At 43.1% G+C, this 111,808-nt stretch overlaps 4 protein-coding genes and 1 long non-coding RNA gene across 6 annotated transcripts; 3 read left to right on the top strand and 2 right to left on the bottom strand.

The window, feature by feature from the left end:
• Positions 1-25,688: 25,688 nt before the first annotated feature.
• ccdc78 (coiled-coil domain containing 78) lies at positions 25,689-39,783 on the bottom strand. Its single transcript, XM_029709922.1, has 14 exons — positions 39,514-39,783; positions 39,177-39,308; positions 38,968-39,054; positions 38,442-38,813; positions 38,222-38,272; positions 37,503-37,591; positions 37,095-37,173; positions 36,822-36,947; positions 36,373-36,578; positions 29,419-29,593; positions 27,793-27,836; positions 27,625-27,706; positions 27,355-27,455; positions 25,689-27,102 (listed from the first exon to the last, which is right to left on the bottom strand). Exons 1-14 carry the CDS (start codon positions 39,583-39,585, stop codon positions 26,961-26,963), a joined length of 1,758 nt encoding a protein of 585 aa, XP_029565782.1. The 5' UTR covers positions 39,586-39,783; the 3' UTR covers positions 25,689-26,960.
• A 77-nt stretch (positions 39,784-39,860) lies between these two features.
• On the top strand, positions 39,861-40,613 carry LOC115159869 (tctex1 domain-containing protein 3-like). The gene has a single exon (XM_029709948.1). It carries the CDS (start codon positions 39,987-39,989, stop codon positions 40,491-40,493), a length of 507 nt encoding a protein of 168 aa, XP_029565808.1. The 5' UTR covers positions 39,861-39,986; the 3' UTR covers positions 40,494-40,613.
• A 51-nt stretch (positions 40,614-40,664) lies between these two features.
• Positions 40,665-104,278, bottom strand: ift140 (intraflagellar transport 140 homolog (Chlamydomonas)). Of its 2 annotated transcripts, XM_029709903.1 has the most exons (30): positions 104,111-104,278; positions 103,395-103,560; positions 102,891-103,112; positions 99,318-99,439; positions 98,147-98,289; positions 81,015-81,190; positions 77,720-77,811; positions 77,210-77,316; positions 76,611-76,750; positions 76,084-76,287; positions 74,777-74,849; positions 74,505-74,596; positions 73,878-74,005; positions 73,490-73,607; positions 73,197-73,318; positions 72,947-73,070; positions 70,336-70,467; positions 68,503-68,747; positions 49,180-49,357; positions 48,610-48,800; positions 46,729-46,824; positions 46,425-46,557; positions 46,108-46,251; positions 45,734-45,862; positions 45,307-45,489; positions 43,359-43,565; positions 42,716-42,928; positions 42,274-42,440; positions 41,910-42,051; positions 40,665-41,706 (listed from the first exon to the last, which is right to left on the bottom strand). In XM_029709903.1, the coding sequence occupies exons 2-30, from the start codon at positions 103,539-103,541 to the stop codon at positions 41,494-41,496; spliced, it is 4,383 nt and encodes a 1,460-aa protein (XP_029565763.1). In that variant the 5' UTR covers positions 103,542-103,560; positions 104,111-104,278; the 3' UTR covers positions 40,665-41,493. The 2 variants fall into 2 exon arrangements, with proteins under 2 accessions (XP_029565763.1, XP_029565770.1); XM_029709910.1 differs by lacking the exons at positions 81,015-81,190; positions 98,147-98,289; positions 99,318-99,439; ... (1 more) ...; positions 103,395-103,560; positions 104,111-104,278 and adding an exon at positions 79,204-79,268.
• On the top strand, positions 50,617-60,740 carry tmem204 (transmembrane protein 204). Its single transcript, XM_029709936.1, has 3 exons — positions 50,617-51,945; positions 52,693-52,848; positions 60,399-60,740. Exons 1-3 carry the CDS (start codon positions 51,651-51,653, stop codon positions 60,641-60,643), a joined length of 696 nt encoding a protein of 231 aa, XP_029565796.1. The 5' UTR covers positions 50,617-51,650; the 3' UTR covers positions 60,644-60,740.
• On the top strand, positions 95,570-96,260 carry LOC115159885 (uncharacterized). Its single transcript, XR_003868960.1, has 3 exons — positions 95,570-95,753; positions 95,831-95,950; positions 96,048-96,260. It is a non-coding gene; the product is annotated as an uncharacterized LOC115159885 (long non-coding RNA).
• Positions 104,279-111,808: the final 7,530 nt, after the last annotated feature.

Below are 111,808 nucleotides of genomic sequence, written 5' to 3'. Positions count from 1 at the left end.
GGCTAATCTCGGAAACCCTGAACAAAAATCTTACGTAATTGCATCAGGTGCTCGATTAAGGGGGAGATGTTAAGAGAAATATAAATATATACTAATGCAACTTGTGAAGTCTCCACCCCCCTAAATGGAAACTCTCTGCTAGTTTCAGGAAATGTCCTCTTTCCTTCCAAAATTCGGAAGATGGGAGCATCTGAGAAATTATCACTGACGAAAAATCCGTGTACCGGACCAAAATTCCTCGTTAGTCGTTGCATCCTACAGTCTGTTGACAGACGCTACCAACATTAATATTATGTGTGTCTGTCCACAAGAGATTACGGTAACACTACATATGAGTGTCAAAACCCACAAAACCTATCACACAAGGCAAATCATTCCATTACACCAGTGGTTCCCAAACTTTTTACAGTCCCGTACCTCTTCAAACATTCAACCTCCAGCTGCGTACCCCCTCTAGCACCAGGGTCAGCGCAATCTCAAATGTTTTCTGCCATCATTGTAAGCCTGCCACACACACACTATACGATACATTTATTAAACATAAGAATGAGTGTGACTTTTTGTCACAACCCGGCTCGTGGGAAGTGACAAAGAGCTCTTATAGTACCAGGGCACAAATAGTAATATAATAATAATCAATAATTTTGCTCTTTATTTAACCATCTTACATATAAAACCTTATTTGTTCATCGAAAATTGTGAATAACTCACCACAGGTTAATAAGATGGGTGTGCTTGAAAGGATGCACATAACTCTGCAATGTTGGGTTGTATTGGAGTGAGTCTCAGTCTTAAATCATTGTCCACTCACAGTCTGTGCCTGTATTTAGTTTTCATGCTAGTGAGGGCCGAGAATCCACTCTCACATAGGTCTGTAGTTGCAAAGGGCATCAGAGGAGGCTCTCTTGTTCAGATATCGGTAAGTGGACTGGAGGTAGGGCATGAACAGGATAACGAATCCAGTTGTTTGTGTCAAATGTTTCGCGAAAGTGCTTGTGTAATTGCGCTTCGCTATATCACATTTGACATTGTCCGTAAGCTTGAGTTCATTTGCACACAAAAAAAATCATACAATGATGGAAAGACCTGTGTGTTGTCCTTGTTAATGCAGACAGAGTAGAGCTCCAACTTCTTAATCATAGCCTCAATTTTGTCCCGCACATTGAATATAGTTGCGGAGAGCCCTACTTCCCAACCTGAGCACTTCGTTATAGCACCTCTGGTCTCTTGGCCCTCCCACCCCAGCCCAGCCCTGTTCAAGCTCTTCTCTGATGCCCTGCCCATCTTTCAAAACATCTGAAACCCTACCTCTTTGTGGAGCATCTTAAATAATTCTCACGGACCTCCGATACTTCTCATTTCCCAATAGCACTGACTTTGCTGATAAATACTTTGTTGAGGGAAAATGTACTTGACACGATTCTGATGTGTTGCTGTCTCAGCTACGTATCCATCTTAAGATGAATGTGCTAATTGTATGTCGCTCTGGATAAAAGAGTCTGATAAATGACTAAAATTTGAAAATGTAACTCTGAATGTGTTTTTCCCTGCCAAGAAGTTTCCATTCGTTTGTTTCTGTAGCCTCACACAAGGTCTTCACCAGAGATTCATTACTTTTTCTGATAAATACAGTGGATTTAAAAAGTCTACACACCCCTGTTAAAATGGCAGGTTTTTGTGATGTAAAATAATGAGACAAAGATAAATCATGTCAGAACTTTTTCCACCTTTAATGTGACCTATAACGTGAACAATTCAATTGAAAAACAAACTGAAATCTTTGAGGGGGAAAAATAAAAAAAACTCACAATAACCTGGTTGCATAAGTGTGCACACCCTTAAACTAATACTTTGTTGAAGCACCTTTTGATTTTATTACAGCACTCAGTCTTTTTGGGTAGGAGTCTATTAGCATGGCACATCTTGATGTGGCAATATTTGCCCACTCTTCTTTGCAAAAGCGCTCCAAATCTGTCAGATTGCGAGGACATCTCCTGTGCACAGCCCTCTTCAGATCACCCCAGAGATGTTCAATTGGATTCAGGTCTGGGCTCTGGCTGGGCCATTCCAAAACATTAATCTTCTTCTGGTGAAGCCATGCTTTCGTGGATTTGGATGTGTGCTTTGGGTCGTTGTCGTGCTGAAAGGTGAACTTCCTCTTCATCTTCAGCTTTCTAATGGACGCCTGAAGGTTTTGTGCCAAAATTGCCTGGTATTTGGAACTGTTCATAATTCCCTCCACCCTGACTAGGCCCTGGTTCCAGCTGAAGAAAAACAGCCCCAAAGCATGATGCTGCCACCACCATGCTTCACTGTGGTTATGGTGTTCTTTGGGTGATGTGCAGTGTTGTTTTTGCGCCAAACATACCTTTTTGTAACGGCCGTCGTCAGAATTAGACCAAGGTGCAGCGGAGGATGTGTTCATGTTAGCAATTTAATTGAAAAAAGAGAACACTTTACAAAAATAAACAAAAGACGACAGCAAAACAGTCCTGTCAGGAAATACTCTAAACAGAAAACAATCACCCACAAAAACCCAAAGGAAAAACAGGCTACTTATGTGTGACTCCCAATCAGCAATAATGAACTACAGCTGTGCCTGATTGGGAGCCACACACGGCCCAAAACAAAGAAATACAAAAACATAGAAAAATGAACATAGAACGCCCACCCAATGTAACACCCTGGCCTAACCAAAATAAAGAACAAAAACCCCTCTCTATGGCCAGGGCGTTACACTTTTGGAATTATGGCCAAAAAGTTCAACCTTGGTTTTATCAGACCATAACACATTTTCCCACGTGCTTTTGGGGGACTTGATGTTTGTTTTTGCAAACTTCAGCCGGGCTTGGATGTTTTTCATTGTAAGAAAAGGCTTCCGTCTTGCCACCCTACCCCATAGCCCATTCATATGAAGAATACGGGAGATTGTTGTCACATGTAGCACACAGCCAGTACTTGCCAGAAATTCCTGCAGTTCCTTTAATGTTGCTGTAGCCCTCTTGGAAGCCTCCCTGACCCGTTTTCTCGTCTTTTCATACATTTTGGAGGGACGTCCAGTTCTTGGTAATGTCTCTGTGGTGCCATATTTTCTCCACTTGATGATGACTGTCTTCACTGTGTTCCATGGTATATGTAATGCTTTGGAAATTATTTTGTACCCTTCTCCTGACTGATATCTTTCAACAATGAGATCCCTCTGATGCTTTGGAAGCTCTCTGCGGACCATGGCTTTTGCTCTGAGATGCAACTAAGAAAATGTCAGGAAAATCCTACTAGAACAGCTGAACTTTATTTGTGATTAATCAGAGTCACTTTAAATGATGGCAGGTGTGTAATGACTTCTATTTAACACGAGTTTGAATGTGATTGGTTCATTCTGAACACAGCCACATCCCCAGTTATAATGCAACCAGGTTATTGTAAGGTTTTTAATTTTAATTTTTCCGGATTGAAGATTTCAGTTTGTTTTTCAATTGAATTGTTCACATTATAGGTCACATTAACAGTAGAAAAAGTTCTGACATGATTTATCTTTGTCTGATTCTTTTACATCACAAAAACCTGGCATTTTAACAGGGGTGTGTAGACTTTTTATATCCACTGTATAAGTAAAGATCAGAAATCAGAATAGAGTACGCTACAATGCAGTGACACCACTAAAGAAAGCTGAAAACTAATACTTCATACCAAATATGTGACCTGATTCAGGAAACTAGGTGTATGTCGCAAGTCACGACTTCACAGGAGAGCCGTTTGAACGAACAAATATATTTTTACCAAAATGCCTTTTTTGGCAGAAATGCCTTCTTAAACATGTGCCTTAATAACAAACTTGTATTCCATCTGTAAATATAAATAAAAATTGTTAAATTACGAGCCTTGTTGGTTAAGCCACAGAAAAAGTGAGCAACCTTCCCACTAGCCATGATTGTCTGAGATAATGAATAGGCTGGACATGCCAAGAGAGGAGTTTGGATTGGTCTGCCATAGAAGTTTGTCAGTCTATGTTGGTAATCCTGTCGAACGCAGCTTTAAAAAAAAATGGTATTGTGTAGTGGAGCTGCATAAGTGTTGCTCTCCACTTTCTGGAGGATCAAGTTTTGAAACAGTAAAATTAGAGTATGATAGCTAAAGAGATGGAGAAAACGGCTGTCTCTGGATTACATCTTCAAACTAAGGGCAAGCGTGGCATATCATTCCTAACAGGGAGACGTGTCCATGCACGATAATGTATACAGGTAAGATAGCGATAGCTAGCTACATTTTCAGATATTACACGTTTTCTAATTTCGACAGAAATTGGTTTCATTTCAAGCTAAAGTGTACTGTTAGCTAGCTATCTAACATTAGCTGGCTGGCTCCCTAGCTAATGTTATTATTCGTTTCCCAGAGCCGTTTGCTGTTCTAGTTAGAGCCTAATGTTAGCTAGCTAACATTGAACATGGTTGGTTGGCTCCCAGCACTGTGGCATTGTTGGCACTGTTCATTGTTGTTTAACTAGCTAACGTTAGCTGGCTGGGTCGTTAACTAACGTTACGTGACGTGTGTGAACTTACACTTTGTTTAACTAGCTAGGTACATTGTTTAGCTAGCTATATGTCTTAAGCTAAAGTGTACTATTAGCTAGCTAGCTAACGTTAACTGACTGACTCCCTATGGCAATAGCAAACACTTTAACACATTCTCAAATACATTGCAATCCCGTATTCTCAATGTTTTGAATGCATAGTTAAAGCTATCCCTCAACTACCCCCTAGTTAGTGTTTGTTTAGCTAACATTAGCTACCCTATCACTAAAGATGGTGGTGTGCAGAACAGATCTGGGGTAGGGTACCAAAACATTTCTGCAGCATTGACGGTCCCCAAGAACACAGTGACCTTTACCAAAAGGCACCAGTGGTGTAAAGTACCAAAGTAAAAATAATTTAAAGTACTACTTAAGTCGTTTTTTGGGGTACAGTATCTGTACTTTAATTTACTATTTATATTTTTGCCTAATTTTATCTGAAGGCCTCACTAAACATGGGGCTCCCGAGTGGCGCAGCGGTCTAAGGCACTGGATCTAAGTGCATGAGGCATCACTACAGTCCCTGGTTTGAATCCAGGCTATATCATCCGGCCGTGATTGGAAGTCCCATAGGGTGGGGCACAATTGGCCCTGCATCGTCCAGGTTTGGCTGGGGTAGGCCGTCATTGTAAATAAGAATTTGTTCTTAAATGACTTGCCTAGTTAAATAAAGGTTACATTTAAAAACAATTTGCTAATAAGGAATTTGAAATAGTTTATATTTTTACTTTTGATACTTAAGTACATTTTAGCAATTGCATTTACTTTTGATACTTAAGTATATTTAAAACCAAATACTTTTAGACTTTTACTCAAGCAGTATTTTACTAGGTGACTTTCACTTTTACTTTAGTCATTTTCTATTAAGGTATCTTTACTTTTACTCAAGTATGACAATTGAGTACTTTTTTCCACCACTGAAAGGCATGAGAAACAAGATTCTCTGGTCTGATGAATCTAAGATTTAACTCTTTGGACTGAATGCCAAGCGTCACTGAATGCCAAGCGTCACGTCTGGAGGAAACCTGGCACCATCCCTACAGTGAAGCATGGTGGTGGCAGCATCATGCTGTGGGGATGTTTTTCAGGGACTGGGAGACTAGACAGGTTTGAGGGAAAGATGAACAGAGAGCGCTCAGGACCTCAGGACCTCAGACTGGGGCGAAGGTTCACCTTCCAACAGGACAACAACCCCTAAGCACACCGCCAAGATGATGCAGGAGCGGCTTTGGGACAACTCTCTGTACAGAATGTCCTTGAGTGGCCCAGACAGAGCCTGGACTTGAACCAGATCAAACATCTCTGGAGAGACCTGAAAATAGCTGTGCAGCAACGATCCCCATCCAACCTGACAGAGCTTGAGAGGATCTGCAGAGATGAATGGGAGAAACTCCCCAAATACAGTGGTGCCATGCTTGTAGCATCATACACAAAAAGACTCAAGACTGCCAAAGGTGCTCCAACACAGTATTCAGTAAATGGTCTAAATACTTACAGTACCAGTCAAAAGTTTGGACACACCAGGGTTTTTCTTTATTTTGACTATTTTCTACATTGTAGAATAATAGTGAAGACATCAAAACTATGAAATAACACACATGGAATCATGTAGTAACCAGAAGTGTTAAACAAATCAAAATATATTTTATATTTGAGATTCTTCAAAGTACCCACCCTTTGCCTTGATGACAGCTTTGCACACTCTTGGCATTCTCTCAAGCAGCTTCATGAGGTAGCCTCCTGGAATGCATTTCAATTAACAGGTGTGCCTTGTTAAAAGTTAATTTGTGGAATTTCTAACCTTCTTAATGTGTTTGAGCCAATCAGTTGTGTTATGACAAGGTAGGAGGGTATCAGTGGAGGCTCCTTAGAGGAGGAAGGGGAGGACCATCCTGCTCAGTGAATTTCATAAAAATAAAAATGGTAAAACATTCAAAAAGTGACAATTTTTTTATAAAACTATACCAAATATATTGACGTCACCAAATAATTGATTAAAACACTGTTTTTCAATGAAGGTCTACAGTAGCCTCAACAGCACTCTGTAGGGTAGCACCATTGTGTATCCGTAGGACAGCTAGCTTCCATCCTCCTCTTGGTACATTGCCTTCAATACAAAACCTAGGAGGCTCTTGGTTCTCACCCCCTTCCATAGATTAATTTATTGCCACCGGGGCCCTCCGGTGTAACTGCTTACTGACTATACACTGTAACGTTACTGCATGATTGTAGTGGGTTTACCAACACATTAGTGCTATTAGCTATGTTGACTAGGATGTTACTTTAGCAAATATGGGGACAACCATGTTCTTAGACGGAAGCAACCGAAACAGGGATATAAATACCTGAATTTGTCCAATAGAAACTCTTGTTTGCAACAGTTGGACTGAGGATTACATCCTAGATAAGCTAGATGCAGGCAAGAGTGTGCAAGGCGGTATTAAATGTGTCACTGTCTGTCTTCTTACATTTTTCTCTCGACCTGTGTGCACCTACGTTGTAAACTTTCATTCATAGGTTAGGTTATAGCAACCTCATGATGGGTATATGGAAAATTCATGTATCATGTAATAGCCTAAACTATTACTATAAATAAGGCCATGCTCATGAAAAAACTATTGTCCTCCCTCATCAGAAACGGCACTGACCGCCACTGGGTGGTATACAGGACATAGCCCTATTTGGTAAATGACCAAGTCCATATTATGGTGAGAACAGCTCAAATAAGCAAAGAGAAACAACAGTCCATCATTACTTTATTAAGACATTAAGGTCAATTAATTGGGAAAATTTCAAGACCCTTGAAAGTTTCTCCAAGTGTAGTCGCAAAAATCATCAAGCACTATGATGAAACTGTCTCTCATGAGGACCGCCACAGGAAAGGAAGTCCCAGAGTTACCTCTGCTGCAGAGGATACGTTCATTAGAGTTACCAGCCTCAGAAATTGTAGCCCAAATAAATGCTTCACAGAGTTCAAGTAGCAGACACATCTCAACATCAACTGTTCAGAGGAGACTGCATGAATCAGGCCTTCATGGTCGAATTGCTGAAAAGAAACCACTACTAAATGACACCAATAAGAAGAGACTTGCTTGGGCCAAGAAACACGAGCAATGGACATTAGACCGGTGGAAATCTGTCCTTTGGTCTGATGAGTCCAAAATGTGAGATTTTTGGTTCCAACCGCTGTGTCTTTGTGAGACGCCGAGTAGGTGAACGGATGATCTCCACATGTGCGGTTCCCACTGTGAAGCATGGAGGAGGTGTGATGCTGTGGGTGTGATTTGCAAGTGACACTGTCGTGATTTAATTTGAATTCGAGGCACACTTAACCAGCATGGCTACCACAACATTCTGCAGCGATACGACATCCCATCTGATTTGCGCTTAGTGGGACAATAATTTGTTTTTCAACAGGACAATGACCCAACACACCTCCAGGCTGTGTAAGGGCTATTTGACCAAGAAGGAAAGTGATGGAGTGCTGCATGAGATTACCTGGGCTCCACAATCACCTGACCTCAACCCAATTGAGATGGTTTGTTATGAGTTGGACCGCAGAGTGAAGGAAAAGCAGCCAACAAGTGCTCAGCATATGTGAGAACTCCTTCAAGACTGTTGGAAAAGCATTCCTCATGAAGCTGATTGAGAGAATTCCAAGAGTGTGCAAAGCTGTCATCAGGGCAAAGGGTGGCTATTTTGAAGAATCTAATATAACACTTTTTTGGTTACTATATGATTCCATATTTGTTATTTCATAGTTTTGATGTCTTCACTATTATTCTACAATGTAGAAAATAGTACAAATAAAGAAAACCTTGAATGAGTAGGTGTGTCCAAACTTTTCACTGGTACTGTATGTAAATGTAATATATATTTTTTTATTTTTAACACATCTGCCAAAATGTCTAAAAACATGTTTTTGCTTTGTCATTATGGGGTATTGTGTGTAGATTGATGAGGGGGGGGAAAACGATTTAATCCATTATAGAATATACCCTTTGGGAAAATGAATGGTGGAAATGCGATTGGAACCATTTCCCTGTTTTACCGCTAGATTTTATGGGTATTATGACTCATACTGTGGTACTCTATGGAAATGTTTCGACTGGGCTTCTCTTCCTGATGAGTCGCTCTGGATAAGAGCGTCTGCTAAATGACGAAAATGTAAATGTAAAAATTATTATTTTCTTCCAAAGTATGAGGCGCACGCCTGCAGCTAACGGTTTGAATGTCTCCCCCTAGTGGTAGCACTAAGTATACATGTATATTAAAGCAAAACCACGGAGGACTACAATATTGTTGTGAACAAACAAACTTTGGGTCCAAAATATGGACATTTATATAATCTCAGAAAATGTGTTGTTTTTGTAAGGGTAATAATATAAACCAGATAGGCCTATCACGTACATGACCATAGCTCAGTCATAAGTCCCAAAGAGTGTGTTTTGTCCTGCTGCTACATTCATCCCTGTCATCAGCGAGAGCATTGGGCTAGGCATGTTTGGCATCAATGTGTGTACAGTTACAGTGGTAATACAATTGCCAATTTTAGGAAATGTTATCTAACAGACGGTAATACATTCAAAGTACATTAGACTACATTCAGCATTTTTGGGCTTTATCACCAATAGTTACAAAAAATATATAGAAGTAGTATTAAATTGGTAATATAATGCTGCAAATATTGTTTCCACTAATATTACTCCACAAGGCCAATGCATTAGTCACCCGAATACTCCTCTCATGTCCTTGTTTTCCTATCTGCCTGACGTCAGGCAGGCCGCTGGATGCCATGCTAAGCCCCAGGTTGAGAATCTATCCAGTATCCACTCCACCGAAAACACACCTGTCCCTGCTCTGCACTAAAACCTAGCAATTAACTACCAGGGTTGTGTTTTTCTACACACAAAACTCAACATAGTGCCTGTACAAAGGAGAGAAACTACCCTGAGAGAATGTTCAACCCTCTCCAAACTCCCTCTCTCTCTCTTTCTCTATTTCTGCCACTCGTTCCTATGCCCCCCCCCCCTTTCTTATTCTCTCTCACTTTCCAGAGAGAGGTTGTTTCAGGTTACCTCCCGTGGGACATGATGCACTGTCTCTGTTGTTCACATTGTTCCTGCCCGGTCGAGAGGGCAAGGAAGGAGGCAAGAACGAAACTGCCAGTCATGTTTGTTTTTGTCACTTTACCTGCCAGTATCTCCCCCCTCTTCTTTCTCTTTCCCAGTAAGGCCTTGGATTCGTCGACAGCAGAGTCTAGCGCCAACCTTTTGGCTCGAGAGCCATGACATAACTATTTGATACTCGATATGCATAATTCTCTTTGTAAACGGATTTGGGAAGTAACTTAATGCATTTATTAATGTCACTACATATGAACTGCAATAAATGAATAGCTTTAATACTTACGTCAACAGAGTAGATGGAATGTGAGGAGTTACGTTGAGTAGGGTCAGTACTTTTAGAGGAATAATGGATTCAGTGCTTTAAAGTTAGAATCCAAGGAGGTGAGAGGGAGAGAAACTGTGACTAGCCACTGCCATTTGACCATGTGTTGACAGTGCGGTGGCATGTTATTCTAACAGAGTGCACTCATACATGTAGAGCAGCCGGCTCTGGCCTGCTGTATCTCCAATGTGTTAGGGAGCTCCCGGTCCCCTAGCATTCCCCTAGCCTTCCCCGTCCGTCCCTCTGCTCTCATTCCAGGGAAACATGTGCGCTGGAATTCACTTCCAATTAAGACCGGGATTAGCCGGGCCACTGTGGGAACAGGGCAGAGTGTGGGAACGCTGTGCAGAGGGGCTGCCTGTCCCCCTCTCTTTCTCGCCCTCTCTCCCACTCTCCCTCACTCTCTCTCAGTGCCCTTTCTCTGTCTATCCTTGTCTGTCGCTCACGGACGTCTATCTCGTCATCAAATGTTTTTCAAAACCCATCTTTCTTTTATTGTCGCTAATAGTTCTTCCCCTCCATCATTCTATAATACTGTAGCCCCCCCCTCCCTCCTTCTCACCCCTTTATTTTCCCATTCCCTTGCTTCTCTCTCACGTCTCTCCACAGCTTTCATGCTTCATTCTCTCAGAAGTGCACCAGCTCCTCTGCCCCCCCCCCTTTCTCCCTCTCTAGATCAAATTGAAAGGCTGTCTGGAGGGGTGCTGGAGACTCACATGAATGGCTCAAGCTGTAGGGTTGAAAGAGGGAGAGGAGGAGCCTCAAAAAGTGAGTTACTTTATCTTAATTCTGACAGAGCAATAAGTTGAAATGAACAAATTCAAACATTCAATATGGCTTTACTGAATTTTTACACAAAATGAAACTACAATTTATTATTTGTGATGGAAAGCACAGGCGCGCGTGCGTACAACTATAAGCCAGAACTACAGATTTTGTTTTAATTTAGATTGCATCTAATATTAATTTGATGAATATGTATTTGGGAAACATCCATAGGAATGCACTCAATGAACTTGTCGTTCCCACTGACCTTGTCCTTCTCTTCTTTCACATGATCTCTCAGTCATTATCACACTGAATTCCTCTCTCACCACCTCTGCTACATTCCTCCTCTCCATTGTCACCTTCACTACCACACTGCCAGTCATTCTCTTTTTCCTGGTGTTCCCCCAAATCCCTTCCCTCTCCGCTCCTCCACACAAGGCTTGTCTGTTCCAATTATGATGCGAGTGTCCAGGCCCCGGCTCACACGCACTCCGCGCACACACGCACGCGCACACCCACACAGCCCTGTTCTCATTAAGCCCGTATCAATTAGGCGTTAGTCCCCTAAAACAAAGAGGCTCTTTACGAGTGGCCCGGCAGCCCACGGTCGGGCCGTGTGAGGTGCTTCCTTTCCAGCACGACACTACACCCTGCTTCCCATCCTCATTCATCCTAGTTTTTTTTCCACTGGAGCTGTCTCTGACCTGTCTGGCTCCTAAGCATCTAGTTAGCATATTTAACCTAAAAAGGCCCACATGAACATAGTGTATCTAACTGTATTTGTTAAGTTATTATGGTGAAATATAGTGTGGGATTAATTTGAGGGATGGTAACCCATTAGAGGTGGTTGACTAGAAAAGAAAACCTTCAAACCAATTTTTTTCTCTTTTCATTTCCTTATTGACTGTACACTACGAAGCTCCTTGTTTGCAGAGGCCTCAGCAGCACAGTACAATACTTAGCCCTCTGCCTTTGTTGGCTCACCCGTAGCCAGCAACCTGGTTTTGATTTTCCCACAGATCTGCCGGTGAGAGAGGAGTATCGTCCCCTCTTTGGCACAGTGACTATGTTGGCACTGACCCAGCCTGTACCCCCTCCTCTCACACCCCTCTTTATTCCCAGGGGTCCTAGGAGTGTAATACATTACTAACAAAATCCCACTTCCCATTCCCCCCTCCCCTCCCCCCTCTCCCAACTCCCACAGTTGGCATGCCCCCTAAAATGGGGATTGGGGCCATGATATGACTCTCCCTCCTCTCCTTCTCACATTCTCTAGCTCCATCTTTCCATCACTCCCTAGTTTGTATTCTGTTTCAGTGTTGAGTCACTCCTAAGTCCTAACCAGCTGTTATTGATACAGATTCCACCATTCCACTTAGGCTGAAGAAGTGTTACGAAAACATTCACAGAACGCTGACCCTAATTTGATAATGTCAAGTTGAAAAGAGGCAGGTTGATTTTTCACTGTTGGTATGTCAGCTGTAGGGTCGATGGCATGAACATGCCAGCAGCCTTAGTTGTGTCAAGGCTGTGGAACGAACAAACACACCAGGCCTTTCACTGTTAAAAGGATTTAAAGGGAGTATAGATTTGTGCCTCGTTCAAAATAAAGCGCTGCCTATGTCATCAATACGAGCTTACATTCTTGAAGTGCCCGGGATCACCAGGGTCGCGGTTCTCCTCTGATCTCACCCTCAGAGGGACTGTATTCACGGCTGTGTGTGTGTGTGTGTCTGGATAACATGTAATGATATTATTCTCACCCGGGTGATCATTCATTGTCAGCACGCTTTCTTCTCCCCAGCTCGTAAAAATTGACATAAGCTTGACAAACATTCCTGCCATTTTTTTCTCAAGGCCGGAGTTCTTTGGGCCCTTTCTACTGGGAACCAGTGGCAGGAGCACCACCCTGTGGTGATAATGTATAGAGACAAATTAGTATTTAGTCAAATGCCATTTCACAGCAATCTCAGCTGTTTTACTGCAGGCTAATATTGTTGTTTTAATCACTAGAAAGCAACGTTAGCTTACACAACAAAGTTCTGAAAAAACACCAGTGAGTGTTAGCCGCGTAGGAACCATCCTCACAAGCTTACGTTCTGTTTCGCTCTCCGTGTAGCGAAACAGAACCTCGGGAGATTAGGATGGTTCGCTGGAGACTAACTGGGTGTAGGAATTTAATAAAATTGAATATTTTATTTCTTTTTTTAGGTCTTTCTTTTTGCATTTATGTTGATGATTGACAGTGATGATCACTGTGTGCTTGTAAAATAAAACTACTTGTACAATATCTGCATGATTACTTCCTTTATTGCTGAAGATGAGGTCAAAGGTTGACAAAGGTCTCCATTGGAAATCAGTTATCAAAGTTGAAAGTTAAGTTACATAAGTAGGCGATATTAATGAAACAATCAATTAATATTAATGAATACAATTATCTACCATTTAGTATAGGCCAATCAGTGATTTGAATTCTATTCATCCCTCTCTTCTTCCCTTCAGACCAATTTGAATTCCATTTCTCCTTTTTCATAAAACTTCTCCCACCACTTGCTCATTTTCCCTTCTTAGTTCGTAGATAATCCATTCCAAACGAGTCAACACTCGCATCTGAGGGTCAAATATTTAATATGGAGCCCAGTCAGCAAAGTTATGTCCTCAGCCATCGCTTTTTCCCACTCGTTTGTTGTGCTCTCTTCTTGTACCTGTTCTGATCACCTACGATTACTAGGAATCTCCTTGTTCAAACAACTGTCACTCAAATTACATTTTGATGATTGTCACTGTTTTGGAAGGGAGCTGAATAAATGGAGGGAGACAAATTGGGCTTCGGTCTCTCCTCTAAATGGTCCATCACGTGATATTTTATTGCCCCTGTAACAGTGTAGGTTCCGTCCCTCTCTTCGCCCCAACCCGGGCTCGAACCAGGGACCCTTGCACACATCAACAACTGACACCCCACGAAGCAACGTTACCCATCGCGCCACAAAAGCCGCGGCCCTTGCAACGCAAGGGGAAACCCTACTTCAAGTCTCAGAGAGAGTGACGTCACCGATTGAAACGCTATTAGCGCGCACCACCGCTAACTAACTAGCCATTTCACATCGGTTACACTCACCCCCCCTTTGACCTCCTCCTTTTCCGCAGCAACCAATGATCCGGGTCAACAGCATCAATGTAACAGTGTAGGTTCCGTCCCTCTCTTCGCCCCAACCCGGGCTCGAACCAGGGACCCTTGCACACATCAACAACTGACACCCCACGAAGCAACGTTACCCATCGCGCCACAAAAGCCGCGGCCCTTGCAACGCAAGGGGAAACCCTACTTCAAGTCTCAGAGAGAGTGACGTCACCGATTGAAACGCTATTAGCGCGCACCACCGCTAACTAACTAGCCATTTCACATCGGTTACACCCCCGATGCAAATTCAATAAATACCCGCCAATAAATACCCGCTCCTCTTACTTGCTACATGGGCCTCCTCTAAAAATGCCACACTGAGATCTATCAGTCTTTGTCTCAGTCTCTCTATCTCTTTGGCCTTCTCCACTATTTCTCTGTCCTTCGTCTGTGTATCTCTCTGTCCTTCTCCCCCATCTGTCTGCTGAACTGACTCTGCATCTTGGTCTTTGTGATCATGACGTTCCTCTGCAACTCATGTAGAACTATCTTCATCAGGTTTCTCTCTGCTAAAACTATGGCCTTTCCTTCATAGTTCTCCCTGATCTTCTCAATCTCTTGCTTGCGTCTCTCCTCTCTCTCTCTGCTCTCATTTTTTTTACTTCTCTATACATTTCTCCTGGTTTCTCCTTACCTCCTCCATTTGATCAGACAACCGTTTTAGCTCCATTTCTAGGTCTCTTTTGTTATCCTCATCCCTCTCTTTTTTAACCTGTATCTCAAGTTCAGTTGTTTGTTCACCTAATGTTTTGATATCTCTGTCATACTCCTGGATTACTCCCTCTATCTTCAGAGAGTCCTGCATCTCCTTCCCTTTCCTCCCTCTGTTTCCTCTCCTATCTTTCACTCTGGATCTTTCGTCGCATCTCTCTGACCTGGGCCTCTGACTCCTCGAAGGTCTGACTGCTGTAGAAGCTCTTTATGTTTCATGACACCATCTTCTCTACCTGGTCCAACAGCTCTAGAACCTGAGTGTCATAGGTCCGATCCTTAATGTTGAGGTCATGGTACCTGTTTCCACATTTTTCTACAAGCTGCCGGTGTTCCTGACTCCCTGCTTGAAGAAGCCTTTCAATACTTTCCTCTTTCCGGCTGTCAGCATGGGTGAATAAAATCACAGTGTGTCCCCAACAACCCTCCTCAAACATCTCCCCCATTCTCTCCAGCATCCCTCTCTCCTCCCCCTTCAAGGGCTCCACTGGTACGACCAGTGGAAAGTGTGGGGTCCTGGGGCAGACAGCTGCACACAGAGCCCTACATCCGGTCTCATCTCCTCCAGAGAGAGTCCAGGTCTGAACCAGTCTGGAGAGTTCACCAGCAACAGCCGTCTCCCACACACGTCCCCCTCTCTCCTCCTACTCCTCTGGGGCTCTGCAGAGGGGCTGGCCTGGGTTACAAACTCCTCTCTGCCCAGGATGGTGTTTCCTGCTGCCCTCCTCCCAGCCTCAGTCCTCCCCAACAGCACTAGTCTCAACTCTGACACACTGGGAGACACTAGGGAGTCTGTACTGCTGCTTTCTCCTACCACTGAGGCACAAGGCAATTTAAGATAAAGTTAATGAAAAACAATAATAGGAATGAGAATATCTGATTGTTTGAGACTAAATGGATCATTAGTTGGAGGAGGCACCATGTTGTTTTTCCTCCTGAGCAATCTGCACTTTTCCTCCAGACATATTATGTACATCTCTGCAGGAGTCCCCAAAGATATTAGCTCATTGTATTTTTTATTTTGCTAATTGTCTTGACTTACTTATGTATTTATTCAGTCATTCAATGTAAAACATTTGAGAAAAAAAAGTACAAAAATTAAAATGATAAAAATACTTTTATCCAAGCCAGTCTTAAAAGAACCACCTGGGTTCAACATAGCATGATCGTTGATTATTCATTTAAATCACTTATTCTTATGAATAATCAATCATCTTCTCTGAACCAATCCACTTTCCTCCAGACTCTCATACTTACCAATTTTATAGACTGATGTCTGCCTTTTCAGCTTGTCCTCCTTGGTCTCTGATTCTAAGTATCCTTCTGATTAACCTATTTTGGAAAGCCAAGACGTGAATTTGGCGTAGTATACAGCAAATGAACATGTATAGTAAAACAGATCAACCAGGCCAATCTGAATTCTGATGGAACTGTCAGGTTGTATACTGACTGTAAAAGGAGTGTTGCTGATGATGACATGAGTTTCTGTCTTTTGGACTAAACCGGTTTTTATAACAAATCAAGGGGATATCTGGTTCAAACATCAAAGAGGTCACCCTGCCACTTTGTTGGGTTAACAGCTGAGGAATTGGGCTAGAGAAATGTACCCACTCTTTCATTCAAAGACAGAGCTATAGTATGGGTGCAAAGACTGACCATCCATGAAATCAAAGTTATTGTTTTAACCATTTGTTGAAGGTATACAGTGCACCCTGGAATTGTTACCAGTGTTGATTTTAAACAAAACATACAAGAGTCTAATCATCACAGGCCTCATTTATAACCATTGCATAACTTTTACCCAAAATATCTGAAAAGACTGCGCATACACAAAAATAGTGAGACTTCTAACCTTGGCTCATGCCATACATACTCATGTTTCCCTTTATAAATCAGACCGGTCATAAAACTGGGGCGTGAATGAGCATTAAAACTTGAGAAGGGTGCAATTGCGGACTGCAATTTGGGGGGTTCCTGCATGTGGGCAACCCCTCTTTATACTTGTACTGGTAAAGGTTTAAGCTAGGACAGGCGAAAGGCAGAGGCGCTCCAGTACAGTAGGTGGCGTTAACTTTAGTTAACTTTGGTTGCCAGCTGCCGATAAACCCCACAGAAGAAAAGCGGGAACGACAATATTGTAGACAGTGTCCTTTGTCCCCGCCTGTTGGGTACTGTTTTCCCGTAGTTCTGTTAACGACAGCGAGAGCAGGTGTTTCGGCAAGCGGGAACAAATAACACTGTGTGCTAGCTTAGCCAGCTAGTCTGGTACACTACTGGCTGGAGGCGGAGGCAACACCTTGTGCTAGCTAGGTCTAGTCTAGCCCTTTCACGCGTGAGTTCCAAATATCTCTATCGGTTGCCCCAGCGTGAGTTTTTTTATGCACGTGATGTTCGAACGTTCTCTCCATTCCAGAATGTGATTGTTACGTAACAGTGCATTTAATCCGCGCTGTCCTCAAACCAAAGCACGCAGACTGTTTTTATTTATAGGCTGTTTCAACTTCAATTTCAAATGATTTTCTAACAAGTTTTTATTTTCTAAGAACAGTTTGAATTTAGGTGTGTTCCGCCTCCTCATTCATTCACATAAAAATAGTCATTTTTTCTTTTGCGGACAATTTAATTTTTGGGACATTTCTGACCCGGACAAAATTCCCCAAGCACTTTCCAATTCTTTGTGCAGTTCAAGTCTGCAGACATTTGCTAATCTCCCGTCAGAACAGGATCTGCACACGTGTTCACATTTTTCCATCTGTTGCCCTCATTGTTTTCGTTACTAGTAATAACTTTGGAAATGTGTGCGTTTCTATCAAAGTAAGTGCATTATTACGTTGTAATTGTAGCGTACTGTATGTATGGAGCATAATAGATTTGTGTATATTCTTTATAACCGCGGACACGTGAGGTAACGTTACTCATTTTATAACCTTTATGTTATATTCAATCGTGCTAAGGTAGCTAGCTACATTCTTCTATTAGCTCTGTAAAACAATGCTAGTTGCGTCGGAGAAGTATTAGCTTGTGTTGTATTTTGAAGCTACCCTGGCCATATGACTCCCTAGTGGCGCAGCGGTCAATGGCACTGCATCTCAGTGCTACATCTCATCACTACAGACACCGTGGTTCAAATCCAGGCTGTATCACAACTGGCTGTGATTGGGAGTCCCATAGGGCAGCGCACAATTGGCCCAGCGTTGTCCGAGATTGGCCGGTGTAGGCCATCATAGGTAAATAATAATTTGTTGTTAAATGACTTGCCTAGTTAAATAAAATAAAACATATGACCATGGTTTGTTTATTTGGTCTATTCAGCATAGCTCTGTTCTGCCCTGCCTTGCCCCCTTGTGGAGCTCAAAAGTTAGGGTTAATATTCATGCAGTGACTGAATAACAACTGCATTTCCACCCCCACCTCTAAAGGCATAGTATCATGGCAGGTCACCTGTCAAGTCACCTGTCAGGTCAGTCAGTCACTTATTACTGCAGATGTGCTCAATAATGCTTGAGCATGTGATACTCCTCAAAGCATGGTGAAATACATAGAGGTGTATCACAAGCTAAACACATGTATTTTGTCATCTTCCTCTGCTTACTTCTGGCGCCAGACAGGCAGACTTTGCAGTGCCTCCATGTGCGACTACCTTGAGCAGCAGTTTGAGGGACTTTGCAGGGAAAATGCCGTGCAGTGAGGCGTAGGGGATTGTCTACAGCAGGGCGACCCCCAGTGGAGGGGCGCCGAGGGGTGTGGTGCTCCTCCAACAGCTCTCTCATGAGGTTCTCTCTGTATTTTTGGTAGGTAATTACAAACAGCAGGGCCAGGAGGGGTGAAATGACTGGCGGCCTTCCAGCTACCACAGAACTCTTGTACTTCATCCACTGTCGGTCTGCCTCCATCACCACCAGCATCTTCAAAGGGACCTGGTACTTCGTCAGTGGACAAGGGAACCTCAGATTCAGGGTTCTCAATGGCTACAAGGTTGGGGGGCAGCTCCTCACTGTCAGACTCTGATTCCTGACTTTCATACTCAGACTCATTGTCAGAATTTTAAAAAATCTCCAGAATTTCCACATTTGTGAGTTGTCTCCTTTTGAAAGACATTGCTAATGCTACAGCTTAGCTCACTAGCTACATACATAAACAACAACACTGAATGGCTCAGAGTGAGAGGGTACGTGATTGACTGCCGGCATGCGTCACTTGTATCAATAAATCACCATCAGAAAATGTTTTGTGTGGTAATTATTTGTGTATTTACTGTTTTATTCACATGTTTTCAATTCTAGGTGACAAATCATGCATTCCGATTCTTGCATAGATTGTAATGGGCACATATGATGTGTGTAAAATACTTATTTGAAGGTTATACTGATTATGATGAACTAAGCTAATTCCAGCTATGTGTATGGAGCCATGTTTGTTGACATACAATGCATTCTGGGTTTCACGTAATTGTCTGACCAAAGATGTTATAACAAAATGAGGTGAGTAAGAGTTCACTCATTTTTTGAGGACTTCTGGAAATGAATGGTGGGATGTGAACGACGGTAGACACACCCCTTCAACGTGCATACTATAAACAGACCGAACTCATCTTGTCTGTTATTGTCTTCGGTTTCTGTGAGGAAAAAAATGCATGGCTGCGCGCTGAAACTAATCGTCGGATTACTTTCGATTTCTAGAAAGTGTTTTACTCAATTATTTTGATCAACGGTGAGCAAACCCGTGATGTGATTAATTGTACATAGTAATTGCTATTAGCTAATTCATGGTATAGTTTACGTAAGGACTGTTTGTGTAAATAGTTTCTGAAAAAAGTGTGGCCAGCTCAAATGTTGATTGTTGCATCATTCGAAACTGGCCGTTCTAAATGAGCGTTCTAAATCGTACGCTTCAGGGACCACTGTAGAATGATCACACCCCGTGTGATGGTATGTGTGAAAGGGCTAGTCTCTAACACACTGACTGGACTGGGCACGCACATGCACCATCGCTCGCAAGTTGACTTTGTCCAACCAGGCGCGATCAAGACATGCAGGTTGAAATATCAAAATTAACTCTGAACCAACTATATTAATTTGCGGACAGGTTGAAAAGCAGTCCGGAGCCTCCTGAGACGGCCTGCAGCCCAGAGTCTTCAGCGACGGTCTGTAGCCCAGAGTCTTCAGCGACGGTCTGTAGCTCAGTCTTCAGCGATGGTCTGTATCCCAGAGTCTTCAGCGACGGTCTGCAGCCCAGAGTCTTCAGCAACGGTCTGCAGCCCAGAGTCTTCAGCGGCGGTCTGCAGCCCAGAGTCTTCAGCGGCGGTCTGCAGCCCAGTCTTCAGCGGCGGTCTGCAGTCCAGAGTCTTCAGCGGCGGTCTGCAGTCCAGAGTCTTCAGCGGCGGTCTGCAGTCCAGAGTCTTCAGCGGCGGTCTGCAGTCCAGAGTCTTCAGTGGCGGTCTGCAGCCCAGAGTCTTCAGTGGCGGTCTGCAGCCCAGAGTCTTCAGTGGCGGTCTGCAGCCCAGAGTCTTCAGCGGCGGTCGGCAGTTCAGAGCCTCCGGCGATGATCCACGGTCTGGTTCCTCCGACGACACAGAAGTGGGGGATCACCGGGCGGTGTGGGGGCTACGCCCCGAACCAGAGCCGTCGCCAAGTATAGATGCCCACCCGGACCCTCCCCTATAGGTCCACCTTTGGGGGGGGGGGGGGGGGTACTGTCACGCCCTGACCTGAGAGAGACGGTTTATTTCTCTATTTTGTTAGGTCAGGGTGTGGGGTGGGCATTCTATGGTTTATATTTCTATGTTTTGGCCAGGTATGGTTTCCAATCAGAAGCAGCTGCCTATCGTTGTCTCTGATTGGTAACCATACTTAGGCAGCCCTTTTCCCTCCTTGAGTTGTGGGATCTTATTTTTGTACTGCTTTGTTAAGCCTGCAAGACGTGATGTTCGTTTTCCATTGTTTATTATTTTGTTTAAGTGTTCAGAGTTAAAATAAATATCAAGATGAACACATACCACGCTGCACCTTGGTCTACTCCTTTGGACAACCGTTACACACTGCAACCTCCAGCAGCTGCTTCCCATGGATGACCTGACATATGTACACTCCTCTATCTGACCGTTCCAGCATCAGAGACACGTTGCCTTGTTCCAGCTCCTGGGTGATCAGACTCAGTCTGCCCTTGTAGCCTCTCACCTCTGTCACCTGGCCCCTCTTATACAGGTAAATACACTTTGTTTTCTTAAACCACCGGATTGTCATGGCAATAGCACTGATCTCAGGGGACAAGTGACAGGGGACCTCATGGTCAACATAAGTCTCCACCTTGCTTTGGGGGGTAAGTTTGAAGTCATCGGTTTGGGATAAGAGAAACATTATGGGTTATCTGACACAAATACATGCAGACCATTCACAAGCATGTGCACACTTTGGAATCAAACAAACTGTTTGTGAATGCTTCTTTCTCATGGTAAATTCATGCAAAAATAAATAGGCCTAACCATTCAATTCTGAGACTGTAACGTGGTGACTTACCATGATCTCTGGACTCTGCCATTTTCCCTACATAATAAAAACTTTGATCAGGGATTGATAATAAAGTAACAAAACCTGTTTTTTATAAAATTATAGTGTGTTGTTTATTCCTTATGCATTCCTCTATTCATTTATAAAATGACCTTTCTCAAGAACTTGTCTATTTTTGAAGGTGAAATATACAGACATTCACTTTTACCTTTACTGGTCTTCCTTAAGTCTCTGTGGTGGTTAATTTCTTTACTATCAAATGAGGAGAGACAAACTGATCACACAAGTCAGAGTTAAACAACAGGTTTATATTTTTACTAACTTTATGCAACAGGTTGAAATGATTAGATTACTGGAAAGGGGTTATGGGTTTGTTTATTTTAGGTGTCAATTTCACTTAATGAAACACTATCTGATGTGTTTTGTGTAGGATTCTTCCTTCCAGGACTGATGGAAGTCCCCTACAGTATGTATGTTAAGGGAGACATAGGAGAACACATCTCAAACAACTTTTTATTAAATGCCTGGGATTAAATATCACTGATTCCTTACGCTGAGAAATTTACTACATTTGCGACAGGAAAAAGTATTACATTTAGAGGGGTGACAGGAACAATCTAAGGCGAAACGGTTATCACTGTCACGTCCTGACCCCTGTAAGATGTCATTTTCTATAGTACAGTAGGTCAGGGCGTGACAGGGGGTGTTTTGGGTTTTTCTATGTTTTCTATTTCTATGTTTTAGTTCTAGTTTTTCTATTTCTATGTTGGGGTTGTTTGGGTTGATCTCCAATTGGAGGCAGCTGATCCTCGATGCCTTTGATTGGAGATCATATTTAAGTAGGAGTTTTTCTTCCTGGTTTTTGTGGGTAGTTGTTTTCTGTTTAGTGTATGTCACCTGACGGAACTGTTGTCGGTCGTTTTGTTAAAGTGTATTCATTAAAAAAGTAAATATGAGCACTATACACGCTGCGCCTTGGTCCCCTTTAGACAACCCGCGTTACAGAACTACCCACCATGATTAGATCAAGCGGTGTGCCCAGGCAGAAATGGACACCTGGTCACACAAGGAGTGGATGGAGAGGAGAAACTGGACTTGGGGCCAGGTAATCGAGCGATATCGGAGCCTACCTGGGAAGAACGAGAGGCAGCCCCCAATTCTTTTTTTGGGGGGGAGCACACGGGTAGTTTGGCTGGGCCAGGGGTGAGGCCTGAGTCAACTCCCCGTGCTTTTTGTGGTGAGCATGTGCCTGCCTCTCGCACTCTCTCTCCAGTGCGCCTCCATAGCCCAGTACGTCCTGTGCCTGCTCCTCGCGCTCTCCCTCCAGTGCGCCTCCATAGCCCAGCACGTCCTGTGCCTGTTCTACGCACTCTCCCTCCAGTTCGCATCCATAGCCCAGTACGGCCAGTGCCTGCTTTGAGTACTCGGTCCTCAGTCCGTCTCCCCAGTCCGGTGAGACCGGTTCCAGCTCCACGTACAAAGCCTCCAGTGATAATCGATGCTCCGACGCCTGTAGAGATGATCCATGGCACTAAGCCTCTAGTGAGGATCCATGGCCCGGAGCCTGCAGAGGTAATCCATGACCCGGAACCTGTAGATAATCCTTGGCAAAAAGCCTGTAGGAATAATCCATGGCCCGGCACCTGTAAAGATAATCCAGGGTAAGAAGCCTCCAGTGATGATCCATGGCGCGGAACCTGTAGAGATGATCCATGGCATGGAGCCAGCAGCAACGGTCACTAGTCCGGAACCTATTATGACGCCTCCCAGTCCGGAGCCTCCAGCGACGCTCCCCAGTCCGGAGAGAGCCTCCAGCGACGCTCCCCAGTCCGGAGAGAGCCTCCAGCGACGCTCCCCAGTCCGGAGAGAGCCTCCAGCGGCGGTCCGCAGCCCGGAGCCTTCAGCGGCGGCCTGCAGCCCGGAACCTCCAGCTGCGGCCTGCAGCCCGGAAACCTCCAGCAATGATCTACAGTCCGGTTCCTTCGACGACAATCCACGGTCAGGTTAAGGTTATGTGGACTGCATTTGAGCCGCCATAGACTTTTGTCACCCTCCCTACCCTCCCTTTGTGTTTTGTGGTTGTTGTTTTGTTTTTTTTTGTGCATTCGGAGTCTGCACCTTTGGGGGGGGGGGGGGGTACTGTCACGTCCTGACCCTAGTAAGATGTCATTTTCTATAGTAGTGTAGGTCAGGGGGTGTTTTGGGTTTTTCTATGTTTTCTATTTCTATGTTTTAGTTCTAGTTTTTCTATTTCTATGTTGGGGTTGTTTGGGTTGATCTCCAATTGGAGGCAGCTGATCCTCGTTGCCTCTGATTGGAGATCATATTTAAGTAGGGGTTTTTCTTCCTGGTTTTTGTGGGTAGTTGTTTTCTGTTTAGTGTATGTCACCTGACGGAACTGTTGTCGGTCGTTTTGTTGTTTTGTTAAAGTGTATTCATTAAAAAGTAAATATGAGCACTATACACGCTGCACCTTGGTCCCCTTTAGACGACCCGCGTTACAATCACATATTTGTTGGACATTGGTCTAGTAATGATACCAGGATAATTTTACATATTTATGGAAAAGAGAGACCAGTCATATAATATAATATGGGAGTGAATTGTTAGACTCGGTGGCGAGATACATTTTGCTGTGTCTAAGGGTAGCACATGCTAAATTAAGCGCACATAAACATTGAGGTAGATTAAAACAAACTATTAATGATTTGAGGGAGTACAGTGGACTTATCATGATTATCAGGTTTTGTTTGTAGTTAAAACTATTGTGCCCAAAATTGATTTAGACTTTTGGGGTATCAGGTTGATTGTAGAGGTCTACACACTACATACAATTAAGTAATTTAGATTAAGAATGCATTGAGATACTGATCTGTATTATAATCGTGATTCAAAAAAGTTAATAGTAGCACTTTGGGATAATTATACTGGATGTTACTATAAATGTATATTCTGCCAATGTTGATGTGTGTTAAATTGAGGGTTTTTGACTTTGAGGGATAGGACCAATTTGAATCACTGAGCAATGTCATTCTAAATGTTGGTTGGATAATTAATTGGGTTTTTGATGATTTAGAAACTGAATGATTTTTAAAACTGAAGGATTGTTTTGAGTTTATGTTAATAACTATATGAGTGAAGCAATTAATGTATTAGGGATTGATTGTTTTGATTGCTGTTATGAACTAAAGATGTTGACACTATTCTCAGCATGCCATGGGTGAATGGAGGTGAACTCTGATCCGGAGAGTGAAACTGATCCTAATCTATTTGATCTATAGGCATTGCCTTATAAAAAGTGGAATCATGATGCTTGTCTTGGGTCAGGTTCATTAGGCACCAACGGAATACATTTTACGATCACACAACAAGATATGCTGATTTTAGTTTCTGGGATGGAAATAGTAATTTCCACCATGCTGATCCATTGGAGTGTGATAGGTAACTAAAGCTTATTTTATTAAACTCCATTGTTGCATGCACTGCACTATGCATTACGTATGTGCTTTTCACTCTCTATGAGATACAGCTTTGAATCTCATAAACTGTATGCATCTTTTGTTTTTCTTCATGGGTTCGTGCAGGTGACTGTGTATCATAACCTCCCCAGACAAATAGCTAGAATATGTATTGGAGATTGAAATGGGAGACAGTGCTAAGTTTCTTGTAAGGAGGCTGAGCCAGTGCTATAGCAGCCGGTCACGTGCAGTAACCCATGCAATGAGTTATTGCTTTTATGCTTCTTGGTTTATGTAGAATGTATGCATTTTCTACATGTGAATGAATGTCCTTGAATCTTGTAATTTTCTTTTAAATTGAGAGGATTTTCAAAAACGGGGGATTATGGTGGAAAATTGCAAGATTGTTATAATAGATTTCCGAATCTCCTGTCAGTGTTATCTCCCAGAGGCCCATCCTCAGTAGAACACACACACACACAATAATTATAAGAATACTCTATTCTGTTGCATAAAACAACAATTTGATGCAATAAAAGTATTATAACAAATAGTCTTCAACCAGGGATCACATGCACTGAACCCAGGGGTCTGCCAGGGTACTGCAGGTACCCACAAACATTTCATTGTAACTATAATGTAACTATAGTTTCATTATAGTTACATTTGTTACATGCTAAGATGAGGTCTATATAACCAGTGTTAAAGTGTGCAGGTCATCCATTATAACATGCAGCACAATCAAACCAAGAATATTGATACAATTGTCCCAGATACAGGAATGCAGTGGCTTCTGATGCACTGCCTGTCCCCCTATCTCCCCAACAATAGAGAGCAAGAGATGTTCTACTCTGGGTAACAAGAGTGTTGTGCCCTCACAATTAACCAATGTAGTACCTTGCCAAAATGTTACTGTACATTTGTTTTACTTAACTATCAGACAATTTGCATAATTAATGCTGCCTCTATGTGTAAGAATGTAACAGACATGGCAGACCAGTTGGAGGTTTGGAGCATGTTGGAGCCACAGAAAAGAGAGTAAGTTGCAGAAAACGTTAGTGTAGTTTATTTATAGTGAAACAATAAGCACTCATACAGTAGCTCTATAATCTTCTCTTGGTCTCCTTAATCTATGTGAATGAGTTGCTTTTAACACAGGTTATATAGACCTCATCTTAGCATTTCCCACTAAGATCTATTTGTCTTCATCCCATTCTCTCTCAACTGTCTCACAGAAGTGTCAGGTCAGTTGTTCTACTGCTTGAGTACTGGCACCTCTTATATTGGTGTTTATATTGGCTCCAAATATAAAGAGTATGAGTACTGGCTCCTATTTCAATCCACTTCAAGCACTAAGTGTGGCTGCTTTCTCACCCCACAACCACGTCTTCTCATCCAACCAATTATTCCTCCTGTCCCCCCTTGTTGTCTCTCTCTTTCTCCTCCTTGCTCTCTAATAACATGTATGTGTACGCTAAATATCAAAGTGGACATGCAGACCTCTTCTGAAAATAATTGAATTTCAGTGAGATCTTTAAAATTCTGCCTCAAGCCTTCTCCTCCAGCTGTCTGCTGAACTCCCTCTGCATCGTTATCATTGAGATCACGATGTTCCGCTGTAACTCAGGTAGAACCACCATCAGGATTCTCTCTGCTTCAACTATGGCCTCTTCTTCATAGTTCTCCCTCATCTCCTGCCTGTTTCTCTCTTCCCATTCTCTGAATTTCCTCTATTCTATCAGTTCCTCTCCATAGCTCCCTCTATAGCGCTCTTTTCCTCAAACAACATTATCTATTTTCCTTTTAAACGTCTTTGTTTTATGACAAAAACATTATTTCTGGTCATTTCTATGTATTCCTTCTATCTTTGATCCAAGGTCAATAATGCAGAGTTGCAAGTGCTGTCCACCAAGTTGCAACTCTTGGACTGCGCAACTCCTGATAATATTCTTGCTAGGCCTAGTTAGACAAACTTATGGTGTGGGCAATTTTATCCATCACACATGTATTTCTACTTGGCAAAACAACTGTGTCATGTTACAATATAATAGTAAAGTAAAAACATTTTTAAGCTCTGACCTAAATGAGTATGAGATGTTTGTAAAGGATAAATACAATATTACAGTCATGTTGATGAAGTGAGGAACTGTTATTTTATAAATGATAATAAAAAGCAATACTGAAACAAATGCCTTTCCATGGAGTCCATTATTATGTCATAGTAGCCAATCATGTTATTCTTTGAGGAATATTCTGACTGGCACAGATTTCATACATATGGTTAGATACCAAAGCAAGGGTTCATGTTTTGTTTTTTAGGGGGGTGGAAGATCATATTTCATAGCTTGGATTCCTGATCGAGCGATGGATTGGCGGGGTTTGGGAGCCTCAGCTCTGTGGGCAAGCCCCGTCTCCAGACCCAGCAGTCTACGCAGCCGTGTGATCTCCTGCTTGTACCTGTAGAGAGGGACAATGCTCATCTAAACACCCTTTAGTCAGACTCTAGTAATCTATCCTTAAATCCAGATGTCAGTACCCAGCCACTTTGTTAAGTAGTGCACTTAATGAACTCAGTAGCTATGGGAGAATATGTCAGGTACATCTATGAGATCTGAGTATCAAAACGGAATAGACAATACAGACATCAAGTCTCTATGAATTGCTATGTCCTTTTAGTAACTAGACAGCTCCAAAAATGGGTGCTGTTACCTGCCCAGGTGCTTGTCAACATACTCCTGCAGCTCTAACAGCTGCTCCTCGGCAACTGTAGCCCTGGTGATGAGCTGGGCACGCTCCTTCTCATGGCCCTCCTGTTTGGACAACAGGAATGTTTCCATTTCAACTTAACTCAGGTCATAGAAACAGATAATTCTGTTGTAGAGTTATTACAATTTGATTCTTAGAAGAGAAGTTAATATGGGAGGGTTAAGCAGTGGACTCATGTCTCTGATTTGTGCAAGTAGAGGGGTATGTTATTACCTGAGTAGAGTTGGTGATCTCCTGTAGCTGTTTCCTAATGTCAGTCCAGGCCTCTTCATATAGCTGCCCTGATTTTCCAGAACTGTACAAGGTTAGAGAATTATTGATGGTCTACTTCATTCATACATTTGATTATTATTTTATGTCATTTTGAAAGATATTACTAACTCCTGAAAGTTGACTGTTTGAATAGGTCTAGTGATGACAGCCACCTAAAAAAAGGTACAAATCAATGAATGATCAAGAGCCATTTCAAAATTTGACTGAGCAACAACAACAATTAAACAGCAACAACCCCCCCCCCATAAAATGCAACATGCAGCCTATATTTAGGAACGTGACAAAAGACAAAACACAGACAAAAACAACGAGTAAACACATAATAAACAAACAATAAATGCAGACAAAACACTGGATAACACAGACAAAACACAATAAACATGGTCTAGAACAGCGGTCCCCAACCTCCGGGCCGCGGACCGGTACTGGTCCGTGGGTAATTTGGTACCGGGCCGCAGAGAAAGAATAAATAACTTACATTATTTCCGTTTTATTTATTATCTGAGTCTGAACGATGTTTTATTTTGAAAAATGAACGTGGAGCACAGACACCTTCTTTTATACACAGAAATAAGATGGTTATCCCGAGGGAGATCGCTGGCCAGAGTGTTTGAATTACGAGAGCCGCTGCAGAGATTTCTCTCAGAAAAAAAGTTACCGCTGGCAGCACATTTCAGTGATGAGGAATGGGTCGCAAAACTCGCTTACTTGTGCGACATATTCAACCTGCTCAACAAACTCAATCGGTCACTTCAGGGGAAAATGACAACTGTCTTCAAGTTGGCAGATAAAGTAGCTGCATTTAAAGCCAAACTGGATTTGTGGGGACGGCGCGTGAACAGAGGTATATTTGACATGTTTCAAACATTCGCGGGGATTTTGGAAGAGACTGAGCCCGAGCCTTCATTGTCCCAGCTGGTGCACGATCACCTGTCTTTGCTTTTAAAAGAGTTTGAGCACTACTTCCCAACCACAAAAGACCCACAAACTGCCAAGGAATGGATCCGCGACCCATTTGTCAATAAACCAGGTGAATCCAGCATGTCTATGCAAGAAGATCAACTGCTGGAGATCGCAAATGACGGCGGCCTTAAAAGTATGTTTGAGACAACAACTCTGCCGGTGTTCTGGATTAAAGTCACGGCAGAATACCCTGAGATCGCCACAACAGCATTGAAAACCCTGTTGCCATTTCCGACATCCTATTTGTGTGAAGCGGGATTTTCTGCAGTGACAGCAACCAAAACAAAATTACGGAGTAGACCGGACATAAGACATAAGCAACACACTTCGGGTGTCATTGTCTCCCATTACCCCTAGATGGGACCGTGTCGTTGCAGAGAAACAAGCTCAGGGCTCCCACTGATTTAGCGTTATGGTGAGTTGTATTTTTCATGCACTTTATATTTGTATCTTATTTTTAAGGCATGTTTAAACGTTACCATAGCGACCAGAGAGTGTTAGGGGGCAGAGAGGATGTTACTCATGTTATGTTGTTGGTGCGATGTTACGAGGACGCTGCTAATAAAGTTGCATACGAGTACACAGTGGATTCACGTTTATTATTATATTTAAAAAATACCACCGTTTTTATGCCGGTCTTATCATTTTATTTTGTGTATTTAGCTGCCACACCTTAATAGGCTGGCATTAAACCGGTCCGTGGCCCAAAAAAGGTTGGGGACCGCTGGTCTAGAATACTCAGTCTAAAATCCGTCTTGTCTGTATAACTACAGGCTTCTGAGCCTCTCGGAGCTGGCCCTCCAGCCTGGCCTTGTCCTGGCGTAGGAGCTGGAGCTCCCTTTCTGTCTCTCCCCTCAGCTCACTGGGCTCCAGGCTGAAGTGGGCCTCAGGGGGGCCAGGGTCCAAGCCACTCTCTGGCTGGGACAGGACCTGTTCCCTCTGCACCCTGACACACATACAGAGGAAAGAGTGCTGGCTGAAGGTGTTTGGAATTGTGAAGTTATAGTCATTTGTTGGCTATTAGTTTCTAGATTGCGGAAGTGGGACCAGTTTATGAAGAGTGATAGTGTGAAAAAATGATAGAGGAGATAGATAGTCAAGGGAAAGACAAGGTAATAGAGAATGGAGTGGCTGTCTGACCGGATTTTCTGGACGCCTCCGATAGCTAAACAACCATACCTTCTGCGCATGTGCTAGTTCGGCTGCCAAGAGGTGAAACAGGCTACTCTGGCGAATTGCAATGATGTGCTGTATATCAAATTGTTTGGTGTTGCATGATCATTGAGAAGCGAATTAACAGGTATTTTGCCCCAATGCAATGTGTAGACAGAGCTGGGCTACATGTTGCATGTGATGTTGTCATATAGGCTAAATGTGTTTGGTTTCACATTTAGGATAAGGATATTGCAAAACATTATGTCTGCATCCAGCTTATGCTTGTGCTACTGCAATATTCTTAGTTAAGATGATGCTTTTTTATTATCACTGGTGGATGTGTTGTCTCACAACTTTACCCATACACTCTGTCCACAAGCATTCTGTTGAACGCAGAATGAGGGAGAGATCATTTTGTTGTTTTGGAAAGTTTTGAAAGTCTATTGAAAAAGTTACTAGCTATCTACCTTTTGAGTTTGGTGGCCGCAAAGCAGTTGGCATCAGTTGCTGGGACCACTACTATCTATCTGTCCAGATATCCTGCCGACCAACACCGGGTCTGAGGAGCTGCTTGGCGTAGCAGCTAATCTAGTTGCTAGCTAGATGCCTATCAGGCTAGCAGAGTTTTCTTGAGGGCTTGAACGCAGCCCGGCTGGGACCTCTGATTGTCCCGGGCTGGTGGCTGTCTGGATCCCTGCTGTTTGTTGTTGTTGTTTCCTATCTTCCCTGCAACCTGCCCTGTCTGGAACTGCGAGGAATAACAACGAAACCTACGTTGCTACATTGACAAAGACCAAAGCCTGCGGGAGTACCATTGAGGACACTAAAGCTGTACTGGATACCCATTGGATGCAGTGATCACAATATAGTGGCTATATCCAGGAAAGCCAAAGCGCCAAAAGCTTGGCCTAAAATAGTGAATAAGAAACCAAACAAAATATTTATGTAGAATATGTAAAAAATATTTGTTAGTCTGTGATTAATAAAGAGCACCAGACACTGCACTTGATGAATTTGTGAAATTACTTCTTCCAATTATTGATAAACATGCACCTGTAAGAAACTGACTGTTAGAACTGTTAATGCTCCATGGCTTGATGAAAATCTGTATGGTTGAAAGATGGAGCAAAAGGAGTGGCAAATAAGTCTGTATGCAGATCTGACTTACTGCAATTTGAAAAATGATGTGACCAAACTCAACAAAAAGAAGAAGAAAATGTATTATGAAGCCAAGATCAATGATATAAAGAATGATGGAGAAAAAAAACATGAGTACTTTAAATGAAATTATGGTCAGAAAGACAAATTCAATTCCATCTTTCATCGAATCAGATGGCTTATTCATCACAAAACCATTTGATGTTGCCAATTATTTTAATGATTACTTCATTGGCAAAGTGGGAAAACTTAGGCAGGAAATGCCAACAATGAAGTTAGTTACTTTAAGGAGCAGTTCTCTCTCTGAGGGTCTAACCCCAAGAAGTTCTAGAAAACAGTTAAAGACCTGGAGAATAAACCCTCCTCCTCACAGATGCCCATGTCCCTTAATGTGGTTGTTACTGACAAGAAGCACATGGCTAAGCTCTTTAAATCACCACTTCATTAAGTCAAGATTCCTATTTGACTCAGCCATGCCTCCTTGCCCGTCCAACATTTCCTCATCTCCCACACCTTCTAATGCGACTAGCCCCGATGCTCCTCCCTCTTTTTCCCCTGCCCCACAACAAAGTTTCTCCCTGCAGGCGGACACTGAGTCCGGGGTGCTAAAGGAGCTACTTAAACTTGACCCCAAAAAAACATCTGAGTCAGATGGTTTAGACCCTTTCTTCTTTAAGGTTGCTTCCACTATAAATCGCCAAGCCTGTCTCTCCTCTCTGGGGAGGTTCCCATTGCTTGGAAGGTAGCCACGGTTAGTCCTTTATTTAAAGGGGGAGATCAAGCTGATCCTAACTGTTATAGGCCTATTTCTATTTTGCCCTGTTTATCAAAAGTGTTGGAAAAACTTGTCAATCAACTGACTGGCTTTCTTGATGTCTATAGTATTCTCTCTGGTATGCAATCTGGTTTCCGCTCAGGTTATGGATGTGTCACTGCAATCTTAAAGGTTCCTCAATGATGTCACTATTGCTCTTGATTCTAAGCAATGTTGTGCTGCTATTTTTATTTACTTGGCCAAAGCTTTTGATACGGTAGACCATTTCATTCTTGTGGGCTGGCTAAGGAGTAGTGGTGTTTCTGAGGGATCTTTGGCCTGGTTTGCTAACTACCTCTCTCAAAGAGTGCAGTGTATAAAGTCAGAAAATCTGCTGTCTCAGCCACTGCCTGTCACCAAGGGTGTACCCCAAGGCTCGATCCTAGGCCCCACACTCTTCTCAATTTACATCAACAACATAGCTCAGGCAGTAGGAAGCTCTCTCATCCATTTATATGCAGATGGTACAGTCTTATACTCAACTGGCCCCTCCCCGGTTTTGTGTTAAACGCTCTACAACAAAGCTTTCTTAGTATCCAACAAGCTTTCTCTGCCCTTGACCTTGTTCTGAACACCTCCAAAACAAAGGTCATGGTTTGGTAAGAAGAATGCCCCTCTCCCCACAGGTGTGATTACGACCTCTGAGGGTTTAGAGCTTGAGGTAGACACCGCATACAAGTACTTGGGAGTATGGCTAGACGGCGCACTGTCCTTTCAGCACATATCAAAGCTGCAGGCTAAAGTAAAATCTAGACTTGGTTTCCTCTATAATCGCTCCTCTTTCACCCCAGTTGCCAAACTAACCCTAATTCAGATGACCATCCTACCCATGCTAGATTATGGAGATGTAATTTATAGATAGGCAAGTAAGGGTGCTCTCGAGCTACTAGATATTCTTTACCATTCGGCTATCAGATTTGCCACCAATGCTCCTTATAGGACACATCACTATACTCCTCTGTAAACTGGTCATCTCTGTATAGCCTGTGCAAGACCCACTGGTTGTTGCTTATTTATAAAACCCTCTTAGGCCTCACTCCTCCCTATCAGAGAAATCTACTGCAGCCCGTATCCTCCACATACAACACCTATTCTGCCAGTCACATTCTGTTAAAGGTCCCCAAAGCACACACATCCCTGGATCGCTCGCCTTTTCAGTTTGCTGCAGCTAGCGACTGGAATGAGCTGCAACAAACACTCAAACTGGACAGTTTTATCTCAATCTCTTCATTCAAAGACTCAATCATGGACACTCTTACTGACAATTGTGGCTGCTTTGCTTGATGTATTGTTGTCTCTACCTTCTTGCCCTTTGTGCTATTGTCTGTGCCCAACAATGATTGTACCCTGTTTTGTTCTGCTACCATGTTGTGCTGCTACCATGTTGTTGTCATGTTGTGTTGCTACCATGCTGTGTTGTCATGTGTTGCTGCCATGCTGTGTTGTCGTCTTAGGTCTCTCTTTATGTAGTGTTGTCTCTCTTGTCATGATGTGTGTTTTGTCCTATATTTTTATTTTTATTCCCAGACCCCATCCCCGCAGGAGGCTTTTTGTTAGGCCGTCATTGTAAAACATGATTTGTTCTTAACTGACTTGCCTAGTTAAATAAAGGTTAAATTAAAAAATTACAAACCTCCTGGCATTGACAACTTAGATGGAAAGCTACTGATGATGGTAGCTGACTCTATAGCCACTCCTATCTGTCACATCTTTAATCTGATCCTAGAGGAAAGTCTTTGTCCTCAGGCCTGGAGGGAAGGCAAAGTCATTCTGCTACCCAAGAGTGGTAAAGCAGCCTTTACTGATTCTAACAGCAGACCTATCAGCTTGCTGCCAGCTCTTAGCAAACTGTTGGAAAAAATGGTGTTTGACCAAATACAATGCTAAATACAATGCTATTTCTCTGTAAATTAACAGACTTTCAGCATGCTTATAGAGAAAGGCACTCAACATGTACTGACTGCACTGACACAAATTACTGATTGTTTAAAAGAAATTGATAATAAGAAGATTGTGGTAGCTGTACTGTTAGATTTCAGTGCAGCCTTTGATATTATTGACCATTATCCTGTTGTTGAGAAAACATACATTTTCTGGCTTTTCAACCTCTGACATATCATGGATTCAGATCTATCTAACATAACTCAGAGGGTTTTCTTTAATGGAAGCTTCTCCAATGTCAAACATTTAACCTCTTACATCTACACGTTCCGCTAGCGGAACGATTGCTCCAATATCCAATGATGGGCGGGGCGCGAAATTCAAACTCCTCTAAATTCGAAAACTTCCATTTTTCAAACATATGACTATTTTACAGCTATTTAAAGACAAGACTCTCCTTTATCTAACCAAACTGTCCGATTTCAAAAAGGCTTTACAGCGAAAGCAAAACATTAGAATATGTCAGCAGAGTACCCAGCCAGAAATATTCAGACACCCATTTTTCAAGCTAGCATATCATGTCACATAAACCCAAACCATAGCTAAATGCAGCACTAACCTTTGATGATCTTCATCAGATGACACACCTAGGACATTATGTTATACAATACATGCATGTCTGTTCAATCAAGTTCATATTTATATCAAAAACCAGCTTTTTACATTAGCATGTGACGTTCAGAACTAGCATTCCCACCGAACACTTCCGGTGATTTTACTAAATTACTCACGATAAACGTTCACAAAAAGCATAACAATTATTTTAAGAATTATAGATACAGAACTCCTCTATGCACTCGATATGTCCGATTTTAAAATAGCTTTTCGGATGAAGCACATTTTGCAATAATCTAAGTACATAGCCCGGCGTTACAGGGCTAGCTATTTAGACACCCTGCAAGTTTAGCCTTCACCAAAATCACATTTCCTATAAGAAAAATGTTCTTACCTTGCTTGTTCTTCATCAGAATACACTGCCAGGACTTCTACTTCAATAACAAATGTAGGTTTGGTCCCAAATAATCCATCGTTATATCCAAACAGCGACGTTTTGTTCGTGCTTTCTAGACACTATCCCAACGCTAAATCTCGGCCACGAGCATGACGCAAAATATGACAAAAAATTTCTAAATATTCCATTACCGTACTTCGAAGCATGTCAACCACTGTTTAAAACCAATATTTATGCAATTTATCTCGTAGAGAAGCGATAATATTCCGACCGGGAATCTGCCTGTCTGTAAACTGAGGAAAAAACCGAAAGCCGGGGGCGGGGCGTGTCACGCGCCTAAGGCTTAGTCCATTGACTGACCACTCAGCTTTTGCTCTCGTGTGCTTCAGCCAGGGCTTTGAATTACGTCATTCCTGTTTTTCCCGGGCTATGAGAGGCCATTGTTGACGTGCGAAGTGTCACGTAAGAGCAGAGATCCTTTGTAAACGACAGAGATAATAAAGAAGGGCAAGAAATGTTCAGACAGGGTACTTCCTGAACAGAAGCATCTCAGGTTTTTGCCTGCCATAGGAGTTCTGTTATACTCACAGACACCATTCAAACAGTTTCAGAAACTTTGGAGTGTTTTCTCTCCAAAGCTAATAATTATATGCATATTCCAGTTTCTGGGCAGGACTAATAATCAGATTAAATCGGGTACGTTTTTTATCCAGCCGTGAAATTACTGCCCCCTAGATGTAAGAGGTTAAAGTGTGGTGTACCACAGGGCAGCTCTCTAGGCCCTTTATTCTTTTCTATTTTTACCCATAGAGCCCCACAGTGGAGGTGTCATAATACCCATAAAACCTAGCTGTCAAACAGGGAAATGGTTCCAATAATTTTTTTCACATAAGTTTTTCCCATAAGGGAATTAAAAAACACAAAAAATAAGGGCTGTGTTTTGTGTAGGCTTTCCCTCGCATGACGTTTGGATAACCATGTAAATCTCTCTCGGACGAGGTGACTTTTAATAATATATTCGTCTGAATCTGGTAATGAATGGTGTGGCTGTTGAACAAGTTGAGGAGACTAAATTACTTGGTGTTACCTTAGATTGTAAACTGTCATGGTCAAAACAACAACGCCTCTCCCCCATGTGACCTACTTGTTGTGTGTATGTACTGACGTATGTGTAACTGATAGATACACACACAGACACACACACACAGTACATGTTAAAATGTATGTAAATTGTAAAGTCTTTTGTCTGTAACGTATTTTCCGTTATGTGTCGGACCCCAGTAAGACTAGCTGTCACCATTGGCGTCGGCTAATGGGGATCCTAATAAATCAAATCAAACAACAGACAGAGAAGGTTGTAGCTACACACGCAAAAAAACAATTTTGGGGGGGGATGCTCGTTCAAATCGCCGCAGGGCTTTGTTTCAGCTTTTTAGAAATGTGTGCATTAAAAAAAACATGCACAGAACGTGATAGGGTTGTTTAGCTCTGGGGAAGAGGCGTCCTGGGGGGCGGGAGTGGAACAGGGTGGTTAGATCCGGTCACGCAGCCTTGGCCAATAGAGAACGACTACGGAGAGATGGGTTGGGGGTCAAGTTTCCTAATAACACACACAAACCTAACCAAGGATGACAGGACCATCCATGTGGTATACACATTGAGTAAATCACAGAAATACAACATGGAGGGCATGAGAGGGGCTAACCTGTATGCGATAAGCAGGGATTGGTGGCTCTTAGTGAGCCTCTGCAGTCTCTTCTTGTAGGAGCGTGCGGCAGAGGCTAGCTGCTCCTCTCTAGCCCTGTAGGAGGAGCGCACCTCTTGGAGCATGCTGTCCACGAAGCCCCTCATCTTCACCCTCTCTGGGGGGCCCTTCACCCCCCTCCCCTCCGCCAGACCATCCACATACTCCTGGAGACAAGAGGCAAAGACCAAAATAGATTCCACAGTATGGGTGGTGTGGGTTCACTTTGATAACTGTGGTGTGGTAGGAGTTGGGGACTAGTGGTAGTGGGTTAGGAAGGACGTGGGGTAGGAAAATGGGGATCTTTCTGTCTGTATATGTCTAGGCTGCGAATCCCGGCATCTGTTTGACTGTGCATGATGTATGTGTAGCCTACCTGTGTGCATGCATCTGTCTGAGTGTGTACTCACAGCTAGGTCCTGTAGGTAGCGCCCCAGTCTGGCACGGTACTCCTCATTCAGTTCCTTCACCTGCATTTGTAGCTTAGAGTTCTCTTCCTCCACCTCCTTCAGCTGGCTCTGAGAGCTCAACATGGCCTGAATAGGAACACACACACACAAAATAAATTCACATTTTTACAGGCCATCAAGTTGCAGATTCGGATTGATAGCAAATCCAAAGACAATTATGGTATAAAATGATCATTTGGGTAGACCAGACACATGTGATGCGCTCTTTCGTACCGCACTCTGTTCGGCTAGTTTCTGCTGGGTATCGCGGATGGCTCTCTTGTTCTCTTGTTGCTCCTTGCCCATCGCCACCCTGAAGACCCATCATAGGAGAAGTAAAAACATGTCAAAGACCACATACCAGATGAGACCACATCACAAAAAAGACTCCCAAATTGTAGCGTCGACCACAGTGAAACAGAAATCAAATCAAACAGAAGACCACAAAGCAGACGTGGGCTACAGTGGCTAACGTGAACAACCTGAGACAAGTTAGACCAGTTGATGACTGAAAAATGAAGGATAATGACAAGATGCCTTGTTTCCTCAATCACTACTGTTTATAGTAGCCAGAGAGGCTATTGCAGGTCCAGGGCTTTGATGTAAAGACATGTGAGACTAGACTAGTGTCTCTCTACTCACACTTTCTCCCCCAGTCTGTGCTGCTGCTCTTCATAGCTCTTCTTCATCTGCTCCAGCATGTCTTTGATCACATCCTGGTTCCCAAGCAGCTATGTCAAACATAGAAAAAAAGGATGTGAATATTGACTCGGGGGTGGAGCCAGGGTGGAGCCAGCGGGCTGCAAGATATCTCCTCACAATCACCACTCCCCTCACCTCTCCCTGCCATCTGCCACAATATATAGAGAGTTGGGCCAATGCGGTTTCTGTCAATGTTCCGAGAGTGCCACTTTCTCCTCCATAGCTGTTGCTAAGTGATCATTGACGCTTCTGTGTTGTGTTGTTAATTTTTGATAGTTTTCGAAACCTATGAAGATGTCCAGTGAAAGCAGATCTGTTGACACCACAACACAGTACAGACTTAGATACACATTATTCCAAATGCTAATCAATAAAAATGTCTGTTCAATTCGCTGCTCTGTTTCGCTTGTTTACAGCTGGTCATTTCAACATTTCGAGAATAAAGGCACTAACATGGCAGCTGTTTTAAAACCGGGCCAGACTCTCTATATATTATGGCTCTGTTGACTATTTATGATAAACTGATCAGATGTGAAACTGTTAGGCACTATTCCGTTTTCACTTACATAATAACATACTTGCACTCAGTTCCATAGCTATTAGGTTCAAAGTATTACTGACGTTCATACATGACTTGTTGTGTTCAGAGATATACTCACACTCTTCTCCATAGATGTACGTTCTTGGTCCAACATAGCCAGGTCCTCTGGCTGTGATAAGAGAAGAACAAGTTTGAGCAATGAGGAAGTTATATAGCCACATTGGTATTAGACCAGAAGTTATTAGATTATTTTTGTTGTGCCTTATAGGAAATGTATTTTGACAAATTTCTGTGAGTGGTAATTGTCATTGTGGAAATGAACCAAAGCTCCCTCTCACCATTATTCTATTGTGAGACATACGGCTGACCAGCGCCCGGACCCTGTCCAGCTCCTGAGCAGTCTGCCCATAGACACCACCCTCTGTAGAGGCCCTAACACGCTGCTGCTGTTCCTCTGTCTGCCTGAAGAGGGCATCACGAGCCTGGGCCAGCCCAAGCAGCTCAGCGCTCAGCTCATCATTCTGGACCACCTCCCTATCGTGGGCCTCAGTCAGAGCCAGGTAGTTCCTCTTCAGGGTCACATATTCCTCTGTGAGGTCACTTCCTGTCCTCTCTGCCACCTGTAGGCGGGCGGTGACAGACTGGAGCTCCCTGCAGAGCCTGTCCCTCTCCATCTCCAACTCCACCACCACCCCTTCCTGGGATAGGATCTGAGGAGGGAAGGGTGAGATACTAGAGTACTATCTGTGCATCAGGGTTGGGATCATTTCTAATAAGGTGAGAAATGACTATGTAGGGCCCAGGTGGGTAAAGTAGGGCCCAGAGGTCTGTAATGACTATGTAATACATTCATTTGAGCATTACCTTTATTTTCAGGTCAAAAATGTCCTTTTCATACTGCTCCCTCACTTTGTTGGTCTGTATATGTAGCTCGACAAGCTCCTTGGATATCTGATGGATAAAGGGATATAAAAGGCTAAATATTTCAGTTAACAAAAAGACAAGAGGTCTGTCTACATCCTACATAAGTGATTGATAGATATCCAAATACAATGTAGTCTCATATATCCTACCTTCAGTTTCTCCTCTTCGCTTGAGACCAGTTTGGAAGAGAAGTCAGTCTTGGAGCCTGCAAGATAGCCCAACCTGCTCTCAAGGTAGCCCAGTTTGGTAAAGTGGCTTTCATTTTTGTCACGGAGCTGGACCTACATTGGTTGTGTATATATATATATATATTTTATTTTTTAAAACAATGAAGACTTTGTTTTATACATTTTTCAGGAACACAAGCCATAGGCCTACTGAAGATATTAAAGCTTGATGCAACTATAAGGGTAACCTTGAAGGTTCATGTTTAAAGTTTGACCAAAATAGGCCAGTTTAAAATTATTGTCAAAGTAAATAACTTACATTTTCATCTGTCAAACAACGAATTTTGTCCTGTAGTTCATTTAAAGACGAACGGTTGTCCCTTAAGTCCATGTTTCTAATGCCAAACAAAGTAATTATCCCAAGTTCCAGAATTAGGAGAAACTTTCTTGTATCTACAACATTGATTGTTGCTATGGACCCTAAACTTGCCCCTGGCCAAAATAGACAAAATGAAAAACTGTTTTTCGACTAATAGGAGCTATATTTATCAAATGTAATGGATCGTATGTATTTGTTAATGTTTTAGATTTTTTAATTTTTGTCTCAAATAGTTCAAGCTCACAGCCTTCTGAGAAAGTCTGAGCACGAGCCGGGTCTCACGACACCGCGCTCGAGTTGCGCAATTACGGTTGGAACAGCTGATTCAAAATTTCACATCTCACCGCTCCACCTGAATTGTTTACCTGTCCTTGAAAATACACTTGTTTTTAACTTCCAAAAGTTTTCCAGAAATGTCTGAGCGTCGGGGTAGCATTATGAAGGGGATTCGCAAAGATAGCCATACTGACAGGCTCCGAGGGTCAACCATGGACATTGAAATGCATGACGACGACACCCACCCTGTGAAACGAGGGTCTTCGGTTTGGAAATCAGGGTTCAAAGGGAAACTTGCCAACACCTACAGGTTGGGACCAAAGCAGAAGTTTCTTCCCCATTTGATTCAGAAGAAAGGCGAGGAGTTGATGAACCAAGCATTCGGTGAGCTGGCCTACGACCACGACAACTGTCGAGATGTGGCTGATAAAGTGGCTGCAGATATCCTGGCGTTCTGCAAAGAGCAAGTGTTCGATCGCTACAGATACGTGGTCAGGGTGGTCGTCGGCGACAAGAAAGGCCAGACAGTGAAGATTGCAAGCCGTACCCTGTGGGATGATGAAAAGGACAACTTTCTGACTCTCAACTTTGAGAACAGACATCTTTTCGCTGTTGGCATGGTTTTTGCCATTTATTTCGAGTGACAATGGGCAATGTGAAAGGCAGATGGCAATTTATCTCTACCTGCCAATACATGAATGAGATGTCAAGTTTTTGTGAATAAATTTTTTTTGTAGACAAAATAAAACAACAGTATCAGTGACCATCTGTGTGTTTCTGACGTGTGTATGTGGGTTTGTTGGCATCATACAAGAAAGGTATAAACATTTTATTTAAAAATTGTAAAATACTGTACAGATTACTTTACAAAATATCTCAAAGATTTCAATTTAACTCACAGAAATGTACAAAACACTATCAATACACACGACACAAACCACATTCAGTTTAAATGTACAAACTCAGACCACAAATACAAAATGCATTTCAGGTAAAGAAAACATTGGTGTTTCAATTTCAGGACGGTTTAGGTCCAAGATGCACACAACTTTCAGATCCAAAGGCGGCTTTATTTTGCATTGAAAGAGAACATTCTGCATAAGGCAAAAAAGCTAAACGGCATCAGCAGAACAAATATTGTATAGCTGTGCAAGGTATAGCAATGTATTTTTCCTTTCTGTCAAATGGAAGTAGAGGCTTATTAGTGTAAAAAATGTCTGAAATCCAACTATTTGTATGGTAAATATATTTTAAATTTCATCTACCATAAATATACTCATAAAAAGTGTAATTAGTCTGAGTGATCCATCGGGTGTAACATACTCTGCACTGAGTATACTATCCATCCTCTTGAAGGGTGCAACGTGTTAGGTTATTAACCCTGTATGAAATGGCAATAGAATCAGGACACCTAGTCTCCCTAGTCCTAATTTAGAAGTCTCTGTGGCTTTAGTGAGGTGTTCTTTATTCCTGTTTTTGCAGGGCTGCAGTATATGCAGGCTTTTGTCCCAGCCTAGGACTCTGATTCAACTAATCAACTGCTCATCAAGACCGTGATTAGCTGAATCAGGTTAGACAGAGTTGGGCTACAACAAAACCGTGCACACCCTCTTGCCCCACAAGACCAGGGTTGTGTCCCAGCCCTCAGTCTCCTTGGTGGGACACCAGGGCTTCGTCCTCCTCCACCTCGTCCTCCTCTCCCCCGCTGTCGCGTCGGTCTCCCCTGCCTGAGAGCTGCCCCCGGCCCAGGGGTAAACCCACTGCCCTCTGCAGGGCATCCAGGCTGCCCTGGCTCACGTAGTAGCTGATGTTCAGAGAGGGCAGCAGCTTCTGCAGATCCTCCAGCTTGCGGTAGGCCTGCCGAGCCGAGAATATGGACTGAGAATTAGGATGCTCACTGCTGTATGTATAGGTCTATAAATATTGTATCCAGCTACATGAATTCACGATGACAGTGACGACAATGGTAATGACGACAAGCAAGATCAAGATGAAAATGAGGCTGAAAATGTTGATGTTCAGGATGATGATGGTGTACACTTGTATCACTAGACACTCACCACCTGGAAGCTGCCTTGCTGACAGTGATGCTCCACCAGGAAGCCGTATGCATCTCCTATCCTGACAGCAGGGTCCAGGTCTGGCTCTTCTAGCAGGGCCTCGCACAGCCGCACCGCCTCACCTGGGTCGTCCTCATACAACCTACAGGGACAGGGGATGGACAGACAGGATCACACATCAAATCTCCTTCAGTGAGCTCCACAAAATATCCTCTCCGTAACTAGTCTACTTGTTTCAAGACAAACCTAAATCAGAGGATCATGGCATTTATATTAAAGAGCCTTATATATATGACTAAAAGAAAGTCAAACAGAAAGAGAGAGACAGAAATAGAGAGAAAGAGAGAGAGTGCAGTGTTCTTACCTGCGTGCCTGGACGAACCTCTTGACCAGAGTGATCTTGTGCTGCAGCTCAGCCATGCGAGCCTCGTGTTCGTCTGGGCTGCGGCCCTTAGCTTTAGAAAGGCACTTATAGGCCTCCGTCAGAGCACCCAGCGCCTTCTCATAGTTCTGGTAATCATCTATCTCCACCTAACAGAGGTAAACAGATTCACACATTCACCCTCAATATTGAAGTACATTAGAGATTAGGCTTATGAGACAAAGTTTAGTTTAGCATTACCGGAATATCCATGCATAATGTTACTAGTTTATAAATACTCATATAACAAACGTTGGAATAACTGTACTAGAAATTGTCATTGTAATATATGGCCAATACATAATATATTACCAGACTGAAGTTAAAACTAATAAACATGTAGGACCTTTTCAAGAACTTTCAATATTATGGAGTAGTTCCCTACCTGGGCACAAGCTTCATAGAAGCCAGCTAGCAGGTCCAGAGCCCTGCCTTTGGTGTAGAAGCTAATAATGTTCTTCATGATTTCCGGATCTTTCCGCCAGTCCAGAGACTGCAAGTAGTTGGCGGCCATGATGTAGATCTCCTTCTGACGTGACACTCCAGCGAAGAACACTATCTTCTCTGTGTCCCCTGACTTCAGGAGCGCCCGCATGGCCTGTGAAACAGAAGGGAGATGTGTTTGGAGTCACTTTTTAGAATAGCCGCAACAAGGGAGTTTAAGTACTGCATCAACAGACATGGACCAAACTTAAGCGACAATTATAGTGTAACATTGTATTTAATGCTTGTAACTAACATCCACACCTGCCTAAAGACAAAGGTAAAGCAGAAAATACAATATTGAAAATGACGGAGCTCACGTTTCTTGGATAACATAAATCTATATAACTACAAGTTACTATGATAATGGTGTCTTAAGGAGTACTATTTAATAGTATGTGTATAAGTGGGGTGCATCTCAGTTGCTTAAATCAGATTTCTCAGATCACAGCAGATGAAGGAGAGGAAATGAAGAAAAACAAGAGGAGGAAATAGAGATGCCACTTCAGACTACTGAGATGCACCCCAGACCCCAGTCTCTTCACTTTTAGCTTGTTGCCAGCCTGTGTGTATTTCTTGGTGGCTAGGTGGTAGTTGCCCTGGCGCATGCAGCAGTCAGCTATTCTCTCCAGCAGCTCCTTGCGGGCCTCCTCTGAGAGGTCTTTGGACTCCTTGGTCACGGTCATACTCTCAGCCAGGTCCTCAGTGATGGTCAGGCTCTGGTCCAGACACAGCTGCAGGGCCTCGTGGTACTGGGGTTGAACACACACACATTTATAGACAAAAGACATGTACTCATCATGAGCAATGATGGCATAAATTCGCGCACACTTACAACACACACACACCAGTTATGTGCATGATATGTGAGCGGGGGGGGTGTTCCAAGCTGACATATGGAATTGTTTTAAGATGGTCATACTATGGATCATTTACGATTTGATTTGGAATTTTAGGACCCCTTCAGGTATAATTTTTTTTGTGTTCTTTATTATTTGATAAAATATAGAATTTTTCCTTTAGCCCAGAGAAACACATTGAATAACACATCCATAAATGGCAAAAAAAAAACATAAAACAAGGTTTTGAAGTGTTTGTCCTATTTATAGGCGATATAAGAAAGCTCAAGAAATATATATATAAATAAAATATATATATATATGTATATAATATTTATAGGCACAAAACAACCTTTATACTTCCATTAATTTCTTAAAACCGGTACCGGTTACCTTCAGACGAGTCCCCTAACACTTGTGGGGGTCGTAGAACAAAACAGAGAGCACCATCGTGCTTGTGAGAGTCTCCCCTTTCCATAATAATTTATAGGTCAAACTGTTCAGACGCTACAGACGTTTTTGTGAGAAGACCGATTTTCGGGACGTCTCATGGTCTGGCAAACACCGCTCTAGCTCTGCCACCTTTCACCGCAGTTGACTAAAATCTTGTGGAAGTGCGACATCGGCGGATGCGGTGGATTGAGACGCATACAATGCAAAAAACATATCTATAGCTTAAACTGACTGATTCTAATGGGGATTTTTTATGCTACTTAGATTGACGCACCGGTGCATCAATCGACTTTAGGGTGTTAAGCAGAAATTGTACACCAATATTGAATTTGCCTGTTATATTAAATGAAGTGCCCTTTAATATAGACCACATGGAGTATTCAACAAATCCAATTTTTTATATGACTAAAGCCTTGCTAAAATGCCAAAATTCAGCATTTTGTTTTTCCTGTGTGTGTCACTTCTAGGAAGTTTTTACCCACTTAATCCCTCAATTTCTCCAAGTTTCACCGTCATTGTAAAGCCCTAGTTATTTTGTTGCTTTGACAGTCATTTCTGAAGATTATTTATTTCATGTGATTAGTGATTAATTTACTTCTGTCCCCCATTTTGATGTCAACCCTGTTACGTAAACTGAACTCTCATTTTAATGTGGTGAAACTATTCCTTTTTAAATATATATATTTTTAAAGAAACATTGTACATCCAATAGTAAAATCATAGAGTAAAAGAAGGTGAGCTGGTTCTGCTCTTTTGTGGTGGAAAACTGAGCGGGTCGAGCGTAACATGGCAACCCTGTTACCCATAGATCGACAGGCTAAAAATGTTTTAAGAATTTCATTTTTTGTGAAATGTGCCACTCCCTGTTGCATTCAACAAACTTCCATTCCACCTGTCACAGGGGATTTATGGCTTATTTAAGAAAAAAACGTCAACCTTGTTACGGTCAACCCTGTTACGGTCAACCCTGTTACTTTATTTGGCACTTAATAGGCACTTATTACTATAGTCATCCTTTCATTTAACCTCGAGATGTATGTTTTAATTTGAATTAGTTGAACATATGCTCTTCATGACATGAATGTAAATATTAAGAGAAATCTAACTTTTTTTTGGACCAAGTTACACTTCTCAAAAGTCCCCGAATTAGTGGAACGACCAGAGCGCGGTTTATAAGACATACAAGGCAGGGGTAAAGTACCTTCTTGGCGGCCACAAGCAGCTCCACAGCCTTCTCATACTGGTCGTGTTTGATGAAGAAGTCAGAGCAGCGGGCCAGCAGGGCCGGGTCAGATGTCTCATCCAGGTCCTCTGCTATGAGTTGCAGTGCAGAGAACTGTTCTGTAGCAAAGGCCACCTCCAGAGCCTTGGAGAAATGACCAGCCTGAGAAAAATAGAGAGACAGAGATCCATGTGTGAGAGAAACATCAGAGACAGTATTATCATGTGTGCAAGTGTGTGGGTTTGTGGGCATACTGTAGCATCAATGGACTTGGAAGCCAATGCCTTCCTATACAAATATCAGTGAGCTAATGCCCCCTTGTGGCACAATTTAGAATGCACTACCTCCTACTGTATGTATATAAAGCCAGGGGGAAGAACAGGGAGGTCCGAGGTAAAATACTAACCTTGTGGTAGAGCATGACAGCACGGTCCATATGAGAACCCTTCTCCTCGTAATAACAGGCAGCCTCCATCATGTCCTCTGGGTTACTGAGGAGGGCCAGGTTCATCAGCTGGTCATCTAGACCATTCTCCTGAACACAAAACACAACACAAGTCATCCAATGGCCCACAGACAATACAGCACTGGATTAGAATCGTATCCGTAGCCTCAATAATGCAATCAGCGTTCTGAAATAAATAAGAAACAATATAATCAGCCTGTAATAAATCTTTCATATAATAATTATATATAGGTAGGTAATTCATGTATTGCTATGGCCAGTGGGACACAGGTGAATGGAGAAAGTCTAAATTGTGATTGAGGTCCATTTGTTACCTTGCAGAGGCGGATGGCGTTGTTGTAGGCCTGAGCTCGTGTGTAGAAGTGGACAGACTGTTTGATCTCCTCCTGACTCTCATACTGCCGGGCTAGGTGGTACGAGGCAGCACGGTTCCCCGTCTCATTGGCTATCTCCGACGCCTGTGAAATATATAGTATTCTCATTGGTTATTTACCTCACGGCTAGGTTGTGTTTTCATATTTAGGTATTTAACAATCCTTATGAGTAGAAACAGTTCCCTTCTCAAAACATTTAATTGCCACAAATATGTGCTATGTCATAAAAGTTCCCCCCTGGTACAAATGTGTGTTACCTTCTGAATGTTCCCCAGGTAGCAGTGCACGCGGACCAGAGAGAGGAAGTCCTGTGCGTACTCGTAGTAGCGTAGTGCTGACTCCATGTCTGACTGGCTCTCCAGATACTGAGCCCACCACTTATAGATGTTTCTGGGTCAGAGAAAACTGCATGTCAACTACTCAACAATGTTCATATGTCTGTATTTATACTTCCCAAAAAACTGAATACACTTTAAAATCATTAAAAGTCTAGAATCAGTAGTAAATAGAGAGTCTGCACTGAGGACAGAATAAAACTATCTCCACCATTCCCAGACTTACTTGTCCTTCATTTTGTTGACGTAAATCTCCAGAGACAGGGCATCATCTAGAAGCATCCTGGGTACCTCGAACCGGTGGGTGTCAGACTTCTCAAAGCTAAAACAGACAGAGAACTGTGAGGAAGTACACAGTTGCGGGTACAGTGCATTCGGAAAGTATTCAGACCCCTTGACTTTTTCCACATTTTGTTACGTTACAGCCTTATTCTAAAATTGATTAAATCGATTTTTTCCCTCAATCTACACACAATACCCCATAATGACAAAGCAAAAACAGGTTTTTAGAAATTTTAGGACATTTATTACAAATAAAAACGGAAATATCAAATGTACATAATTATTCAGCCCCTTACTCAGTACTTTGTTGAAGCACCTTTGGCAGTGATTACAGCCTCAAGTCTTCTTGGGTATGACACTACAAGCTTGGCACACCTGTATTTGGGGAGTTTCTCCCATTATTCTTTACAGATCCTCTCAAGCTCTGTCAGGTTGGACGGGGAGCATCCCTGCACAGCTATTTTCAGGTCTCTCCAGAGATGTTTGATTGGGTTCAAGTCCGGGCTCTGGCTGGGCCACTCAAGGACATTCAGAGACTTTACCCAAAGCCACTCCTGCGTTGTCTAGGCGGTGTGCTTAGGGTCGTTGTCCTGTTGGAAGGTGAACCTTCACCCCAGTCTGAGGTCCTGAGCACTCTTGAGCAGGTGTTCATCAAGGATCTCTCTGTACTTTGCTCCATTCATCTTTCCCTCAGTCCTGATTAGTCTCCCAGTCCCTGCCACTGAAAAACATCCTCACAGCATGATGCTGCCACCACCATGCTTCACCGTAGGGATGGTGCCAGGTTTCCTCAAGATGTGACGCTTGGTATTCAGGTATTCAGCGAATCTTGTTTCTCATGGTCTGAGAGTCTTTAGGTGCCTTTTGGCAAACTCCAAGCAGGCTGTCATGTGCCTTTTACTGAGGAGTCGCTTCCGTCTGGCCACTATACCATAAAGGCCTGATTGGTGGAGTGCTGCAGAGATGGTTGTTCTTCTGGAAGGTTCTCCCATCTCCACAGAGGAACTCTGGAGCTCTGTCAGAGTGACCATCAGATTCTTGGTCACCCTGACCATGGCCCTTCTCCTCCGATTGCTCAGTTTAGCCGGGCAGCCAGCTCTAAGAAGAGTCTTGGTGGATCCAAACTTTTTCCATTTAAGAATGATGGAGGCCACTGTGTTCTTGGGGACCTTCAAAACTGCAGAAATGTTTTGGTACCCTTCCCCAGATCTGTGCCTTGACACAATCCTGCCTCGGAGCTCTATGGACAATTCCTTTGACTTCATGGCTTAGTTTTTGCTTTGACTTGCATTGTCAACTGAGACCGTATATAGACAGGTGTGTGCCTTTCCAAATCATGTCCAATCATTTGAATTTACCACAGATGGAATCCAATCAAGTTTCAGAAACATCTCAAGGATGATCAATGGAAACAGGGATGCAGCTGAGCTCAATTTCGAGTCTCATAGCAAAGGGTCTGAATACTTAAGTAAATAAGTTATTTCTGTTTTCATTTGTAATACACTTGCCAACATTTCGAAAAACCTGTTTTCGCTTTGTCATTATGGGGTATTTTGTGTAGATTGATTACATTTTTTGGGAAATACATTTTAGAATAAGGCTGTAACGTAATAAAATGTGGAAAAAGGCAAGGGGTCTGAATACTTTCTGAATGCACTGTATATCTAGTACAACAATAGGCTGTATTTGCAAGGTTCAGGTGAAAATGCGAATGCACTGTAGAACCAGTACTGATTTGCTGCTTGGTTCAAATGCTAAGTGTCAAATTAAATGCGAACATATCAAATGTTAACAGTTACAGCGTCAGTGCTAAGCTGGCTCTTACAACACGAGGGCCATGCTCTTGTCTCCGATGGCCTCCAGGTATTTGGCGTAGCTGTAGTAAGTGGTCCTGAGGTGGATACGGTCGTGGGTCTCTGCTGTCTCCACGGCCTGCTGCCACTGGCCTGATGCCTGGTAGAACTTGTTCAGGAGGTCGAAGCGCCCGCAGCACTTATACAGCTTCTCTGCATCCTCCTGTGGACCAATGGAAAATAAACACTTAAGATTAGGGGAATTATCCCTGAGTAAGAAGTTCTTCTGTAATGATGACTTTACATACAGTACACATGTAGTGTGTTGGTATGGACAGATATACTACTAATGACACAAAAGTGGTAAGTACTCCATAATAGCACGTACTTACTAACTACACTATTACAGGGTAATCACATAGGTAATTCTACTGGTACTAAGTGGCTATATGTGGTAATGATAGAATTGAACAACCTATAATGTACCATTATTTTACTCTATGTACCAAGTATGACAATACCTGGCTAAGGAAATTAATTCAAAATGAAGTGAAGGCACCATTATCTGCTATGATCACCTACTGCTTGGTTGGCTTCCTTACCAGCATGCCCAGTTGAAGGGCCAGTACTGCTACCCTGGCCTCCAGTTCAGGCTCGGCCTCGGCCTCCCGTAGCGCCCGCGCCGCCCTGGCATTACCCATGTTGCCCAGACACACCCGTGCCACGTCCAGACGCCGGTTCTTCACACACATTCTCGCCATGTTCTCCCATACTGCCTCACTGCAGAGAGAGAGGAGAGAGACATTTTGTTTGAGTATGTGGTGCTTTGTAGCTCAGTTGGTAGAGCATGCTGCTTGTAACGCCAAGCTGGTAGGTTCGATTCCCGGGACCACCCATACGTAAAATGTATGCAAGCATAACTGTAAGTCGCTTTGGATAAAACCGTCTGGTAAATTGCATATATTACGTATAAGGTGTGTGTGTGTGTGTGTGTGTGTGTGTGTGTGTGTGTGTGTGTGTGTGTATATATTTGTTTCTCACAGACAGGATAGGGAGACATTTTGTTTGATAAAGTATATTGTATGACTAAGATAAGATCAGAATCCATAATGCAATAGGGAAAATAGAAAAACACTCGATTAGCATCGGAGAAAATAAAACATTGTACATCACTTCCTTCGTGATTCAACGACATTCAGTAAAACGTTGAAAGTCTTTGTTTTAGCTATTTGATTTCTTGCATATGCATGTTAGCTACTGATGTCTGGCGCAAGAGAAGCTAGTCTTCATATACACTGCCTAGGCTCCACTTTCAACATCTAACCCAATCAACTCCTCTAAATTTCATCTAAAACCCTTTAACACGTAAACATTTAAATCACAGCCAGTAGTATTCTGTACGTGGGAATCCCGACCCAGAACTCAGGGCGGGAGGCCAAACCTGGGAGGTATGCTTTTTACAGGGGATTAGGCATAGGAGAATAGTTGCAGGGAGATTCAACTCTCTCTCACACTCACACACATTGTTGACCCCCCCCCCCCCTCAATCTTCTCTCTTTAACTGATACAGATGTGGGCTGGTTATTAAAGTTAGGCAACAGTAAATTCCCGGAATCTTTAGGGGCCCTGGGACTCACTGGCAGGGAAAAAGGAGGCCAAGCTTGCCTTGCAGAGACCCATGTTATATAGCACTGCTCTGCACTGGCAGCCAAAAGCCTGCTCTCTATGGTAATAGACCATACAAACACAGCCCCTCAAATCCCCACGGATCTATCAGTCTGTGAATCCACATCTTACACAGACGTTTCAGAGCCAGAAAAGAACTATAGTAACCCTCAGGGTTTGGTGAGAGAGAGTGAGAGAGAGAGAGAGAGAGTGAGAGAGAGAGAGAGAGAGAGAGAGAGAGAGAGAGAGAGAGAGAGAGAGAGACACAGGAGGACAGAGTCTGCCTTTTGCCCCCCTCCGACCTTTTTCCTCTCAGGAAACCCATCCTGTTGCTGGTTGGACAGTGGGGGCCAGTGTGTGTCATTGTCACACACACACAGAGAGAGAGAGAGAGAGAGAGACAGAGAGAGAAGAGGAGCTGCAGCAGCTAGAACGCCCTTTAGGCTCTTAGGGCTGAAAACCCTCCCATTCGTCGTCTCTGAGTGGGTCTCAGGAGCGCACATTCTCACACACACAGAGTGAGGGAGGGAGTTGTCTGGTCAAACCTGTTGCAGCCACATACTAAAATCTCGCACCCTGAACCAACACTTCACACACACACACACACACACACACACAGAGACAGAGAGACAGCGAGAGGGTCAGAAGAAGACTCTCCCAGTTGACAAAGCCCTTCCTTGGTTAAGCCTCAGTGAGCCGCCAGTGAGCCACTGGCCCTTAGCAACACGATCTAGAGGATCTGCTCTGCTGCTCTACTCTGCGTCTCCACTCCCCCGCCACCCCTGTGGAGAGTTTGAAGAAGAAGGAAAAAAACACAGAAGAAAGAAAGAAACTGGGGGAGCGGGGGAGGCAAACGCCTACACAGAGAAGACAAAATCTTGAAACAGCTGCAGAGAACCAACGGAGAGGAGGGCAGCAAATAGAAATCAGACGAGGAGAGAAAAGGGGTAATAAAATCAGTGGAAAAGAGACGGTTGAAGAGACTATAGTGGAGCGAGGTTCGAGAGCGAGAGCCAAGCTGCAGCCAGTCGCCAAAGCCAGTGGAATGGACCTCGACGTCGGTCGGATTAACCCACGCCTGCCCACCGTGCATTCCGAGGAGGAACGCTGAACCAACTGACCTCCACCCCCAAAAACTCAATGAGGATGAAGCTAACAACATGAGCTGAGCTAACAACAAAACAATATGCTGAGCTAACACGTTCCTGTTTTTCTTCAGCAGTGTTACTGCCTGGGGTTAGCATTAGCCGCTAGCTGACTGGCAGTAGAAGAGGAGGAGAGCCGGGGGCCACCGAGCACCGCTGGTGTTGCTGCCCAGGAGAGGCAAGGCAGCGCAGGAGAGGACCAGAGGGACGACGAGAGGGCGGCGGGGGAGGGAGAGGTGGCGGTGGTGGGCGGGCAGCGGCACATGGCCGTGCAGCGGCTGGTGACGGCGGCGGTGGCGGTGGCCCTGCTGTCCCTGGTCCTCAACAACGTGGCGGCCTTCACCCCCAGCTGGGTGCTGCAGGCCCTGGAGGACGGACGCAAGCGCAGCGTGGGGCTGTGGAGGATGTGTCCCGTCATGACTGGAGGGGAGAGGGGCCGGGATGAACACGGTGTTGGGGGGTCCAATAGGAGAGGTCAGGGGTCTCAGAGGCCGTGTGAGGGCCTGGGCTGGGGCTCGGAGTATGCAGGCTACCAAGAGTCCCGCAGCACCGTCAAATGTAAGTGGAATGACGTGTCTGTTTCTTAATGTTCGCTCATTATGATTATTATTATTATTTTTACAAAGGCCTAGTTCAGAAATTAGGAAAACTGCAATATAAAAAGGTAGGTGCTCTGGGAATGAAGCTCAGACCAGCAGATCGTTGACGATGCAATAAAGCAATTGAATTATGTAATCTTTTGTGCATGGAGATCAACAATGATCATGTATATCACCAAACCAGACACAGCCAGATGCTAAACCAAGTTGTTGACAGTTGAGGAATGTGATGCAAATAAACCAGAAACAGTCAATCTCATTCAGTGAGAACTGATGGCTGCCTGGGCTGTATTGGACAGATTTCTAACATACACTGATAAAAAAGGGACAGTTCAAATTCTTACTATCAAGGCTTGATTGACTGTTTATGTCAGGTTATGACGAAAAGTTGGTTATGAGGTTATTCAATTATTGCATCTGAGCTCCTAGAGTGTGTGGCTCTCCTTTCCTTTTCCAAGGTTATGACAACAGCCTTTCATCCGATATCACAGTATGACACACAGCAATCTGAAATCAACAGGTCATCATAGTGACTTGTCAAGCAGATGGAGTGTCTCGGTCTATAGTTTGAGCGAAGAATTTGCACAATTCACATAGATCCATCAATAACAATGTATCAATATGTCCGTAAACATACTGTAAACCTGACGTCTTGGCCAGAGAGATCATCCTAGAAAAGTATCCCCCTCTTTCTGCCCCCCCCCAGTGCAGTTTGACATGATGCGAGCGTGTAACCTGATGGCTACGGTGGCACTGACGGCCGGGCAGCTCATCTTCCTGCTGGGCCTGATGGAGCTGCCCTTCGTCACCCAGGACTCCCAGTGGTGGGAGGAGGCCATTGCCGCGCTGTTCCAGTTGGCCAGTGAGTACCATACCAACCTAGTTACAGCTATAGTCTGGGAATCTGTTCAAATGTTTTATAATTACTTATTGATTCTTGAAGAATAACGAATCCAAGAATGTGGCTTTAATACACTAACCGCAGAACATGGGGCAGAGTGTTTATAGCTACATATAGCCTACCCCAGTGTCTGCAACCTCTGGTTCACAGACCGCCACTGTTTCTTGGGATGATGGTTTGCGGTCTACTAGATGGTTAGCCGTATATGATTTTGTCAGTTGTCAGGTACTAGTTGTAATGTAAGAGGTCATTCAAGGAGGCAGAAAGGTCCCTAGCTTGCCAGTCCCTTGCAAGAAAGGTAGACTAGCATATACAGTATGTATATCTGTGGCTCTGAGATGGTGCACAAATAAACTCAGCAAAAAAAGAAACGTCCCTTTTTCAGGACCCTGTCTTTCATAGATCATTCGTAAAAAATCCAAATAACTTCACAGATCTTCATTGTAAAGGGGTGAAACACTGTTTCCAATGCTTGTTCAATGTACCATTAACAATTAATGAACATGCACCTGTGGAACGGTCGTTAAGACACTAACAGCTTACAGACAGTAGGCAATTAAGGTCACAGTTATGAAAACTTAGGACACTAAAGAGGCCTTTCTACTGACTCTGAAAAACACCAAAAGAAAGATGCCCAGGGTCCCTGCTCATCTGCGTGAACGTGCCTTAGGCATGCTGTAAGGAGGCATGAGGACTGCAGATGTGGCCAGGGCAATAAATTGCAATGTCCGTACTGTGAGACGCCTAAGACAGCGCTACAGGGAGACAGGACGGACAGCTGATCGTCCTCGCAGTGGCAGACCACGTGTAACAACACCTACACAGGATCGGTACATCCGAACATCACACCTGCTGGACAGGTACAGGATGGCAACAACAACTGCCCGAGTTACACCAGGAACGCACAATCCCTCCATCAGTGCTCAGACTGTCTGCAGTAGGCTGAGAGAGGCTGGACTGAGGGCTTGTAGGCAGGTCCTCACCAGACATCACCGGCAACAACGTCGCCTATGGGCACAAACCCACCGTCGCTGGACCAGACAGGACTGGCAAAAAATGCTCTTCTCTGACGAGTCGCGGTTTTGTCTAACCAGGGGTGATGGTCGGATTCGTGTTTATCGTCGAAGGAATGAGCGTTACACCGATGTCTGTACTCTGGAGCGGGATCGATTTGGAGGTGGAGGATCCGTCATGGTCTGGGGCGGTGTGTCACAGCATCATCGGACTGAGCTTGTTGTCAATCTCAACACTGTGCGTTACAGGGAAGACATCCTCCTCCCTCATGTGGTACCCTTCCTGCAGGCTCATCCTGACATGACCCTCCAGCATGACAATGTCACCAGCCATACTGCTCGTTCTGTGCGTGATTTCCTGCAAGACAGGAACCTCAGTGTTCTGCCATGGCCAACGAAGAGCCCGGATCTCAATCCCATTGAGCACGTCTGGGACCTGTTGGATCGGAGGGTGAGGGCTAGGGCCATTCCCCCCCAGAAATGTTTGGGAACTTGCAGATGCCTTGGCGGAAGACTGGGGTAACATCTCACAGCAAGAACTGGCAAATCTGGTGCAGTCCATGAGGAGCAGATGCACTGCAGTACTTAATGCAGCTGGTGGCCACACCAGATACTGACTATTACTTTTGATTTTGACCCCCCCCTTTGTTCAGGGACACATTATTCAATTTCTGTTGGTCACATGTCTGTGGAACTTGTTCAGTTTATGTCTCAGTTGTTGAATCTTGTTTTGTTCATACAAATATTTACACATGTTAAGTTTGCTGAAAATAAACGCAGTTGACAGTGAGAGGACGTTCCTTTTTTTACTGAGTTTTCAAGCAACCAGATGTAACAGCCTATCCAACACCTACAATAGAGAAAAAAACAGAAACTAACCAGCCTGGACATGAACACTGCAGATGGCCAAGTACAGTCGGTCATTCTATGTGAAAATAAAAAGACAAAAATGCTAAACACAGGTGATGTCAAAAATCCTTTCTTCAAGGGATCTTTCTGTGAAATAGAACATGCATGGACATTTTGGTTTAATATTCGCATGGAATGATCCAATATCAAACACTACAGAGAGAAACACACTTGTTGAGACCTGCAGACACCAGCAAACACCTAAACATATGTGAGGGAAACTTTTCTTACCCAGGGACCCCCATCCAGACAAACCAGCGACCCCCATCATATGTTAGCAAAAAAGATAATTCACGTCTTGTCTTGTCATCAGGTGAATAATAATGGCAAGTAGAAGTAATCAACATTTTAAAATGAATAGATTTGGAAGAAAGTTTCATTATTTTGACCTCACAGTTCATTGGAAAGAGGAAGTGTAAACACTATTAGCTACAAAGGCATCTTGGCGGCAGGGAGAACATTTTGCTGTTGTAAAACACATTTTCTGCAATTCTACACATTTTTCCATTGAGCTGAGAAAATGTTGCAGTTTTGAAGAACATTTTCAGCAATTCTACATAGTTTGGCATGGAGCTGAGAGACAATTTTGCATTTTTAAATCTTATTTCCTGCAATTCTGTGCATTTTGCCATGGCTAATGCTGTGTTCCTCTGCTCAAACATAACAAAATGAAATAGGCATGTGCTCTGAAATGCCCGTTTTTTTTTTCTTTTTCAATTCTCCCAGACTGTCTCGCTTTTATTTGATTGTTAGTTCTCAAAGATGGTATTATACAAATTATATAGTTCAAAATCTTTTCTGCATGCTTTCTATCTAGTTTTGGTCGTTTAAGAAACTGAAATTGTTTTTCAACCCTGAAAATTACTACTTACACAGCCCGCTTAAGAGTTTTCTATAGTTCAAGATTTTGGCATGGACGCAGAGACATAAAAATGGTATCCACGATGGTATTCTGTTGTAGATAGCGATATTTTTTTACATAACCCCACTCCACCATCCCCCTCAAAAAAGTATAATAATAATTGGCGGACCCCCTGCATAGCCATATGTTGAAAACCCCTGAGTTGGAGAATCACACTATAAAACACCTACTGCCCAAAGCAAGACACCAATGCACTACCAGATATAAAGTGAGACTACAGGGGAATCTAAAGTGAACGAGCAAGTGTCTAACTCTTGAGTTCAACTTTGAAATGTTCAATAGTGTTCATCACTTTCTGAACGTTCCTCAGATCTAAAAATGGTCACAGTGTGTTGCTAAGAAACAAAAGTCCCTCGTTCCCCAGTGCAACACATAAAAGAAACCCATGGAGCTTTGAGGCTTGGCTAGAGGACAAAAAACATAAACAAATCCAGAGAGACTAAACAAACCAAAAACCCCAAAAAGGATCAGCTGTTATCATTCCAAGATGTAATTTTCTTGAAAAGTCAATTGAAGAGAAGGACCACCAGGAATAGCAATGGAAAGGAGAGGAGGAGGGGGTGAGGGCAGACCAAGACACCCCCCCCCCCCCCCCCCCCCCGCCATTCATCCGTCCCAGAGGGCCGTGTGGCAAGTGCCTATGAGGGGGTGAGTGTGACGTTGTCACGTTGTGTTGGGCTCACATCTTGTTATTTAGGGATGTCAAACCCGGTCAGTATTGTGGCACAGCGGGGGCAGCATCCAAGGGTCTGAAGGCTAAATATAGCAGGTGGTCGGTGCGGTCTGGTGGGCCGGCCGGAGCTGCAGCGAGCCAGGGAGCGACTGTCGGGCGCCAGGATATCCCTGCTCAGGACAAGGAAATGCCTGCGACTACCTGTTATGCAAACCCCAAGCAGTGGAGGAAAGAGAAGGGAGCGGACGCAAAAGACAGTTCGACAGGGACTGAGTGTGTGTGTGCTGGAAGGGAGGGTGTGTGCGCGTGTGTATTGGGTTGGTCGGTACAAAAACGTCCTTTTATACACATCGCCGTAGGGTGGGAACAGCTGCCGTCCAGATAAGCTTGGCCTAGCTTTTATGCCTGTGTTTAAAGAATGTCCAGGAACAGGGGCAAATAAAGGGTCCCCTCTATCGACATGAGATAAAATGCTAGCTTCTTCGGCACGCATCGCTGGGACTTTTATCTGAAGGTCTTAGAAGGGACCCACCCAAATCATCCCCTTCCAAAAGAACATGCTGAGCCAAACTATTGTTTGGCACACAAGGACTTGTCTCATCAATGTGTGAGATGTTAATACAATGGCAGAATAATTAGGTACGGATGGATATTTAGGACGGTTGTCAGTAGCTGTAAAAAAAAACAAAAAAACAACAGCCCGTCTATTATAAACCCACATGTTGACATTAATAAGAATAGTGACATGACTAATGAGTGAGAGAAATACATAAGCACCTACTTCCCCAAGATAAAAATACCCGCTGCTGGAAAACAATTGCATCATCCTTTGTACTCGTATGCCACTATATGAAGACTAGACCATATTTGGACATCAAGAGTGAGCAGAATATAGATGACTTGGTGAGGACTTCAAGGCAGTAGAGATAACAATGGTTCCTAGGTTTCAGTGTTCCCAAGGCTTCTCATTGCCATATTATATTTAGCTGTTACTATATTGACCATGAAATAAGAGACTATACGGAAATACAAACAGCCAGAGCCAAAACCTTATTTGACAGATCTTGACAGTGATTCAAAAGTCAAGACTAGCCTACAGTATATTATAAAACAGATGGTTTGGATCCTGGATGCTGATTGGTTGTTACCCATTAGTTATTCACAATAATCCACGGGTAATGTCCGTTAACAGTTACATTTGAATAATCAATGCACATTCACTGTCCCACAGCCCAGCCAGGCAATTCATAATCTTCATCTCCACCACTGAAAAAAAAAAAACATCTTGCCATTATTTATAATATACTGAACACCAACAGACTTAGTGATTTCCCATCATCCCTATTGCTTTCACTTCCTGATTTCGGGCCAGTAAAGTAGACCTCCACCGCTCAGCAGATCCTCTCCTCCCCCACTGAGAGCCAGTGAATGGGCCTCTCTCTCTCTCTCTCTCCGCTGTGAATGGGAGTTATATTTACGAGCAGCCAGTCTTTCTCGGGAAAGAATGCTCTGTTTTCGGGATGTGCCAAAAACCTCAGCTATCACATGCAGACGGTGGGATAACAATATCCAATTCCACCCAGCGATATCTCAACACTGGGTTCAGCAGCAGGTCTGAGCTGTGGCTGAGAGTAACAATGGCCTGTTTTCAACCCCTGAGACTGACGGGCTCAGGAATGTGCGACGGAATGGAGAGAGCTCTGCGTGAGGATCAGAGGATCAAAGGTGAAGGGTTAGACATTCACGTGGGTTTGAGACGTGAATTTGAGACGGGGGAGGGGGGGGGATGTGTGGTGGGCACAGCTGGCACCACTCCCAAACTGTGGCCTTGGCTATTGTGTCTCCCATACACAACGGGGCAATGGCATCTCCAAAAAAAACAATACCAAGGGAAATATGTGCTTCTTTCTGGAGGAAGAGAAAGGCAAGCCAAAAGCGATAGGCTTAAAAAGTCAAGGAATTTGAACACTGGGACCTCTTAGGCTTGTGGGTGACTTCACAGCACAGTTGAGTGCACCGCGGATTAAGCTGAGGGCATTTAGTGGGCTGGTGGTCATACCAATCATTCTCTATTCATTTAATAGTGCTAAGTCATTCAGGTATGACATGACTACTAGTTGTCCTAGTTTAAGAATGATAATATATTAATTGGAAGGACAACCAGGAAGCAGTAAGCTCAGTGAATTTCCAGGACCTAGTTTTATTACAATGAGATAAGAATGGGTTCAGTCAGTGTCTTTCAGGAAGGTTGTTGACAGTCTGACTGTGTCAAACATCCCCTAACCTGAAGCGGGGGGTGTGGAGAGAAGGGAAGGAAGGAAGGATGGAAAGAGGAAAAAGAGGAAGGAAGCCCGACAGATTAGAATGTGCCAAAAAAAAGCCATTCACACAGCTCACATAGCCTGGGGCTCGGGGACTTGGGAGGAGAGGCTTTATGATTTTTTTTAAATAAAAATGAGTCAGGCAGGTTAAATACACAGATGGCCAGACAATCACTTGCACGCAAGTTACATACTCAAATTCAGACACATAAGAAACATAAACAAGCACACACACATATTAATCACACACAGGCATATACAATTACCTAGCGACAAACTCTCATAAAAAAAGACAGGCTTATGGATCGGAATCACCCATACAGAGAGAGCCATATACAGCTAAACTCTCACACAACATTTAAATAACGCTTGTCCAGCACTGTCACTGGCTTACTGGCCAGCCACAGGAAACTGACTGATTCATATCCTAATGGACCAACATCCCCTTTTCCAGCAAGTATTTTTGGTGCCTTTATTTATACCAACTGTTGATCGGACATGCTCCCAAACGAGTGTTATTGTTGAACTATTGACTGGCTCCAGTCATCACTTAAGTCTGGGAAATGGAGTTCCTCATTGAGATCTAGCCTAGTGATCAATCCATTGTGGGTGATGGTTAATTTTGGTTACAAATCATCAAATGTTGTAATCCTACTTTGTGGGGGGACAGGGGTAAATTCCCCACCTTGGTTTTTCACCAATTCATATCCAAACCTTAAAGCTGAAATCCTTAACTGGTGAAAGTGCCACATCCGTTTTGGGATAACGCAACAACAAAGAAGTTACTGCAAACAACAAACACAGTTTTCCCCCTCTGACATCATTGCACGTGCGATAGGACAGCAGAATATTCACAGCATTTAAATATTATTATTTATTTTTTTTACCGCGCTGCCGAATGCGCCTCTCCTTTCTTTTCATCAACAAAACAATAACAAAGACGTTGGGGCGAACAGTGGCGCTGTCTCCCTTAATGCGGATTTAATCTTGATGAACGTTTGTTGATGAACAGTGATATAAATGGCTCCTCTCTTTTTTGTGATCTTCCCTGATCATGGTGACGTAGGTTACAACAATATGTTTTAACATTACATCAATAATACATTAGAATGGCTTTCAAACTTATTTGGATAGCTTTTCTGAGAAGAATGACGGTGATATTTCCTTGCGTGTGTCCTTTGATGCTGAAATCCCAGTAGTCCTCCCAGATAGGAAACCTTTAGAATTCAAAGACCACAAGCAGAGCCTCTTCTGGGCTTAAAGGCTCAGAGAATTTCTAAGCACAGCAGGCCAATATGCCGCATGATCTACCTGTATAAAATGTTCCTACTATTATATGGTCATACTCAATATAGTAATTGGGACCAAAGGTCATGTGGCTTCCTATATTCATCCCAGCAACTGATAAACCCCATAGATATTTATTGCCTCTCTACCTGTGATTGCTATATTGTAAATGTTGACTAGAACGAATGGTGAGGATTTTAGTAGAGTTGGCAACAGTGAGATGATGATCATCTAAATCCACTCTCCATCAACGGCACCGTTAAACAAATTAAATTGATTCAATTGTTTGAGATGGAGACCAAAATACACAAGAGATTTGTCTCTCTCTGGTTTGAATGACTAAGGCCTCATTGAATTAACCCTTCCCTGACGCTCTCCCTCCCCAGGTTTTGTGCTGGTGATCGGCTTGGTGACGTTCTACCGGATCGGCCCGTACACACACCTGTCCTACTCGTGCTACGTGGACATCGCCGCCTGCTTATTGGCCACGCTCGCCGCTGCCATGCTCATCTGGAACATCCTGCATCGCCGCGACGACTGCCTCACACCCCGCGTCATTGTCATCAGCCGCTCGCTGGCGTCGAACTTCCACCCACGCCTCGACAACGACTATGTGGAGTCGCCCTGCTGAGCCCCCCGATCCCTGACTCTTGAACCTAACAGGGTGAAGAATAGACAATGCTCTGACAGTCTCTGCATATTTTCACCCAAACAGGTGCCTCAATTAATTACTCTACAGAAGACACACGTTTTGTCATGGCTCTACCAGTGCTGGACTAACATGCTTTCACTGTTGTACAGTTCTACATCTTTGAACTTCATGGCTTCATCATTTACAATGACTAATGGAACTCAAATTTTTCCCTGGACTGAGTAACGCTCCTTGATGCAAGGATAGTTTCTCCATAAAACATTTAGCTAACACATCTCTAAATCTCCAAAACAAATTATGAATGATACACTACAAAAGTATGTGGACACCTGCTCGTTGAACATCTCATTCAAAAATCATGGGCATTAATATTGAATTGATCCCTCTTTTGCCGCTATAACAGGCTCCACTCTTCTGGGAAGGCTTTCCACTAGATGTTGGAATATTGCTGCGGGGACTTGCTTCCATTCAGCCACAAGAGCATTAGTGAGGTTGGGCTTTGATGTTGGGCAATTGGGCCTGGCTCACAATTGGCATTCCAAATCATCCCAAATGTGTTCGATGGGGTTGAGGTCAGGGCTCTGTGCAGGCAAGTCAAGTTCTTCGACAACGATCTCGACAAACCATTTCTGTATGGACCTTGCTTTGTGCACGGGGGCAATGACATGCTGAAACAGGATAGGGCCTTCCCCAAACTGTTGCATAAAATTGGAAGCAGATAATTGGAAGCAGAAAATTGTCTAGAATGTCATTGTATGCTGTAGTGTTAAAATTTCCCTTCACTGGAACTAAGGGGCCTAACCCGAACCACGAAAAACAGACCCAGACCATTACTCCCCGCAGAGTCCAATGGCGGCGAGCTTTACACCACTCCAGCCAACGCTCGGCATTGAGCATGTTGATCTTAGGCTTGTGTGCAGCTGCTCGGGCCATGGAAACCAATTTCATTAAGCTCCCGAGAAAAACTGTTATTGTGCTGACGTTGCTTCCAGAGGCAGTTTGGAACTCGGTAGTGAGTGTTGCAACTGAGGACAGACAATTTTTACGAACTACGTCCTTCAGCACTCGGGGGTCCCATTCTGTGAGCTTGTGTAGCCTACCACTTCGCAGCTGAGCCATTGTTGCTCCTAGATGTTTCCACTTCACAATAAAAGAATTTACAGTTGACCGGGGCAGCTCTAGCAGGACAAACATTTGACGAACTGACTTGTTGTAAAGGTGGCATCCTATGCCGGTGCCACGTTGAAAGTCACTGAGCTCTTCAGTAGGGCCATTCTACTGCCAATGTTTGTCTATTGCATGATTGTGTGCTTGATTTTATGGAATTGTCAGCAACGGGTGTGGCTGAAATAGCCGAATCGACTAATTTGAAGGGGTGTCCACATACTTTGTATATAGTGTATGTAAGTCAGTTTTAAAACCATAAACTGCAGCGTTTCCCCTATATGCAGTGCACTGCCGCTGCTAAACCGTTGCCACCACTTAAAACAATTATATTAAAATTAAATCCTAAAAACAGTTAACTCTACCACCACTGCTGAAAAAACTCCTAGGGGAAACACTGAGCTGTAGTGAATTTGTCGTTTTAGTAGACATGTTGTAGTAAGCCAATTACTCCAAAGTGTGCTTGAAGGTTTGTTTGACCTGGAATTTCCTCAGCAAAACTCCATGAAAACGCCCTGTTTAGGAAAAGATCAAGCTGGATCTTGACATGTTTTGTTCTTAGTGCACTTACAGTATGTAATAACATATACTTCCTGCATATTGTTATATTATTCTTAATATTAAAAAGAGATTTAGGTCTACCTTTATCTTGAGAACTCAATGTTGTCAAGTGCAGTGTACGTATGCACAAAATTGCACATTAATTCATTCTATCCAAATCACCAAAGGGTGTTTAATGGAAAATTGTATTAAAAGAAGACTATTTTCAGATCTTCAGACCTCAGGACATTGATGATTTCAGATTTGCCCAACAGACATAAAGTAAATACCATAAACATTCAATAGTCTGCTCGCTTCTGGTACATGTACTTAAATTAATTTTATACAGGTGTATTAAAATATTGCTATTATATTGCTATTATATCATACTGCTGAAAGGAAATCAGCTGTTCGTGGAGTTGTCACTTTCAAGCCAAACAGTGAGTGTGCATGAAAATAATAATAAATAATACAAATGTTACAATAATGTGTGGTATTGTCTTTCAAATTACTGTTCTATTGTGTGATGTCTAAGACTCTTATATACAGTATATATAAAAATATTGTGTTACCACAAATAAATAAAATATGTACAGTTGAAGTCGGAAGTTTACATACACCTCAGCAAAATACATTTAAACTCAGTTTTCCACAATTCCTGACATTTAATCCAAGTAAAAATTCCCATTTCACATTTATTTCAAGAATGTGAAATGTCAGAATAATATTTGAGAGAATGATTTGTTTCTGCTTTTATTTCTTTCATCACATTCCCAGTGGGTCAGAAGTTTACATACACTCAATTAGTATTTGGTAGCATTGCCTTTAAGTTGTTTAAAGTGCGAGCAAGCAGGCCTACAAACCTGACTCAGTTACCCCAACTCTGTCAGAAGGAATGGGCCAAAATTCACCCAACTTATTGTGGGAAGCTTGTGGAAGGCTACCCGAAACGTTTGACCCAAGTTAAACAATTTCAAGGCAATGCTACCAAATACTAATTGAGAGTATGTAAACTTCTGACCCACTGGGAATGTGATGAAAGAAATAAAAGCTGAAATAAATCATTCTCTCTACTATTATTCTGACATTTCACATTCTTAAAATAAAGTGGTGATCCTAACTGACCTAAGACAGGGAATTTTTACTCGGGTTAAATGTGAAAACTGGTGAAATTGTGAAAACTGGCCAAAAGTGTATGTAAACTTCTGACTTCAACTGTATATATATATTATTTTTTAAATGTTTTTTTAAATATTTCACACAAGTGAAAAATCCATGCAAAAACCGAAAAAATATAATTTAGAGTTGAACTGAAATTGGTGTTAGCTGTGACAGTAGGGAGATTCAATTTTTCAATGTACATCATCAGCAGACCCTACGTCTGCTAACACTAGCTTTTTATAAAAATTCCATGTTGCCTAGCATTGCCAACTATCAATGACGACAGAGCATTGTGGTCAAGGAATGAAATTCTAATTTGTTTTGGTTCGATTTGTTTGTTTTGGTTCAACCAACGATGTCAACCAGTCAGCTGTCAAAGCAAAAGCTGTCAGTGAAAACATGTAAAATGACTGCTGCCCCTGCCACACCTTGCCGCCCACCCCCTGGCTTCACTGCCCTGGCTGTGGCCACTGTGGCTGCCCCTGCTAAGGTCATACCCCGCATGACTCGCAGAAGACCACCAGCCTTTGCTGACCCAGAGGCTGCTTCTACGGCTGGCCCTGGAATGGACGACCCCTTTTGTCATGATTCTGTACAACATGCACCTGAGGATCTGCGCCCAGGTGAGAACACATGATACTTGTTGGATATGACTGAAGTGTGATTCTGATGTGTCTTCTTAATTTATTAATATAGTTACAGCAATACGTCTCCCCGCATCTTTAAAGGGATTATATGTCTCATTCTATTGCTCTGTTTTCCTGTTCTCTCAGTAGAAGGAGAATGCCGAGCTGAAGATGAAGTGCTGTCAGCTCCACACTGAGTTGCTGAGGGAGGAGAGGGCTGTTCAGAGGGCTGAGGACTGGGTCCGCGAGAACCAAGACAACCTGCCCAAGCTGGAGAACATTCTCCTGGCTAAGGGCGAGAGGTTGAACCAATGCACTGGCTCACTGACGACCGTCATTGATAAGACAGAGGTGCAGTGGCTCATCCAGGCATACCAGGAGCACTATGCCAGCCTGGAGCATGAGAAGGTTCAGGTGGCCTTGGAGGAGGAGACCAAGGAGGAGGTGCAGGTGGTCTTGAAGAGGGAGACTAAAAAAGGAGAAGGTGGTCTTGGAGGAGGCGACCAAAGAGAAGAAGACCAAGAAGAAATCCAGCTGCTTCAGGGGATGTTCTTGCTCAGAAGATTCATAGAGGATGACTTTGAGTAGGTGAAGAAGAGGAGAGCAGAGATGAGAAGAGAAGTTAAGTGATGAGATGAGAAGAGGAAGTGCCACAATATTCCTTTGCCATTGATTGTTTGCAAATAAATACATATTTTGTTTAACTAAAAGTATACAAGCCGTCTGTACCTGTTTGTGATGGTTCTTGCATCTTTTCTTCAAACATATACTTTGGCTAAATTCTATGAGGGAGGATTATGGTCATAAAATACTTAAACGTTACTGGGTTATATAAAACAACTGACAAATGAATCAAGGCTTACTGATGAACAAATCACATCGTAAAAGCAAAATGATGAGCCTATGTTATGGAGTGTTCCTCCTGATCTATAACAGCGTGTTTGCTGTAATCTAGTGACATTTCTACATACTGAGACAGTTACCCCTAAATGAAACTTATAAGCTAGGGTAAAATGCTTTGGAGGCGTCACTAAGAAATAGCCTACAACTATAGATAGGACTGATAAGCATTGTCAAAATACCAAGACATACTGTGCGACCTATTAAATAGTGTTCGACCAGTGTACTTTTCTCTCATAGAGAAGGTTATACAGTAAACAGTAGAAAACTCACCAGAAGGGACTTCACTACAACAATCACTGTACTGTTGACCATTGCATTAATACATCAGTCTAGCTGTACTTCTGGAGACTTCCTTTGTCTGACTCGGAAATGGACAAAGATGAAGCGTTACCCCTGTAAATAAATGGCCGACGGCAAAGGACATTTTGTAAGTGAAGGCTGGTACTCACATGGAGCGATAGCCCTGTGGCGTGTCACCTGGTGTCAAGGACAACGTGAATGACAGGAAATTGCACTGGGGGATCTGGACTGAGCAGAGACATTCCACACTGTATCCGACATACTGTATCCGACATCCTGCGTCAGTATGTCGCCTTTAGCGTGTCTCATAGAGAGCGGCAACATGTTCAGAGATATTAGTTAAAGTTTTAGACTATAAATATCAGGTTGAGGGTTCGTCTGATCAACTTTCCATCTGCATTAGAGCAAGACTTGTACAACAGATCTCATTAGCTATAACAGCTTCATCAGCAGTAGGGCTCACTTTGCATTTAGACCAGGACCAGAGTTGGTCGTATCAAATCACATGCATCTAATATTTAGAGATAGGCCTATCAGTAAAGCTCTGCTGGGAGTTCACATGTACAGTACGCGGGTCTCTCCGTTGAATCATGTTTTGGCAGTTCAAAAGGCCGTTTCCATGGCAATGAGCCCCAGCAGATATACGGAAGAGAAGTACATGTTATTGGTCACACACGGGACAAGAAGGGCATCATCCTGTTGGTGGGGATAAGCTGTGATCGAACACACTGGCTACAGTGACTGCTTTGAAGAAGGAATTGGCAGTAAAAATAACTGTCACTGCGGAACTTACTAAAGTTGTCATCAACCTATTAAACATAGTGTCATATCCGGCTAGCTAGGATAGGCTATTATCCCTTTTGTATTTTCAGACATATTTGCGTGTTTGTACGTGCTCAAAGCAGTACTTCTGGGGAATTTAGGATTGGCGTGTCCAGTCACGTATTAGTCTATAGATGACGTCCAGGCTACTTTGAGGTGGCACCCTTTGTCACACACACATGCACACACACATCCCCTCTCTGACCTATTTATCTGGTTGGCTGAATGACTGGAAAGGGCGCTCTTTTAGAACCAAACAAGGACAAGCGATTTGTGTATCACAGTGTGTTTAGAGAAGGACATCCTCTCACCATAACGTACAGTACAGTACACACACAAAACATCCTAAATCATGTCCTGTGATTGAAAATCCCCTTCATACTATGCTACTATAAGCAGAAAACGGCTTGTCAGATCATATCACAGCATCCTTGCTTTAAACACACTCCTGTCTCTGTCAAACCCCTCTGCTTAGGCTACACGTACGCTAGCCAGCTCTCATTTCCAATGGATTTGCTCTGCTGGTCATATCAAAGCAATAATTTTCATTTTGGTCAGGAGCTGAAAAAGTTTAAGAGCCCTTGCTTTACAGATAAGTCCATTGCTCTAAAATTGTGAGCAAAATAAGCGCTCCTCTCAGTTCAATGCCAAAGCTGTTTTGTTATAGTTATACAACCAGCCCACATAAAACATCTTAATCCTGAGGTCAGGGAGCGATCATGATGTTTCTATCCATGTTTGGCCGCTACAGTTGAAAGATTTGTGTTGGTCTAAAGAAGCTGTCACAATGAAGTCTCCCATTGCAAACCTTCAGACAGAGGGCTGAGAGGAATCAAGGCCATACCAACAATACCATCCCCATAGCCTTTCCTGAAGCCTTTGAACTGGGACGTGCTTAGCAATTACTGGCTGTTAATGGGGCCCTGGTGTGGGCAGGAACCAGGAAGTGATGATAGGAAGCGGTGGCAAATGGATGGTGCACGGCTGCAGGCATGGCCATTCTGCACGTCTACCCCACTGCCAACTGATTGGGCGAAGCGAAGGCGTTGGGGGTTAGCTAAGGCGTACACATATGTGCAGACACACTCCGATACAATCACAGAGACATCACACATACCGCACTACTGGAGTCGGTGTGATACATATAGTTGAAGAAAGCTGTCAGCTGTTAACCTCACTAGGGTAGGGGGCACTATTTTCACCTCTGGATGAAAAGCGTGCCCAAAGTAAACTGCCTGTTTCTCAGGCCCAGAAGCTAGCATATGCATATAATTGGTAGATTTGGATAGAAAACAGTCTAAAGTTTCAAAAACTGTTAAAATAATGTCTGTGAGTATAACAGAACTGATATGGCAGGCGAAAACCTGAGAAAAATCCATCCAGGAAGTGGGATTTTTTTATGTTTGTAGTTTTCCATTGACTGCCTATACAGATTCCAATGACTGAGGACCCAAATTGCACTTCCTCTGGCTTCCACTAGATGTCAACAGTCTTTAGAAATTGTTTCAAGCTTGTATTCTGAAAAATGAGGGAGCAAGTCCACTCTGAATGAGTGGTCTGGGAAAGTCCCCAGAGCTGTTTACCGCATGCGACCGAGAGCGCGCCTTTCTTGTTTTCCTTTTATATTGACAAAGCTATTGTCCGGTTGAAATATTATTGATTATTATGACTAAAAACAACCTGAGGATTGATTATAAACATCGTTTGACATGTTTCTACAAACTTTACTGATACTTTTCGGATTTTTCGTCTGCCTGTTGTGACTGCCTTTGAGCCTGTGGATTACTGAACAAAACGCGCCAACAAAGGTTTTTGGATATAAAGAGGGACTTTATCAAACAAAACTAACATTTATTGAGTAAATGGGAGTCTTGTGAGTGCAACCATATGAAGATCATCAAAGGTAAGTGATTAATTGTATCGCTATTTCTGACTTTTGTAACTCCTCTACTTGGCTGGTAACTGTTTGTAATGATTTGTCTGCTGGGCACTGTTCTCAGATAATCGCATGGTATGCTTTCGCCGTTAAGCCTTTTTGAAATCTGACACAGCGGTTGGATTAACAAGAAGTTAATCTTTAAGCAGATGTATAACACGTGTATGTTTTATGATTTTTTCTTATGAGTATTTCTGTTTTTGAAATTGGCGCTCTGCAATTTCACTGGATGTTGTCCAGGTGGGACGCTAGCGTCCCACAGACCCTAGAGAAGTTAAATACTGTATTCTCCGCACAGACGGAGCACAGTAAACTTATCTGGCTTTTAACTTCTTGATGAGTTATCAGTCAGCGAGTGTTAAAACTAGGCCTCCAAGTTCTCTTACCTCTTGATGAGCTTGATGGACTTGAAGGCCTCGTCCATGTTTCCGATGGTTAGGTAGAAGCTAAAGTTGAGCATGGCATCGCGGGTGGCCTTTTCACAGTTCTCCAGGCCCTGAAAGTCCCGGAGGGCTCGTCTGGACACCATGTGCGGGGACTGGGCAGCCGGGGCTGAGGCCTGGGCCAGGGATGGAGATTGGGTGGTGTCTGGAGCTTGGGCCTCCTCCGCCTCTGGATCCCTCTCACCTGGCTGGGTGTTGATGAGATAACCAAGTATTAGCTATTTCAATACAATGTGACTATAGAGATTTTGTGTTGTGCTTCCATGGGGTCTAGTTCTTTAATGCATTGATTTGTCCAATCTCATCTCTGTTTTAAACACTTCACACCCGAATATGAAAATTCCCCACACAAACAATACTAATGTATAACTAAACCATGTGGTTTGTACTGATGAATCCTTTAGAGCAAACAAGAGGTAGAGTGATTGTCGAAAGTCAACATAATGGCTGGAGTGGGGTAAGATAAAGTTCCAGATTTTTTTTTTTACTGATTTTTTTCTTCAGGAAACTCTTTATTTTCTCCAGAGATAGAATCTGGCTCTTGAAGCCTTTTTCTATTATAGCGTGATAACTTTCAATACTGGCAGCCGACTCGATTACACACAGGTAAGATGAAAGAATTTGGCTCCTTGATTAGGAAGGGAAAATGACACGCACACACACACACTATTGTAGCAACACCCAGTCCTTTATCATAGAAGAGTAGGCTCAATGAAAGGAAACATCCTCAGATATGAGATCTAGGGCTAGTAGGGAGACACAGACAAGAAAGGAATCAAAAACTGTGGAAATAGACATCTAAGAAGACATTGACCCTATCCAACCAGTGGAGTAAGCTACAGATATCCTATCCAATTCTATATGTCATTCTATGCTACAAAACATGGACACTACAATTCTGACTTATGCATCTGAATACTGTGGTGCATTCTTCCTATGTAAAAACATTTCACTTTGGATGGTGTAGATTACATTGTCCTGTTAATCATTATAACACAATGGAGGTTTTACAATGCCACTAGCCTAGGAAAAGAGGGTAGGACTATGGAAAAGCCGAGGAAATTTGCAGCACTGACTAACTGAAGGGGCAGTAGATACTTACTTCTGGTATAGAGATACCACCCCTCCGAAACAACAGCTGGTGTGAATGGAAGCCAAGCACAAACAAAGACAGACATGCACATGAAATATGACAAATTCACATACACTCAAGAAAGAGAGGGAAGAAGAGCCCAAGCAAAATTATGCAAAATGAAAAGAAAGACTAAACGAGTTTTATGAGCATAGCCTCTGAGGGATAAGATGGGGAAGAGAAGCAAGAGAGCAACCCTACCTTACAAGTGATTTACAGATGTAGGATCTTAATTTGATCACTCTTTTGTTGATGAGAATTTGCCTGCACAGCAGGTTTAAAAAGGCTTCTAAAATTTGCAATTTCCACTTTAGAATTTCAGAATTGATTTGCAGTAACGTAAAACGTATCAACTCTTACAAAAAATGTCGATGAATTATAATCCACATAATAATTCAGATTTCCTGTTGCTAGAGGATTTTTTTTCCTGCTGTAGCAAACTGGCTCAAATTAAGATCCTACATCTGTGGGCCTACTGAAAATCATGATAACATAATAAATCATTCGAACAGTACGTCCCTGGTAAATTAGAAAATCAGTAAACAAAAGAGTAGCCATACAGTAAATAATGGCCTCACCTTAAGTAAAGGGATACCATTCAATACTCTGCAGGTAATGTACTGTACATTGGTCATTGTCCCTACCTTACAGGTGAAGTAATAGTAGGGAACGTCCAGGGCCAGTAGGGCCTGCAGGCCGGCTGGTTTGGGGTAGGAGTCCTGCAGGAGGAGCCCATGTTCCTGAGTGCAGAAAAACGTCACAACGAGCACATCCGCCTGCAGAAGACAGCAAATACATGCTATATGTTACATAGGTCATAGCACAGCGGACTCAGAACACACCAGATACAGTACATATCGAACACATCCACACTTGATATGTATTCAGCATTTCCCCTAGGATTCTTTTCAGCAGGAGTGGGAAAGGGGGGGGGGGGGGGGGTCTCAGGAGGTTATGTAGAATGATTGTGAGAAGGTCACTTCTGGTGACTTTTTAAAAGGGAATTCTATTCTAAAATGCATGACAATTGAATTATGTTGACACCATCTTAAATAGAACTGATGTGTGCCTCTGCACTCTACTGAGATGATGAGGAGCAAGCGGTGGCTGTGCACTCGTGGATCTCATTCATGCCACTGCTCGCTCTGTTTGCTAGAATATATGCTGTAACTTAACACTTTGATCTTAAAGGGATAGTGCGAGATTTTGGCAATCAAACCCTTTTTCTAACCAGAGTCAGATGAACTCATTGAATACCATTTTTATGTCTCTGCGTGCAGTTTGAAGGAAGCTGAAAGTAGTTTTGCGAGCCCTTGCTGACTAGCGTTAGCGCAATGACTGGAAGTCTATGGAAACAGCTTGCATGCTGTTCCCATAGACTTCCAGTCATTGTACAAACGCTAGTTAGCAAGTGCGCTAACGGTAGTTAGCCACTTCCTTCAAGACACATAAAAATAGTATCCATTAGTTCATCTGACTCTAGGTAGAAAAAGGTCTTATTGCTAAAATCTCGCACTATCCCTTTAAAACTGGGTCTCCGCAGAAATATACAATACCAGTCAAAAGTTTGGACACCCCTACACATTCCAGGGTTTTTCTTTATTTTTTACAATTTTCTACATTGTAGAATAATAGTGAAGACATCAAAACTATGAAATAACACATATGGAATCATGTAGTAACCAAAAAAGTGTTAAACAAATCAAAATATATTTTATATTTGAGATTCTTCAAAGTAGCCACCCTTTTCCTTGATGACAGCTTTGCACACTCTTGGCATTCTCTCAACCAGCTTCATGAGGTAGTCACCTGGAATGCATTTCAATTAACAGGTGTGCCTTGTTAAAAGTTAATTTGTGGAATTTCTTACCTTCTTAATGCGTTTGAGCCAATCGGTTGTGTTGTGACAAGATAGGGGTGGTATACAGAAGACAGCCCTATTTGGCAAAAGACGACAGTCCATCATTACTTTCAGACATGAAGGTCAGTCAATCTGGAATTTCAAGAACTTTGAAAGTTTCTTCAAGTGCAGTCGCAAATACCATCAAGCGCTATGATGAAACTAGCTCTCATGAGGACCGCCACAAGAAAGGAAGACCTAGAGTTACCTCTGCTGCAGAGGATAAGTTCATTAGTGCTACCAGCCTCAGAAATTGCATCCCAAATAAATGCTTCACAGAGTTCAAGTAACAGACACATTTCAACATCAACTGTTCAGAGGAGACTGCATGAATTAGGTCTTCATGGTCGAATTGCTGCAAAGAAACCACTACTAAAGGACAACAATAAGAAGAAGAGACTTGCTTGGGCCAAGAAACACGAGCAATGGACATTAGACCGGTGGAAATCTGTCCTTTGGTCTGATGACTCCAAATTTGAGATGAACGGATGATCTCCGCATGTGTGGTTCCCACCGTGAAGCATGGAAGAGGAGGTGTGATGGTGTGGGTGTGCTTTGCAGGTGACACTGTCAGTGATTTATTTAGAATTCAAGGCACACTTAACCAGCATGGATACCACAGCATTCTGCAGTGATATGCCATCCCATCTTGTTTGGGCTTAGTGGGACTATAATTTGTTTTTTTATCAGGACAACACACCTCCAGGCTGTGTAAGGGATATTTGACCAAGAAGGAGAGTGATGGAGCACTGCATCAGATGACCTGGCCTCCACAATTACCTGACCTGAACCCAATTGAGATGGTATGGGATGAGTTGGACCGCAGAGTGAAGGAAAAGCAGCCAACAAGTGCTCAGCAAATGTGGGAACTCCTTCAAAACGGTTGGAAAAGCATTCCAGGTGCAACTGGTTGAGAGCATGCCAAGAGTGTGCAAATCTGTCATCAAGGTAAAGGGTGGCTACTTTTAAGAATCTATAATATCAAATATATTTTGTTTTGTTTAACACTTTTTTGGTTACTACATGGTTCCATATGTTATTTCATAGTTTTGATTCTACATTGTAGAAAATAGTAAAAATAAAGAAAGACCCTTGAATGAGAAGGTGTCCAAACTTTTGACTGGTATGGTATATAAATAAAAAAATGGAGGGAAAAAAATTACAAAGGAAAATGAAAAAAATATGAATATAGGAGAAACACTGGTATTGTATGCATGGTATTGTATTTTTCGAAATACATTCTGAAAACAGGCATGTAATATATTATTTGTTGTCAAATCTGGTTAATGTGATTGTACATTACAGTATGTAACATTTTTGTGTGGTGGTAAGTAGTACAATGAAGCCACCCCTACCCTGTCCAGATGGTCCATTTGGGGAGAGTTGACCAGTACCGTCTCACACACAAACAGACGAGGCTCGTTCTCGTCCCAGAAATGAGACACAGGACATCTCTCGCTCAGCTCTGTCAGTGGCCGTCTGGAACACACACGCACACACACACACACACACACACACGCACACGCACACACACACATTCAGTGAACACACACACACAGTCAAAGGAACACACAGTCAAAAGAATGCACGCACACACACACACACCTTTCTGTGTCGTCGGCCTGTGAGATGCCACTAGGCGGTCTACCAGTGAAGAAGTCAAAGTGAGAGAGTGTGTCCATCTCTACGTCATAGAAGTACATTCTGTGGTCAGGTCTCCCATTCACCTTAGAGGGAGAAATAAATCAGCAACAACATAATCAACAACTTGGTAGAAGTAGAATTTAACAGACTTGGAAGTGTAACAATTCAAATAACTTCATTGCAAATCACAAGAGCAAAGTTTATCTATGAGATAAAAAAAAGTCAAGGTTCTGTGTCTCGGAGTGTCCACTCACCCGAGTGACCAGGATGCTGACTTGGTTGCCGTTGGCGTTACACTTGACCGATCTCAGGGCTCCCAGATTAGGGGTCAGGTCCACTAGGTTCTTAGCACTGCAGTGGGCCTTGGCTTCTCTATACACACACATACAGTACAGACGTATATACAGTCGATACAATGAAATACACAATGAACCCTGAAAATTGTGCTGCAATATGCAATGACAAGGATTAGTCTTTTGCTAGCTATGTATAGCAACACAAAACAATGGAGACCTGTAAAACAAAATAAGAAATTGGCCAAGCTCATTCACTTACACTGGCTAACAACACTGATTTGAAAAAGTGGTTGTGCCATTACAAGTAATGTAAATTGAGAGGTTTTTAATCTGTTTTTGTGGATACCTGCGAGTGAGGTCAAAGACCTTGATGTGAGCTGTGTCTGTTCCCACCACCAGGTAGCCTTGACACACACTGAGCAGCACAGGGTTGCCCTCGGCCTCAGAGAAGGCTAGTAGCTGCTTCACTGTGCCCTGGGAGACAGAGTCAGAGAGATACACACTGCTTATTTACAATAGACAAAGACACACAATGCTTATCTATAATATACAGAGAAGGATCTTTATTTGATCACTTTTCTGTTGCTGACAATTATTTTCCTGCACAGAAGTGTATTTGAGGTTTAAAAAGGCTTTTAAAGTTTGTAATTTTCACCAATTTGCCCTAACGAAAAATGTATATCAACTCCGATAAAAATGTCCAGTAATTATAATCCACATTTACTGTTGCTGCAGGATTAATTACCTGCTGTAGAAAACTATCTAAAAATTAAGCTACAGACAAAAAAAAGAACACTGAACCTGATTTGACAGGAGCCTTGAAGCCGTATGAGGCAGTATGCATACTGTGTGTGTGTGTGTGTGTGTGTGTGTGTGTGTGTGTGTGTGTGTGTATCCGTGCGTACATGCGTCTGTATGTATCTGCGTGTGCGTGACTGTGGATAGGCAGAGGGTTCCAGATAAGGGGACTGACCTGTGGTGTGCGGACCTGGACTCTATTGGGCTCCACAGTGTAGATATTCTCATCATGCACAGCTAAGACCTGGGACTCACACAGGAAAGAGCCTGGGGACGAGCAGGACGGGAGAGGATGGGAAAGGGAGGATTCACACAGGGCTTAATAACACTAAGCATCTGTCTTAACGCAGTGCTTACGACCGTGTTATAAGTGCTTATGACCGTGTTATGCAGTGCCATGCTGGTGTTGTGCAATGTTATCACTATTTAGCTGTGCAGCCACTTTACCTGTGTTGCGTAGAGTTGCCCCTGAGGGTTCGTACACAGTGACCTGCTTCCCGTTCCACACTGTGACTGTGTCCTGAACACACATCACGTAAACATCAGATGCCTAACATCGCAGTCATTGTAAAAGACCACTCAATACACCTCACATACTCCTTAGATAAACACACCTGCTTGTGTGAGACAGACACAGTAAAAGTTTCACATTGAGCAGAAAACAAATTATTCGATAGCCTCCCAAGTCAAGCTAGACCAGGGGTTCCCAAACGTTTTGGGCCTGTGACCCCATTTTGATAAAAAAAAAATTGCGACCCCAACATGTAAAAAAAGTGATATAATCAATGACCAATGTTTACTTCTTTAATTGGGGCTGTGACAGTCTATTACAAATCAGTCTGACAGTACTTTTGACATTATTTCAATGTGAAGGAAGTATGGTTTGAAGTGACAAACATATCAGAAAGGTATTGAGGAGTTCAGAAGATCATCAGGCAATAATTGTGTATGCTCTTCTGTGTAGAAAAGAACATCAGCATTCCCCCCCAGTCTGATTTAATGCCTGGTCTTGTCCACTCTAATAAGTCCCGTGTGGCTTGTGGGCATTGTAGAGGGAAACAGAAGACACATACATATTCCTGAGTCTTTTCTTTCAGTGACTGGGTCATAAAAGATAGAGCCACATTTGTAGGAAGAAACGGCTCTGTTTATATCCGAAACGGCTCTGTTTATATCCGAACCGGCTCTGTTTATATCCGAACCGGCTCTGTTTACATCCGAAACGGCTGTTTACATCCGAAACGGCTCTATTTACATCCGAACCGGCTCTGTTTACATCCGAACCGGCTCTGTTTACATCCGAACCGGCTCTGTTTACATCAGAACCGGCTCTGTTTACATCCGAACCGGCTCTGTTTACATCCGAACCGGCTCTGTTTACATCCGAACCGGCTCTGTTTACATCCGAAACGGCTCTGTTTACATCCGAAACGGCTCTGTTTACATCCGAAATGGCTCTGTTTATTACAAGCGCACCTAGCGGCTACCGGTTCTATGAACCAAGCGCAATATTATAATTTTTTTATACAATCATCTCGCCACCCCATTTTCAAATCAGGCGACCCCACGTGGGGTCCCGACCCCTAGTTTGGGAAACGCTGAGCTATACATACACAGTTGGTGAGCAGGGCACATTTTTCTCTGGTTACCTTGGTAGCGGGACCCATTTTTGTCTGGTTACCTTGGTGACGGCTCACGGGACACATTTTTAGGCTGGTTAACTTGGTAACGGGACAAATGTTTGGACTGGTTACCTTGGTGACGCAGACACCCTTGATGTGCATGTCGGAACGCAGGGTGAGGTGGGAGTTGGTGTTGAACATTGTGAGGCTGAGCTGAGATGGGGTCAGCTGCACCGCTGCCACCTGCTGGCCGAAGTGGGCAGACATGACGTGCTCACAGAGGATCAGCACTGTGGTCACACTGTTGGCAGCCAGCAGGTTCAGGTTGGAGCCCCACTGGAAACAAACAAGACAATTGCAATCAGAGAACACATTCATGTAAAACTGTAATAACATAGTCACTGACTAATGTAACTGCACTCTCTCTATGAGTCCGGTGATCGTGTTGTAGCCACAATCAGTGAAATTCAATATTTTAGACCAGGTGTCGACAAACGGAAAAGCACATTGGAAACTAATCTTGATCAGATCTGTCTAAACAAGGTGATGGAGAGGTGATGGATGAGGATATAATACACTGTGCCTGAGTCATCGCAAAGTGTCAATACAGTATAATGTAGTACTGTAGTATAATGTGGTACTGCAGTAAAGTAGTGTACCTGGAGCTGGGTGACATTGCCCTCGATCTCCGTGGGTGTCTGTAGTTTCCACTGGGCCTTGGTGCCTGTCCTGGTGTTGGGCTGACTCACCATCCTCCACAGAGCTATACGTCCCCTGTTGGTGCCTGCAGCTAGGATCTCTGGAAAGACGCAGGGGAGTGAGGGCGACATCATGAAACAATACAAATATGACCAATTCTATGCCTAAATATGATTAAACAAAGAATTACATTTTTACATTTTAGTCATTTAGCAGACGCTCTTATCCAGAGCGACTTACAGCAGTGAATGCATACATTTCATACATTTTTATTTTTTTCTGTACTGGTCCCCCGTGGGAATCGAACCCACAACCCTGGCGTTGCAAACACCATGCTCTACCAACTGAGCCACACGGGAATTTCCTATTTGAGAGGTGAATGCATAGCATAGAATATCATAGAAGACAATGGACATAGGAGTTGCTGGCAAGCTAACACAAACAGATCTGGGACTAGGCTAGTGGATGTATACTGTGTAATTGTAATCCATTTAACGTCAGTCTACCATAGCTCACCATTAGCCCAAATTTTCAGAATGCCAGTAATGTTCATTCCTACCTTTGGCTGTGCAGTAGGAGACACAGTTCAACACCTCTCCTTTTTCAAAGCCAAGGCTCTCATCCAGAGAAAGCACATAGTTGTCATCCCTCTCCAAGTCCCAGAGCCTACAACACAATGCATGTTAGCTATTCAGTCAGTGTGTGTGTGTTTGGTTTTCCTATCCTTGTGGGGACCAGAAGTCCTCACAAGGATAGTAAAACAAGGAAAATTTGGACAAGTGGGGACATTTCGCTGGTCCCTACAAGGAAAATTGTTAGTTTAGAATTAGGGATTAGGATTAGAATTTGGTTTAGGAGTTAAGGTTTAGGAGTTAAGGTTAAAGGTTACGTTTAAGGGTTAGGGAAAATAGGATTTTGAATGGGAATCAATTGTTTGGTCCCCACAAGGATAGTAAAATCAAATCAAATTGTATTTTTTTCACATGCGCCAAATACAACCTTATCATAAAATGCTTGCTTGTGTGTGTGTGTGTGTGTGTGTGTGTGTGTGTGTGTGTGTGTGTCTGACCTGATGACCTGTTCCCCTGTAGCTGTGATGAGGAGGCCTGTCTCTGTTGAAACGATGTCTGCGCTTTGGCCACTTTTTCCACTCAGCTTCACCTGTGACAACAGAACACATAAACACAATTGCACACACACTTGAATTGAACTGACAGTTCTAAGCAAATGGCGCCAGAGGGGATGGCTGCCGTTTTACGGGCTCCTAACCAACTGTGCTATTTTGTTAGATTTTTCACAATGTCTGTAACTCATTTTGTACATAATGTTGCTGCTACCGTCTCTTAACACTAAAAAGAGCTTCTGGACATCAGAACAGTGATTACTCACATCGAACTGGACAAAGATTTTTTCATTAATGAGTCCGATGCGAAGGATATACTGCTTTGTCGAGACAAGGCCCAAATCCCCGTCATCCGAGTGAAGAAAAGACGGCAAAAAAAGGGGAGGAGGGCTGGGTGCCTTGTAAGAATTAGCCGACGAGTAGGTAAACCACCACTACCCTTCGTATTATTGGCCAACGTGCAATCATTGGAAAACAAACTGGATGATCTACGATTAGGACTATCCTACCAACGGGACATTAAAAACTGTCATATCGTATGTTTCACCGAGACGTGGCTAAACGACGACACGGACAATATAGAGCTGGCTGGCTTCTCCGTGCATCGGCAGGACAGAGCAGCTACGTCTGGTAAGATGATGGGTGTGTCTCTATTTGTCAACAACTGCTGGTGTGCGATGTCTAATATTAAAGAAGTCTCGAGGTATTGCTCGCCTGAGGTAGAATACCTCATGATAAGCTGTAGCCCACACTATCTACCAAGAGAGCTCTCATCTATATTATTCGTAGCCGCCTATTTACCACCACAAACCGATGCTGGCACTAAGACCGCACTCAACGAGCTGTATAAGGCCATAAGCAAACAAGAAAATGTTCATCCAGAAGTGGCGCTCCTAGTGGCCAGGGACTTTAATGCAGGCAAGCTTAAATCCGTTTGACCTCATTTCTATCAGCATGTCACATGTGCAACCAGAGGAGAAAAAAACTCTAGACCACCTTTCCTCCACACACAGAGATGCATACAAAGCTCTCCCTTGCCCTCCAATTGGCAAATCTGACCATAATTCTATCCTCCTGATTCCTGCTTACAAGAAAAAACGAAAGCAGGAAGTACCAGTGACTCGCTCAATACGGAATGGGTCAGATGACGCGGATGCAACGCTACAGGACTGTTTTGCTAGCACAGTCTGGAATATGTTCTGGGATTCATCCAATGGCATTGGGGCGGCAGGTAGCCTAGTGGTTAGAGCGTTGGACTAGTAACCGAAATGTTGCAAGATCGAATCCCCGAGCTGACAAGGTAAAAATCTGTCGTTCTGCCCCTGAACAAGGCAATTAACCCAGCGTCATTGAAAATAAGAATTTGTTCTTAACTGACTTGACTAGTTAAAAAAAAAAAAGTTAAATGAAAAATACAATTTGATATGTACCTTCATGAGCTCCTGGGCTCCCCCATCAGGTCCCAGAATGTACTGCGACAGCAAAAGGGTTTCCATTAAAAAATGTTAAATAAATAATTGAGGAGTATACCACCTCAGTCACTGGCTTCATCAATAAGTGCATCGACGACATCGTAGGCACATATCCCAACCAGAAGCCATGGATTACAGGCAACATCCGCACCGAGCTAAAGGCTAGAGCTGTGCTTTCAAGGAGAGGGACTACAAAGGGCTGCCCAGTGACGTGAGCCTACCAGATGAGCTAAATGCCCTTTATGCTCACTTTGAGGCAAGCAACACTGAAGCATGCATGAGAGCACCAGCTGTTCCGGACGACTGTGTGATCACGCTCTCCGTTTCTTGTGCCCAAGAAAGCGAAAGTAACCTGCCTATATGATTAACGCCCCGTAGCATTTCCGTCGGTAGTCATGAAGTGCTTTGAAAGGCTGGTCATGGCTCACATCAACACCATCATGCCAGAAACCCTAGACCCAATCCAATTCGCATACCACCCCAAAACATCCACAGATGACACAATCTCCCTGAGCAAGGCAGTTAACCCACTGTTCCCTGTGCGCCGAAGATGTGGAAGTCGATTTAAGGCAGCTCCCTGCACTTCTCTGATTCAGAGGGGTTGGGTTAAATGCGGAAGACACATTTCAGTTGAAGGCATTCAGTTGTACAACTGACTAGGTATCCCCCTTTCCCAATAGCCCTCCACACTGCCCTTTCCTACCTGGACAAAAGGAAAACCTATATGAGAATGCTATTAATTGACTACAGCTCAACATTCAACACCATAGTGCCCACAAAGCTCATCACTAAGCTAAGGACCATGAGACTAAACACCTCCCTCTGCAACTGGATCCTGGACTTCCTGATGGGCCGCCCCCAGGTGGTAAGGGTAGGCAACAACACATCTGCCATGCTGATCCTCTGAAAAGATTTGGCATGGGTTCCCAGATCCTCAAAAAGTTCTACAGCTGAACCATCAAGAGCATCCTAACCGGTTGCATCACCACCTGGTATGGCAACTGCTCGGCATCTGACTGTAAGGCGCTACAGATGGTAGTGTGTATGGCCCAGTATATCACTGGGGCCAAGCTTCCAGACATCCAGGACCTATATACTAGGCGGTGTCAGAGGAAGGCCCCAAAATTTGTCAAAGACTCTAGTCACCCAAGTCCTAGACTGTTCTCTCTGCTACCGCACGGCAAGCGGTACTAGAGCGTCAAGTCTAGGACCAAAAGGCTCCTTAACGACTTCTACCCCAAGCCATAAGACTGCTGAAAAATTAATCAAATGGCCACCGGATTATTTACATTGACCCCCCCCTTGTTTTTACACTGCTGCTACTCGCTGTTTACTATCTATGCATAGTCACTTTACAAATGACCTTGACTAACCTGTACCCTGCACATTGACTCGGTACCGGTACCCCCGTATATAGCCTCGTTATTGTTATGTCATTTTCTTGTTACTTTTGGATTTTATAAAACATTTTTACTTTAGTTTATTTAGTCAATATTTTCTTAACTCTATTTCTTAAACTGCATTGTAGGTTAAGGGCTTGTAAGTAAGTATTTAACCTGTTGTTATTGGCGCATGTGGGGCGGCAGGTAGCCTAGTGGTTAGAGCATTGGGCCAGTAACTGAAAGGTTGCTAGATCTGTCATTCTGCCTCTGAACAAGGCAGTTAACCCACTGTTCCTAGGCTGTCATTGTAAATAAGAATTTGTTCTCAACTGACCTGCCTAGTTAAATAAAAATGGAAAAAATGGAAAAATAAAATTTGATATGTACCTTCATGAGCTCCTGGGCTCCCCCCTCAGGTCCCAGAGTGTACTGCGACAGCAAAAGGGTTTCCGTGACAACGGCCAGGACTTCTCTCCTCTTCAGATAGAAGAGCTTCTGGATGGAGCCGTCCACACTGAGCACTGGGCTGCTCCTGCCATGCTCATCCACACAGTGTACCTTGCCTAGGCACAGAGTCAATACACACGCTTAGGCTAACACAATGATAGTGCTGCTTCAAATGTATTTAATTACACTGGGCACAGGGATGCAAACCGAGTTTTATCTAATTAAACAACAAAGAATATGATCTACATGATCAGTCTGTGTGTAAAATAAAAAGTGGTTAATGTGAACCTAACTCACAGCTAAAAAATGTAAAGAAAGCAATCCGATGTTATTTGTTGCATAGACTTTACTGCAAATGACAGTCAAGTCTTGAGAAAAAAACAATACACTAATATTGCAGTTAGCCATGAGAGCCTTTATAATAGAATGCTTGTGACCACACACACATCTAAATACTGCATTTGGGGAAAAAAACATCTTACGTAGAACTAGAATGAAACAATCAGGCATTCTATTTCTGCTCTATTATAGTGGCACACTATAGTAGATGTAGTACAGGGCTACATGTCCGCTAAAATAACACTCACAGAGTAAAAAATGAAATAATCCCCCCTCACTCACACAAGTTCAACACAAGAAAATCAATATCTTTGGGCTACACTACACATTATTACATTCTGCCTGTGCATTTCTGCCTGTGGATATCTGTTCTACAATGTGCCAGCAGAGCATGATATATTTTATTGGCATAATTGATCTCTTTAAGGCAGAGTACACCTCGCATGCCCCTTTTATCCACTATATTGAGAAAGAGAGAAAGTGTGTGGTGTTCCTTTCACCTCTAGTGGCATCCAGCTTAAGCCAGGTCCATCTCCAGCTACACTTGTTTAACAAGCAACGACTCATTTTCACCTAATTCTCTCATTCAGAAAATTAACCACATACTGTAGAGGGAAAACATTAGTTCACAGATAGTAGTTAGTTCGTTAGCTAGTTAACATTTCACACAGATTGCCAGGGTCCAGTAAGCAACTAACGCGTTATAACTTGAGGAACAGAAAGGAGTCATATAACGTTACCAGTTAATACTATAGCGAATTGGTTAGGTTACTAACGTTAGCTCATCTGATGTTGTAACGTTAGCTGTCTGACTTATTATCCAGCTAATTTTCACACCATAAACTCAACTATTTGATCAGTTAAGTTGGCTAATGTTGCTCAACATTTCTCTGGCTAGCTAACGGATAATTTGATCCAGCTAGCAAGAACCGAGGTAAAAACAGTTTCAAGTTGGATATTCGACGGATATTCGCGCCTTCAAACCTCAATAGCTTTCAAACCACTTGAGCCACAGACTCCAAATAAGTGTCATGATGTTGGAAAAATTGCGCACAACATTGCACAGGTCTTATTTTCACGATTTGGACATTAATTCGCTTTCCAAAGCTAATAAACATGTGGAAATGTGAGCAGCATTTTGTATTCCAAGTTGAATTAGTTAGGGAGCGTAAACAAAGTACAAACTTACATTACATTTCAATAGCTCCTTGGTCATGTGACCTACTGACTTAAAACAAGGTTCAGAATGTCCACTGACTACCCTTCTATATTGCACACCCTTTAGTTTGTCCATTTTCGTCTCACAAGAGTTTACATGAATTTTTCAAAATGTAAAGTTTCAATATCTCCTTGGTCGTGTGACCTAGTGACTTCAAACAAGGTTCAGAATGTCCACTGAGTAGGCTTACATATTGCACACCCTTTAGTTTGTCCATTTCTATCTCACACATTTTTACATGAATTTTTCAAAATGTAAAATTTCAATAGCTCCTTGGTCATGTGACCTAATGACTGTCCACTGACTACCCTTCTATATTGCACACCCTTTAGTTTGTCCATTTTCATCTCATATGCTTTTACATTAATTTTTCAATAGTTAGAATTTCAATAGCTCCTTGGTCATGTGACCTGGTGACTTCAAACAAGGTTCAGAATGTCCACTCCGTGGGCCTACACATTGCACACCCTTTAGTTTGTCCATTTTCATCTGACATGGTTTTACATGAATCTTTCAAAATGTAGAATTTCAATACCTCCTTGTGACCTCAAAAAAGGTTCAGAATGTCCACTGACAATACCTTCATATCACACACTCTGATGTTTGTCTACTTTCATCTCATGCTATTAGACTTAAATCTGTAAGCTTTGCAGGCCTTCAAGTCAACAAATATTCCATCCTCCCAATAACTACCTTTCACATGGACACTGAAAATATCTGCAAATGGCTGTATGTGGTATGGATCAAGGACAGGAGAGGTGTTCAAACAGAGGTGCTTAAAGGAAGGCGCGCAGGTAGGCCTCATGAAAAACAATGTTTCATATGCTCTTTTTAATCACAGTAATAGGCAATGATTTGTCAGTCACAGTGAGCTTGATAATGTGAAAGAATCATTTTCATAGCATGACTTTCATATACTGTACATTAAGACAAATCCTTCTACGTTGCGTATTAGAACGCAGTTTACATAACCTGATAATGACTTGATATTTGAGTGCATTCACAACAAGCCACCTGCAGACAACTTACAAAATGTACTATTGCATTTGAGGGTTCGTTTTTCTGATGAAATAGTTATTTGATGCCTTTCTAACTGGGAAAATAAATTCCTACGTCTTTTGTGAGTAAAATCCTTTTTCCAAAGTTGATTTAGGTACATTTTTGTGAAGAGGTATGAGGGTTGTGATATGGGTCATTTAATAGTAAAATCATTTAAGGGATCATTACATTTCTATATTGCTTCCCCAGTATCTGCATGAATCATCAGGCCAAGTGTTTTTGGTTGACCCTGCTGGACAGAAAGAGAAGGAGGAATCGGAACACGCTGCATTCAAATGCAGGTCTTAGTTATTCCATTGTACTGGATCTAATACATATTAGCATTTTACATACATTCATAAGTGTAATACTTTTTTATGACATACTGTGAAAAACACTCTTGGCTGCTGGCTCTGTCACTTTCAGACATGCGCAGAGCAGACTTGAACCACAGGGGTCTCTGTAAAGAGAGAGTAATCCAAAAGGCACAGACACACCCCTTGACTTTCAATTGGCACCGTTGACCTGTATGTATTCTATCCTGATTGGCTCTGTGGTGCACAGTCTGGCAGTCTGACTAAAGTGCCAGAGGTATGAGGAGAGACATCCTCCTTTGTATTTATGGGAACAAATATTTCCTAACACTTTGGATCCTATTCTTGGACATTTAGAAGACACAATGCATCAATGTAAAAAAAAATGTTATTACTAATTACTGTCCATGAGTACCCTCAACCTTGTGGGTCTATGGGTGTTTGGGCCAATAAAGTGCCAACACAATTCTATCACTGACGAGTCTCTCATGCCCCGATGAACGGGGACACAAGGAAATAGTTTTTAATCTAAACCAGCCCTTTTTTACTGGAGTACATTAACCCCTAATTGGGGCTATTTTCTTGACACATAGTAGCAGTTTACCAGATAAGAAGTCAAGAAGATCAAAAAGTAGATTGTTGTAAGGGTGTATTAGGTCCTGTGCTGGCCCCATTGTCATATCCATTCTGGATTCTGACTGGTAAAATCATAGCTGAAAAATGCCTCTACGTATGTGTATACATTTTCCGCCAAGACAGAACTGCCAAAGGGGGTGGAGTTGCAATCTACTGCAGAGACAGCCTGCAGAGTTCTGTCATGCTATCCAGGTCTGTGCCCAAACAGTTAGAGCTTCTACTTTTAAAAATCCACCTTTCCAGAAATAAGTCTCTCACTGTTGCCGCTTGTTACAGACCCCCAGCTGCGCCCTGGACACCATATGTGAATTAATTGCCCCCCATTTATCTTCAGAGTTTGTACCGTTAGGTGACCTAAACTGGGATATGCTTAACACCCTGGCCGTCCTACAATCTAAGCTAGATGCCCTCAATCTCACACAAATTATCATGGAACCTACCAGGTACAACCCCAAATCCGTAAACTCGGGCACCCTCTTAGATATCATCCTGACCAACCTGTCCTCTAAATACACCTCTGCTGTCTTCAACCAGGATCTCAGCGATCACTGCCTCATTGCCTGCGTCCGTAATGGGTCCGCGGTCAAACGACCACCCCTCATCACAGTCAAACGCTCCCTAAAACACTTCAGCGAGCAGGCCTTTCTAATCGACCTGGCCCGGGTATCCTGGAAAGATACTGACCTCATTCCGTCAGTAGAGGATGCCTGGTTATTCTTTAAAAGTGCTTTCCTCACCATCTTAAATAAGCATGCCCCATTCAAAAAATGTAGAACCAGGAACAGATAGAGTACTTGGTTCACTCCAGACCTGACTGCCCTTGACCAGCACAAAAACATCCTGTGGCGTACTGCATTAGCATCGAATAGCCCCCGCGATATGCAACTTTTCTGGGAAGTTAGGAACCAATATACACAGGCAATTAGGAAAGCAAAGGCTAGCTTTTTCAAACAGAAATGTGCATCCTGTAGCACAAACTCCAAAAAGTTCTGGGATACTGTAAAGGCCATGGAGAATAAGAGCATCTCCTCCCAGCTGCCCACTGCACTGAGGCTAGGAAACACTGTCACCACTGATAAATCTACGATTATCGAGAATTTCAATAAGCATTTTTCTATGGCTGGCCTTGTTACGAACCGGCTCAGGGTTCGCAACAAAAGGGAGACAACGTGGAGACAAGGTGTATCAAAAATATATATTTATTAAATAAAACAACTAAGAAGGTAACAATGGCATGTGTAATCAGTAATCAGTAGTGTAAGTGAGTGTGTTGCATACTTGAATGTAATAATGCAGAGTGTTGAAAGGTGCTAAAGCAAATAACCAAGAAAACCACAAAACTACACAACCAAAAGCAACAAGGTGTCTGTGTGGAGAGAGTCTCCTCCAATGAATGTGGAAGAGGTCCATTTATCCTGGGAAACACCCGAGCCCAGGTGTTTCCCATTCATCTGACGACCCTTCCAACTCCGCCCACCGGCCTCCTAATAAAGAAACAAGAACAAGAGAGAATACGGCAGACAGAGTGGGAGGGTCGTCACACCCCCCCCCATAAAACCGGGGACCAACAAGGGCCCCGGAACAACGTACCAGCCTCTGCGTCCCAAATTTACAAGAGGTTACATGTGCACCTTCCACTTGCCCCAGCCAACCTCCTTCTCCCCAGACCTCAGCAACCTTTGTGTACAGGAAGCAACTTTTAAGAGGAAAAAAGAAAACGAGACCAGGAGGGAACAGACAGGAACGACAGAACACGACAACCCCAAATTGACACAAGCCTCTGCGTCCCAAATTGACACAAGCCTCTGCGTCCCAAATTGACACAAGCCTCTGCGTCCCAAATTGACACAAGCCTCTGCGTCCCAAATTGACACAAGCCTCTGCGTCCCAAATTGACACAAGCCTCTGCGTCCCAAATTGACACAAGCCTCTGCGTCCCAAATTGACACAAACTTTCTCATCAGAACATCCTCTTGGGGAAAATAACCATGTGCGACATCTCCCAACTGTTCCACAGGCACAACTTGGTCACGCAACTCTTCTAATGTGTGGTCCATCCGTGGCGCATTGTTTAGATCGGAGATGAGTACAGACAACGGAATAACAGGGAAAACAGTGAGAGACTTCTTTGTGGTATTCACATTTACCGGAGCAGGGACCATGTCACCATGGCTCATAGACCGCGTCACTGTACCCGCAGAGAACACCGCTGGGAACCTCTGCTCACTCTCATCAGGAATCCCTACAAGTGACGGTTTAGTGGAAACCACTAGAGATGGAAACACGACAGGCCACACACTCTCGCCAGCCAAGTTATTCCCAAGGATAACGTCGATACCCTCAATAGGCAACGAAGGACGCACTCCCACAACAACCTCACCTTTCACCAGTCCACAATCCAACATTAGTCTATGCAATGGAACTGACAGATTGTTCAAACCTATTCCCCTAATTAGAACACTATTCCCAGAATCAGACTCAGCAGAGAAGGGTAACACAGATTCCAACACAAACGATTCCGAGGCACCTGTGTCTCGTAGGATCTTTACTGGCACTAGGTTCTTACTTCCTAACATGGACACAAAACCCTCCGTAACGAAAGGTAAATAGCCTGGGTCAATATGAACTTTCACATGGCCCTGGGCCTGAGACAATGTTTCAGGAGTAAACTGATGTGGAACAGACGCAGCTAACGCCGTAGGCCTAGATTTAACGTTAGCACACGTACTGATTTTACCCCTAGACCTGAGAACCGGACATTCGTTTTTCCAATGACCTGAGCCGTGACAGTAGTGACACTCTTGACCAAAGTCAGTTTTACCACGGGAATCAGGCTCAACCCTAGTTGAATAAAACTCTGCCCGTGAACCAGAGTATCTCTGTGAGCGTGGTTCAAATCTCTCCGAACGCCCCCACTCACTCCAAGTACGTGGTTTTCCAAAAACACTTTTGTGAGTCAAAACATATTCGTCTGCCAAAACCGCAGCTTCAGCGACAGTCTTTACTTTGCGTTCGTTAATATACGTCGCTATATAATCAGGGATTGTGTCCTTAAATTGCTCTAGCATAATCAGATCACACAGCCCTTGAAAAGTCATAACCGCAGAGGCGGAACACCAGCGATTAAACTGTGAAGATAATTTTCGCGCAAACTCAACATGAGTCTGCTTATCATCCCTTTCTAAAGTTCTAAATCGTTGGCGGTAAGCCTCAGGAACCAATTCGTAAATCTGTAACACCGCCGTTTTAACCTTATCATAAATGACACTGTCGGCTACACTAAGAGCTGAATATGCTTCCTGCGCTTTACCAGTCAGCACACATTGCAACATCAAAGCGCGATCAGAATCAGGCCAACTCCTAGCGTTAGCAACACGCTCAAACAACAAAAAGAATGTCTCAGGATCCCTTTCATTAAACTGAGGCAACAACCGTAAATTCCCAACAATGTCAAATGTGTCCGGGGCACGACCAAAAGAGGAACGATTCCTAAGTAAATCTGCGTCACCTTCCCAGAGCAAACTCTCTCCTGAGAGCTTTCCTTCCCTAACCAACTCTAGTCGCTCTTGTTGCAGCTTGATTTTAGCACGCTCGATATCCTGTTTAAATTCCAATTCCTTTTCATATTTTAACTGATCAGCAGCCAATTCCTTTTCATATTTCAACCGATCTGCACGCTCCATATCCTGTTTAAATTCCAATTCCTTTTCATATTTTAACTGATCAGCAGCCAATTCCTTTTCATATTTCAACCGATCTGCACGCTCCTTATCCTGTTTAAATTCCAATTCCTTTTCATATTTTAACTGATCAGCAGCCAATTCTTTTTCATATTTTAACTGATCAGCACGCTCCTTATCCTGTTTAAATTCCAATTCCTTTTCATATTTTATACGATCGTACTCTAGCTTCTCACGATCGTGCTCTTGCTGTAACAGAAGCAGCTCTTTCTGCTGTTCAAAAAGAAGATTACTAGGACTAACCGATGGAGCGGTAATTGTGACATATCGGGGATACGGCGAGTCCTCAGCAGAGACTGCCCCAGTGGTAACGTCAAGAATACCACTCTCCATCAGATTGGCCTTCACTATTAACCTAATGGAATTTTTTAGACGTTTATCACTAATTTCAATTTTGTAGTGTTCAGCAACCTTCAACAGCTGTTCTTTAGTACATAAGTCTAACAGTTCCTCTGATGGAAAGCGAATGAACTCGTCTACATTAGACGCCATAGTCAGAGAGAGCGAGGAACGGGAGAAAAAAAAAATCTCACTCAACCCCTCTGAGCACACCAGACCACAACAAGAGAAAAACCAATCACACTGATACCACAGAAAAGAGATGAGATATGGAGCTTCCCCAAAACCTACAATAACTCAACCCTAGTCTTCATGCAGATTTGCGGTGGGTAATTATGCACTGTAGCCCGCTGGCGAGGAAGTAACCCCCCAGCACGCTGGTAGATTCCACCAAGCCACGGATGTGCTCCCGAGACAACTGCTCAGTCCACAGACACCACACAAAAATAACAAACATTAACAATGCCCAACATATTCCAAAATGAAACACGTCGCTAAGCCTATCAGGGGAAAAAGACTATAGCTCCAGGTAGTAAGTTTCACTACCCTAACCAAATCTCCCACCGAGGTACACAGCTGATTCTACTCACCTCAGACCAATGTTCCAACAGCGAGTACAACAAGTGTTTCCAGGCTGGGCAGAGTCCTGGAAACTAACCAATGTACTCTCTCCAACGCAGCACACAAACAAAACAACCAAAGACAACCAGTACTGAGCACCAAACTCAAACTAACAAACAAAACACCTCAAGTTAACATACCTCCACGTTTTCTCCCAAACACAAGTTCAAGATCCCGGATGAGCCCCCACTTGTTACGAACCGGCTCAGGGTTCGCAACAAAAGGGAGACAACGTGGAGACAAGGTGTATCAAAAATATATATTTATTAAATAAAACAACTAAGAAGGTAACAATGGCATGTGTAATCAGTAATCAGTAGTGTAAGTGAGTGTGTTGCATACTTGAATGTAATAATGCAGAGTGTTGAAAGGTGCTAAAGCAAATAACCAAGAAAACCACAAAACTACACAACCAAAAGCAACAAGGTGTCTGTGTGGAGAGAGTCTCCTCCAATGAATGTGGAAGAGGTCCATTTATCCTGGGAAACACCCGAGCCCAGGTGTTTCCCATTCATCTGACGACCCTTCCAACTCCGCCCACCGGCCTCCTAATAAAGAAACAAGAACAAGAGAGAATACGGCAGACAGAGTGGGAGGGTCGTCACACCTTACTTTCCACCTGGCTACCCCTACCCCAGTCAACAGCTCTGCACCCCCCACGGCAACTTGCCCAAGCCTCCCCCATTTCTCCTTCACCCAAATCCAGATAGCAGATGTTCTGAAAGAGCTGCAAAATCTGGACCCCTACAAATCAGCTGGGCTAGACAATCTGGACCCTCTCTTTCTAAAATTATCCGCCGCAATTGTTGCAACCCCTATTACTAGCCTGTTCAACCTCTCTTTCGTATCGTCTGAGATCCCCAAAGATTGAAAAGCTGCCGGGGTCATCCATCTCCTCAAAGGGGGAGACACTCTAGATCTAAACTGTTACAGGCCTATATCTATCCTACCCTGCCTTTCTAAGGTCTTCGAAAGCCAAGTTAACAAAAAGATCACCGACCATTTCGAATCCCACCGTACCTTCTCCGCTTTGCAATCTGGTTTCCGAGCTGGTCATGGGTGCACCTCAGCCATGCTCAAGGTCCTAAATTATATCATAATCGCCATCAACAAAAGACAATACTGTGCAGCCGTATCCATCGACCTGGTCACGGCTTTCGACTCTGTCAATCACCACATTCTTATCAGCAGACTCAACAGCCTTGGTTTCTCAAATGACTGTCTCGACTGGTTCACCAACTACTTCTCAGAGAGATTTCAGTGTGTCAAATGGGAGGGCCTGTTGTCCGGACCTCTGCCAGTCTCTATGGGGGTGCCACAGGGTTGAATTATCAGGCCAACTCTTTTCTCTGTATACATCAATGATGTCACTCTTGCGGCTGGTGATTCTCTGATCCACCTCTATGCAGAAAACACCATTCTGTATACTTCTGGCCCTTCTTTGGAAACTGTGTTAACTAACCTCCAGACGGGCTTCAATGCCATACAACTCTCCTTCCGTGGCCTCCAACTGCTCTTGAATGCAAGTAAAACTAAATGCATGCTCTTCAACCGATCACTGCCCTCATCTGCCCACCCGCCTAGCATCACTACTCTGGACGGTTCTGACTTAGAATATGTGGACAACTACAAATACCTGGGTGTCTGGTTAGACTGTAAACTTTCCTTCCAGACTCACATTAAGCATCTCCAATCCAAAATTAAATCTAGAATCGGCTTACTATTTCGCAACAAAGCATCCTTCACTCATGCTGCCAAACACACCCTTGTAAAACTGACTATCCAACCGATCCTTGACTTCAGCGATGTCATTTACAAAATAGCCTCCAACACTCTACTCAGCAAATTGGATGCAGTCTATCACAGTGCCATCCGTTCCATCACCAAAGCCCCATATACTACCCAACACTGCGACCTGTATGCTCTCGTTGGCTGGCCCTCGCTTCAGATTCGTCGCCAAACCCACTGGCTCCAGGTTATCTATAAGTCCTTGCTAGGTAAAGCCCGCCTTATCTCAGCTCACTGGTCTCCATAGCAGCACCCACTCGTAGCACGCGCTCCAGCATGTATATTTCACTGGTCTCCCCCAAAGCCAATTCCTCCTTTGGCCACCTTTCCTTCCAGTTCTCTGCTGCCAATGACTGGAACGAACTGCAAAGATCACTGAAGCTGGAGACTCATATCTCCCTCACTAACTTTAAACAACAGCTATCAGAGCAGCTTACAGATCATTGCACCTGTACGTAGCCGATCTGTAAATAGCCCATCCAACTACCTCATCCCCATATTGTTATTTATTTTTCTCCTTTGCACCACAGTATCTCCACTTGCACATTCATGTTCTGCACATCTCACTCCAGTGTTTATTTGCGAAATTTTAATTATTTTGCCACTACGGCCTATTTATTGCCTTACCTCCATAATCTTACTTCATTTGCACACACTGTATATAGACTTTTGTATTGTGTTATTGACTGTACGTTTGTTTATTCCATGTGTAACTCTGTGTTGTTGTTTGTGTCACACTGCTTTGCTTTATCTTGGCCAGGTCGCAGTTGTAAATGAGGACTTGTTCTCAACTGGCTTACCTGGTTAAATAAAGGGGAAATACATTTTTTTTTTAAATACTGTATGTGGTAATGTCTTATGTCCGTCCTACATGTAGTGTTGGTACATGGAATATTCCTCAACTGCATATATCATAAATTGCTATTGGAAACAGAAGTATTATGTTCAACAACTGACATTTTCAGATATTATTTTGACAAACACACTTTGGTGCTTACAATTCATTCTCTATTTTCATAGATTTGGCGGGCACTGTCATCTGTGATCTTTGTGATATGACTTTCTTTAAGCACGTACTGATGAAACTGTCACTTATATGTATATATATATACACTTACAGTGAGGGAAAAAAGTATTTGATCCCCTGCTGATTTTGTACGTTTGCCCACTGACAAAGAAATGATCAGTCTATAATCTCAAAAAACCTACACTCGATCCCTCCGATGTCAACAACTACAGACCAGTATCCCTTCTTTCTTTCCTCTCCAAAACTCTTGAGCGTGCCGTCCTTGGCCAGCTCTCTTGTTATCTCTCTCAGAATGACCTTCTTGATCCAAATCAGTCAGGTTTCAAGACTGGTCATTCAACTGAGACTGCTCTTCTCTGTGTCACGGAGGCTCTCCGCACTGCAAAAGCTAACTCTCTCTCCTCTGCTCTCATCCTTCTAGACCTATCTGCTGCCTTTGATACTGTGAACCATCAGATCCTCCTCTCCACCCCCTCCGAGTTGGGCATCTCCGGCGCGGCTCACTCTTGGATTGCGTCCTACCTGACAGGTCGCTCCTACCAGGTGGCATGGCGAGAATCCGTCTCCGCACGACGTGCTCTCACCACTGGTGTCCCCCAGGGCTCAGTTCTAGGCCCTCTCCTATTCTCGCTATACACCAAGTCACTTGGCTCTGTCATATCCTCACATGGTCTCTCCTATCATTGCTACGCAGACGACACACAATTAATCTTCTACTTTCCCCCTTCTGATAACCAGGTGGCGAATCGCATCTCTGCATGTCTGGCAGACATATCAGTGTGGATGACGGATCACCACCTCAAGCTGAACCTCGGCAAGACGGAGCTGCTCTTCCTCCCAGGGAAGGACTGCCCGTTCCATGATCTCGCCATCACGGTTGACAACTCCATTGTGTCCTCCTCCCAGAGTGCTAAGAGCCTTGGCGTGACCCTGGACAACACCCTGTCGTTCTCCGCTAACATCAAGGCGGTGACCCGATCCTGTAGGTTCATGCTCTACAACATTCGCAGAGTACGACCCTGCCTCACACAGGAAGCGGCGCAGGTCCTAATCCAGGCACTTGTCATCTCCCGTCTGGATTACTGCAACTCGCTGTTGGCGGGGCTCCCTGCCTGTGCCATCAAACCCCTACAACTCATCCAGAACGCCGCAGCCCGTCTGGTGTTCAACCTTCCCAAGTTCTCTCACATCGCCCCGCTCTTCCGCACACTCCACTGGCTTCCAGTTGAAGCTCGCATCTGCTACAAGACCATGGTGCTTGCCTACGGAGCTGTGAGGGGAACGGCACCTCCGTACCTTCAGGCTCTGATCAGTCCCTACACCCAAAGAAGGGCACTGCGTTCATCCACCTCTGGCCTGCTCGCCTCCCTACCTCTGCGGAAGCACAGTTCCCGCTCAGCCCAGTCAAAACTGTTCGCTGCTCTGGCACCTCAATGGTGGAACAAGCTCCCTCACAACGCCAGGACAGCGGAGTCAATCACCACCTTCCGGAGACACCTAAAACCCACCTCTTTAAGGAATGCCTGGGATAGGATTAAGTAACCCTTCTACCCCCCCCCCCCCCAAAAAAAGATATAGATGTACTATTGTAAAGTGGTTGTTCCACTGGATATCATAAGGTGAATGCACCAATTTGTAAGTCACTCTGGATAAGAGCGTCTGCTAAATGACGTAAATGTAAATGTATAATTTTAATGGTAGGTTTATTTGAACAGTGAGAGACAGAATAACAACAAAACAATCCTGAAAAACGCATGTAAAAAATGTTATAAATTGATTTGCATTTTAATGAGGGAAATAAGTATTTGACCCCTCTGCAAAACATGACTTAGTACTTGGTGGCAAAACCCTTGTTGGCAATCAGAGGTCAGACGTTTCTTGTAGTTGCCCACCAGGTTTGCACACATCTCAGGAGGGATTTTGTCCCACTCCTCTTTGCAGATCTTCTCCAAGTCATTAAGGTTTTGAGGCTGACGTTTGGCAACTCGAACCTTCAGCTCCCTCCACAGATTTTCTATGGGATTAAGGTCTGGAGACTGGCTAGGCCACTCCAGGACCTTAATGTGCTTCTTCTTGAGCCACTCCTTTGTTGCCTTGGCCGTGTGTTTTGGGTCATTGTCATGCTGGAATACCCATCCACGACCCATTTTCAATGCCCTGGCTGAGGGAAGGAGGTTCTCACCCAAGATTTGACGGTACATGGCCCCGTCCATCGTCCCTTTGATGCGGTGAAGTTGTCCTGTCCCCTTAGCAGAAAAACACACCCAAAGCATAATGTTTCCACCTCCATGTTTGACGGTGGGGATGGGGTTCTTGGGGTCATAGGCAGCATTCCTCCTCCTCCAAACACAGCGAGTTGAGTTGATGCCAAAGAGCTCCATTTCGGTCTCATCTGACCACAACACTTTCACCCAGTTGTCCTCTGAATCATTCAGATGTTCATTGGCAAACTTCAGACGGGCATGTATATGTGCTTTCTTGAACAGGGGGACCTTGCGGGCGCTGCAGGATCTGTAGTGTGTTACCAATTGTTTTCTTGGTGACTATGGTCCCAGCTGCCTTGAGATCATTGACAATATCCTCCTGTGTAGTTCTGGGCTGATTCCTCACCATTCTCATGATCATTGCAACTCCACGAGGTGAGAGCTTGCTTGGAGCCCCAGGCCGAGGGAGATTGACAGTTGTTTTGTGTTTCTTCCATTTGCGAATAATCACACCAACTGTTGTCACCTTCTCACCAAGCTGCTTGGCGATGGTCTTGTAGCCCATTCCAGCCTTGTGTAGGTCTACAATCTTGTTCCTGACATCCTTGGAGAGCTCTTTGGTCTTGGCCATGGTGGAGAGTTTGGAATCTGATTGATTGATTGCTTCTGTGGACAGGTGTCTTTTATACAGTAACAAGCTGAGATTAGGAGAACTCCCTTTAAGAGTGTGCTCCTAATCTCAGCTCGTTACCTGTATAAAAGACACCTGGGAGCCAGATATCTTTCTGATTGAGAGGGGGTCGAATACTTATTTCCCTCATTAAAATGCAAATCAATTTATAACATTTTTGACATGCGTTTTTCAGGATTTTTTTGTTGTTATTCTGTCTCTCACTGTTCAAATAAACCTACCATTAAAATTATAAACTGATCATTTCTTTGTCAGTGCGCAAACGTACAAAATCAGCAGGGGATCAAATACTTTTTTCCCTCACTGTATATATATATATATATGTCACTTATATATTTTTTTCTTAAAGTCTACAAAAGCTCTACATTTATTCACTCTGTGATAGGGTTGGATCCTATTTGCTACTTTTATTATTGTCCTGTAAATGGTTCAGATCCTATAATTTAGGCTGTGTGTAGAATGGGGAATAAAGGAAATTACCTCTACTAATAAATTACTACTAAATTATAGTGATAAGGAAAACAGCATACAAATTTGGCCTGTGTATTCATTTGCCTATAACTAATCATAATTCCATTATTTTTACATAAAAAAAGAGAATACTTCAAAATGAGAAGATCCTGCCATGGAAAAGACGACTGGGCAGACATAAAGTGGAAAGGAGGGGAAATAACTCACACCATGCAGCAGGACACCTTCAGCTGTGGGGTCTTTGTAATGCAGGTTTGATAGTTATATTTTCAATAATGAATGGTTAGCTGCTATGTGAAAATTAGGTCAAAAACTATTTTTTGGTGTAGATGGCCAAGGAAGTTGCAGAGAACTTCCCCAACATCCCCTCCCAAATTGATATGGAACCTTCAAAAACGTCCATTTGCATCCGCGAAAATAAATGGCTGAGGATATACTAAAAATGTCTGGTATGTAATGACATTTAATTCAAAGTAAATGTAAATTCTTTATTTTTATGTAGTTGTATGGGACAGCCATATGTTCGGTTCATGCCTATGATTTCAGAGTTCAACAAAGCCAACAACTGCTTCATGTGTGCCACTGATAAAGAACCTGGATGTGGCCCAAAGGCTGACTGGGTTAGTAACTTTATTTAACATGTTTATAATCTTTTGACAACAGTGACGGCATGTAAGACAATTTATGATATAACACAATGGATAGCTAATTCGTCATTTGTCATACTGCATTGATATTTGACATTATTTATAACGTGTTACGCTTTGTTTCAGATTGAATGTTTTGCATGCCAACGATGGTTCCATGTGCTGTGCCTAGGAATGAAGACAAAATAGTTCAACAGAGTAAAGAACACAAACTGGAAGTGCAGTCTTTGTTGTTGAAAATGTATGCTATACCCCATCCACACTGAAGAGGCTCTGAAATGTACATCAACCAGGGATAAAGAGAAAGTTAACACTGAAATGTTTTGTACTTAATTGAAGTTAAGTGTCTGTTGACATGTTAGAAAAGATTAAAGGTCTACCATTTCTGTTTAATTTGTCAATATTACATTTTTATTCATTGATTTATTGGCCACCATTACTGTGGTTACATGTTCAGTATTTGTATTGACCAGCAAATCCACTGCAGCCTACCTTACTAGCTCACTCTCCATCCCTGCTTTGGACAATTAATAACATGACTCTCGTACTTTGCCCTTTTCCATTATGGTTGATATTAATGACGAAAGGAGATTATATGTCTCTCTCCTATTGTGTACCACTGTTAAATACTGTATAAAAATAAAAAACAGGGAAAATAAGTACTTAGAACTACCAATTATTGTAGCTAAATATTAAAGAAAAGGGTCAACACAACACTGGACTAAACCCCCGAATTGTCTAACTAATATTAATGTACAACAATATAGAAGATACATGACTAGAGGTTATGCAATATGGGTGTATATCCACTGCATGTTTCTTAGGTGTGTAATTGACATGACCAAGGAGCTATTTCAAATTTGAAACTATGAAAAATGTACGTTACACCGTGTGATTTTACAGTATACAAACAAAGAGTGTGCAATATAGAAGGGTAGTCAGCGGACATGACCAAGGAGCTATTGAAATTTTGAATTTAGAAAAATTCATGTAAAATCATGTGAGATGGAAATGGACAAACTAAAGGGTGTGCAATGTGTAGGCCCACTGAGTGGATATTCTGAAACTTGTTAGAAGTCACATGACCAAGGTGCGATTGAAATTTTACATTTTGAAAAATTAATGAAAAATCATGTGAGATGAAAATGGACAAACTAAAGGGTGTGCAATGTGTGTCTATGCCATCGGGTTAGCTACAACCAGTTTTGAAAGTGTTAGGAGTAATGGTTAATGAGCTATTGAAATGTAAAAAAATGGATTGGTCACTATGTTGACGGTCCCTAACTGCTGTTAACTGAAAACTACAGGCAAATATCTGTCGAATATCCAACCTGAAACTGTCTTTACCTTGGTCTAGCAAGATAAGTTACTTAACAATGCTAACAATACTTGTTCCACCACACTTTCTTCCTCACATCAAATTTTCCAAATGCCAGTTGTTTTTCGGTTACAACTCATAAAGTACGCTTCATCACCTTCTCACCCCCATCTCCGTGGTCAGGCTTCTCACCTACCTCTTCGTTATTGTTCAGGGGACGCAAAGGTATGGACACAAATTGCCTTTTCACTCTATGCTGTCTTTCCAGAGTGCGCGCTGATGCTGTAACTAGCAAATTGGTTGTCTCTTCAGTCGCGTGCTGCATTCTGTTGTTATGTGAGCCCTGGATACAGTCAGTATTGCTCCAAACGCGCATCAGTCGTTCGCATACAGCCAGTAGTCATCCAAAGCCCCCCGCCCAAACTTTTCTCATCGGATCTACACAAAACACATAGGTCACCTAATTTGGATTCAATACAGCGAATTTCGCTGAAATGTGACTACTTTGCATCCCTGTGGGCAGTGCACAAAAGCTAAACACACTCTAACCGTTGAGTGCCTGGTTTGGAGGAATTCCTCTACAGGCCCAGAGGCGAGAGGTCTCTCTCTCTCTCTCACACACACAACACACACACGTAGGAGAACAACGCAGGTAAAAACAGAGTTTGAGAGCGTCTAACCGTCTGCCGTGCCAACGTAGAACACCAGTCCCTCCTGAGGGCCCATCTTGAGCGGTGGTCCATTCCCAGCCTTCCTCCAGTTGAACATGTCCAGGGCACTCTCGTCCCCGCCCACTGCCGCCCGCGCCAGCATCGCCACATCCCTTGGAACCGACCACAAACACAGTTAGCATCATACACTGGGACAGGATCTTAGTAGAATGGTTTCCAAACTATGCATTGTGACACTGACACTAGCCTGAATCCCAGATCTGTTTGTGCAGTCTTGCCAACTCCTATGGTCATTGTTACGCCAAAAAATGATGTGACAATGGACATAGGAGTTGGCAAAATAGCACAGCTAAGGTCTTTCAAATGTTAATCATTCTGACCCAGTGAATAAGCAAAACCATTTTTCTAGCTAGGACCCAGTCTTGAGAAACACCCAAGAGAAACAACTGCAATGCACCAGTGGGTTTGGGTCCCGACCAATAATTTGGGAGACAGTGCCTGGCTTAACTTACACTTGGCATTTATATGCTTAATTGCAGGGCGAGACAGTGTCAGTGCCATTGATTGACAACCAAAGATAATTTTGCAACAGCGATAATATGGATACAATTACTTGTCCTACCTAAACATAACACTGACTAGTTGCATAAAACCACATGGACTCTAAAATATTTATCTACATACAGTATATCATGGTTCCCCAATAGGCGGCTCTCTGGCCAAATGTAGATTTTATTTGGCCATCCAAGTTTTTTGAGCAATAAAATAAAAACTTAAAATATAATTTTCGTTGTTGGACATAAAGGACTGTTAAATCACCAGGAACTCAGATCAAAGTCATTTTAATTTAGGGAAATCTGTTCAACTATTCCCACGCGTACATATAGATGCATATGTGATTGTATCCCAATGTAATCAAGGTTTGAAATGATTCTGTTTTTGTCAAATAGTATATCTGTTTGGGCTTCTTGAGGTCAATTTGCAGTGTACAAATTATTTATAACTATGTTCCGGTCTCCCGTCCACCCGCGCAAGAAAAAAAATCTACCCGCAGATTAATGTAACTAGGGACCATTGCAGCATATCAACTGAGGCATCTCTTTGTCAAGAGTTTATGCAGAAGAATAGCCTGCTCTGACTCAGAACCTTTTGAGGTATTTATAGGGTTCTAGTAACTCACTCTCCCGGAGGTGCTGGTCTGAAGATACAGTAGGTTAAGGGCTTGGTGTAGTCGTGCTTCACTATGTGACTTCCCTGTAGTCTTCCTCGGGCGTCCACCTTCCATAACGCGAGAACTCCCATCTACACAGATCAACGACAGCACATTCAAACACACATGCCAAATGGGCGATTCCAGCGTTATGGATATTACATTTGCAAGAAAAATCGCAACTTTAATGTCTCACAGAATGGACAAACAAAATATAAATGAAACTTTTGATTTGTGTGTCTATAGGTCCCCTTGGGGGGAGTGTATACCCCTAAAAACGGACTTATATACATTGACATGTTGTAGAAATAAAGCAAATAAGAAGCGTTACAGATGTTACATGAAATGGACAAGCTTTTTGAGGAAACTGAACATCTTAGCAAAGGTTTAAATCTTAAGTCAAAACATGGATTGAACACATGGCTGAACACAAAAAACATCATTTTGAAAAGACTGTCATTTCCTTTATTACTTTAGAGGAAAAACAACTTTTATGGATGTTATAGGGGGGAAAGAAAAGTCAGCTGTCCAACTGAATGTATTCAACTGAAATGTGTCTTCCGCATTTGACCCAACCCCTCTGAATCAGAGAGGTGCGGGGGGCTGCCTTAATCGACATCCACGTCTTCGGCACCCGGGGAAAAGTGGGTTAACTGCCTTGCTCAGGGGCAGAACGACAGATTTTTACCTTGTCAGCTTGGGGATTCAATCCAGCAACCTTTTGGTTACTGGCCCAACGCTCTAACCACTAGGATACCTGCCGCCCCCCGCCGTTATGATGTTAGTCTGAAATAGACATTAAAATCTTAAAGATATCTTGAGAAAAATCGATCATAATACATTTGTTGTCACTTGGAAGGTTTTTTAAATGTGAGAAGAAGACATAGTGCCTTATCATTGCATAACTACAGGTAGCCTGAATAATATACAAGGCCAGGCACCACACCCTAATAAGTTATTTTTATATCTTTATATATCAAAATTAACCTTCACCATTTGAATTTAGACCAGATTTTTCTGTATTAAAATGTTCCTGAAATATTGTAACAAAATATGCAAATGAGACAACATACAGTTGAAGTCGGAAGTTTACATACACTTAGGTCGGAGTCATTAAAACTTGTTTTTCAAGCACTCCCACAAATTTCTTGTAAACAAACTATAGTTTTGGCAAGTCGGTTAGGACATCTACTTTGTGCATGACAAATATTTTTCTAACAATTGTTTACAGACAGATTATTTCACTTATAATTCACTGTATCACAATTCCAGTGGGTCAGAAGTTTACACTAACTTGACTGTGCCTTTCAACAGCTTGGACAATTACAGAAAATTATGTCATGGCTTTAGAAGCTTCTGATAGGCCAATTGACATCATTTGAGTCAATTGGAAGTGTACCTGTGGATGTATTTCAAGGCCTACCTTCAAACTCAGTGCCTCTTTGCTTGACATCATGGGAAAATCAAAAGAAATCAGCCAAGACCTCAGAAAAAAAATTGTAGACCTCCACAAGTCTAGTTCATCCTTGGGAGCAATTTCCAAACGCCTGAAGGTACCACGTTCATCTGTACAAACAATAGTACGTAAGTATAAACACCATGGGACCACGCAGCCGTCATACCGCTCAGGAAGGGGCCACGTTCTGCCTCCTAGAGATGAACGTACTTTGGTGCGAAAAGTGCAAATCAATCCCAGAACAACAGCAAAGGACCTTGTGAAGATGCTGGAGGAAACAGGCACAAAAGTATCTATATCCACAGTAAAACGAGTCCTATATTGACATAACCTGAAAGGCCGCTCAGCAAGGAAGAAGCCACTGCTCCAAACCACCATAAAAAAAGCCAGACTGCGGTTTGCAACTGCACATGGGGACGAAGATTGTATTTTCTGGAGAAATGTCCTCTGGTCTGATGAAACAAAAATAGAACTGTTTGGCTATAATGACCATCGTTATGTTCAGAGGAAAAAGGCGGGGGCTTGCAAGCTGAAGAACACCATCCCAACCGTGAAGCACGGGGCTGGCAGCATCATGTTGTGGGGGTGCTTTGCTGCAGGAGGGACTGGTGCACTTCACAAAATAGATGGCATCATGAGGTAGGAAAATTATGTGGATATATTGAAGCAGCATCTCAAGACATCAGTCAGGAAGTTAAAACTTGGTCGCAAATGGGTCTTCCAAATGGACAATGACCCCAAGCATACTTTCAAAGTTGTGGCAAAATGGCTTAATGACAACAAAGTCAAGGTATTGGAGTGGCCATCACAAAGCCCTGATCTCAATCCTATAGAAAATTTGTGGGCAGAACTGAAAAAGTGTGTGCGAGCAAGGAGGTCTACAAACCTGACTCAGTTACACCAGCTCTGTCAGGAGGAATGGACCAAAATTCACCCAACTTATTGTGGGAAGCTTGTGGAAGGTTACCCGAAACGTTTGACCCAAGTTAAACAATTTAAAGGCAATGCTATCAAATACTAATTGAGTGCATGTAAACTTCTGACCCACTGGGAATGTGATATAAGAAATAAAAGCTGAAATAAATCATTCTCTCTACTATTATTCTGACATTTCACATTCTTAAAATAAAGTGGTGATCCTAACTGACCTAAGACAGGGAATTTTTACTAGGATTAAATGTCAGGAATTGTGAAAAACTGAGTTTAAATGTATTTGGCTCAGGGGTATGTAAACTTCCGACTTCAAATGTACATGTGCCTATACTACAAATAGATGGGCCTTCATTTAAAAATGACACTCCAGGACTACTCACAGATCGTTGATAAACACTCTTCTCGTCTTTCTATCTAAAAAAAAAACAGTACTACCATATATGAGAAATGCATTTCAGCATGTATTTTTCCAAGAGAATCGTAGCTAGAACACAAAAATGCAACAATTGCTTCAGGGAAAGACTGAAGAATAAAATCCAGAACAAGCACAAGCTTCTGAAGCTAAGATAAATACATCATTATCCATCACATCCACAACCGTTATGGATGTTATGGATATCATACCGCAGAAAAAGGATACTGACAATGAGAAGAGAGAAACCAATTATAGACCATATAAAACTTTGATGAAAGTTAGCATTACAGAGACTGTTTTAAGATGATCCAAAGTAAAAAATCGTTATGGATGTTACATTGCATGTCTCAGTCACCCCCCTATCTTTACAAGACTGTAGAACACGCAAACTAAAAGACACTTCAATTTGGTCTGTATTGCTCCATTAACATCTCATCTGTGTAACTATAATAGCTGTTGGTGGAAAAACACGCTCTGTGAGCTTTGTAAGAGCCACGAAACTTGTCAAATAAAGCCTGCACTTCAACATATAGACTTTAAGGATAATTCTGAATGTGGTTTCATTTGGAAATGACTAACTTTATTTGTGCATGCTCAGGTTGACTTTTACATGGAATAGCCCAAAGACTGAGGACTATGAAAATATCTTCACTACTTTGGATATTCTAGCGTGTATTTCAAATGCTTAGTAGTCTGTGTGTGTGTGTGTCTACTTGTCTGTGTGTTCACACCCACTCACCTGATCCCCGGTGATCAGGCGGCTGCCGGAGCTGCTCCACTCCAGCAGGGTGATGCAGGCAGTATGTGTGGCGGGCAGCGGCGTCTGCTCTCCAGAGGGGTGTGTGAGCAGCAGCACCTCGCCTGTCTCCCAGCCCAGAGCCAGCAGAGGCTTGGTGGGGTGCCAACGCAGTACCGTGGGCTGGAAGGGACGGTCCACGTGGCAGCTCCCTACGTGCTCCCCCTACATGATGACAGGAGAGCAGTTCAATCAATGCATTAGTAGCAGTTTCATACTTGTCTACATCTTCTCCACTCTTCAAGTGTTTATTGGGATAAAAACAGTCTTCAAAAAGGCAAAGTGCAGTGGGTTTATAATTCCCCTCTGCAATTGATAAACATGAAGCTATAGACTGATGTCTGATGTGGCAATTCAGTCAGTCTATAGCATAATTTGGTCAATTACAGATTGAGGACAGGATGGGTGCAACTCTGACTAACTGCAGTGTGTGGTGAGGGGGTTCACCTGTTGGAGGTAAAGGTCGATGTTGCCCCCGGTGGTGGGGCTGTTGGAGGCCACTGCTAGTACAGGCTGAGTGGGATGCCATGCCACCTGAGAGGGGCCCCCACTTGATTCAGGGGCCTCGATACGGTGATCAAAGTACACCGCCATGTCCCCGGTGCCCCCTTATCTGTAGAGAGGAGGCGGAAGAAAAGGAGGAAGAGGAACATTAGGAGGAGGAATGGAGGATGATGAGGAGAGGGGTCCCAAGAAAACTTACACTGTAAAATATAATGTATGTGTTGCATCAAGTGACTTTATCAGATAAACAACCAACAGATTAGCCACCGCTGCTGTAAAGTAAATTAGCTAGCTAACGTTTGATCATTCCAGCAGTTTCTAGCTAGCACTCTGACATTTGGGTAGCTGGCGTTAGCTAACTGCTAATTCAAACGGACAAGTCCGTACAACTGGGTCGCCTAGTTAATTGTGACTTATGTGGATATTTATTGGTCAAAGTTACAACAAAATACAAGCTAGCTCACTTGGTATCTTTGCTATGCTAACTCAACATTAGCTACCAGCTAGCTAGCATTAGCTAGTTACCGTTAGCTAACGTTAATCCATTAGGGCCTTTTGCAAAAAATAGCATGCCATGGTTAGCTCCCGTTAGCATTAAAACGGCTTGCTACAATTTACGAGGGATTTAGAGTTCCAAATGCTGAGAATAGAGAAGTTACCTGAAAAGCTTTCTTCTGGCTATGTGCAGTCCAAAAAAATTGTAAATAATCGTAACAACATAAATGGCAAAAGTCCAGTGTTGTGGTTTTGCTCTGCTGCGGTGTGAGGGATAAAAAGCGTCCTTTCTAGTTACCCCGACAACCTCATCGGAAAGGGTGGGCAAGGATGAGTTCTTCTTCTTTGATATTGGATTGGCAGATCGCATCCAACCTTAAAGACGCATTCACAGCCACCTACTGTACTGGAGTATAAGGCCAGTCACGGCCTACCTACATTAAATTATCTTCATTAGTCCTGTTCCTCTCAGAAACTGAAACAGAGCCATAGACACCAATTTCCCCCCCCCCACTACACCACCCAAACACCAACCCTGTCCAGGCTTTCTAACCCTTTCACAAATCACAAATCATCATCAAATGTCATACAGCTCAAGGAGGAGTTACGGAAATTAGAGAGAGTAAATCACAGTTATCGAATGTGGCTTTGTGGAATAGGGTACAGCTGCCTACTGGACCCTATTCCAACTAAACTACTGAACAAGCTACTTCCTGTGCTTGGCCCTCCTGTGTTGAATATAATAAATGGCTCCCTATCCTCCAATTGTGTACCAACCTCACTAAAAGTAGTAGTAATAAATCCTGAACCCCCTTAACTTTATTTGCTATAAGCTTTGTCCAAATTGTATTGAGACTGCTCTCGTGAATGTGGTAAATTACCTTTTAATGGAGTCAAACCAAGGCTCTGCATTTGTCCTCGTGCTCCTAGACACGCTCCTAGACACGTGCTCCTAAACACGCTCTGTGAGCTTTGTAAGAGCCATGAAACGTGTCAAATAAAGCCTGCACTTCAACATATAGATGTGTGTGTGTGTGTGTGTGTGTGTGTGTGTGTGTGTGTGTGTGTGTGTGTGTGTGTGTGTGTGTGTGTGTGTGTGTGTGTGTGTCGCTTTTGACACCATTGATCATCACATTCTTTTGGAGTGTTTAGAAACCTTAATTGGTCTACACTGACAAGTTATTGCCTGGTTTAGATCTTATCTGTCAGAAAGATGTCAGTTTGTCTCTGTGGATGGTTTGTCTTCTGACAAATCAATTGTACACTTCGGTGTTCGTCAAGGGTCCGTTTTAGGACAAATCTTTTTTCACTATAAATTCTACCTCTTGGTGAATTTCAACTTTCACTGCTATGCGGAGGACACACAGCTGTACATTTCGATGAAACATAGTGAAGCCCCATAATTGCCAACCCTGGAAGCCTGTGTCCCAGGCATAAGGAAGTGGATGGCAGCAAATGTTTTACTTTGAAACTTTGACAAAACAGAAATGCTAGTTCTTGGTCCCAAGAAACAAAGAGATCAGCTGATTGATCTGACAATTAATCTTGATGGTTGTAGTTGTCTCAAATAAAACTGTGAAGGAACTCGGACTTACTCTGGACCCTGATCTGTCTTTTGACGAACATATCAATAATATTTCAAGGGCATCTTTTTTCTTTGTAACATTGCAAAAATCTGATAATGTTTATCCAAAAATGATGCAGAAAAGCTAATCCATGGTTTTGTCACTTCTAGATTAGACTATTGCAATGTTCTACTCTCCGGCTACCCGGATAAATCACTCAGTTAGTGTAAATAATCTTGACTAGAACCAAAACATTTGATCATTTGATACTCCAGTGCTAGCCTCTCTACACTGGTTTCATATTAAGGCTAGGGCTGATTTCAAGGTTTCACTGCTAACCTAGAAAGCATTTCATGGACTTGCTCCTACCTATCTCTCCGATTTTGCCCTGCTGTACATACCTACACGTAGGCTACGGTCACAAGACGCAGGCCTCGTTATTGTTCCTAGAATTTCTAAATGAACAGCTGGAGGCAGGGCTTTCTCCTATAGAGCTCAATTTTTATGGAATGGTCTGCCTACCCATGTGAGAGATGCAGACTCAGTCTCGACCTTTAAGTCTTCACTGAAGACTAATCTCTTCAGTAGGTCCTATGATTGAGTGTAGTCTGACCCAGGGGTGCGAAGTTAAATGGCAAGGCACTGGAGGGATGAACCGCCCTTGCTGTTTCTGCCTGGCCGGCTTCCCTCTCTCCACTGGGATTCTCTGCCTCTGACCCTATTACAGGGGCTGAGTCACTGGCTAACTAGTGCTCTTCCATGCCATCTCTAGGAGGGGTGGTGCGTCATGTCGTGCCAGGCTTTTTTCACTATACTCGACTTGAGTGGGTTGAGTCACTGACGTAATCTTCCTGTCCGGTTTTGCACCCCCTCGGTGGAGGTGATCTTCGTGGGTTATACTCAGCCTTGTCTCAGGGTAGTAAGTTTGTGGTCTGTTGATATACCTCCAGTGGTGTAGAGGCTGTGCTTTTGCAAAGTGGGTGGGGTTATATCTTGCCTCGTTGGCCCTGTCCGGGGGTATTATTGGAAAGGGCCACAGTGCCCCCCGACCCCCCTGTTTCAGCCTCCAGTAATAGCAATAGTCTATGTGCCAGGGGGCTAGGGTCAGTGAAATAAATTATCTTGTCTTATCTGGTGTCCTGTGTGAACTTCAGTATGCTCCCTCTAATTCTCCCATCTCTCTCTCTTGAAGGACCTGAGCCCTAGGATCATAATGACGACCTAGCCTGATGACTCCTGGCTGTCCCCAGTCCACCTGGTCGTGCTGCTGATTCAGTTTCTGCTGTTTTGCTTGTGGTTATGGAACACTGACCTGTTCACCAGATGTGCTACCTTGTCCCGGACCTGCTGTTATTGACCCTCTCTCTCTACAGCACTTGCTGTCTCGACCTCTGAATGGTTGGCTATGAAAAGCCAACTGACATTTACTCCTGAGGTGCTGACCTGTTGCACTGTGATTATTATTATTTGATTATTATTTGATTATTATTTAACCCTGCTGGTCATCTATGAACGTTTGAACATCTTGAATTACATTCTGGCCTTAATGGCCATGTACTCTTATAATATCCACCTGGCACAACCAGAAGAGGACTGACCACCCCTCAGAGCCTGGTTCCTCTCTAGGTTTCTTTCTAGGTTCTTGCCTTTCTAGGGAGTTTTTCCTAGCCACCGTGCTTCTACATCTGCATTTCTTGCTGATTGGGGTTTTAGGCTGGGTTTCTGTATAAGCACTTTGTGATGTAAAAAGGGCTTTATAAATACATTTGATTTGTAAATAAAACGAACTTGAATACAAAAATAGCACTCTCCTTCAAGATACAGATTCTCAGAACCTGTGCAGATATGGAGACATAAAGTGCATTTGGAAAGCATTCAGATTCCTTAACTTTTCCACATTTTGTTACGTTACAGCTTTATTCTAAAATGTATAAAATAGTTTTTTTCCATTATCAATCTACACACAATACTCTATAATGACAAAGCAAAAAACGTTTTTTAGAAATGTTTTTAAATGTCTAAAATGTAAAAACTGAAATAACATATTTACATAAGTATTCAGACCCTTTACTCACTACTTTGTTGAAGCACCTTTGGCAGCGATTACAGCCTCGAGTCTTCATTGGGTATGACGCTACAAGCTTGGCACACCTGTATTTGGGGAGTTTCTCCCATTCTTCTCTGCAGATCCTATCAAGCTCAGTCAGGTTGGATGTGGAGCGTCACTGCACAGCTATTTTCAGGTCTCTCCAGAGACATTCAGAGACTTGTCTCGAAGCCACTCCTGCGTTGTCTTGGCTGTGTGCAGAGATCATTGTCCTTCTGGAAGGTTGTCCCATCTCCACAGAGGAACTCTGGAGCTCTGTCAGAGTGACCATCGTGTTCTTGGTGGACAATTCCTTCGACCTCATGGCTTGGTTTTTGCTCTGACATGCACTGTCAATTGTGGGACCTTATATATATTTTAATTTAACTTTTATTTAACTAGCCAAGTCAGTTAAGAACAAATTCTTATTTACAATGACGGCCTACCCCGGCCAAACCCTAACCGGGACAATGCTGGGCCAATTGTGCGCCGCCCTATGGGACTCCCGATCCCGTCCGGTTGTGATACAGCCCGGGATCAAACCAGGGAGTGGTAGTGACACCTCTAGCACTGAGATGCAGTGCATTAGACCGCTGCGCCACTCGGGAGCCCCCGAGTGACAGGTGTGTGCCTTTCCAAATCATGTCCAATCAATTGAATTTACAACAGGTGGGCTCCAATCAAGTTGTAGAAATCTCAAGGATGATCAATGGAAACAGGATGCACCTGAGCTCAATTTCGAGTCTCAGAGAAAAGGTCAGAATACTAATGTAAATAAGGTTTTTGGCTTTCCTGTGGCTCAGTTGGTAGAGCATGGTGTTTGCAACGCCAGCATGGTGTGTGCAACGCCAGGGTTGTGGGTTCGATTCCCACGGGGGGCCAGTACAATTTTTTTTTTTTTAAATGCATGAAATTAAATGAAATGTATGCAATCACTACTGTAAGTCGCTCTGGATAAGAGCGTCTGCTAAATGACAAAAATGTAAATGTAAATGTTTTTTATTTGTAATACATTTGCAAAAACTTTTAAAAACCTATTTGCGCTTTGTCATTATGGGGTATTGTGTGTAGATTGAAGCGGGAAAACATTATTTAATCCATTTTAGAATAAGGCTGTAAAGTAACAAAATGTTGAAAAAGTCAAGGGGTCTGAATATTTTCCAAATGCACTTTATATTCATATTGAAGTTTCTGTTTTAATTCTGTACATTTGATTTGAGGGCACCAGAAAATGTATGAGATTAACATTCAGTCCATCACATATGCGACATGAAGTGTTGTGGATTGTGTACCTTTGGTTGTCAGAAAAATACAATATTCTTCATTCTACTCAGGAGGGCAAGGCTTTGTAAGTGTTTGACCCCCCTAAATGGTCCTGAAACATAAAGAAGCCAGGAACAATTTACCTAGCCTGGTCCCAGATCTGTTGGTGCGGTCTTGCCAACTACTTGACACACATTGTCACAGCAAACATGAGAACAGAAACATAGTGGCACCCATGCAACTGAGCTAGTGCTTTCTCTTTTTTTATATACATGTATGGAAGATACTTCCTTTTCAGGCAGCAGAAATTAATCTTCCAAAAATATCTTGTTGTGGTACACAAATATGTTCACATCATGCATGGTCTTTCTCCGGGATAAGGATGCATATTGTACACGAGTGTATTTGTGTGTGTAAGGAAACATCATTGACAAGACTTCCTGTGTAAACAAACACCTACAATACAGAGGGATTGCAGAAAAGAGAGAAAAAAGTCATCCTCCACACAAACATTTTAATACATGTCGTTCATTTTTCTCTTTACTTTGGCTTGGCATGCATTGATTCGTTCCAGGATATGGTGGGCCAGCAGCACCTGCAGCTCTAACTGAAAGGACGTCCTTCAGTGTCCAGGATCCAAGATCCGTAACATCCTCGGGCCCTCTGCCAGCCAGTTCCTAGTGGCAAGCGTAATTTGTAATCCTCTCACAACCAGTGTCTCAAGGCAGTCACTACCAGTACACCGGCAGTGACAACCAAAACACTGGCTGTTGCCCTTTATACACCAGAGGGATGGGACTTCAAGGTCCACTGTGTATCATCATGTCGTGATCATGACTGCAGGCCCAGTGGAGCAGGGTCCAATCCAGTCTTCAGACTATTCTCCAGCAGCACCAGGCTCTGCACGGCCAGGTTCCAGCTGTCTGCATCAGGGTCCCCTTCAGCTACATCTGTCAACAGCACAACAGGTTGGACCATTACAATCATCATTATCATAAACAAGTAGACATAAACCATAAGGAGCAATGAGGCTGTTCAAGCAATATATTTTTTAAAGGCCCCTACCAGAGGGCAATTTGACGTAATTCCTGTCCAATAGCAGAAATTGTCCTTTAGGTTCCACCTGCGAAGAATGAAGCAGGCTGCTAATACATATTCACAAATTGAGGGTGGGTAAATTGTGGGTGATTTCCACGTGGAGTGGAGAAGTAACAACAACTAGTGCACTGACAGCTGTCAGTGTAGCTAGCTAGCATGCTAACCTTATCTAGGTAACTAATGTTATCTGTTGTTGCTATACCTTATTTAAAAGATTATCCAGCTAGGCTATGGCTGGTTCTGGAGCTGGATTTGTCAAAAGCATGTGGGAAAACTTTGCAACAGATGGATAGGGAAAACCAGTATCTTTGACGTTGCTATCTATTGTTATCTCAAAAAGTGTTTTTCTACATTGTAATGGACACGGTGCAACCTTTGGTAGGCTCATGATGCCATGGTTCTCACAGCTAGAGGAAGTGAAATGATAGGCTGCAACAGTGATTCCCAACCCTGGTCCTCGCGTACACCCAACAGTACACATTTTTGTTGTAGCCCTGGAGAAACACAACTCCTTCAGCTCATTGAGGGCTTGATGATTAGTTGACAAGTTGAATCAGGTGTGCTTGTCCAGGGTTACAATAAAAATGTGTACTGTTGGCGGTACTCGAGGACCAGGGTTGGGAAACACTGGGCTACAATGACTACTCATAATGCTCGCCGCAAGTGATATTTAACAACACCTTGAGCACATCGGACAACAACAGCACAAAATAGATCTGAAATCTTCTTTTGCAGGTGCCTTTTCAGTGTAGGATAGACACGTTTGATTTCTAGCTGCACCAATCAACGCAGTGGAGCTTGGTCAAAACCATTCATCTTGGGGGGACGGGGGGAGCGGGGTTCCGAAATGCAATCAATCATATAAAGACTAGCGCAAAAATAAGTAAAACTTGACAAATTATCCAGTGGGATTATGATCATTTGCTGGTAAAAAAGTGGAGGAGCAAAAACATAACTTTGCAACCCCTATTTTAATTTAAAATCAAATCAAACATTATTTGTCACATGCGCCGAATACAACAAGTGTAGACCTTACCGTGAAATTCTTACTTACAAGCCCTTAACCAACAGTGCAGTTCAAGAAAAGTTAAGAAAATATTTACCAAATAAACTAAAGTAAAAAGTAACAATAAAAAAACAATAACAAGGCTATATACAGGGGGTAGCGGTAATGAGGGTTACAGCTTAGTTAAAGTAATTTGTACATGTAGGTGGTGGTGAAGTGACTATGCATAGATAACAAACAGCGAGTAGCAGCAGCATACAAAACAAATGGAGGGGGGGTGTCAATGTAAATGGCCATTTTATTAATTGTTCAGCAGTCTTATGGCTTGGGGGTAGAAGCTGATAAGGAGCCTTTTGGTCCTAGACTTGATGCTCCGGTACCGCTTGCCGTGCGGTAGCAGAGAGAACAGTCTATGCCTTGGGTGACCAGAGTCTGACAATTTGATGGGCTTTCCTCTGACACGGCCTATTATATAGGTCCTGGATGGCAGGAAGCTTGGCCCCAGTGATGTACAAAGGCTGTACGTACTACCCTCTGTAGCGCCTTACAGTCAGATGCCAAGCAGTTGCCATACCAGGCGGTGATGCAACTGGTCAGGATGCTCTCGATGGTGCAGCTGTAGAACTTTCTGAGGATCTGGTAACCCATGCCAAATCTTTTCACTCTTGAGGGAGAAAAGGTTTTGTTGTGCCCTCTTCACGACTGTCTTGGTGTGTTTGGACTAGAGGTCGACCGATTAATTGGAATGGCCGATTAATTAGGGCCGATTTCAAGTTTTCATAACAATCGGTAATCGGCATTTTGGGACACCGATTATGGCCGATGACATTGCACTCCACGAGGA

Source organism: Salmo trutta, chromosome 2, assembly GCF_901001165.1.
Source record: "Salmo trutta chromosome 2, fSalTru1.1, whole genome shotgun sequence".
NCBI lineage: Eukaryota > Metazoa > Chordata > Actinopteri > Salmoniformes > Salmonidae > Salmo > Salmo trutta.
The sequence above is the reverse complement of the archived record's forward strand: the minus strand, read 5'-3'. Positions and strand labels throughout refer to the sequence as shown.

What these genes read in the sequence shown, in the direction of transcription:
- ccdc78 (XM_029709922.1), bottom strand. Translation starts at nt 39,585, where the DNA reads ATGGACTTAAGGGACAACCGTTCGTCTTTAAATGAACTACAGGACAAA. An exon ending in TTTTTGACCTGAAAATAAAG is followed by an intron (nt 38,814 to 38,967) that starts GTAATGCTCAAA and finishes TTCCCTCCTCAG; the next exon opens with ATCCTATCCCAGGAAGGGGT. An exon ending in TCCGAGAGGCTCAGAAGCCT is followed by an intron (nt 27,837 to 29,418) that starts GTAGTTATACAG and finishes ACCTTTTTTTAG; the next exon opens with GTGGCTGTCATCACTAGACC.
- LOC115159869 (XM_029709948.1), top strand. Translation starts at nt 39,987, where the DNA reads ATGTCTGAGCGTCGGGGTAGCATTATGAAGGGGATTCGCAAAGATAGC.
- tmem204 (XM_029709936.1), top strand. Translation starts at nt 51,651, where the DNA reads ATGGCCGTGCAGCGGCTGGTGACGGCGGCGGTGGCGGTGGCCCTGCTG. An exon ending in GTCCCGCAGCACCGTCAAAT is followed by an intron (nt 51,946 to 52,692) that starts GTAAGTGGAATG and finishes GCCCCCCCCCAG; the next exon opens with TGCAGTTTGACATGATGCGA. An exon ending in CGCGCTGTTCCAGTTGGCCA is followed by an intron (nt 52,849 to 60,398) that starts GTGAGTACCATA and finishes CTCCCTCCCCAG; the next exon opens with GTTTTGTGCTGGTGATCGGC.
- ift140 (XM_029709903.1), bottom strand. Translation starts at nt 103,541, where the DNA reads ATGGCGGTGTACTTTGATCACCGTATCGAGGCCCCTGAATCAAGTGGG. An exon ending in TCGACCTTTACCTCCAACAG is followed by an intron (nt 103,113 to 103,394) that starts GTGAACCCCCTC and finishes GTCATCATGTAG; the next exon opens with GGGGAGCACGTAGGGAGCTG. An exon ending in TGCTTGTGGCCGCCAAGAAG is followed by an intron (nt 43,566 to 45,306) that starts GTACTTTACCCC and finishes GTTCAACCCCAG; the next exon opens with TACCACGAGGCCCTGCAGCT.